The sequence below is a fragment of the Mauremys mutica genome, chromosome 17 (genome assembly GCF_020497125.1).
Source record: "Mauremys mutica isolate MM-2020 ecotype Southern chromosome 17, ASM2049712v1, whole genome shotgun sequence".
Lineage (NCBI taxonomy): Eukaryota > Metazoa > Chordata > Testudines > Geoemydidae > Mauremys > Mauremys mutica.
Genome location: NC_059088.1, coordinates 20227460 through 20368696, shown reverse-complemented (window position 1 = coordinate 20368696; position 141237 = coordinate 20227460). Strand labels below are relative to the sequence as shown.

Here is a 141237-nt window from a genome sequence, read left to right as displayed (position 1 = left end):
CGGCAGTGCCAAGGGCCGGGTTCAATATCTAGGGATTCCTTATTAACAATACAACACAAAACTGGCTCAAGCCACCATCCAGTAAACCTCCCACCCTGGGGGGAAACGGCACCTCGGCCGCTCACTGAGCCATCAGCCACTCGCTCTGCCCCTGCCTTCTCTGCTGTAACCTCTGGGATGTCCTCAGGTCCCATCGCTTAACACAGCTCTCAGTGATTTCAGGCGGTAGCAGGGCACCCTCACTGCAGGCTGGGCAGTTTCTTTCACAAGAGACAATGTCCCATAGATGGTCTAATGCTTAGACCTAATTATCAGTGATTTCAGCTGTAGTGATCCACAGCAAAAGACTCTTAATTGAGTCTTAATCAGCACAGTGGAGAGGAAGAGAATCACAGGATGTCTAGAGCCCTCAGACAAAACCCAACCCAACGGCCAAGTAGAAACACCTTACCCCCCTGGGCGTATGCACCCCTACTCCCTGCTTAGCGAGTGCAGTTCAGTTGAGAGTGAACACCTCAATCAGAGCATAACATGCACAGTTCTGCTCTCCTTGAGTCACACAACCAGGATAATACTTTAAGACAACAAAGGGGGGATATGATGGAGATCTATAAAATCATGACTGGTGTGGAGAAAGTAAATAAGGAAGTGTTATTTACTCCTCATGACACAAGAACTAGGGGTCACTCAATGAAATTAATAGGCAGCAGGTTTAAAACAAACAAAAGGAAGTATTTTTTCACACAACGCACAGTCAACTTGGGAACTCCTTGCCAGAGCATGTTGTGAAGGCCAAGACTATAACAGGGTTCTAAAAAGAACTAGATAAGTTCATGGAGGATCAAAAAAGAACTAGATAAGTTCATGAAGGATGGGTCCATCAATGGCTATTAGCCAGGTTGGGCAGGGATGGTGTCCCTAGCCTCGGTTTGCCAGAATCTGGGGATGGATCACTTGATCATCACCTGTTCTGTTCGTTCCCTCTGGCGAACCTGGGATTGGCCACTGTCGGGAGACAGGATACTGGGCTAGATGAACCTTTGGTCTGACCCAGTATGGCCGTTCTTATGGTCTTATGTTCTTATTACCCCTGCACACAATACCAAAGTGACCTGAAATCCAACCCCAGCCAAAAGTGATAATTTGGGCAAAGCAGCTCCATCATGCTGCGCACCTAGCAGAGTGGGTGTGTCTATGCAAACAAGGTCAGTTCCTGATGTCTTCTCCCCCAGCTCATCACTAGTTGTTAGGGGAGAGCTCGTTTAGCCCCTGCTTACAATTAGTAGTAGTTATTATGGTCAGGCCTTAGGGTCCTTGTCATGGATGAAGAGCCCATGGTGCTAGGCCCTGTACAAACACCGAATCAAACGATGGTCCCTGTCCCCGTGACTGTACAATATAAATGCAAGAGACAACAGATGGCTACAGGCAGACAGATGGGGGCACAAGGAAACAGTGAGACAATACTGCTCAGCATAAGAGACAGTGCTCTGAGATCCCAATCAACCACAGGTGCTGACTTTCCAAAGTACCAGGGGGTGCTCGACCCTCAGCTCTGCCCCAGGCCCCACCTCCCCACTCCACCCCTTCCCCCCAAGGCCCTACCCCACCTCTTCCAGCCCAGTTCTGCCCCTTCCCCCAAGCGCACCATGTCCTCACTTCTCTCCCCTCCCCCTGGAGCCTCCTGAGCACCACAAAACAGCTGATCATGGCAGGCACAGGGAGAGAGGTGGAGGCACTGATCCAGGAGGTGCTGGAGGGATGGAGAGGGAGCTGATAGGGGGGCTGCTGGTGGGTGCTCAGCACCCACCATTTTTTCCCCATGGGTGCTCCAGCCCCGCAGCACCCACAGAGTTGGTGCCTATGCAATCAATGGTCTAGGAATGGGTTCTAGGCTGGAGGTCAGGGCAAGGTTCTAGGTTTGGGTTTGAGGTGATGGTTCTCGGTGCAAAATCTAGATGAAGGTTCAGTGGGTTCAAGTTCCAGGTGAAGTTTTGGGGCGTCTGGAGTCTGAATTCTAGATGATGGTTCTGGAATTTCTGGTGGTGCTGGGTTTGGGTTCTTGGTGACCGTGTTGCAGTCCTGGCTTTGGGTTGGTGGTGACTCTGGTCTGGGTTTGGGTTGTTGGTGCTGGTTCTGGTGATGCTGGGTTTGGGTTCTTGGCCACAGTTCTGGTGGTCCTGGCTTTGGGTTGGCGGTGGTGCTGGTCTGGGTTTGGGTTGTTGGTGCTGGTTCTGGTGATGCTGGGTTTTAGTTGTTGGTATTGGTTCTGGCGGTTCTGGCAGTTCTGGGTTCAGGTTGTCAGCATTGGGTCAGGGTTTGGTTTGCTGGTGCTGGTTGGGGGGTGGGTGGCTCCTGTCACTTGTCCCTGTCTCACCCGCAGCTGGGTAATGACCCCACAGCCAGACTCGGTTTGCAGCCTCAGAAATGCCCCCCACAAGCTCGCTGGGGCTGGTGCCTTTAGAGCCAGGGCTCCCTGGTCCTCATTCCTGACCCTAAGCACTGGGAGCCTTCACTGGGTGGGGGAATGGAAAACCCAGGGCACGGCCTGGCCCCCCAAGCCCTGGCATAGAGTGGGCATAGAAATATCCACTAGCTGATCGCTGGCAAAGGGCCCAGCTGCGGGCACCTCGAGGGGAGCTGGGGGCTCCTACAGCCCCCTCCAGGCTCTTCTTGCAAAGGCATCAACTGCCTATTATGCCTTTGTCACTCCCCCCTCCCAGATCTGACCCCATCCTTACCCAGCCTGGGGGGGAAGGGGGTGAGAAAGTCCAGCCCTGATCCCCAGACCCAGAGTCTGGCTGCCCCACCCCCACCCTTACCCCTCTCTGAAAGTCTCTCCCTCTCTCTCCTCTCTGTCTCTGCTCCTCTTCCTAGTTAGCAGCCCAAGTCCTGGAGGAGAAGGGAGTGGGGTTTGGCCTGGTGGATTCGGAGAAGGATGCGGCGGTGGCCAAGAAGCTAGGTAAGGACTGAGCCGGGACCCCTGGGGACGGGAGGGGCTCCCTGTGCTGCAGCCACCTGCACCAGCCCCAGTCCCTGTGGGCGTCAGTGGGGAGAGAACCCAGGGCCCAGGTCTCAGCCCCTCCTGACGGCCTCCCAGCCCATCCCAGGGCCCCTGGCTCATGTCAGGAGAGATCTGGTAGCTTCCTTCCTGCTTCTGATGCCACATGGGGGACTCGGGTGGAGCTGATGCCACATGGGGCGCTCGGTCCTTGTGCCTGCCCCACCCCGGCCCCAGGCACGAAATTGCTAGATACACACCCAGGGAAGCAGAGTAGGGGTCTCTCCCTCCCCCACTCCTTGGCCCTGTCCCCGCCTATGGCCTAGCATGGAGGCTTCAGGGTCCCTGAGCTCCAGGTTTTGAGGAGACGAAGCCCCCTTGAAGTTTTGCCCCTTGCTGGGACCCAGAGTCTAGCTCAGCGGTGGAACATCTGACTGCAGATCACCCGGTCGCTGGTTCAGCTCAACGCGTCCCCTGAGCTGTTGCTTTTTCAGCCACAAGCCACTGAGCAGCTGCAGCAATCCCCAGGGGAGGGTCTGCCGCTCGGAGCGGATGGGACCAGTCCCTTGTGCCCTTAACACCGTGGGAAGGTCCTGGGGAACGTGCAGGGCCAGGAGCCTTCATTCAGTCCCACCGAAGGGCTCAAAACTCCCCTCTGTTCAGTTCTGGGAACAGGCTGGCTTCCTCCCTGCTAGATTCGGGGGGAGAGGGGAGGTTTCCAGGCTAAGCCTGGCCTCTGCCGGCGCCTCTGCGTAGGCTTCAGTGGAGTTCGGCGGGTTCCCCAACGCCGGGGTGCACGTCTGAACCGGCCCCAAGTCCCCACGGCTGGGAAAACGCAGGAATGTTCCCCTGCCCCATCAGCTGCTCCCTGGGGTGCAGCGGGCAGCCTCACCGAAGGGTGCTCAGGCCAGGGGAAAGTGGGGGCGTCTGGGCTGTGACAGCGCAAGGCCTGACTGTGGGTCCAGGCTCAGCCCGCCAGCGCCCCATGGAGGGAGGGTGTCCGGACAGGCCAAGGTTTCTGCAGGGAAGTTTGCCTCCCTCGAGCTCAGCTGCTCACCCAAGGAGGCGCGTGCAGTGCGGGGAGAGGGAGCCCAGAGTCCAGCCTGCGCTGAGGGGGCTCCACAGCCTCGTTGTTCTTACCCCCCATGCCCCTGGGGTGGGAGCCCCCTCAGGGCACAGGGGGGGCAGAACCAGCCAGGAAGCAAAGGGGCTGAGCCTGCTTGCAGCTCTGCTCAGCAACCACCAGAGGGCGCAGAGAGCTCACTGATGGGCGCAGGGCAGGTGATGCCAGAGCCCCTTAAGGGCAGCTGGGAGCATCACTGGGGGCTCGTCGGGCCTCTGGCTCCCCCTGCCCCCGTTCTCCACAGGCACAAACCCCACAGACACCCCCTGTCCCTCCTGCCTTCACCCCACAGATCCCCTTCCCCTGACCCGACACCACAGACACCCCCTGTTCCTCCTGCCCTCACCCCACAGATCCCCTTCCCCTGACCCGACACCACAGACACCCCCTGTTCCTCCTGCCCTCACCCACAGATCCCCTTCCCCTGACCCGACACCACAGACACCCCCTGTTCCTCCTGCCCTCACCCCACAGATCCCCTTCCCCTGACCCGACACCACAGACACCCCCTGTTCCTCCTGCCCTCACCCCACAGATCCCCTTCTCCTCTGAGCCCAACACCACAGACACCCCCTGTTCCTCCTGCCCTCACCCACAGATCCCCTTCTCTCCTGAGCCCAACACCACAGACACCCCCTGTCCCTCCTGCCTTCACCCCACAGATCCCCTTCCCCTGACCCGACACCACAGACACCCCCTGTTCCTCCTGCCCTCACCCCACAGATCCCCTTCTCCTCTGAGCCCAACACCACAGACACCCCCTGTTCCTCCTGCCCTCACCCCACAGATCCCCTGACCCTGACACCACAGACACCCCCTGTTCCTCATGCCCTCACCCACAGATCCCCTTCCCCTGACCCCGACACCACAGACACCCCCCCACTCCTCCAACCCCACAGACACCCCCTGTTCCTACTGCCCTCACCCACAGATCCCCTTCTCCCCTGACCCTGACACCACAGAACCCCCATTCCCCCAACCTCACCGACACCTCCCATTCCCCTGCCCTGACCCCCCTGCTCCCCCAACACTGACACCACCAAGATGCTCTCCTCCTGCCCCAGTGTGAGGCGCGCACACACACACACACAATTCCCCCCAGCAGGGGGAGCTGAGCACACATACACACACAATTTCTGCAGCAGGGGGAGCTGAGCATGCACACACACACACACACACACACACACACACAATTCCCCCCAGCAGGGGGAGCTGAGCACGTGCACACACACACACGTTGCAGTGCCCCAGCGCTGGGGCAATTCCCCCACGGCTCAGGAGGGTCGGGAGCTGTAATGCCCCCGCGTCCATGGCCCCTCTCACCGCGCTGTTTCCCCGGCAGGGCTGACGGAGGAGGACAGCGTGTACGTGTTCAAGGAGGATGAGATGATCGAGTATGACGGGGAGTTTGCGGCCGACACCCTGGTGGAGTTTCTCCTGGATGTGAGTGGCCCCCAGTCCCTCGCCCTGCCCCCCTTCACTGACCGACCCAGAGACACTGACTGGGGGGGTTGGGGGAGATACGGCTCCCTGCCTCTGGAGGTGCTGCCCAGGCGCTTTTCCCTTACGCTGCATATCACAGCCAGCATGCTCGGGGCCCCTCACCAGCCTGACAAACCCCTCCCGCCCCCCGGCTTGGCCCGTATCACCGTCTCCATTTACAGGGGAGAAACTGAGGCAGGGTCACATGGCGAGTGAATGGTGGAACTGAGAATAGAACCCAGGAGTCCTGGCTCCATGTCCTCTGCTCCAACCACTAGCCACCACTACCTCTCAGTGCTGTAGCTAGAACCTAGGAGCCCTGACTCCCAGGCCTGGGCCTTCCCCACTAGCCCATGCTGTGTCCCCTCCTTTGGCCTGGACGGCAGAAGAAAGCAGGCAGTGCACGACCCACAGGCCTTGTCCATTGTCCCAGAGGTGGGACTTGCCAAGCACCTTGGGGTGCCTCGGTGCACTGAGGCTGACAGGCCAGGTGGACAGCCCAGAGGTGCTGCCACGCCTCACCCTCCCCTCCTGCAGAGCCGGCTCCCTGGGTGTGGGGAGCGGGTTTCCCCAGGTCAGGTGCTGAGCTCCCTCTGCCCCCTTGCAGGTGCTGGAAGACCCGGTGGAGCTCATCGAGGGAGACCGTGAGCTCCAGGCCTTCGATAACATTGAAGATGAGCCCAAGCTCATCGGCTACTTCAAGAACGAGGAATCAGAACGTACGTAGGCGGCGACTGGGGTCCCTCCGCTGGTGGGACCCCACCCTCCCCGGGTCCAGCCCCGCAGCCCAAGCTGCACTGTTGCTATCAGCTGCAGAGGGGTGTGAGCTTCCTCCAAGCAGTGCCGGGGGAGTCATTAGCAGGCTGTCTAAGGGCTGCTGGGGAAGTGTGAGTGGTTGGATACAGGCGGCCCAATGGCAAACCGCCACGGCAGGGTAGCGGGAGCCACAGCGGGTCTAGGAGTTTCTGCTGGGGAGGGGATCTGGTCCCTGTGCTCCCGGTGTCAGCTACAGGAAAATCTCTCATCGCTGCCAGGGTCAGGGCTTGTACCCTCTGCAGCCACTAGGAGGCGACGTAACCAGACACAGCCGCCAAGGAGGTGGAGCTGATAATACAGTAGGGGGCGCTCTCCTCTCTGACTCAGTGCTGTCCTCAGTGCCCCAGTGAGTTGCTAGGGGGCGCTGTGCAGCTGGGAGTGGTGTGGGTGACTCAGTAGGGGGTGCTGTCTCCTCTGAGGCTGACCCCAATGCCCCAGCATGGGGCTGGGGTCGCTGTGCTGTGCTGATGGAGGTGCTGCCTGATGCCACATACAAACTGGGGGCCTGACCACGTCCGTTTAAGTCATTTAAGATCCCCTGGCCCTTTTTGTAAGAGCTGAGCTGTCATTCCTTGTGTGCAGGCCAAACCCCAGCCAGGTGATTCCACGGTCCCGCCTCCATCACCCCAGTCTCCTGCAGCTTCACTTCCTGCACTGAACTGTTGTGTAGCGTTTTGAGTGGCTGTTAAACAGCTGCCACATCCCACCCCAGAGGTGACTGCATTGCAGTGCTGGGTGAGCGATCCGTGTGCAGCATTGCGCTGTTAAACAGATGCCATGCTCCACCCCTGAAGCAGGAACTCACCCTTCTTTGTAAGCTCCTTGTGAACTTTCTGGAGGCAAAATGCTGTGGAAAAGTCTCCCCTGTTGGGGCCAGTCCCTGAGCCCCTCCTGGTGCAGCCTCAGTGCAGTGACAGCAGGGCCAATTTCGTCCCATCCAACACCCAGCCAGGAGGTGACCGAGAGCAGATTCTCACTGCTGCCGTTTTGAATTCAGACACGTGAGCTAACAGCAGCAGCCTCTTGCCAAGCTCCGGTCAGGGCCTGCCGTCTCGCCAGCATTAAGTGAGCTTAACCCGTCAGCCCTGCGGCTGTCACAGCTCCGCTCACCCGGCGCAGAGCGAGGTGCCTGTGACCATTCCAGGCACAGCAGCATCCCCGAGGATGGGGGGATCTGCCTGCCTGCTCTAGATTAACCCTCGCTTCAGATCCCGCACCCCCCACCCTGCCAGCCTCAGCAGGTCCACTGCTTTCCAGGCCACATGCTCCTCTCTCTCCCTACGGGCTCCCAGCCTGATTCCCCCCATCCCCTCCAGAGGCCCAAGCCCAATCTCCTTCATGGCTAGTTTCACCGCTGCTCAGCTAAGAACTGAGCCGATGTGCACCCCAAATCTAACGAGTCTGAAAGAGTCGACGCATTTAAAACAGAGGAAACCCAGGTCATACCTGGACACAGCACATGGTTCACCTGTGGAACTCATTGCCACATGGCTTCATTGAGGCCAGCGGTTATCAAGATGGAAATAATGGGCATTGATATGGGAGGAAAATAAAGAGGGGATCAACAATGAACTCACCAGCTTCACTGACGGTGCTGTGGTAAGGGTAAGTTACTCCATAAATTATCCCCTGGGTGGGGTCTCTTTCTCCTCTCTGCAAGGCAGCTGGGACGAACCATTGCTGCAGATGCTCTGCTGCGGTTGGGGTGCTCCGAGCTGTGGCATGGGGGCTGTAAAGACGCCGAGCGCTTGGGGCCTCGTTAGAATGTCCCATCCCTTCTGGCCGGGGTCCCACCCTGACTGAGGAGGGGAGAACGACTCCTCCTGCCATTGCCACCACTTCACATCCAGCCCTGGCTGCTTCTCTGGGCATCTCCCAGCCACGAGGGGCCCAGCACCAGGCCGTGAGCAGAGTCCCGTCCCCCCCGTGCTGGAGCTGCTTCAGAGGGGCTCTGGCAGGGTGAGACTCAATCAACACATGCAAAGCACGCCAGTCCTGAGAGGAGAGGAGAGGAGAGGAGAGGAGGCATAGAGAGGGGAAGGGATGTTATGACTGGAGTGCCCCCCGCGTTAGGAGCGAGCAGGCCTTTGTCCCCTCTCGTGGCTGACCTCTGGCAGGAGATAAGAGTCTACTACAGCTGCTGGTTAAGAGTTGCTGGTGGATCACACTGTTAGTACAGAAGGGCCTGCGTTCAGTCCCGGTTGATGACCCTAGTTTGGGGCAGATGCTGGTCCAGCCCTGGCTGTGGGCGTTCACAGCCCTATAACCATGACCCCATGGCTCTGGCTCTTTCAGATTTCAAGGCCTTTGTGGATGCCGCTGAGGAGTTCCATCCATACATCCCCTTCTTTGCAACCTTTGACAGCAAGGTAGGCGCGGGCGCGAGGGGGAGCATCCGGCTAGTGATGGGGCAGGGCCAAGGGATGGCGAATGGGGAAGGGGAAGCCTGTGTAACCCTCAGGAAGCAAAAGACCCTCATTTGGGGGGAGGGGATCCTTCCCTCTCCCTCTGCCCATCTCCAAGCTCTATGGACAGCTGCTGCTAAAGCGAATAGGCCTGGAATAACCCTACTGGGGTGAGGCAGGGCAGAGTAGGGCATGATTCCCCTGCTGCCAAGCACAAACTGCTCTGGCTGCAAGCGGGGGGAGCTCCCTGGGGTGGGGGAATCAGGGCCAACAGACCCATCCCACGCCAGCTCCTTGGCAGCACGGCATACAGATCCGCCTCAGAATCAGGCCCCATCGCTCCCGCCCCTCCCACAGCAGCAAGGGAAGGAGCCCGCGAGGCTAAGGCGACTGCTGGGGGAGGGGGTCCTGTGGGTCGTGGTAACCGGGCCACGGACAACCCTTGCTCACTGGCCACCTGCCCATGCCCCATCGCAGGTGGCCAAGAAGCTGACCCTGAAGCTGAACGAGATCGATTACTACGAGCCATTCATGGACAAGCCCGTCACCATCCCTGACAAGCCCAACAGCGAGGAGGAGATCGTGCAGTTTATTGAGGAGCACAAGAGGTAGGGGGCCGCCCGCCGCGGGGTGGGCCGGAGCCCCAGTAAGACAGGAGGGTGGCCTAGTGCTTCAGACGCTGGCTGGGACTCCAGACGCCTGGCTTCCAGTCCGACTCCCTGTCTGATCTTGGGAGAGCCACTCAGGCCTACGTTTTCCGGTGTGACTGGTGATTTGGGGGATCTCCACTGCCGCAAGACACCCACCCCCTGGAAACCAGACCCCATTACAGTGTCCAAATGCCCGAAGTCACCAGGCTTTAGAAAATTGCCATCTTAAGCACTACGTGCCTCAGTTTCCCCACCTGTCACTTGGGGAAACTTTGCCTGAAGGGCAAAGAGGCCAGAAGCTCCCCTACACCAGGGCTCCTGTAGGCAGCCAGGGCTGGGGAAAGTGGGCAGAGTTGGCTGAAGGGGCGCACAGCTAGGGAGACATAATCATTAAACTTCCCAGCTGAGCAGCTAAGGAAACCACGTCTGCGCTCGTGTTGGGGGCAGCCCGTCTCCAGGGGCGAGTGCCACCTTGGCAGGGGTGGGTCTGGCTGTGAGGAGTTTGCTGCTGGGCGTGGCAGGGACGAGCCGGTTCCATAGACAGAGAACACGGGGTGTATCCCTCAGCCCCTTGGGCGCAGTGCTGGTCTGAAACAGGCTGGCTGCTGGGATCCCTCCGAGAAGGGTCTCGGGGGGGACTGGCCTGGAACCAGGAAGCAAAGCAATCAGCAAAAAAATAACTCAAAGCACGAGCCCACTTCTGCCAACTGGGCTGGAATGGGTGTGACGGGTTGGATCACAGGAACCCACTTGGGAGCTGCCACCCGATGTGCCAAGACCACTTCTACCCCTGCTTTCCCGGCCAGCTCAGGACTCCAGCACCCTGTCCTGCTGAGCCAGACACTCCCGTCTGCTCCAACACAGACCCAGGGGCTGAATCACTTGCCCCAAAGCTGCAGGTTTACCTGAAAGCAGCTCACAGAAGTGTGCTTGTCTTTAACACTCAGATGCCCAACTCCCAATGGGGTCTAAACCCAAAGAAATCCGTTTTACCCTGTATAAAGCTTATACAGGGTAAACTCATAAATTGTTCGCCCTCTATAACACTGATAGAGCGATATGCACAGCTGTTTGCTCCCCCAGGTATTAATACATACTCTGAGTTAATTAATAAGTAAAAAGTGATTTTATTAACTACAGAAAGTAGGATTTAAGCGGTTCCAAGTATTAACAGACAGAACAAAGTAAGTCACCGAGCAAAATAAAATAAAATTCACAAATCTCTGTCTAATCAAACTGAATACAGATAATCTCACCCTCAGAGATGCTTCAGTACGTTTTTTCCCCAGACTGGACACTTTCCAGGCCTGGGCACAATTCTCTCCCCTGGTACAGCTCTTGTTCCAGCTCAGGTGGTCGCTAGGGGCTTCTTCATGATGGCTCCTCTCCTCTTTCTTCTATTCCACCCCTTTATACATCTTTTGCATAAGGCGGGAATCCTTTGTCCCTCTCTGGGTTCCCATCCCCCCCTTCTCAATGGAAAGACACCAGGTTAAAGATGGATTCCAGTTCAGGTGACATGATCACAAGACTTCATTGCCCACTTGCCAGCACATACACATACAGGAAGACTTACAGGTAAAACACACCCATCTGCAGACAATTGTCCTGGTTAATGGGAGTCATCAAGATTCCAAACCACCATTAATGGCCCACATTTGCATAATTACAATAGGTCCTCAGAGTGATATTTCATATTTCTGGTTTCAGATACATCAGATACAAGAGTGACACATCTATACAAATAGGATGGTCGCACTCAGTAGATTATAAGCTTTGTAATGATACCTTACAAGAGACCTTTTGCATGAAGCATATTCCAGTTACATTATATTCACTGGTCTGGAACAGGCTGGATGCTGGGATCCCTCCGAGAAGGGTCTCAGGGGGATGTGGGGGAACTGGCCTGGAACCAAGAAGCAAAGCAATCAGCAAAAAAATAACTCAAAGCGCAGGCCCACTTCTGCCAACTGGGATGGCATGGGTGGGTGGGGCTTACTGGCGACAGGGTGGGGGGAAGGGTATAGGCAGCACCTGGCGATGGGGGTAGGTGGGCCAGGTGGGAGCTTGTGGTGGGGGACAGCTCTCAGGGGAGCGAGGTTCCTCGCGGCAGAGAGAGAAGTGATTGGGTGTGGAAGGGCACAGTCGGTCGTGCCATGGAGCCAGTCAGTCACTAGGGGGAGTTACAGTCAGGCACAGTAAGGAGCTGCAGTGGCTCATGACAGGGAGCTACAGTTCATTTTGACCTACAGCTACAGTCGGTCACCTTGGGGAGCTGCAGTCAGTTGTAACAGGGAGCTACAGTCGGTCATGAGGGTCACCATGAGGAGCTACAGCCCGTTGGGATTTCGAGCTGCAGTTGAACTTGATGAGGAGGGAGCTACCACTGGCTGCCATGGGGCATTAGGCAGCTGCCCCGAGGAGTTAGTTGCCGTGGGGAGTTAGTTGCCATGGAGAGTTAGTTGCCGTGGGGAGTTAGGGTTGATGGTGAGAGGGAGTGATCCCAATGGGGAGATACCACGGCTGGCTCACCATGAGGAGCAGGGCTGCCCTGCACAGCTGCCCGGCACAGCCTGGCACAGACGCTGGTTTCCCCATTGGATGCCTGTGGCTAGAGATGAGATAAAACGTTTGCCCAGCCTGACAACAGCTCCGTTTCTATGGCTGCGGCAGAGCAAGGAAATTCTCCTGCTGCCATAGTAACATGGCACTGGGTTGGCGCAGAGTCTGTCTCCCAGGAGGGGGGCTCAGCTCCTGGTTACGTCTGGGGGCTCCATGGAGCGAGAGCCCCCTCCTCTCCCTAAGGGACCCTCCTCCCGCAAAGGCAGTGATGTGATCCACACCCAGCCACTAGCCCGTCATGACCAGATCCACTCCTGCTGGGGGATTTGCCCCTCCTGCCCCTGCCCTCCACTAGGGGGAGCTGCTGTGATTTCCAGGGGGCGGGGCCATTGGCGCATAATTATTGTCTTCCCCAGGTGCCCAAGCCACGCCCCCTCCTCAGACAGCTCCGCCCATTTTTTTCCCAGCCCAGGCTGCCCCTGGGGTCCCGGTGGGACAGGGGGTTTCAGCTGGTTTGTCCTTCTGTGGCCTCCCCCATGACAGACTTTCCTGGAGCCTGTCCTATTGTCCTCCTCCACGTCCCCTCTAAAGCCCTCTCTGCTGAGACTCAACTCCAAGGCTCCAACCACTTGTCACTAAATATCCTGTGGCACTTACGCAAGGAGTGGGGATGTTACTGTAGGGTCCTGGCCTAATTCCATTACATCCCCGCTGCACGCGGTCAGTTAGAGGCAGGATTCCCCTTCGTTTCCTGCCCTAAACTGCTGTGCTGTGTGGCTGTGACACAGCAGCTGTGTCCCACCCCAGGCTGCATTTTCAGCAGTGGGTAAGTGATGCCTCTGCAGCATAGCTGTGTGGTTGTTAAGTGACTACACTGCATCACCCCAGAGGAGGCTGCATTTCAGCAGCAGCCAAAGCATAACCTCGGCACGCAGGGCACAGAAAGCACAGTGGATGGGGGCAGCTTGCCTGGCTTCTGCCCATGCTGTCTGAGGATAAAGGGACTCCAGCACCCTACAGAAGGGAGAGGAGTTGTTGTGGGGATTCATCCAGCTTGTTTCTCACTTATGCTGGCAAGCCCCCCTCCCCCCCGCCACACACACAATGGGCCTCTCCAGAGAGCATGGAGCAGGCACAAGGGTCCTGTTCCCAGGGTAGCAGGTGGAGCAGGGCGTGCTGCACTGTGTCTATTCCCTGCTTCTTGGGGAGCAGAGTGTAGATTAGAGCAGCCCCGAGGCTTCTGTAACTGACACTGGAGCTGAAAGCCAAATTAACACACACACACCCCGGCCCAGGCGCAGGACCTGAGGAGCTGAGAATCAGGGCCCTACATTTTCAGGCCAGAAGTAGCCCGCCCAGGCTCGTCTAGCCTGACCTGCGTCACCCAGGCACCTCACCCCGTGACTCCAAAGGTTTGTCGTGTTTGCTGTTCCCCCCGCCCCGGACACTGGGAGCTAAGGGGTTAACAGCCCAGCGCCGCACCCCCGAGCAGATTGCATTTCTGGACAAGGATATTCCTGACACATTGTCCTGGCTGCCTGTTCACTCTAATCCTCTCGGATCAAACTGACGCTCCCCTCCCTCCCTCCGCCACCCAGCGACCTCAATACGGAGCAGCCGGGAGACGGGACAGGAGTGATTCAGGGGTGACGTTCCCCCGGCACAGAGGCCCAGGAGCACAGGGCATGGCTCTGCAAAGGGCGGTAGATCCCCAGGGCCAGATCTCTGCTTTTGTTCCATTTTACTGCCATGGTGCGTGAGGCCCTGCCCCTCCCTGACTCATGCTAAATGCTGGCAGATCAGGGACTTTGGTTGCCATGGCAGCTGCTCTTTATTCCATCAAATAGCTCGGCAGTTACTTCCCGACTGGATTGTGTTTGATTTTGTGCTGCTTTGTTCCCTTCTGTAGCTCTCCCTCCGCCTTTGTCTCTCTCACTGTCTCTCCCCTACTTGTTGCAAAATTTTGGCTCAGGGTTTCAAACACCCAACGCTTAGCGCCACACGGACTGTGTTCGCCCAGCGCAGGGTACAAGGACTGAACCTTAGGAGTCCTGTTCTCTAACCACTAGACCACACTCCCACCTGGAGCTGGCAATACAACCTAGGAGTCCTGCCTCTGGCTCCCTTTCGCTAACCACTACCCCACATTTCTACCTGCGGTGGGGTATAGAGCCCAGTAGTCTTGACTGGCACCCCCCCTGCTCTAACCATTATACAACTCTCCCTTTCAATGCTAGTGGCAGAATCCAGGCACCATGGCGTCCAGTCCCCTGCTCTGCCCAAGAGTAATTAAACTCTGAGGACCACTCTTGCACCATGGAGGAGCATGGACTTAGCAGATGCTACCTGAATGCCCGGGCCATGCCTGATGGGGGCTGGGTTTCTGCAGGGCTCCGTCCCTCACACACTCCCTCAAAGCAGCCTCTGTTGTTATCTTGCAGGTCAACGCTGAGGAAGCTGAAGCCAGACAGCATGTATGAGACCTGGGTGAGTCCAGAGAAGGCCTGGTGGCTTGTGAGCTTAGTGCTATGGCATGGCCAGTCAGGGGCCCAGCTCCTTGCCAACCAACCATCTAACCCACCCATGCATGGCGCTGAACCGTCACCCACCCAGCCTGCCCCCCAGAATGACATACTGGGGTGCCTGAAGCCATATATTATAGTGGGAGGGATAGCTCAGTGGTTTGAGCGTTGGCCTGCTAAACCCAGGGTTGTGAGTTCAATCCTTGAGGGGGCCACTTAGGGATCTGAGGCAAAATTGGTACTTGGTCCTGCTAGTGAAGACAGGGGGCTGGAATCAATGACTTTTCAGGGTCCCTTCTAGTTCTATGAGGCTAGGTAGATCTCCTGCACCGAACCCCTGGAAAACATCCCTGGGGCACAATCCTGGATTGGCCCCCCAGGATGGACTAGGCAGGATTGAATCACTCTTTCCCTATCTCTGATGTCTTCCAACTCCTGAGGTTCATGCTAGTTTCTCCCATGTTCCTTAACTCAGGCAAATCTCCCATGGAAGTCACTGGGCCCAATACTTGCTGAATGCGTAACTCTTCGGGCCTGATTCTCCCATGCCCTATATCTAGGGTGACCAGACAGCAAATGTGAAAAATTGGGACTGGGGTAGGGAGTAATAGCAACCTATGTAAGAAAAAGACCCCAAAATCAGGACTGTCCCTATAAAATTGGGACATCTGGTCACCCTACCTATATCTTGTAGCATCCTTTACATCTGTGCCAAGTGGGTATGGAATGTTACCAGATCAGAATGGCAGCACTTTGCACCCATTGTGCGCTGATGTATATATCTGCACAAAAGTCAGGGCAACGGAGAATCAGACCCGATGAGTGAAGGACTCAGCTGGGATTGGGTCTGTTCTTTATTCAGTTCCTTAAAAATGCACCACACACCAGATTCTTAGCTGCTGTAGAGCTGGTTTACACCAGCTGAGGATCTGGCTCTTAAAAAAAACCTTTATGAAAATATATATGAAAAAAATCCAACAAAACTGGACACATTTATGCCCTTTAATTAAAGCATTCAGATGACTTGTTAAATAGTCAGTGGATGTTAGGTGCCTAAATACCTTAGGGTCTGTGCCTCAGTGTCCAGCTGTTTGGGTCCACAGTTATATGTTGGTTTGGGGGAAGGGCGTGGGGGGGACGTTAAGGATTTTAGAAAACAAATGTTAATGGAAATGATTTCGTGGATTTTTTCCTCATTTCCATCAAAACACTTTTCTGTTTTGATTTAGACACTTTTCTGTTTCTTCAGCAGCTAAAAGGCATCCGCTTTGGGCTGGTGCAGGAAAAGCAGAGAGTGAAATTGACTAGACAATGAGTAGAAAGTGAAATTGACGAGCAAGTGAAAATGAGCAGAAACTGACAGCACAAATGAGATGTTTCACATGCTTTCTGTTTTAACACCCTGCCGTGGTGTCATTAGCACCGGGAAGGGAATTTGTTTTCTAAACCATACAGGGGCCAAATTTTCAAACTAAAATCAGGCATCTGAATCTAGACATAGGCAACTGAAACATTGGCTTGATTTTTCAGAAGTTCTGATCCTAACTTCAATGACAGTTCTGCAGTTCAGAATAATCAAAGCACCCAAGACTGAAAATGTGGGCTCTCATTTTTAGCCTAGCCTTGTCCCATTATGTATTTGACATTTTTTTAAATCACAAAGATGGGGGTGATTTTGTAAGATATTTTCCCCCTTTAAAAGTCTATTGTCACGTCTGCGTTTCATATGTGTGCCTATTGCCAATATATTTTATAGTACATATAACAAATAACATTTCCTGCATGTGACAACATCCGGTAATAAACACTAACCCTAAAATATCACTGGTCCTGTTACTTTCTAAGCTGCATTATTCTTTGGTTTGTAGGTGTTCTCTCTGTGTGTCTATTGGAGGGAGAGGTTAATGCTATGGGGTATATGTATGTGTGTGTGGTATATCCAATATGTGTGTCTGCGCACATGTAATTGTGCTTCTGCATGTGTGTATATGTGTGTGCACATATGCTCTGTGTGTGTCTGGTTTGTGCAGAATGTGTATACCTGTGATTTGCATATGTGTGATGTGTTTGCATGTCTGAGACAATGTCGATACATGCCTCTTTCTTTGGGTGGGACGTGTATTCCTGCAGTTATCTGCATGTATTGCACATGTATGCATGCACAGAGATCTGTGTGTGCCTGTGTACACTTGCCAAGGTGTGTGCATGCGTGTGTACATATATCCTTTTATGCATGTGTGCACAACAAAGTAGGGCCACTTCCACAACGACCTGTGTGTATATTTGTGTGTGTGTTTTGACACGTGTATTTCGAGTTCCGTGCATGTAAATCTTTCGGTGCACCTGGGTGCGTAGGTGTATTTTCACAGGAGGCTGTGAGCATACGGTGCGCATATGGTACTAGTGAATGTACATGAGTATGGTGGTGTGGGGGTAGGCGTGTGGATGTGGGCAGGGAGTGTCCTTGGGAGCTTTGATATGACTATGTATGGATCTGTTTGTACCGGAGTGTGAATGGGCTGAGAATGTCTGTGTTGGGGTGAATGAGGTGTGTGAGCTTGCACTAGGGTTTGCATTGGGGCACTGACGAGTGTGCATGGGGATGTGAATGGGGGGAGCTTGCACTAGGGTTTGCACTGGGGCACTGATGGGTGTGAATGGGGGTTTGAATGGGGTGTGTGCACCTGCCTTCACGTGCGAGTGGGGCTGTGGGTGAGTGTGCAGACCAGTCCATCTCCCAGCTGATCCTCTGACCCGAACATACTCTGCACCCCACTCCTTCCTATTTGAACGTGTGGGGGGAGAGAGAGGTCTGACCCCCACACACAACAGGAAGGTGGATGCACCTGGTGACCGGTGACTCTCTCTGCTCTGCTCCCCAGGAAGATGACATGGACGGAATCCACATTGTGGCCTTTGCAGAGGAGGACGACCCTGGTAAGAGCTGCTGCTGATCACTGGGCAGAGAGGCAGAGAGGCTGAGCAGAGCGCGAAGGGCACTGACCCACCCCTGGGGGGCACTCTATGGGCCCGGGGTGCAGCATCCTCCAATGAGGGGCGCTTGACGGTCCCAGGAGGGGCCCTCTATGCTCGGAGGGGCACTGCTCCATTATGGGGCCGGGGGGATGCAGAAGTCTGGCTGCTGGGAAGGGTGCACGGCAGGGGGAGGGGACAGCGGGAGCAGGTGGGGCTGGTACCACCTGAAGGTCGGGCAGGTGAAATAGACACATGAAGGTGGCACCAGGGCAAAGAAGCAGCAGCAGATCAGGCTGTGTCTGATTCATTGCAGGGCGGGCACGGCCCCCTCCCGCTCCTCCCCAACCTGCTCAGCTCTTGGGGGAGGAGGAGGCAGGAGCTGGAGCAGGGTGCATGGGAGGGGGTGTTGGGGTGTTCATAAGCTGGGAGGGATCTGGAGTGGGGGTGTTACTGTGTAGGGAGAGGGGGTTCAGGCTGGGGAGCTTGGCATGCAGCAGGAGAGAGGGAGGTTGGGCCGGGAGGTGGCCTTTCTCCCCTGGAGCTCACAGTGCTCAGCCCGGCCCCCTGGGCCAGTGGCCGCTTGCCCTTGGCCTGGTCTCTCACCCACCCGCTCTCTCCGGGCGCAGACGGTTACGAGTTCCTGGAGATCCTGAAGGACGTTGCACAGGACAATACGGACAATCCCGACCTGAGCATCATCTGGATCGACCCGGAGGACTTTCCCCTGGTACGTGGCGCCCACGCGTTCCAGAGCTGCTGTCCAGAGTCAGGGGCTCGCTGGTGGCCAGCGTGAGGGATAGGCGTAGCTGCAGGCTGAGGGTGGAATCGGCGAGAGACCCTCCCCAACCCTTTCCGAGGGCCTGTCTGCCCAGGAACGGACCACCCCTCCAGGGGACCCTGTTATAAGGCATCTGGATCTTGCCTGCTCCGGCCTCCCCAGACCAGGTCGCAGCCACGGGCGGGGCCACAGGGCAGGAGGGTAAAGAGGAAGGGCCAGATCCAGCCCTGGTGTAATGGGTGCAGACTCCAGCGCCCTTACCCCAGGGATGAACTCGGCCTCAGAGCTGTAACAGAATCACTGGTGCTGTGAGGAGAAGGGCTGTGTAAATTCTGCCTGCAACGGAGCGCCAGCCTCAGGGCAGTTATCGAGTGGGAGCTCCTCACGCACTGTAACAGTCTTCACACGGAGTCACACACCCAGATCTACCTCAGCAGCCGGCTGAGCTTACCTCCCTGGCACCAAGAATCACAGCGCTAGTCAGGTTACGCCCAGTCCCAAAGGGCCAGTCACTTGCCCCAGATCACTTGCACCTTAGATCTCACACCAAAGACAACGCTTGTAGCATTGTTGCCAATCCAAACAATATGAAGATATCTATTAAACAGGAAAAGGAAACGAGAGATATTTACAGGGTGAATCCAGGTGAACAAAGATACACAAATGAGTTACAATCTTAATTGTCAAAGGTAATAGGTTTACCTTTCATTAGCAGGCTCTATACGTCCTTCAGGGCTAACCTAGGCTAAGCAGCTGGGGATCTCTTGCTTATGCCTAGAACACCTTGTCCGTCCCCCCCCTCTGCCCCCCGCCCCGAGTCCGAGCAGCACAGACATCCAGTTCCTTCTTGTTAGGGGCTTTTATCCCTTAGCTGAAAACTCTGGGAGGAATCCACTTGCAAGACTCATCTTCCCGGGGGGAGAACAGAACAACCAACGTCTTTTGTCCTCTTTAACATCCCACAATCTGGTGTCGATGGACCTTTCCTGTTGGGCAGAATGTGACACCTTCTGCTGCAGATCAGCACGTCACCCTGGTTCATGTCTCTCTCCTCTCTGGTGATTTACACAGTCACAGAAGCCCACAATACCACCGCTCAGATATTACCTTATAATGTAGGATATTATAAGGGAAATTAATGCTGGCAGCATCTCACCAGCATTCAAGAACGTCTAAACACTAAACCCATTCTTCTGATCCCATTTTAACAATACTAACACGCAGGCGAGCCAGACTGATTCAAGCTGGGTATTTGGCAGTGGGGACGGTGTCATGAGCTGGCACCTGGTTTGCCAGTGTCACAATAGATAGATAAACAGACAGACTTCCTGCCTCTAAGCATCATTAATGCACAGTTCTGGCTGGCTGGCAGGGCCTCGTGTCTTTCCAGAATACTGACTGCACGGCACCTCTTCTGTGACAGCCAGGAAATACTGCGTTAAGGTACATGCCAGCCCCGCCAGCCAGAGCTGAGTGATGCCCCTCCCTACCCCTGGCAGACGCGGTCGGGCTCTCTCAGCTCGGGTGTTTTGGGGCTTGGTGGGGACGCAGAGTAGGAGAAATGGTCAGACCTTGTCCTCACTAAGGTAAAAATCCCATTCAGGGCAGACTTGGTGAACTGCAGCTGGCTGCGCCTGGGTGCTGCCCAGCCAACACCCCAAAGCTGCCCAGGGTGACCAGATGAGAGGGAGAAAATATCGGGACACGTGCGGGGGGGCTGCTGGCGGAGCAAAAAAGCTGCCAGACGTTACCGCCCCCTGATCCTTGTCCCTCGGGGAAAATCCCCTGCACTTCCCTGTGCCCGGTAGGGACCTGTCACCTCCGCCCCAGAGCTCCCCAGCAGGAACACCCCATTGTGCTGCTGTACTCCCACAGAGCTCAGCCCAGAAACGAGGGGTCCCACTGGGTGCAGATGCCCCTTTCCACATATCACAGCCTGAGCTGGGGTGACCTTCCCCAGCCAAACCAGCTGTCCCTGGCCCAGCCAATCCCCCCAGTCAGTCCTGCTGTCCCTGGCCCAGCCGCTCCAGGTGTCCCTCCCCCAGCCAGTCCAGGCCACTATCTGGGGCACCGGGCACTGGCCACTATCATACTGCGCTAGATGGACCTTTGGTCTGACCCAGTCTGGCCGTTCGGATGTTCAGCCATTCCAGCCACCCCTAACTAGGGTGACCAGATAGCAAGTATGAAAAATTGGGACTGGGGTGGGGGGTAATAGGAGCCCATATAAAAAAAAGCCCCAAATATCGGGACTGTCCCATAAAATCGGGACATCTGGTCACCCTACCCCTAACGCAGTGAGGGTCAGTCGTGGTGCACGCAGACCAATGAGAGAGTCCAGGGCTGTGGGAGTCACCAGGCCACATAAAAACAGCACATGGACTTAGTCGTTCCTCCCATCTGCTTATCACAGGGCAGCCCTATCTGAGACACGCTGACAGTGCATCCCAGGGGCTCTTGCCCGGTCCAGGGGGCACAGTTAAGGTTGTGGGGCAGGGCTGGTGCTAACTCTGCATTTCCTGGTTTTTCAGTGGATTAAATGGAGCAGAATTCAATGTTCTGAAAGGGCAGGAAGCAGCAATGGGAAACCTTAACTCTGGATTAACAACATTTGGGGCAGTGAATGGATCGATGGAGAGTGACAGAGAGATAGGTGTATGGGGATAGATAGATAGATAGATAGATAGATAGATAGATAGATAGATAGATGGGGTGTGTGGAGATAGATAGATAGATTAGATAGATGGGGTGTGTGGGGATAGATAGATAAATAGATGGATGGATGGGGTGTGTGGGAATGGATAGATAGAGTCAGGGGCGGCTCTACAAATTTGGCCGCCCCAAGCAGTCATGCCCGGGAGGCGCCCCCGAGCCGCGGGAGCAGCGGACCTCCCGCGGGCATGACTGCGGAGGGTCCGCTGGTCGTGCGGCTCGGCTGGACCTCCCGCAGCTGCGGGCGGTTCGCTGGTCCAGCGGCTCCGGTTGAGCTGCCGCAGGCATGCCTGCGGGAGGTCGAGCCGAGCCACGGGACCAGCGAACCGTCCGCAGTCATGCCTGCGGCAGGTCCACTGGAGCCGCGGGACGAGCGCCCCCTCCGCAGTCATGCCTGCGGCGGGTCCGCTGCTCCCGGGGCTCCGGTGGACCTCCCGCAGGCATGACTGCGGCAGGTCCGCCGGCCAAGCCTGCCGCCCCCCCCGGGAAAGGGCCGCCCCAGGCGGGTGCTTGCCCCGCTGGGCTCTGGAGCCGGCCCTGGATAGAGTGTATGGGGATAGATAGATATAGATGAGATGTATAGGGATGGATGGATAGATAGATAGATGGGGTGTATGGGGATAGATAGATATAGATGAGGTGTATAGGGATGTATAGGGATGGATGGATAGATAGATAGATGAGGTGTATGGGGATAGATAGATATAGATGAGATGTATAGGGATGGATGGATGGATAGATGGGGTGTATGGGGATAGATAGACAGATAGGGGTTGTGGGGATGGATGGATAGATAGATAGATGGGGTGTATGGGGATAGATAGATATAGATGAGGTGTATAGGGATGGATGGATGGATAGATAGATAGATGGGGTGTATGGGGATAGATAGATATAGATGAGGTGTATGGGGATAGATAGATGGATGGATGGATAGATCCTATTTCACAGGTGGTAGTGGACTGTGTTGTGCTCCACAGAGCTGTTCTTTGCCAGCAGACCCTCCCGAGAGAGCGGGTGTTCCCAGCTCCACCTCCTGCCCCCCCCCCCCGGGGTGACTCTGCCTTGGGGGCAGGGAGGCTGGCTGGGGGGCATTCCCGTGTGCTCAGCCCACTCTGGAAATGGCACTGGGCGGCACAGGCTGGGAGCTGGAGCCAGAGGGAACCACGGGGTCTGTCTGTGCCTGGCAGCCTCCATCACAAATCTCCTTTCTTATTTCATCTACTTCCCTTTGCCCGTCCCAAGGGAGGCTCCGTCCTGGTGCCCAGCGTTCGCACATCAGGCCTTGAGGCCATGCCAAGCCGGTTAGTGTCTGGGTGCAGATGGTGCTTTTAGAATGTGGAATAAAATGAATAGGGGGGTGTCACCGCTGCCCTCTGCTGGATGAAACCGGAACCGTTTGATGGTGCGTCGTAAGCCCTATTGTGCTAACAGCTAATGGGGAGTCTCCGTTAGCTCAGGTGGCGGGTGCCATGGTGCAGAGCAGACGTGGCTTTGTTGCCGCACTCATGCATCTTTGCTCTTCTTCTCCCGCTCCAGCTGATCCCATACTGGGAGAAGACGTTCGATATCGACCTGTCCCAGCCCCAGATTGGTGTGGTCAACGTCACAGATGTGAGTATTCAGACACGCCGGGGGCGCCCGTGCGTCGGGGCCAGTCTGGCTGGGAGTCGGCCTCTCTGCAATCCCTGGGGATGTGACCCCTGCTGGGTCGAGGGAGCCCAGTGCCCCGGCTTCCCGCAGTCCGTGTTTCAGACGTGTGCCGGAGCTATGCCACGGCTCTGGGGAAATCAGCACGGCTGGAGCCCAGCTCGGGGACACGCTTCCAACATGCGTTGGTCCTGTGTGTTCTGCATGGACTGGTCTGTATCAGAAATGCCCCGGCACTGGCTCCACTCAGCATCCCGGCCTCCTCTGTGCAGCCGCTGATCTCTGTGCCCTGCGGAGCGCACTGGGCCACAGAGGAGCCAGCCTGGAGCCTGAATGAATTATGGGCCAGGTCTGGACGCCCCTGTTTATTCCCAGAGCTGGGTACATCCCAGGCTGCCCCAGGCCAGCTTCCCCCTGGCGCCCGGTCAGCTTGCTCCAGCCTTGGGGCTCGCAGGGACCGGGAGAGCTCAGGCCAGGGCCTGATCCTTGGCTAGCAATGGGGGCGGGGCAGCTGTACAGTACGGACACTGGGATCCGAGACCTGCGCCGCTCGTCACACACAGAGACTGGCCACGCTGGATCCAGCACCGCGGGTGACCCCATCTCTGGCCTCCTGCCCCTCCCAGCCCCCGCTCCTTCCCTCCCCCGGAACTCACCGCTCCCCCCCCCCCCCCAGGCTGACAGCATCTGGATGCAGATGGACAATGAGGAGGACCTGCCGTCCACGGAGGAGCTGGAGGACTGGCTCGAGGACGTGCTGGAGGGGGAGATCAACACGGAGGACGACGACGATGATGATGATGACGATGACGATGATGATGAAGATTAGCTGCCTCTCTGTGGGCGTCCCCAGCCTGCCTGACACACAAGGCCAGGCCCCGCCTAGGTCGCACCCGTGCCACCCCACCGGGGGCTCAGGGGTGGGAGTGACGGGCCCACGGCCGCGCCGGAGCAAAGAACACCACCAGACTCTAATGATAACGCCTTTTTATATTGATCCGACCGCAGCCAACGTCCCCCGGCCCCACGCTACCCCCTGCAGGACGCTGACACCAGGGGGGAGACTGGGCCCACTGGGGACGACTCCCCCACAATAGAGTCCGTCTGCCCCCTCCTCCTCCATCTCTCTGTCTGCAGCAGCCCAACTGGATTTTGATCTCAGCACGTGTGAGTCGGGAGCTGCCAGGTCCCCCGCCCTGTGCATCCCACTCTGCCCTTGCGTGTCATGAGCGCCTCCTGGCCACTCCCTTCCTCACGGTAGAGCCGGGAGAGTTTGCCCTTTCCCTGCCGAGGGGCAGGTGTTCACCCAGCCTGAGCCAAACATCAAAGGGGGAGAGTTTCAAACGCACCGGAAGAGCCCAAGTCTCATCGGCTTTCATTATGCTTTTAAATCCCTCCCCTGAATTTGTGGAGGGGAAGTTGCAGCCCAGCTGGAACATCGTGGGTTATAACTGAGTCCCTCTCCTCATAAAAACCAAATGCCTGGAGCTAGAGGAGAATCCCCATTCTCTCTCAGCATTATAGGGCTCATGACACACAGTGGAGCAGCTCCCGTCCCAACCACTAGAGGGCAACTGTGTCCTGTACAGACATAATCAGTCCATTACAAAGCATAAATAAGCCTGCAGGCAAACTGAAGGCCAAATCAGAGGAAATCTGTCCCTTAAAATTGCTGTTTGCCAACCTGAGATAAAAATCCATTCTGCGTCTTTCCCCTCCTCCACCGGCAGCTCGTCCCTTTCCCAGTGTCCTTGTGTGGACTTTTAATCAGTGATCTCCACTGGTTCCGTTGCAGCACAACGCACCGTTACCTCCTCCCATGGAACAACCCGGCGCCACCCCCCAACACACACGCCCTCCCTCGCAGGGGGGCAGCCAATGTACAATTTGTATATTTTTAAACAACTTTGTACAGATCAATATTGTAACAACCAACGTGATTAAAAACGAACAGTGAAAACCACAAGGGGCTTCCAGATTGTTTTGTTTCTTTGGTTCAAAAAAGGAGGTGGGTTTTTCCGGGACCTGGCTGAAGATGTCAGGACGGGACTCTCACGCCACGAGAGACTAGTTCATCGGGCTCTGGATGGGAAGGAAGAACTGAGCCCATGTCTGGAGGACGTAGGACCCAGCTGCTTCCGAGAAGGACTGAACTGGGATCTGTCCTACCTCCTCTGCCTGGTGAGTCTTGCCCACATGCTCAGGGTTTATCACCATATTTGGGGTTGGGAAGGAATTTTCCTCCAGTGCAGATTGGCAGAAGCCCTGGGGGGGTTCGCCTTCCTCTGCAGCGTGGGGCACGGGTCACTTGCTGGAAGGTTCTCTGCACCTGGAAGTCTTTAAACCACGATTTGAGGACTTCAGTGGCTCAGACACAGGTTTGATACAGGAGTGGGTGGGTGAGATTCTGTGGCCTCCATTGTGCAGGAGGTCAGACTAGATGATCATAATGGTCCCTTCTGACCTTAAAGTCTATGAGTCTATGAGTCCTGTGCATGAGACGGCGGAGGGGTCCCCTCCAGACAATCAGTAACTGAGCTCATCCATGGGTTCGCTTGTCATTGTCAGGGGTTCGGTTAACCAAGTCGGGAGCAGAGCTGTGGTGACTGGGTTTTCCTGCAGTGGCCTTTGAAAAGCACCGCACCCGGTATCAGCCAGCTCCCTGCTCCTGTGGCAGGGTCCTTGGAGCCAAATGAGGGGGTGACGTGGTATAAAAAGGTCCAAGTGTGAAACACAGTGGTGGCAGGAGCCACCCAAGCCCAGGGCGTAGGAAACCCAGGGGCGCGGCCATTTGAATTTGGCAATTAAGAATGTGCTGGGGGAAATTTCGATTGGCGTTCACCGGTTTCCTGGGGTTACAGATAATTTTTTTGTGGAAACGTTTGGGTTATTTTGACAGAGTCAAAATGGAAAATTTTCAGTTTCCCGTTTCCCTCCCTCCCACCCCCTTTGCACCTCCGGGGAAACAAGAAGGAAAACCAAAAAAACCCCAAAAAGCGAATGGAGTTTTTGTTTGGAATCTATATGATGCAATTTTTCACTTTGCTTCGTTTCAGCACCAAAATGTCGCAGGTTGCGCTTCAGATTTTCACGTCATTCAAAAAGTCATTTTTCCACCCAAACAACTGGTCAGTGAAAGAATTTCGAGCGGCTCTAACCCACCGCTCCACGTTCCACTCGATTTTGGGTGGGGAATAAAATGCAGGAATTGTGCCGGCAGCACCCACTGGTGCCGGCACGTTGCATTTCTGAGCCAGCTGTGCCCAGGATCCAGCCCTTGTCCTGCTCGGCGCTGACACCTCCCAGTCCCCCGTGTTTGGGCCTGGAGCCTTCGGCCTCGTTGGGCCCCCTGGCAGCCCCTGCGTCGAGGATGGGGAGGGGCACGCTGCACCCTGCCGCCCGTGCCAAGCCTCCAGCTAAGTGGCGGGTGGGAGAACCTGAGCCGGAGCGACTCCGCGCTGTTCGCTGGCGTTGCCAAGGATACCAGGTCTACGCTACATTAACTGCAGGCTGGGAGCTCAGACAGACCAGCATGATGGGCCTGAGAAGCTGGGGGGGGGGGATTGTCTGCGTCGGGGGTGGGTTGCACATACACATCCATGCATGTACTTGTTCAGGTGTGTGTGTGTGTGCGTGGGTATTGGTGTGCACCTCTATGGGGCCACGGGGACAAGAGAGGCAAATGAAGGGGACTCGTAGGAGCCTTGAATAACTGAATCCAGGTCCTACCTGGATCCTCAGCTCAAGGTTTCACCTGGATTGGCAGCATCCAGATCCCCTTGTCCCGCGCTGGCTTAGTGTCTGTGCGCTGCCGCTCGCTTCCGGGTGGAGTCAGGACGACTCCAGTGGGCGCCCTAGTCCCTGCGCTGGGCACCGCAATTCTCCTGCAGCGCACGGGAGCTTTTCGAGCACGAGGATCCGGGTTCTATCTTCGTGCCGCTGCCACGAAGTTCTGAGCAGCTTCTCATCTGCTCCTGGGGGTGAGTCAAGGACATGGCTGGGAGCTGCTGCAGGTGGCTCAGGTTGGGGAGTTTGGTACCGGAGAGCCCCAGCCGTGCCCCATGCCCACAGCATCTCACCTCTGGACCGAGGGCTGCAGGCTGGGCTGTGCCCAATGATGCTCCTCCCGCTGGCAAACCTTGTGCGCCCCCTGGTTGCAGGGCGATGGCTCTCTCGCCAGCCCAGCATTGGCTTCACCTTGGGCTGGGGCGACGGAGGGTTGCGTTGTCCCATCTTGTGGGTCGAGGCGACCTGCATTGCTGCTAACCGCCAGCTGGGCCCGCTCTTCATGTGCTTAATGTCGCCAGAAGCCACAGCAAGGCTGGTGCACGACAAATGGCAGCATCGTCCCTGGGTGACTCCTCCCTCCCCTGCATCCAGGGCGGTCAGTGCCAGAGATACACTGGGGAGGGGCTAGCACCAACGGGGTCAGGAGGGGATTTCCCCCACGGGCAGGTCCTCCCACCACCCCAGGGACCCCTGCACCTTCCTCTGAAGCATCTGGCTCTGGCCACGCTCAGACACAGGATACCTGGTCTGAGTCTGAGCCTGTCCTAGGCCTAGTCAATGTCACCTGCTGCGCCTCGTCAGGTTCACCTTCCATTGCTCATGCTCCACCGCAAAGCGCTCGCTGCGGTCGGCTTCCCAGCACCCAGGCAGGGTTACATTTCAATCAATAAATACATGCAGAAAAAGCCGCTCGTGTAGAAAAGGATTTTAAAATTAAAAATTCATGAACCCATCTCTGCTGTATTAACGTCAGGCTCTGTAAAGCAGTTTAGGTGTTGGGCCAGTTGGTTACAGCAGGGGATGGCAGATGACATTTGTGGGTTGGGGCAGGGGCGGGGCCAGAGGGGGCGGGGGCGGGGCCGAGCACCCACAGGGCAGAGGGGAAGTTGGCGCCTATGCACGGTCTTCCAGGTGAGATCTCACCAGCGCCTTGTCTAATGGTACTAACACTTCCCTGTCTCTCCTGGAAATACCTCGCCTGCTCGCATTAGCCTTTTTCACACTGGCGGCTCATGGTCATCCTGTGATCAAGCGATACACCCAGGCACTTCTCCTCCTTTGCTGAACCCAACAGGTACGTCCCCAGCTTATAGCAAAAATTCTTCTTGTTAGTCCCTAAGTGCATAACCTCGCACTTGGTATTATTACATTTCATCCCATTTCTATTATTCCAGTTTTCAAGGTCACCCTCCAGATCTTCTTGTAGGATCATAGAATCGTAGGACTGGAAGGGACCTCGAGAGGTCGTCTAGTCCAGGCCCCCGCACTCATGGCAGGACTGAATATTGTCTAGACCATTATCTACATGTTATCTAGTATTACCCACCCCTGACAGGTGTTTGTTGAACCTGCTCTTAAAAAGCCCCAGTGATGGAGATTCCACCACCTCCCTAGGCAATTTATTCCAGTGCTTAACCACCCTGACAGGATTTTTTTCCTAATGTCCAACCTAAACCTCCCTGGCTGCAGTTTAATCCCATTGCATCCTTGTCCTGTCCTCAGAGGTTAAGGAGAACAATTCTTCTCCCTCCTCCTTGTACCTTTTACGTACTTGAAACCTGTGATCATGTCCCCTCTCGGTCTGCTCTTCTCCAGACTAACGGATGTTCCGATCCTCCCCTGTACTGGCAATTCTGCCCAACGGTGTGTTATTAGCACACTCCCACGCAGCGTGCCCAGGTCATGGATGAAAATGTTCAATGGGATTGGCCCCAAGAGGGGAGGGGAGTGGTGTCCACAGGTTGGAATGGGGGGGGAGTGGGAGTCAGGACGCCTGGGTTTTACTGAAGCCTGAGGCCAAACTCCGAGGCTCAGGCCCAGTTGGTATAGAACTGGGACCAAGGGGAGCATAACTGGGCCAAACTGGAATCATGGGGCTCAACACCTGGATTGGCGGGGTGGGGGGTGGGGGCGGCTTTAGAAAACTCCTATTGGTCACATTTGCTACAGATTCCCCTCCCCCGCCCCTGTTTGCTGCCCCCTGTTGGCCACTGTGCTAATTCACCCGGAGAACCCCACAGCCTCGGCTGATATGCAATAGTGATGCTTCCTTGCGTCTCCTGCCGCTGATCCTCAGCCCCAGGCAACTGGCTCCCCCTTGGAGTTTGCATCCACAGCTTCCACAGGCCGCTTCTTGCAAACCATTTGTCCAGGGAGCGCAGGGTAGAGAGGACAGCGTGTGCAGCGGCGGCTGGGAAATGCCCGAGATCTCGCTCTGCCCTGGGGCAGGATGTGGGCGAGGCGGCTGGCAGCACACAGGAGAGACTGGTCTCGTGATCCTCCAGCAGTCACAACAGTGGAAAGCGGGTGACACTGACGTTCACTTGGAAGGAAAGATCTTAATGAAGCGGCATGTGAAATTTTGGTGCCATCAGATCCAAAACCTGGGCTGGTGAGGGTTGGAGTTGAGATGGCAGAGCTGTGTATGAGGGGGGAGCTCAGAGCTGGGCTAGCAGGGGGTTGCAGGTCAGGACTGAGGGGCACTGGCAGAGCTGTGGGGGGAGCCCAGGGCAGGGCTAGCAGGGGGCTGTGGGTTGGGATTGAGGGGTATCGGCAGAGCTGTGGGGGGACCCAGGACTGGGCTAGCAGGGGGCTGCGGGTCGGGATTGAGGGACATCGGCAGAGCTGTGGGGGGACCCAGAGCTGGGCTAGCAGAGGGTTGCAGGTCAGGACTGAGGGGCACTGGCAGAGCTGTGGGGGGAGCCCAGGGCAGGGCTAGCAGGGGGCTGTGGGTCGGGATTGAGGGGCACCGGCAGAGCTGTGGGGGTAGCGCAGGGCTGGGCTAGCAGGGGGCTGCGGGTCGGGATTGAGGGACATCGGCAGAGCTGTGGGGTGAGCCCAGGGCAGGGCTAGCAGGGGGCTGTGGGTCGGGATTGAGGGACATCGGCAGAGCTGCGTGAGGAGCCCAGGGCTGGGCTAGCAGGGGGCTGCGGGTCGGGATTGAGGGGCACCGGCAGAGCTGTGGGGGGAGCCCAGGGCAGGGCTAGCAGGGGGCTGTGGGTCGGGATTGAGGGACATCGGCAGAGCTGCGTGAGGAGCCCAGGGCTGGGCTAGCAGGGGGCTGTGGGTCGGGATTGAGGGGTATCGGCTGGGCTAGCAGGGGGCTGTGGGTCGGGATTGAGGGACATCGGCAGAGCTGCGTGAGGAGCCCAGGGCTGGGCTAGCAGGGGGCTGCGGGTCGGGATTGAGGGGTATCGGCAGAGCTGTGGGGGGACCCAGGGCTGGGCTAGCAGGGGGCTGTGGGTCGGGATTGAGGGGCACCGACAGAGCTGCGTGAGGAGCCCAGGGCTGGGCTAGCAGGGGGCTGTGGGTCGGGATTGAGGGGTATCGGCAGAGCTGTGGGGGGACCCAGGGCTGGGCTAGCAGGGGGCTGTGGGTCGGGATTGAGGGGTATCGGCAGAGCTGTGGGGGGACCCAGGGCTGGGCTAGCAGGGGGCTGGATGTCGGGACTGAGGGGCACCGGCAGAGCTGCATGGGGAGCCCAGGGCTGGGCTAGCAGGGGGCTGTGGGTCGGGATTGAGGGGCATCGGCAGAGCTGTGGCAAAGTGCTGCCCTGCAGTCCCTGGGGCGCGTAGGCGGGTGAGTTCCCATCACTGCGTTGCTGTTTAACCCAGCATGGCCGCGTCTGGCTGGAGCACTCGCTGTCAGAGGCATTTCCTGCAACGCAGCAGGTCCATTCACACCCACGGAGCATGGAGCCGGCTCCCAGGGGACACGCCAGCCCCGTTGCTTTCCTTCCCCTGCACATGGGAGCAGCGAATTCTCCGCAGGGGATCACGATCCCCCCGGGGCTCTCACCAGGCAGCAGGGCCTGAGCCTGGCAGGTGAGCTCAGCTGAGCCTGCAGCCAGACACCGCCTGCTCTCCAGGCAGCAGCATCGCCGGGTACAAGGGCAGAGGCCCGCCTGGGTCAGTCCCGTCAGTCCCCTGGGTCAGCCACGGGGAGCCCTGAGCTTGGAGCGATGGAGCTGGGAAAACCCCGCAGCTAGCGGTGAGGGGCGTGAGAGGAGAGAGTGGGCGGCAGCCAGCGCACAGGGACTGTGCCCCCCACAAGGACCATCAGAGCCGCACCCCGATCTGCTCACAGGCTTTGCCCAGCCTCTTCCGTGGCTCTGAAGGCCTGAGACCCGGGGTCCAGACACCCCGAGGCAGGATCTCTGTGCTGCCCTGGGAGGGGCCATGCATGAGGAGGGGGCCCCCGGGACGAGGCGAAGGGGCCCTGCCGAATGGCTGTAGCAGGTGCTCTGGCCTGGCCTAGCTCCCACCACCAGCCCCCAGCACCGTGGGGCCAGGCCGGCCTGGGAGGGATCTGAGAGTCCCTCAATCCAGCCGGTAGCGAGGCTGCTTCTCTCCCATCCCCCATTCAGGGACCCTCCCACAGAGTGACGGGCTGATCTCTGACCTTTCCCTGGTGGGAGCAGCTTCCTGCGGGATCCCCCGACCTGTGGGAGCTTTTCCCGGAGCCTGCGTATGAATGTCCCGCTCAGCCACAAGCCATTGGCGCCGGCTGCAGGAATCCCCAGGGAGGGTCCCCGGCCTGGTTTACACAGGCCAGACTAGACCAGACGGGTCCTGTGACGGCCGGGGCAGCGCCAGCCGGCCAGACGGCCCAGGCCAAGGGCCTTTCCAGGGCTGTGGGAGGACAAGCTCCCAAGCCCTGAGCTGAAGGGGCCAGGCCAGGAGGACGTGCGGGGAGATAGCGGCAGAGAGGCTGGGCGTGACAGGGAAGAGGGTTCAGGCAGGTCCGAGGGCCTGTGGGGCCGCTCACAGCCCCCTGCCCATTCCCAACAGGGCACGATGCCCCTCCTGTGGTGCCAGCCCAGCGCGGCAGCGCGGCATCTCGCCCCTGCCCAGGAGACACCGCGGTGGCAGCTCGGGGGTCTGAGAACAGCCACAGAGACAAGGGGGCCCGAGGGGTCTGGGTCCTTCGAGCTGCCGGGGGGCAGGCCAAGGAGAAATCCCGCGCCCAGGAGCTGGCACTGGCAGGAAATTTCTAACCTGGGGGACAGATGCGTTTCCAAGGGGGGTGCTGTGCTGCAGGGACCAGAGCTGGGGGCTCATAGGAGATTCGCTCCTTCAGTGAGTGCTGATTCCAATGCCCCAGTGCTACACTAGGGGGTGCTGTGCTGCAGGGCATGGGGAAGGGGGCTCAATAGGGGGCGCGCTCCCCTGAGTCAGTGCTGACCCCACGGTGGTGCTGGACCTGCTGGGTCAGACGCGTAACTCCACGATCCTGCCTTCCCACCTTCATTTTCACAAGCACCGAGGTTTTAGGCTGCACTCCAGCCAGGGCCACTGGGTAATTACATTCTGCCAGAGTAAATTCGCTCAGACGTTTACACTGGACACAAGATTCTTCTTCGCTTCTTCTCCTAAACTGCTATACTGTTCTGTGCTGTTAGGCAGCTGCCATGCCCCGCCCCAGAGGTGGCTGCGTATTAGTGCTGGGGGAGTGAGCCTGGTGCAGAGTTCTTGTGAGGCTGTTAAGCAGCTGCCATGCCCCGCCCCAGAGGTGGCTGCGTATTAGTGCTGGGTGAGTGAGCCCGGTGCAGAGTTCTTGTGAGGCTGTTAAGCAGCTGCCATGCCCCGCCCCAGAGGTGGCTGCGTATTAGTGCTGGGTGAGTGAGCCCGGTGCAGAGTTCTTGTGAGGCTGTTAAGCAGCCGCCATGCCCCGCCCCAGAGGTGGCTGCATTTTTTCAGCGTTGGGAGGCAGAACCAATTTCCCCCACTTCCCAGTGCGGCTCTAGCAGTGTTTGTGAAGCTCTGTGCGGCCCTAGGGTGGAAGCAGCGTCCCCAGGGCAGGGGTGGGTGACGCTGGCTGAGCTGATGGCTATAGCGGGGCAGTAGGCGATGCCAGGGGGTGTCCCATTATGCTCTCATATGAAAATGCTTGGCGATGGGATTAAGCAGTGGGATTAAGCAGGGGATTCTCAAACTTCATTGCCCCATGACCCCCTTCTGACAACAAAAATTACTACATGGCCGCAGGAGGGGGGGCCGAAGCCTGAGCCCTGCTGCCTTGGGGGGAGGGGAGGGGAGCAAAGCCAAGGCCCGAGCCCCACCGCCGTGGGTTGGGGGGGGGGGCAAAGCTGAAGTCCAAGAGCTTCAGCCCCAGGCGGGGGTCCTGTAACCTGAGCCCTGCTGCCCCGGGACTGAATCCCTCGGGCTTCGGCCCTGGGCTGCAGCAAGTCTAAGCCAGCCCTGGCGACCCCATTAAAACAGGGCCATGACCCACTTTGGGGTCGTGACCCACAGTTTGAGAACCGCTGGATTAGCCCTGAGCGCAGACGGCAGGCGGCCAGGGGCAGCAGACAACACCCAGCTGCAGGCCTGCCCGGAGCTCCCAGAGAGACCCAGCTCCCCCGGGGTGTCCACCGAGGGATGATGGCCCACACAAGCACTGCCGCCCACCCTCCCCCAGGGATAGACCCCCGGGGACCCAGCTGTGACACAGAGAGAGAGAGAGGCCAGAACCCCAGATAACTACGGCACATGGTCCTCTGGTTTGGGTCGAATCTCGTTAATGTCCCCGGTCGAGTTTAACCCCTCGATGGCTTTGCTCCAGCTGCTCTGTCCTTACCCCTTAGCTTAGCGGATCTCCCTGCATGCGCCCCCTGGATGCATTCCTGTCCCACTGCCCACAACACCCCCTGCTGGAAGAAGTTTAGGGGGCTGGAGCACATGACTTATGAGGAGAGGCTGAGGGAACTGGGATTGTTTAGCCTGCAGAAGAGAAGAATGAGGGGGGATTTGATAGCTGCTTTCCACTACCTGAAAGGGGGTTCCAAAGAGGATGGATCTAGACTGTTCTCAGTGGTAGAAGATGACAGAACAAGGAGTAATGGTCTCAAGTTGCAGAGCAGGAGGTTTAGGTTGGATATTAGGAAAAACTATTTCACTAGGAGGGTGGTGAAGCACTGGAATGGGTTCCCTAGGGAGGTGGTGGAATCTCCTTCCTTAGAGGTTTTTAAGGTCAGGCTTGACAAAGCTTTGAGCAGGGGGTTGGACTAGATACCTCCTGAGGTCCCTTCCAACCCTGAGATTCTATGATTCTAAGTTGGGACTGGAGCAGCTGGGAGCTCCCTTCCTGGCCAGCCCTCCTGCCCTGCTCCCTCCAGTTCGCCCCCTGCTGGGACAGGCCGGGACTGGAGCTGCTGGGAGCTCCCTTCCTGGCCAGCCCTCCTGCCCTGCTCCCTCCAGTTCGCCCCCTGCTGGGACAGGCCGGGACTGGAGCTGCTGGGAGTGCTGCATAGCGAGCACCTCCTACACCATTCCCAAGGGCGGCAGTGGCAGCCTTCCAAACAGCTGCAGCTCTGGGTTCACATCGTCTAGGAACTGCAGCTGGCAGCCGCACAGGAACTGATTCTGGCCTCCCTTGGCTGGAGGAGGCAGCAGATCCCTGCGCTGCAGAGCAGAAGCAAGTGCAGCCAGGCCGCTCCCTTTCCCCTGGTGCCCCAAAACTCAGACAGAAACCTGGGCCCCACAGTCATGCCCTTGCCAGGGGCACTGCCCAGGCCTGGGCCCAAGGGCCCCACCAGCAACCAGATGGGCAAACCAACAGGGTCTGAGCTGCTTGCTAAAATAACCCCTGACGTCATGTTTCCAGTCCCCCACCCCCTCCTTGGGGGGGAAGCGAAAGGCCCCAGTTCCTCCTCTTGATTTCATTCTTACACTGCTCAGATTGTGATGCGGTTTGCTGGCCCCTCCTATGGGGCGGCGTGGCGGGGGAGGAGGGTGAGATGGGCTGTCCCTGTGGGGAACACAGGAGTGGCTCCTGCAATCATGAAGGGGCTGTGAGGTTTGGGGGGAAGCAGGCTCGGGGGGAGCCAGGCTCAGGGATGCAGAAGAGGGGGGAAGGTGCCAGGTCCAAGAGGGTGGCAGCTGGTTGCAGAGTCTGTGTCATTCTTTAGATGCTTCTTTTTCACTTCCCAGCTGCCTGGGTCAGGCCCAGCAGTGCAGAAACTCATAAGTGACCCTACAATAACAAACCGGTGAGTGCAGCCCCTCATTGCCGGGTGACCCTACAATAACAAACCCAGGAGTGCAGCCCCTCATTGCCGGGTGACCCTACAATAACAAACCCACAAGTGCAGCCCCTCATTGCCGGGTGCCCCTACAATAACAAACCCACGAGTGCGGCCCCTCATTGCCGGGTGACCCTACAATAACAAACCCACGAGTGCGGCCCCTCATTGCCGGGTGCCCCTACAATAACAAACCCACGAGTGCGGCCCCTCATTGCCGGGTGACCCTACAATAACAAACCCACGAGTGCGGCCCCTCATTGCCGGGTGACCCTACAATAACAAACCCACGAGTGCGGCCCCTCATTGCCGGGTGACCCTACAATAACAAACCCACGAGTGCGGCCCCTCATTGCCGGGTGACCCTACAATAACAAACCCATGAGTGCAGCCCCTCATTGCCAGGTGACCCTACAATAACAAACCAACGAGTGCAGCCCCTCATTGCCGGGTGCCCCTACAATAACAAACCCACGAGTGCAGCCCCTCATTGCCGGGTGCCCCTACAATAACAAACCCACGAGTGCGGCCCCTCATTGCCGGGTGCCCCTACAATAACAAACCCACGAGTGCGGCCCCTCATTGCCGGGTGCCCCTACAATAACAAACCCACGAGTGCGGCCCCTCATTGCCGGGTGCCCCTACAATAACAAACCCACGAGTGCAGCCAGGGGTAACTAACTGCCCTGTGTGAAGGGATGATGGCAAGTGGCCAGCGGGTGGGAAATGCCCTCCTGGGACACTGGCAGGTTCTCTCCTCCGGGGATCGGAGCTGGGTCACGGTTTGGGCTTCGGTTCGGCCCCACTGGGCCTGGGCCCTGCCGAAACGAGATGCTGCTGCAGGCAGCTGCAGTTTGCACCTCAGCCCCTTCCCCCGAGAACGGGTCCGTGTCGCTCTCTGTCGGGCGCCGCTAGCCCCGGCCCTTGGCCACCCCGCGGGGTTTGGGTCGCTCGAGCCCCGGGCGGGCACGTGCTGGAGGTTGGGCTGATCCCAGCCAGCACCGCGTGCTCCCCTTGCAACTCCCCCGCCGGGCCAACCAGCCGCGCGCGCCCCCCCGGGCCCGGGGCTGCCAGCCCCGAGCGCCGCCGTCTCCGCGGAGGGGGGCGGGCGCAGGGAGGCGGCGCGTGGCAGGGGCGTGGCAGGCGAGGGGTTAAAGCCGCTGGCGGAGGCTGCTGCGCTCCGCGCTCCCAGCCCGGCGAGGCAGGAGGATGCAGACAAAGGCTCCGTCTCCCTCGCTCGCCCTCCGGCGCTGAGAGCCCAGAGCGCGGCGGGACCGCCCCGGCCCCGAGCCCCGGCCCCGGCCCCGGCCCCGGCCACCACCCCAGCGCCTGCTGCCAGAGCCAGCCCCGGAGCCGGTAAGTCGCTGCCGCCGGGCCGGGCTGCACCCGGGAGGTTTCCCCGGAGCGGGGCGGGGCGGGGCGGGGGGAATCGGGGGCTGGTTCCCGGCTCGGTCCCCGGATCGCGCCCCGGCCTCTCCCAGCTCCTGCTCCGCGCCAGCCGCTGGCTCTCCCCGGAGCGCCCGGCCGGGAGGGACCCACCCTGCGCCGGGCAGATGAACTCCGACGCGCCCGGCCGCCGCTCCCCTCCGCCCCCACCCCGGGCGGGACCCTCACGCGCGCCGTGGGGCGAGATTTCGGGCCCCGCCGCCCCCAGGGAGCCCTGCCCGGCGCTCACGCCCTAGCGGCTCTGGGTGTCTCCGAGCAGCGCCGAGCTGGCTCCAGGGACAGCTGGGAGCACACGCTGGAGGCGGCGCTGTAAGGGTTAAAGATTGGTGTGTCTAACCCCGCGAAAGCATCAGGCTCCTGGTTCCCCTTCCTTGTGCCTAGCTGGTGCGGGCCCCCCCGCTCCGGGAGTTGGGTATTAGCGTAATGCCCCCGGAGCTCCACCTGCCTTGTGCTCGGCGCTGTACGAATGCCGCTCCTATCCCGGGGAACTGGTGAGCCTGGGAAATCTCTTCTGCTACCTCTCCCGTGGGGACCAGGCCAGTCCCTCCCCACCCCACTGGAGCTGCAAATCCCCCCCCCCCCCCACCCAAACACCAGAGCTTCTATTCTGGCAGCTCCCTGGGCTTGGTTCCCATTCCTCCCCCTCCCCCCCCCCGCCCAGTCAGTTTCCGTTTCTGTGGCTGCCTTTGCTAGGGCCCCAGCCCAGCTGCAGGGGGCTTCCCCCCAAAGATCTGGAGGGGGAGGAGGGGATTGCAGGGCTGGGGCTGCCCGGAGGGGAAGTGGTGAAATCCAGCGGCAGGCAATGCCCACGCCAAGGACCGGCCATGTCACGGCCCGCCAGCGTGATTCAGTGGCTGACCATGGAAGCTGTTGGATCGGGCTCTTTTCTGCTGGGGAAGGGAGGCTGTTTCAGGGCAGAGGTCTGGGCTGCCCTGGGACCTGTTTTCAAAGGAAATCTCTGGGCAACATGACAGACGGGAGCCCGGGAGGCAGCGTGGGAACCCCTGGAAGCGTGGAAAGGGCTGCTGGCTTTGTGGGAGATTTGGGTTCCGTCCCAGCCTCTGCCACCTGGTCCGACTCCTTTAATCTCCCCACCTGTAACGTGGGGGCAGCGTCTCTCCTGTGTCATTTCACCTGTGAGCTGCTTGGGGCAGGGACTCTGTCCCGGGGCGGTGCCTGGCGCAGTGGGGCCCTGCTCTCGGCTGCCGTAACCCAGGTAGGAAAGGGTGTTGTTAATAAGATCTCCCCACAGCGAGCTTGACCGTGGCGGCGGCATCTTCCCGGCAGAAAACCCGCCTGACTGAGCTCCCCAGGCCAACTGGGGGAAAGGATGCACTGGGCACTGCGCCATTCACAGCATAGGGGTGTGGGCTCCCAGACCAACTTTCCAGCTGTTCTGTCTGCCCCTTAATGCTGTTTACTCCCAGTGCAGTAGGTACCCCGGGGTGATGCTCCTAACTGTGCCTAATCTCTGGCCACTAGACGACAACCGTGGGTTGCTGGAGGCATGGTCAGTATGAGGCAGTGGGCTGCAGGGATTAGATCTGGGGGAGCTGTCAGGACTCCTGGGTTCTATCTCCAGCCCTGGAGGGGGGAGTAGGGTCTGGATGCGAGGGCACAGCCAGGACACCTGGGTTCTAGCCCGGCCTCTGCTGCTGACTCTCTGCGTGGCCTTGGGCATGTCATGTCCTCTGTGCCTCGGTTTACCCGCCTGTCACATCGGGCTGATGATTCTGAGCTCTCCTCGGGGGGCAGGGGGCTATTTCTAGAGGCCCTCGGATGAAAGGTGCGGGAGACATTGTTATTGTTGATCCTCTAGGACTCCCCTGGTTGCTGCGAATCCGCCATTCCTGCCTCCTGCATGGGAGCGGCCAAGCAGGAGCCCCTGAGATGGAAACGTCTCTGGTGCTGGGTGGCTGAGTTGTGGCTGTGGGGAAAGATGTGGGGCCTGGTTCTCATTTGCTCCAAGGCCCCTGTAGACCCTTCTAGCAGGAACTGTAATTGACAAACCCCCTCTGTCCTGTGATGCAGAATCTGGGGCCCAGTGTACCTAGATCTAGCAATGCCCCCCCCCCACACCCACTCCTGGCACACGCACCCACAGCAGACACTCAGCTGTTCAGCCAGCGGTGGACGTGCCTGGGTCTAGAATGAGACTCCAACTCTTGGTCTAGACGCCCTGGTGCGCACAGGATGCCAGGTAACCCAGCCCCTCGGTTATCCACAGCCTGGCCATGCCCCTGGTGCCTGATTTCTGCACCGGAGCCCCGCAGGAGTGCGCAGGCTGCACTCCCAGGAGCTCAGGGCTGGGCTTTCTAAAGACCTCGCTCCTATCCAGGCACATGAACCGACTTTTCTGCGCCCAGTGTGCTGAAAATCCTGGGTCCCTCCACAACCCAGTGCCTTTCCCCCAGGGCTGTCCCCTCTCTCCTGGCAGCTGACACAGACTCTACTCTGGTGGCTCTTTGGCTGTCTGTGGCAGCCTGGGGAGGGGGAGTCACTTGTCCCGCTGCCCACCAGTGAAAGTTGCTGTGGCTGCAATTGTCAGCAGAGATGCGGGTTTTTGGGGAGCAGTTCCTGAAAATCTGAGCTTTTTAAGGCACCCCAAACTGGGGCTACTAAACCCCACACCACTTGGGAAACCCACTGGCCTGAGCATGCTCACCCTGAGCAAAAGAGTTCACAGGGCCCTCGTCGTCTTGTTCCCCCACCCCATGCTCACGGTCCATCGGCCCCTCCCCAGCCTCCCAGCCCTGCACTGGTGGATACTGGCTGTATCCTTCCTAGGGCCGCTGTGACCCCTGGGGTGACAGCCCGAGCCCTCTCGCATGGTTCCGCCATCGTGGGAGAAAGGGGAGCGTTGCTGAGGATAAGGGGTGAAAGGAAGCGGGGCCTGGGTCTCATCAGTCACGCTCCATCCAGCAGCGCAGAAAGCCGTTCTCGAGCCGGCTCCGTATGCTTGAATGGGGCAGGAGCTGGCAGATGGACTCCAGCGCCGGGATCCGGGCTGCTTGTCTCTGAGCCGAACCATGTGGCGGTGCTGCGGAGACCCCTCCAGAGCAGCCATCCGGGCCTCTGTGCAGAGACTGGTCGCGATGCCCCGTCCTGGTGTGGAGCCGAATGAAGGGGCAGGGGGTGGGCTTGTGGAGGGAGGTTAAAGAGAGATTTCCCAGCTGTCAGGCCAAGGGGGAGCGGGGAAGAGGTGGGGAGAAGGAGTGCAGGGGAAAGGGGCCAGATTGGGCGTTGGCCGGGCTGCGTCATGTGACGGGCAGCAGAAAGTTGCTGTTCTATAATCTCCTCCCCTCACAGGCATCCCTCCCTTCTCTCCCCCCCCCCCGCCCACACCCCCTCGTGCCTTTGGCGATTAAACAATCGCATCGGAAATTGCTAGCGGCTCTCATCACATCCCCTCCGTACGTCTCATCGGCACCCGGGCTGTGGTGCATGGCAGAGAACCCCTTCCCCGGCCCCATGCGGCTGCTGCCCCGTCCCTATCCCAGTGTGATGGCCGGCTCCTCTCCCACCCCGCAGGGCTAGGGCTGCGCCCCGGTGCGCTCACAATCACGTGCACGCTGCTGTCGTGACGCTTGCCAGGAGGGCGGGTACTTGTGCAGACGGGGGCTGGGGGGGGGTGCAGTCTTACCCAGCCCCGCAGTTTTTGGACTCTTGGACCTGCAGATCAGCCAGCTATAAACCCTGAGCCCCATCCTCTCGCGTGGGCTACGAGTCCCCCTTCTGTCATTGCCAACTGTCCGTGTTCGCCGTCAGAAACTGCTGCAGGCCAGCTGGAGTTCTGACTGTGTGTCTGACAGTCCATCGAAGCCCTAAGGGCACTGCACAGACGCAGTCCCCGCTCCCAAGAATCTGAATAAACCAGACAGACAAGCATGGGAGGGGAAACTGAGTCCCAGAGAGGGGAAGTGACCTGCCCAAGGGCAAACCAGGCACAGAATCCAGATCTGAGTCCCAGCTCTGTGCCCTCCCCACCGTACCTCTGTATGTGCCAAACTTGTCATAAAAGTCCCCTCTGTGGGCCATGACAGGACCTTTGGCATTAAAGACACGGTCTTCAGCAACTTGAGCTAAAGGAGCAGCCCTGTTAGCAGGCGGCAGTAGTAGGGCCTTATCCTCATCCGCTGACCAGCCACTAGAAGGAGACATGTCACCCATCCCGTCCACATGCCTACCGTCCGAAGCTGCAAACACACCCACACCCAGACCGTCCGAAGCTGCAAACACACCCACACCCAGACCGTCCGAAGCTGCAAACACAGGGGGAACTGTTGAGAATCTCACCAGGAGTTTAATGGTGGAGGAATCCGGGAGCCAAAATGTCCGTGTTTCCCATCATCCATGTCATCGCTCTGCCCTTTCCGAAAGCTCCACGCCCAAGTGCCCTGCCCCTTATCTCTGTGAGCCCCGGGCTCTGCTCCCCACTCCTGGGACCCCTCTGCTGTCCATGGAGCCCCCGGGCAGCCAGCCCCACAAGCCGCACGGCTTTGTCATTTCCTCTCTCTTGGGAGTTGGTCCCTTCGGCCGCCTCCCTGTCAGTGCCTCTGTCGGCTCCTGATCGGTCGCTCTGGCTGTTTGCTCACCTCCCGGCCCTGCGTCTCCCCCTGTCCCAGACTGGTAGCAGGGCTGTTCCTCGTTCCCAGGCACCTCCATCACTCCCTTTAGTGGGGTGAATCCTTGGCTGGCTGAGACTCTAGCCACGAATTGCCAGTGTCTAGCCATCTCCATATACGTATATCCCCTTGTATCCCATCCCCACATGCACCCCTTTAATGTTCCTCTAGTTATCTAGCTAACCCAGTGGTTTTCAACCTGTGGCCTGCGGACCCCTGGGCGTTTGCAGATTTCCAAAGGGGCCTGTGCCTCCATTCACAATTTTGTAAGGGTCTGACAGTGAGAAAAGGCTGAAAACCACTGATCTAACCAATCACGTTAGGGACACTGTCCGTGCAACCCCAATGCTGGAGTCCCCGCCCCTGTTTGGAGCTCGGCTGCTGGGTTCCCTTCTCCCCCATGTTTGAAATGGCGGCTGCCACCCCCCGAGCTGGTTTTGGGTGTAATTGTCAGCTGGAGACCTTCACGTTGGTGCTGTCAGGGTGATGAGGAGTCGTCCTGGGGGGAGGCTCACGGGTGTGTGCGGGGGAGGAACCTGGGGCACCCATGGGGGCTGGGTCTGAGAGGACATGGCTGCCAAGGGTGCCCAGGGCCCGGAGCGTTGCTCAGCCCTGCTTTGCCAGCCCATCTCAGTCTCTAACTCTGCTGTGCAGCCCGCCCGTATTGGCAGCACCAGGGCAGATGCATCAGCACTGCGTGAAAGGGCCAGAGGGCCCTGCCCTCGCTGAGCAGGGAGGGGAGATGCCAGGAAAGGAGGAAGGAGCATTGCCATCATCCCCAGTGCCCCACTGCGCTGCCTGAAACCCAGCCAACCCCCCCCCGCAGACCCTAGTGCCTGATGCCCACTGGCCCGTCCCCTCTGCCCCACGCTCTGGGCAGGACCCGAGTGGGTCACTGAGGAAAGGCAGAGGGGGCCCCTCCATGCAGCCTCGCTCTGTTTAGGGTGATAAGGAGGCCAAGGCCAGGGAGGGGAGGGGGCACTGAACCCATAACACCCGCCTCCCCAAACTGGGCCTGATTCCTGCTGCCAGATATGCCCACACACTCAAGTGCCTCCACACACAACATGCTCGTCACACTCTCAGGCTCCCGGAGACACACCCTCCCTGACCTCCACGGAGACACACACACACACACACACACGACACACTGACTGCACATGCACTGCGTCTGCACCCACAAGTGCAGCACCCTCATCCGGACAGCCACCCGCGTGGTGCATTCACCCCCATTCACCATGCGCACGCATGCACCCTCCCGCATAATACCCCCAACTGCGCACACAACCATGCACACTCGCGCTTGTGACACCCATGTGCAAGACACACCCCGCCCAACAGATCCCTCTATTCCCCGCCCACCACCATCACCCCTACAGTCACACTCAGCGCACGCTTGCCGTGTACCCACTCCCCACCCACGCTCACACTGATTACACAGACAAGCTCCTCGCACGCACACACGCGCACACACCCTCGCCTAGCAGAAAATGAACCTTGCTCTCTTTGTGAGTCGCTGGGACCTTGGTGTCCTCCCCATGTCCTGACTGGGCTGAAATGGTGCAGCGCTCTCCCCCAACAGCGAATGGGGCTCCTCTGCTCTGCCAGTCCCCAGGCCACGGATTTTGCCCCAAAATGGCCACTGAGGATTGGGAGGGTGGGACAAACCCTAGTGAAATTGCACCCCCAGCCCCGTGCAATGACACATGACCAGAAGTGCTAGCTAGGCAGGCTGAAGCCTGGCTCCCTAGGGCAGGCAGAGAGGAGCCTCTGGGGGCCCTGCACTGGGGAGCCAGGCTTTAAAAGGGGGTGGGGTAGCTTAGTGGTTTGAGCACTGGCCTGCTAATCCCAGGGTTGTGAGTTCAATCCTTGAGGGGGCCATTTAGGGAACAGGGTAAAAATCTGTCTGGGGTTGATCCTACCCTGAGCAGGGGGTCGGACTAGATACCTCCTGAGGTCCCTTCCAACCCTGAGATTCTAGGACAGGACAGGCCTTGCCGCCACTTTACAGGCGTCTGGGTAGGGACCAAGAAGAGGGCCAAAGACTCCGCGAAATGGCCGAGACGTCCCCCTCAATCCAGCCCCCTTCGCCCTGCTGGCAAGGCTGCTAAACCCGGCCAGGGATCGGCCAGGCAGGCCGGGAGCCAGCGAGAGCCCCGGGGTCTGTCTGTGTCCATCAGCCTCAGTAACGAATCCCCCCACCCCCTTTGTAACCATTACAGTGGTGTGGCGGGTACTGTCCTTCCAGAGCGAGGTCTCGGGGGCTGGCGGAGATGAAGGGTTAGCAGCAGATTCTCTCCCGCCTCAGCGGCAACGGTGCCAGCTTTGTCCATCGGGGATGGTGTTTTCTAATCCCATCGAAGAGCAGAGCTGACTGTTGTGTGGGGGAAGAGGCAATGGATCTGTCTATCCCCACACACCCCTTTGACGTGATCTATTGATCGACCTGTGTATTTCGTACCTGCCGCTAAGGGCTGTCATCTGACCCTGCCCGGTGTATCACTCGTCTGGGATGGGTGTCTGGAGTCCCGTCCCCAGGGGACAGGGTGTGTCGGGATCTGGGGACCCGTCCCCGGGGGACAGGGTGTGCCGGGATCTGGGGACCCGTCCCCGGGGGACAGGGTGTGTCGGGATCTGGAGACCCGTCCCCGGGGGACAGGGTGTGTCGGGATCTAGTCCCCTGGAGTCTCTAACTAATGTCTCCCAGGTGCAAGCGTCGGACGCCAGCCAGGCAGGGCTGAGTCTGTGATTAGAACGCAGCATGTGTTCCCGCAGCATGTGTCATCCGAGCACTTCCCGGTGCTTTAGAAACAGTCATGAAGGTCTCTCTGGTAGATGCCAATATCATTATTTCCATATTACAGAGAGAGAAACTGAGGCACGGGGAGACAGTGAGTTTGCCCAAGGTGACAGAACAAGTCAGAGCTGGGAATGGAACCCAGGAGTCCTGACTCCCAGCTCCAGCACTGGCCCCCACTTCCCTCTGTGTATAGACCTAATGACACTCCCCGTGGGTCTGTTCCCAGCCTGCAGCTCATCTGGAGTACGAGCTGTGCGCATTGCAGGTCTGCCTGGGGCACGGCTCGGTCTGTGCCTGACAAGCAACAATCTCTCAGCATCACAGCCTCACCACATGGGCTAAAGGAGGCTCCCCCAACAGCTGTCACTAGTAGTAGGGCTTTTATCTTCATTGCCAGCCCTTCAGCTGGGAGAAACCATTACATGTGTGGTGGGGAGGATGTGGAGACCCAATGTCTGACAGCTCCCACCCCCACTTGGCTCCTCTAGCAGCATGAAGTCATGTGTGGCAGCCAGCCCACGGGAGGTTAACCCAGCAGCAACCCCACTCCTGGCTTAGCACCTCCCTCCAGAGCAGCGGGGGGAGGGGGTATAGGCAAGGATTTGCCACAGCACCAGTCTGACACCTCCACCCAGGGGCACCAAGGCCTGGTCAACTTCCCTGCAGGCCAGGCACACGTGGTGAGGCCTGGCAGTGCAGCCTCCTCAGGAGCGAGGCCAGTACTGGGGGCTGGCACAGGCAGCCCCCGGATGTAGCCTCAGGGCCACCGTCCCCACAAAGCATCCCCTACTGCTGCACCCCTGCACTGCTATGCTGTGGCCATGGGCCCATCTAGCCGGGTATCCTGTCTCCAGCACCAGCCGGCACCAACCGCTTCAGAGGAAGGAGCGTGCAGTGATGGGAGAACCTGCTGCGCCCTGGTCAGTTCCCTCCTGACCCCTTGGCTTCTGCCCTGAAGCATGATACTGCTGGTGATTTGGTAGCAAAATCTTGCCATTTCCCCACTAAAGAGAGTTGGGCGATCACATCAGGTGTTTTCTTTGCCCTTCCCCAGTGTCGCTCGCTGGGAAATCTGCCCAAATGGCTCTTTTGGCATCAAAACTATGAGAGACTCTGAACCACCTGTCCCAATTTTTCCTTGGTGGGAGGCAAGAAGGGGAGGTTGGGGAGCCGTTACCTGGCTGCAGGTGCAAACTGCAGGCTGCAGGTCGTGACCACTAGAGCTGGGTGAATCATTTTCTCTTTTTTTTTTGGTCCCCCTTCCGTTCCCCTCCTTACACCCTGGTCGTTTTGAAAATCGGGGGGGGGGGGGGGCGAGTTGTTCTGGGTCGGATGGAAAATGAACATTTTCAAAATTACCAGTGAAACACGAAGTCAGAAACCCCCCCAGCTGACATTTTAGGTCAAACAAAACATTTTTGCTTTGACAAAAATCAGCCTGATTCATTTCGATGTTGAGCATTGCTCGATGGGTTTGCATTTTTGCTAAATGAAACTGAAGGAGATTTTGAAAGTCCCTTCCCCCCCTCCCCCCCTAGTTTAAAAAATCTCTCTCCTTCCCCTCCCCACCCCCAAATTTGTTTTGTTGTGAAGGGAACAATTTCAGTGCAAGTGACACGAAATGAGCGAAACATTTGTGTAATTCCCCCTTTGGTTTTAAATATTTTCCTCTGACCAGGACTTGCAGTGGAAGTGGGACCCAGGGTTTAAAGCAAGGAGGTGGGGGCAGGAACATCTAGGCTCTATTCTCATCTCTGGGAGGGAGGGTGGTCTCATCGTTATATCAGAGGAGCAGGAGTCAGGACGCCTGCGTCCCAGTGGCTCTAGGAGGGGACGCGGGGCTAGTGGCTTGAGCAGGGGGCTGGCGGTAAGAACTGGTTTCTATTCCTGATTCTGCTGTAGGCTTTCAGCAAACCCTTGGGTGAGTCACCCTCTGACTCCGTTTCCTCACCCGTTCAACATGTGGATGATGATACTTGTCCCCTTGCTCAGCAGCTTTGGCAGGCTTAGTTCAGGAATGTTTGGAAAGTGCTTGGAGAGAAGTGGCTGCATCATTGCAAAGTCCTTTGCTGAGCTGGGCTAGTGCATGAGTGCACCCCCACTGCCCTCTACTGGATGAATTAGAGCTGCTCCTCTGTGTGTCATAGGCCCTGCAGTGCTGACAGCGGATGGTGATTCTCCGGCAGGGGACCATGCTTTTGGAGCAGGAGGATCTGAGTTCTGTCCCTCTGAATTTCCCCAGCATGCAGTGTGGCGACTAGCCGCCTCTGGGGACGAACTGCTGTCCCAGAAACAGTTAACCATCAGGCCTGTCTCTGAAAGGCCTCTCTCTCTCCGGGTGTCAATGCTGTGCTTGCAGTACAGGGCTGCCAGTCACTTGGCATTGTCCTGGGGATTTGGGTGCTTGGGATCGCCGAATAAAAGGCCCATTGTTTGGGGCACACACCAAACTCCCCCCCCCCCCCACACACACACACTCTGCTCGTCTTTTGTTTGTGTCCCTGAGCTTTTCTGCATGGCTCCAGCAGCCGACCGGACATTCCATTCCATTTCCGGGGGGGCCCCGCTTGCTGGAGGATTTGCATGAATTGGCCAAGTTAGATCCAAAGTGTTTGTGTGTGGGGAGAGGTGTTGGGGCGGGGGGAACAACGCAGTGTGGGTGTGAAAAGGGCACGAGGGGTGCTGCTTCTTGGAGCTGAGGACGATGGAGGGAGATCAGAGGAAGGAAAGAAAGAAAGATGGGGAAAGAGCGAAGGAATGGGAAAGTGGGAGGAGAGAGGGAGAGGGAATCAGCTCCGTCGCCTTGTTCAACTTGATATTATTTCCAGCTGTCAGGAGGAAACTCGAACCTGCCAATGCTCTCAGCAGACACGGGGGATCTCAGTCCAGGGTCAGGTTAAACATTCCACATCTGCTACAATGGGAATTCCACTGAGCCAGATCCCCCGCCCGGCTGCAAGGGGCTGAAACCCCCCGGCGGTGGTGGCTGAGCCCCGGGTCCAAAATCTCTGCCCTTCTGGGCCCTGTGACACTGGCAAGGAAGCAGCTGCCCTGGGAGGCCTCTGGTCCTGTGGGGGTTGGGGATATGCCAAGAGCCTGTGATGGGGGTGGGGGGGCCGCAGGAAGCAGCGTGGAAGGAACCGGGGTGCATGGAGTGACTGGCACTCCGCAGGCGCCCATGAGGCTGGGGAAATCGGGGAGCCATCGGGTCCCTCAGGTCCCTGCATCCTGCCCCTTGCCAGCCCCCTCGTGCAGAGAGCGGAGGGGAAGCACATTGTGCTGGCGAGACAGAGGGGCTAGTGGGAGCCATTGCCGGGCAAGTGATGGGGCTCCTCAGTCACACTCAGGCCACTCTGCAAGTGGTGACTGGAAATGGCCCCCCGAGAATCCCCCTGGGGTGGCATGAAGTGTCTGAACCCACCCAACCCTCAGCACAGGGGGTGTGGCTGGAATGCCTTGGGCCCTGCCCGTTCTCTGCTTGCTGGGGCCATAGAGGCACTATGGGGAGCAGAGCGTAGATTAGAGCTGCCCCGAGGCTGCTCTAACTAACACTGGGGGCTGGGCTGGCCCCTGCATAGCCCTAGAATATGGAGAGTGCAAAGGTGGCTTAACGCCTCCTGCTCTGGTGCAAGTAGGGAGCTGACTGAGAATCAGGCCGTAGAATCCCGGCCTTCGCTCCATGGAGCTCTCAGGGCATTGTGGTTGGTGCCATTGTGGTTGGTGCCTTCCCAGAGGATGCGTTGAGCTTCTTGCTCTCTTGTCCCTTGCTACGACCTAGCCTTGGGGGAGACACGTGGGAATGATGCGGCAGGCAGCGTGCACAAGTGGTCAGTGGCTGCAGAGGCCACCAAAGGTCTGGCTGGCATGCAGGAGGCAGCGTGGGGCAGTGGTTAGGGGCTGCTGGGGCCTCAGAACTCCTGGGTTCTCTTGCCAGCTCTACCCAGGGCTGGCTGTGCGACCTCACGGGAGTTGCTTCGCCTCCCTCGTTATTTGCAAAGCTGGATGGAGAACAAACAAACATTCTTGCAACAATTTTTGCTGTTATTTATCGGAATTTCAAATGGAAAAAGTTCCGCGGGTCGGGATTGAGGGGCACCAGCAGAACTGGGGCGGGAGGGAGCCTGCACAGAGACACCCCTCGCTGTCCTATGGGCGAGCCAGCCACATGATGCATTTTCGGCTCCTGCGCTGCTGTTGGCTTGTTTTCCATATAGTACGTTTTGTTGTTTTTAAAAATTGCTTCTGGGGCGATTGGTTGTGTAACAAATGATGCTTTGCCATTGGGATGGCACCTCACCAGGGCCTGGGCGCTCTTCCAGCGCTTCCTGCCGAGGAATTGGCTCAACACACTCTCTGCTGTTCCTGGAGGCGTTTTCCTCCATGGAGATTTGCTCTTTGCAGGTGTTTGTGGGGGGGCGGGGGACGCAGCATGGAGCAAGGCACAGAACCCTGAGCTGGGAGTCTGATGTCAAGGGAGCACTGGGATCATCTAGTTTGACCTCCTGGATACCCAGGGCAGAGAACGGCTCTGAGTTAATTCCTGTTGGAACCAGAGCAGATCTTCTAGGCAAACATCCAGTCTTGATTTAAAGCTGGCCAGGGATGGAGAATCCACTGTGACCCTTGATCTCCGTCGTACCTGGTCACAGTGGATTCTCCCTTTTCTCCGTCATACCACACCACTGTGACCCTTGATCTCCGTCGTACCACACCACTGTGACCCTTGATCTCCGTCATACCTGGTCACAGTGGATTCTCCCTTGATCTCCGTCGTACCACACCATCTCCGTCGTACCACACCACAGCCGAGACCAGGTGGTGTCCCTCATCTCGACCGGTTCTTCAGGAGTATGGGGTGCTGGCAGGGGTCACCGCGTCAGGGAGAGTCCGTGTTTGCGCAGGCTCCGCACGTTCCCATCTGGGGTCGTTCCCCGGCTTCCACTTGGTTGGGTTGTCTCCGGTCTTTGCTGCCACCGGTCTCATGTGCACCAAGGTTTACGTCCGAGGCCAGTGCCGGGAGGGAGTCGTTCTGAAGACACCGGCTTCTCCACGGTCCTGGGCGCTCTCCTGACAGTTGAAAACGTGACCCTCGTTTCCAGTCGGGATTGTCTCGCTTCATTGAGACCAGTGCACCCCCCGGGTGCCCAGCCGGAGCTGTTCGAGTAAATGCTTCCTGATGGCCTTTTACGTGCCAAAGGGCCGGTTCTCCCGCCTCGCTCGAACACACATCTCTGAGCGCCTCGTCGGCTCTCCTGAAATCCCTGTGAAGAGGGGAGAATTATTGCTTAGACTGTCAACTTCTTGGGGCAGAGACTGTGTCTGTACAGCCCCTAGCACCCTGGGGTCCTGCTCCTCGACTGAGGCAGCTACAGATCAATAGCGCTGCTCTCCCATGTCACAGATGGGGGAGCCAGTGTAGAGGGGAACTGAGGCCAAACCTTGGGCACCAGTGTCGCAAGGGCTTTGAGGATCTCCGTGGCACCGAAATTTTGGACTTAGGCGGCAGAGGCAGCTGCATTAGTCCAGTGCCTGAGCCACTCGTCCGTGCGCTGCGCCCAGTCTGAGATGTCTTCAGCTCACGCAGCTAGAAAAGCCTCTGTGTTAGCTGCTGCTGCATAGCATCCCCCAGAAATAATCCTAGCCAACCAACAGTCGCTGAATCCGCTGAGGCTAAATCGGTTCTTCCCTTGGCCGCAATCGGCTGGCCGTGGGTTTGCCCCACAGATGCTCATCTGCAAATCTGTAAACAAGCAGCTGGAGGAAGAGCTCTTCCTGCTTCAGAGATTAAAAAAAACCCTTTTGACTCAATCTCGGAACTCGCTGCAAAACTGAAAGGGTGGCAGGGCATGTGCCGTGGTTAAATCCACATACAGACCCACCCGGCGCGGGAGCGATATGAACGAGGGGGCTCAGCTCCCCCGTGGGACAGCACCGACTTTCCCGACGTGATCTCCCAATCCGGGACTTGTGCCGAACAGCTCCGAGATCAACAGCCTGCTGGGGGCTGACAATCGATCTGTCTCCGGTGCTGGATGCTCTCCAGAGAAACGGACACATCGCAGAAAGCTCCTGCATCACCTGGGCCTGCCCGGAGAAAGCCAGCCGCAGGATATTTAAGGAACAGCCCCCAAGCAGCTGCATAATTACATCTCCAGACACCTAAAACAACGTTTGCAAAGCACCTGAAGCACCTCGAATGGCAGGTGCCGTTGCTGCATACAGAGCGTTAGTGGCTGGAGGAGGAGTAACTAGGAGGATGTTTATCATGGACTGGGCATGTGATTGTACCGGGGCAGAATCAGTAACGGAACCCAGGAGTCCTGACTCCCAGCCCCCTGCTCTAACCACCAGCGCCCACTCCAATCCCAGGGCTGGCCTAGAACCCAGGATTACTCGCCCCCCATCCCTCCTCACACACCTGTGTGTGCCGCCACGGACGGCGAGGGACAAAGACAGGAAGATGCAGAGGGAGAGAGGAAGGAAACGAGCAGGAGCCCTGTTTGGGTTCTTTCCACTGGTTACAAACCAGCTTCCTGCGTCCCCGTTCCTGTGCTACATCCTGTCAGAGCCACAGGCCCCACCCCAGCTGCCATCTCTCTCCCAGCCCCCCCAGCCGTTGTATTTAGGGCAGCACCAGCATTCAGGAGGGCAACGAGGTGGGAGATTACTTCTGCCCAAATGGGGTCAGCTGGTGGCAGCGCAATTCCCATCACGGCAGGTCCGGGCCGCGTGATCCACACTAAGCAGATTGTCCAGGGGAGATAAAGAGGGGCGGGGGGGGGTATGGAATGCAGCTGGGATTCCCACTGTCTCCAGGATGGGGGTCCCGAGGGTGGGGGAGGCAGTGTCCCCATCCACCCCTGGGGGGGCTCTTCTTCCTGCTCAGGGTGGGCCAAAATGAGTGCGAGGACTGGCCCATCCTGCTCCCAGCGAAGCCAATAGATAGAACATCCTGAGCCTCCTGCCCAGCGTCGGGCTTGGCGCAGCCTGACATTTTGATTAAAAAAACCCGCGAAGGATATAAAATGAACACGGCCCAGATTAAAGGGATTAAAAGCTGGTCTCAAAATGTAATTGTAACTGGGGAATCGTCATCGGGCGGGTGTGTTTCCAGCGGGGTCCTGCGGGGATCGGTTCTTGGGGCCCACCCTGTTGAACATTTATATCAATGACCCGGAAGAAAACCTAAAATCATCCCTGTTAAAGTTTGCAGGTGACACAAAGATTGGGGAGCGGTGAATGAGGAGGGCAGGTCACCGACAGAGCGATCTGCATCGCTTGGTCCGTGGGCGCCAGCAAACGATACGTTTAAATACAGCTGCTTGTAAATGTACACAGCTAGGAACATAGAGTGTAGCCGGATGGGGGACTCGATCCTGGGAAGCAAGGACTGTGGGAGAGATCTTGGGGATCGTGGTGGATAATCAGCTGAAGATGAGTTCCCAGTGGCTAAAAGAGCTCATGTGCTCTTGGGCGGGGGAGGCATAAACAGGGGAACGGTGAGTAGGAGCAGAGAGGTTATTTTATCTCTGTATCTGGCACTGGTGCGACCGCTGCTGGGGTCCTGTGTCCCGTTCTAGAGTCCCCTCTTCGAGAAGGACGTCGATAAATTGCAGAGGGGTCAGAGAAGAGCCACAGAAATTATTAAAGGATGAGAAAACTCACCTGAGAGCGAGAGCCCCACAGACCTCAGTCTGTTTAGCTTAACAAAGAGAAGGTGAAGGGGAGACTTGATCTCACACTATAAATATCCACCTGGGGAACAAATACCTAATAACGGGCTCTTCGGTCTAGCCGAGAAAGGTTGAACACAGATCCAATGGCTGGAAGTTGAAGCTAGACCCATTCAGACTGGAAATAAGGTGTAAATTTTTAACAGAGAGAAATTAACCACTGGATCAGTTTCCCAAGGGTTGTGGGGGATTCTGCATCACCCACAATCTTTAAATCAAGAGGGGATATTTGTCTAAAAGCTCGGCACTGGTTATTGTCTGAGTTATGCCGGTGAGAGGGATGATCGCAGTGGTTCCTGTTGGCCTGGGAATCTGTGAATCAGTGGGAGTGTTCGCCCATGGTCTCAGTGGGGCCAGAATTTCAGGGGTGATTGGAGTGGGGAGCCCCGTCTCACCTTGGTGGAAAGGTCCCTGCTGTGAAATGACTTGTGCTGGGTCACGCAGCCAGTCGTGGCAAAATCAGGAAAGAACCCCAAAGTCCTGGCCTCCAGCCCCTTTGCTCCCTCCTGGTCCAAGCCAGGCCTAGAGCTGCGAATGCCAGGCCTGTGCTTTAGCCACGGGCCCGTCTTTCGTTTGTGTTTATAGACGGCTGCAGCAGCCACCGGGTCAAATCTCCTGCCCCTGGCCACCAGCCAGCTGGCAGACTCGGTGTCTGGCTAGGAGTGGCCAGCAGGGTCTGGCCGAGGTCGAAGGTTGGCTTGTCTTGCAGATGCTAGGTCACCCATTAATGCGGTGGGTCGTTAGCTCAGCCAGCTGGAGGAGGCAAAGGGGAGCACGAAGTCCCCTCTCCTCTGTGCTTGTGGAGCCGACAGGCTGTGCTAACGTTAAGGGAGCGCCCAGATCATTCTAATGGCAGCAGCTGAGACAGGCAGGGCGAGACGGTCCCTGCCCCAGCTGAGATCAGGGCCCTCTTGGGCTGGGCATTGTCTCTCCCTGGGTGGCCGGACAGTCTCTGCCGCAGCTGAGACACATCATGCTGGAGGCAGGACTCGGAGGGTGGAGGGGAATCTCTGGGGCCTGCACCGTGATCCACCTGTGAACGCGCAGCGGGTGAATCTCGAACTGTGACAGCTGGTGCCCCCTGCTGGGCTGTTCAGGATAGCGGGTCGCTCCAGGGGACCAAATTCGCTGGGAATCTCAGCTGGGTCGGGCCTGCCGGGTTCTGAGGTACCTCCCCCGAGCCCCCTGCTGCCAGGCAGTGCAGAAACAGGGACCATCGATATAGAGATGGGGATGGGGGCAGGGTGGGGGGGCTGCTTCAGTTATACCCACCAGCCTTTCCATGCAATGGTGTTTCTCCCCACGTGGCTGGGGGCTGGCTGGCTGAAGCTCCCCTGCTCCCAGCTGCTGCTGAGCACCCAGCACATCCCTGCCCACTCACTCCAAGCACCTCTCTCCACTGCATCCTTTCCCCCTCCCCCACCTCCTGCATCCTTGGGTGGGAGGTAGCGCACCCCTTTTTCAACCCTTCCACCCTAGTCTACTCATGTATGAGGCAAATATTGCAGCAGATCTGCTGCTGCTCACAGCTTCCCAGGAGTAGCAGGGAGTGACCCCAGGGCCTTCTATGCTGGAAAGCTGACACCTGAGCTAAAGGAGAACCCCCCCTGGCTGGCAGTGCTAGGGGGGGAGGATGGCGCCTGGAGCCCCAGGATCTCTCCAGGCAAAGGGAAGGGAATCGATCCTACCTCGCTAGTGAGGAGGGGATGTCAGGGTTAAAATAATGCTGGACTCGGCAGTTGCCATGGTGATTTCTTTGCGCCTAGAAACCCAACCACTGTTGCTTCCAGTCCGCTGGGGGGTCTCTCCGATGCCTCCCCCACCCACCCCCCGTCAGGCCGCTCAGCCCATTTCACATTTCATCCAGGGCCACAAACTTTAATTTGCTCTGTCAAACCAGCCCCCACGTTTCCCAGCGGCTTGGGAGGGACAGGGAGGAGGCCGGGGGTGTGGGGGGGGGAGACCACATGCTGGGGTGAGACTGACCTGCAGAGGGTCTGTGTGGGGCAGCGTCTCTGACAGGGAATCAACTGCCCCCGACCCCAGAGGAACCGCAATGGTCTGCCTGCCTGGCATCCTCCATGCATTTCTGGTGCGCTCTGGATCCATGCGCCCAGCAGTGGGATCCATCCCCCTCCCCTGGCAGCTGCAGACATGATCTCCCCCCTGTTCTAGGGCCTTTCCTCCCCCAGTCGCAGGCTCAGGGCAGCTGTGCAGTTTCCAGTACCCCCATCGCCTGCGCTGCACCCTCGCCTGCCCAAGAAAGTGAAGATGTTCTGAGTGGGGAGAATCGGACATTTCAGCCGCAGATTCCCCCCCCCCCCGCCAGATTCACCAGTGTAGCTGCTGCCGAACACTAGCCCGCAAATCCAAAGTCTTGTGTGCTTCTACAGTGCCCTTCAGCTGAGGAGCTCACAGCTCTGTTATCTGCAAGTTAGGAAGCAGGAAATCGAGGCACAGGAAGGGGAATGACAGGCCCAAGAGCTGGGAAAGGAACCCCGGGTCCTAGCTCCCAGTCTCCCTTCTCTCACCTCTAGACAACCCAGGAGGCTTTAAGCATTAGACTCCACCCCCTCGCCAGAGGTGTGTGTCGTGGAACCCAGGAGTCCTGGCTCCCAGGCAATGCTCTGCTCTCCGGAGGGAGGGGCAGTTCAGGAATGCGGGCAGGGCAGGGCCGAAGCCAGGGAGAACAAATTTAAATGTTTGATGTTAGTGGGGACGGGCCCAAGCCGACTGGATAACAGGAAGCAGAAACCAACCTCCTGCTTGCTTTTTCCTTGTCACTCCACTGAGAAAATAGCCTGGCTGGGGAGAGAGAATAATTACTCTCATCACAGCCTCCAGCTGGTGTGTGCGAGCTGCTTTTTGTGAATGGGCCTCCCTGAGCCATGCCCCTTCATGCATATTCAGGAAGCACTTTGCATGTAAGGTATGAATGGAAGCAGAAGGGGGTGGTCACTTGGCGCAGCCCTTTCATGGTCTTCCTCTGCCTATTGCAGGGTCTGGTTGGCCTCCCGCTCCTCGTCTTATTACTGAACCAGTAATCCCTGCCCACCATAGCGCCAGCTGAATGCCTCCCCCAGGCGTCCCATCCCGGGTCCTTTCCACCAGAGCTGAGCACACAGGCTGCCCCCGTGTGGTGACACTGGGCAGTGTGGGCTGGGAACTGGAGAACCAAGAAGAACCACAGGGTCTCTCTGTGCCCAGCAGCCCGGATAAAGAATCTCCCTTTAGATCCAGTGTAGCCCTGTGCTGTGAGGGACGCTGCAGGTCCCAGTGTCCCCATGGGGAAGGCCACCGCATCCCCTAGTCCGTGTGATCTACTCCAGCTCCCCCACCACTCACTCCCCATTCCCCCATTACGTGATTGAGTCCACATCTGCCTCTCCAAGGTCATCCTTGCCCTCCAAAGGGATTTTGGCCCCTCTTGGCTCTGCCCATGAATGGCCAGGAGGAAGCGCTGTCTAGCACCACTGAGATCGGGCTCAACACCCAGCAGCGTCCAGCCGCTGGTTGGGAGGCTACCTGTGCCGTGACTGGCAGTCCCCAGGGGGAAGCCAGCAGTCTGAGTAGCAGGGCCAGGGAAGATTCGAAGCGGAGGCAGATCATCTGGAAGGATGACCCTGTTTTCCTCATTCTAATAAAGTTCCTTGTTGAGGGTTGGAAGAAGGCAACTCACGACTATTGTCACCTGACTTGAGTGCTGTGTGATGCGGTACAATGCCCTGGGCAAGAGAGGGCTCCATTGTGCGCAGCTCTGGGGAAGGGAGGGGTGTGTGTGTGTGTGAATTTTCCCTCCCCCATTTTTCTGCCAGCTACAGAAAATGTAAAATTAAATAAAAGGGGGGGGGCAGGGTGTAAAGTGGGATTTTTGGGGAAAAAAACCCACCACAGAATTTCTCTCCCCTTTCCCAGCTAGTTTTAGAAATAACGTTACCGTGGGAGCTTTGTGCTTGGAGTTTATCTCAGTTCAGTCTGAGAATTGGAATATAGATTACAAACACCCCCCCAAAGGAACAAATCACATTGCATTAGTCACTGGAATTATGACTAGCTGGGATGGAATGGATCCATCCAGCCCGCGACTGTAACACATTTAGCTACTGGTAGCAATTACATCTCCAATGTGTTCATTGACGGAGCAATGTATTTATTGATGCTGTTTATTTGCTGACCTCTTTACTGACCTGTCTTCCCTGGGGGAGAATGAGTCTTCATTCATTAATGCTTCAGGATCCTTAGAAGGTGTGAGAGCTCTGTAACATGGCAATTTGCAATATGATTTATGTATAAATATGTATTAATTATCCCAGCCCCTGTACTAGGGGTGGGGATGTGTCCATTATAGATGGAGAAACTGAGCAACACAGCAGAGAAGTGAGATCCCTGGTGGCATAGGTGGCTTCTGCTTGTGGTACTAGGGGTTCAAACCCCCCACATGTACCTTTTGGGGGAACAAATCTGTGACAAGATGCCTAGATTCCAAGGCCAGAAGAGACCACTGTGATCATCTAGCCTGACCTCCTGGATAACATGGGCCAGAGAATTTCCCAAAACTAATTCCTAGAGCAGATCTGTTAGGGAAAAAAAATCCCATCTTTATTTTAAAAGGGTCAGTGATGGAGAATCCACCACAGCCCTTGGTAAATTGTTCCAACGGTTAATTGCTCTTACCAGGACAAATTTACCCCTTTATTTCCGGTCTGAATGTGTCTAGCTTCAACTTCCAGCCATTGGATTGTGTTCGACCTTGGACCGAATAGCCCATTATACATACTTGTTCCCAGTGTAGATAATTAAGGATGTAATCAAGTCACCTTTTAATCTTTGCTTTGTTAAACTAAAGAGATTGAGCTCTTTCAGTCTGTCACTATAGGGCTTTTTTTTAATCCTTTAATCATTCTTGTTGCTCTTCTCTGACCTCTCTCCAATTTATCAATATTCTTCTTGAACTGTGGACACCAGAACCGGACACAGGATTCCAGCAGCAATTGCACCAGTGCAAAATATAGAGGTAAAATAATCTCTCTGCTCCTCCTCGAGATTCCCCTGTTTATGCCTCCCAGGATGACATTAGCTCTTTTGCCTAATGAGCTCTTTAAATTAGTAGACAAAGGGCTGGATGATGAAAATTCCCAGATCAGACTGGCCAACGAGTTCTAGAGCAATGTGATACTGAAGTTGGATTGGCCCACCGGTGTTCTAGAGCAGTGTGACAATAAGGTTGGATTGGCCCGTGGGTGTTCTAGAGCAGTGTGACAGTAAGGTTGGATTGGCCCATTGGGGTTCTATGGCAGCGTGATGCTGAGGTTGGATTGTCTGTCAGTGGTGTCATATATGTCCCCACTGTGTGTTCCTATGCCCCACACGTGTCACCGTCACCACTGTGTGCTGATCTCACCCTGGGAGTGACAGTTTAATCATCTAGAACCCAGCTGTTGACTGAATTTGGTCAGTCCCTGGGAATCCCCTGGAATTGCAGTGACTATCGGGGGGACGGTTGGGGTGTGGGAAACAATCCCTGCGATGCTGTTCCGGAGCTTCCTGCAGACTGCTCCCCAGGATCCCCCAGCTAGCCCCCTTCCTTCCAGCTCCACCACACTCTCCCCTTCCCGAGTGTCAGGCTGATGCCTCATGGCTTCAATTACCAGCAGCTTGAAAGGCTCGATTGTCTGGAGCAAAGTGAAACCATCAGCTTTCCTCACCCCATGCCCCTCCCTGCTGCTGCCTGGGCCTGGGGGCCTCTCTTTTCATAACCCTCCCCTCAGTTAAACTCCTCTTCCCGCCTCCATTGCTATGTGTTATTGCCCTGACGTCTCACTTCCCCCTCCTCGCTGAAATGCAGCCGCCTCTGGAGTGGGATGGGGCAGCAGTGTAACAGCAGCTTGGCACTTTGGGACAGGAAGTGAAGGAAAATCCTGTCTCCATGTGAAACAGCAGCGGGTTGCATGGGGTGAGATGGGCTCCTGCCACTGGAGGTTTCACCCACCTCTGTAGTGGAGTGAGTGTGTCCTCCCCCCAGCTCACCTCCTCTGGGGCTGGCTCTGGGGGCCTTCTGTTCCTGAGCCCCCAAAGGAGAGCTGGAGCTTCCCCAGGCAGAGGCAGAGAGGAGAGGGGGACTTGGGCCCTGGCCTCCCTGCACTTTGGGAGATGGGGAGACCCTGATCTCTACGTTCCCTGAGTGGGACAGGGCAGCGCTGCATCTCGTCTGCCTGCTCCAGGCCCTTCTGGTGGCTGGAGAAGCCAACACTGTCCTGAGTGCCCTGAGTCGTGGGGTGTGCAGGGGCCGCTGCTCGGACAGGCCTTGGGGAGCCCGTGAGTAGGCTGAGGCCAGGAGCGTGGGCTTGTTTTCTCTCCATGGCCCCCCTGGGAGCTGTCGTCTCTGAGCCAGACGGTTGTTGGGATCCAGTTAAATAGCAATAGATGAGGATCGCTTTGGAGATGCATTAAGCGGCAGTTAGAAGGGCCTGATTTATAGCTAGCCTCAGGGAATGTGCCGGCATTTAACTAACACCCAGTTACTGAGCTCGTGTTCCATGAGGGCCTCATGATAACCCGCCTGACACATGGTAACTGACACGGGATAATGGACAGCACATGCCGCAACTACATGCAATGATGCCACATGCTGTAACTCCACATGTGATGACAGCACATCCCAGAGCATGCAATCATATACAGCTGGCATGTCCTACGTGATCCCACATGACATAGCAGACCCACACTAGCTGTCCTGATTGACGTGTGTGATACATGACATAGCTGATCTCACATGTCACCGCACACAACTGGCGTGCCAGAAATTACACCACATGCCACAACAATGGTAACCAACATGACACGTGGTAACTGCCCTGGGATAAACAAAAGCACATGCCCTAATGACGTGGGACTTCTGACAGCACATGCCATAGCTGATCTCACTTGTGATACCATGGAACGATCATTCTATAAATGACCACATTGTCATGCCATAACAGACAGGTGATAGTTTACCATGGGTAATATCATTTGGACTGCAGTAACTGAAAGCGCATGTTATAACTTATGTATAATAATTGACTTGACACGTGTAACCCCAGAACATGCTGTAACAGCTCTCACGTGATAACATACAACGGACATGCAATAAATGACCCAAAGTGCCCCCCCGATCACTGACAAAATGTGTCACCTGTTAACCCCGGCACCACAGTTCCTGCAGCCAGAGGCTATTGGGCCTGATGCTTATTTAGGGGAAGGCCCTTGTACCCTACCAGAGTGCTGCAAAGGGGCCTTCCTATAATGGCCAGTCAGACATTATTGGTCGCCTTCGGTTAAGCTGCCACAGTATAATTTCTGGGATCCGTTTCTCATCCACCATCTTAGGCAGGGATAATAGTTCAATAGCATTGAAGGAGCTTTACAAGGAAGATCAGGTTTATCATCCCTGTTTTACCATGGGGAAACTGAGGCACGGAGACTCACCCAAGGTCACCGAGCGAGTCCATGGCCGAGCCGAGAACAGAACCCAGGTGCCCTGGCTTAGCCAAAGCTTATCCACTGGTCCAGTGCACCTGTCTGGAGGGTTTGCTGTCACAGAGAAGGTGCAGGGCATATGACTCTAATGGGCAGTAGGGGGTGCTGTGGAGCATCTTGCTTTGAGATTGGCTGGGGACCCCTTTCTTATTGGTTCAAGGCTATTGTCTGTTTTCTGTAACGTTTGTATAAGTCCACAGTAACCCGTAATGGCTTGGGTGGGGGGAGAGGAAAACTTTATCCCTCTATTTGAGAGCTTGTAGAGATTAGCCCTAGAGGATTTTCTGTAGAACTTGCAAAGTGAAAGAGACGCACCATGAACTGGGATGCAGGTGGGACACGTGCAGCCATATTGCCCCGGAGCAGTTGTTTTGGGTCCAAATGCCCATGGAAGTCAATGGCGTTTGGCTCGGAGGGTGCTGGCCATTGAGGGTTTGGGGCATGAGACTGGAAGGGTCAAGGCCTGGCCAGACTGACTTGGGAAAGGCAGATGGGAGCTGGAACAACATGGACCGCGCTGGGCTGACTTGGGCTCAGAGAACCGAGCCGAGCCTTTCCGGGCGTTCTTTGCACTAGTGAATACGTACTGCACTAGCATGAGGAGAGTCTGGCATTGGGGCAGCTTACCCCCGGGAAAGATAGGAACCTCTCCTCTCCCAGATCCAGGCAGAGAACCTAGAGGACCCGACTCCCCGTGTCCCCACTCTAACGACTAGTCCCCCCTCCCCTCCCAAAGCTGGGAATAGAACCCATGAGTTCTAACCCACAGTCCCCCTCCTCTAACAGCACTTCCAGCCAGCTCTGTACCCTGCTCTTTTCTTCGTGCCACCCAGCTTGCCTGGGAAACGGGCAGGAAGCCAGGCTGGGCAGTTTATTATCCCTGTGTTACGCCGGCGGGACAAAAGGAATAAACAAAACAAAAAGCGGGGCCGAGGGGAGAAGAGAAGGGAGAAGAGCGAAATGAAAGTGGCGGGGGGAGGGAATGAGAAGTGAAAGGCGCACGGGTGAATGGGGAGGAAACCTTCCCTGGGATGGAGCGAATGGGAGAGACCGGCAGAGAAAGGATCCCCCTGGGCACCACGCTCACACGTTGCAGGGGCAGCCCGGAATACTGAGTGCAAAAAAATCCGCCTGGAACAACAGCGGAAAAAAGAACCCAGGAGACCGGGCCAAGAGCCGAGCCAGTGATTCATTGTTTCAGGAAGACGGGCCAGCTGGGAAACGTTTCCCTTTAAAGAAACACAACAGGAATTTCCCTTTCCCAGTGAAACGCGGAGAATAGAAAAGCAGCCCTGAGAAAGGGGGTGGCCCGTGAGGTTTCTATGGCGAGAAAACGGGGCCAGGAAAGGCACTTGCATGCGCATGCTACACATGCCCTCCTTCCCCCACCCGGCCTGTGCATAGCTGGGGCATGGCCGGCCTGCGACAGGAGAGGGGGTCGTGGCCACTTGAAATGAACGGATGGTGTCGTAGTGAGATGGGGCGGTGGGAACAGTCCCAGACTCTAGAAAGGGGTTAGATTGGATCCCTGAGCCCAACACTTGGGTAGATAACGTGATGTCTGGTGAGACGGATACAGCTCTGTCAGTGGAGAGATGCAGGGGAGGTGGGGGCTGCAGAGGAGGAGACTCTCATGCCTGCAGTGGGGAGAGGGTGTGGCTGGAGAGGAAGGAGGAGGCTGTTGCTAGAAGGACAGAAGATGCCTGGATATCCAGTGAGGGGTAAGGGCCCGGGGCCTGGCTGGATCACAGCCTGGAAGGAGTAAATGGGGGGAGATCCTGAACCGAGCAGGCAGGCAGTGGGGTTATCTGGGGATGGGAGTGTCTCTGGTTAGCTAACTGCCCTCAATTGTGTATAAGATTCCGGTCCTTCTCCTGGATCCAACATTTCCGGTCTACATCCGGCTGCCCTGTCCCAGTCTCGAGCGCTCGTGAGCTCCCCGCAGCAAAAGGGGAGGTGGGTGCGGCAGGGCAAAGGGCTTTGTAGGGATTGGCTGTGGGTGCAGGCCTGGGTTTCGGGCACCACCACTGCAGGTGTGTTCGGCTCCAGGTTTGTGGCTTGGGTCTCTTGTTCACTGAGGGGCCCGTTGTGAAAGTCGTGCTGGGATCCCAGTCTGGCTCCAGTGTTTGTTCTCGGTAAATCTGGTTACTCCAGAGGGGACGATGCTCTGTTGGGCAGTGTAGGGATAGGGGCATCCAGCTTTCAGCACCCTCTAGTGGTCATGCCAAGGACACACATTCTTAGCTCAGGAAATGCCTCTTGAGAAGGACAAAATAAACCCAGCTGGGCTGTTAGCAGCAAAGTCCGGGGTCTCTGTCCCAAATCTTTACCAAAATCAGGGGGTGCGGGGCCGGGGTGAGAGTGCTATAGAAGCCCCAGAGACGTGGGGATGGAGGGAGACGTTAGAGAGATGAAGGAGTTGGATGGATCCCGGAGAACGATGTGGGGATGGAGGAAGGAAGGGGTAGTTTCTGGAGATGGAGGAATTGGGGCATTGGATATGAGAGGTGATCGGTGGCTGGTTACAATGGAAGGATCGATACTGTGGACAGATGTATGGATTGACACACACATTCTGTGGCAGATGGATGCTGGGGATGGATGGATGGATGCTGGGGATGGATGGATGGATGCTGGGGATGGATGGATGGATGCTAGGGATGGAGGGATGGATGGATGGACGGATGCTGGGGATGGAGGGATGGATGGACAGATGGATGCTGGGGATGGAGGGATGGATGGACGGACGGACGGATGCTGGGGATGGATGACTGGATGGGTGGACCGATATTAAGGATGGATCGATGGAGCCCCACTTTGCCCCCATGCCAGCACCACCTGGCTGGCTGCTGGCCTCCCTGCCCCCTTTCCATCAGGAAAGGTCAGAGACAATCTGGGCCCTGTGAGAACCAACCCCCGCTGACCTCCCCTCACATCCCCACCCCATGTCTCTCCAGGCGCCAGGTGTGCGGGATGGGGGGAGGGGGTGCTGCCCCAGGGGAGAAGGAGAGAGAGAAGAAAACATTAAGTGAAAGAAATAGTGGTTGCCATGGTGACCGTCTTTACCGTCATGGTGGATGGCAGTGGTTTCCAGGGCAACCAAGAGGAAACGAGGCGGCTCAGCGCGAGGGATGGGGGGGCTGGGCTCTGGGGCGATATTGTGCCCTGTTGTCAGAGTTTGGATGCCAGATCTCAGGCCCGGGGAAGCCCCCACAGGTCCCATCTCCTCCTGCACCTAGGGCCCGGCACGAGGTCACCCCTACAGACTTCCCCCGCAGCCCAGGACTTCATGGAGGTTAAGTCCATTAATGGCTATTAGCCAGGATGGGTAAGGAATGGTGTCCCTAGCCTCTGTTTGGCAGAGGGTGGAGATGGATGGCAGGAGAGAGATCACTTGATCATTGCCTGTTAGGTTCACTCCCTCTGGGGCACCTGGCATTGGCCACTGTCGGTAGACAGGATACTGGACTAGATGGACCTTTGGTCTGACCCGGTACGGCCGTTCTTATGTTCTTACGACTCCCAATGGCACCCCCTGGGGGGGTCTGTACCCTGCAGCCGGATCTGTTCCCCTATCATGGAGCAACACCCTTCCCCCAGGGGACTCGCCATCAGGGCTCTGAAGATGCTTCTCCCCCTCTGCCATTGCCCAGCCCGGTGGATTTAACCCTTTTCCTCTCTCCCTATAACTCATGCTCCTCTCCTCCCACCCCCACCCCCGCCTGCCCCTTTCTGAACTCCCCTCGCTCGGCCAATGTCTTTATGGCCCCACTGAGGCTGGAACAGGAGAGGGATGAGGCTGGGGGGCAGCACGTCTGGGTGCAGGGGAAGGAGCAGGATATGGTTCCATAAATATCTGTATGCAGTGCAGTTGTCACGAGGCGGGGGGTGTTGGTGTCATTCTATTGCGGGGGCATCAGATGCGATGTGTGTGTACTGGGGAGTGTCAGTACGTCTGTGTGTGCTGGAGGTGTCGGGATCTGTCTTTGGGGGTGTTAGTAGATGGAGCGCATGTATATCTGTGTGTATGGGGGCTGTCAGTAGATGATTGTGTGTGTGTTGGGCGTACTAGAATCTGTTGCCTTTGGGGGGTGTCAGTAGATGGCGGGGTGTTGGGGGTATCAGGATAGGTGTGAGTGCTTGGGCAGAATTGGTTCAGCCCTGTGTCTCTCTCCATAGGCAGATGGGGTGCTCAGTGCTTGGGGGAAGGGAGGCACGTGTGGATAGGGGTGAGTGTGCAGTGAAGTGTGACCTGATTGTGTGTGTCGCGGTGTCTCCAGCGCTCTGCTATGTGCAGCTCCCATCTCTGTCAGAACCAATGAGCATCAAATGAGTCACAGCCCAGCCGGCCCGATCTCACTGATGCCACAGCCCTAGTGTTCTCGCTGCACTGTGTGTGTGTGCGTGGATGTGTGTGCGCACACGTGCTGAGTGATTGTGGAGAGGTATGAGTGACTGTGGAGGGTGTTTGTCACTGTGGAGGGTGTGTGTGCAGGGGAGTGATGGGCTAGGGAGAGCAGAGTGATGCTGTTTGCTCTGTGTGTGCATCCACTTGGGCTTTGTGTCATTGTGTAGGGCGTGTGTTTGAGGGGTCAGTGTCTGAGCTCGGAAGAGGAGTGCATCAGAGTGATGGTGTCTATGGTGTGTATGTCATTGTGTAGGGGTGTGTGAGTGTGTGGCATTGTGCAGAGTTGTGTGTGTGAGAATAATTGTGTAGGACTGTGTGTTGTGTACTGCTGGGGGTGTGTGTGATTTGACAGGGCTGTGGGACTGGGTGTGATTGTGCTAGGGTGCGATTGTGACTTGACAGGGCTGTGGAACTGGGTGTGATTGTGCTGGGGTGCGAGTGTGACTTGACAGGGCTGTGGGAATGGGTGTGATTGTGGGGGGGAGTTAGTAAGTGTGCAGGGCTCGTAGTATCCCTCAAAATAGCAGTGTAGGTGTGCATGAGTGTGTGCAGTGGGGTGTGCGAGCAAGCCGGGAGGACTGGGAGAGGTCTGGTGCCTGCCAAGGGCTCCGTGTGTTGCTACTTGGGAGGGTGAATGTCTGGGTCTGGTCACCAGCCCCGGCATCTCCTCCCTGCTGAGCAGCCTCCCAGCTAGGAACAAGTGTCACCAAATGGCGTGTTTATCAATGGGGGAGGGGGCGTCTTTCTTATCCAGGTCACTGGTTCGGTGCCTCGCCTTAATCTGCCAAAAACTGTCTGAAAATCCAGCCAGTCCCCCAAATCCCTGGGTCATTAACGGCTGGATGGGAGCAGAAATGACAGGGTAGCAGTATAATGAGAGAGAGCGAGAATGCGGGGGAGCGGCAGTTCATTCCAACCCTTCCCTCCGTTCTTGAAAATGAACAAACCCCTCCTCGGTGTGTGTACACACGCGCACACACGCATGCGCACGCATTCACATACACACACGCACACACACACACACTCATGCTCACCCCCCTCTGCCTCTCCCCCAGCTCCTGCTGCGCAGTCTCATCTGGATGACAAAACCAGAGACATTTTCCCCAGGAAGTTGGCAGATTTCTGCCTCCTGGGACAAAACCCAGCAGCAGTAAAACCCTGGGCTCTGGCCGCGTTTGTCAGGAAAGCCAGGCTGGCCAGTGCCACTGGTGAAAACTGTGCCTGCAGAGTCCTTATGGGTAGGGATTGTTTGGGCTCCAGGTCCCACAGCTCTGTGCGGATCCCAGAGCAAGCCCCGGGATTCGAACTCTGATCTCTAACCTGTGCCTTGGGCTGGGGCTAACAGACCCCTCAGGGGGCTGTGCCAACCTGGAAGCAATGCAGAGTGCGGGTGCGGGTTATTAGGGGAGTTCACTGGGGCCAAGGTAAGATCAAGAGAATAGGTTCAGAACCATGGGGAATCCAGTAGCCCCGAACTTCCTGCTTTAGGATAGAAAGCTCCCAGAGTGGCTGTTATCAGATTTGGAGCAAACTGCACAGCCCTGGACATCTCTGCTCGGACACATGCTTATCACATAGGCCTGCTATACGCTGCTTACGGGCTGCTGCCTGACAGCCCATTGCTCTCAAAGCTTTGCCGGAGCCTGCACCCCAAGGGCCGTGGCGCTCAGAGTGAGCCGCGTGGGCAGGTGGCAGACCTGTCAAACCTGCCCTTTAATCTTGTGCATAAGAAAGACTGGTCGGCGTCTGCTGGAATTGCTGAAGTGGAGGTGACAGAACTAAGGAGGGTCCAGCTGCTGGCTTGGAAATCTCTAGGGATCTTGTTTTCCTTTTCGTTACACACCTAGTGTCTCTGCCCAAAATTGTGCCTGCTACCAAGGGCAATATCTGGAAAATACTGCCCACCAACACCCTGTGCCCAAGGGGACGTCACCCCCACCTGAGAGACCATTCCTTGCCTTTAGAGCTCTGGCTGTGGGGCATTTATATCAGTGCATCACAGAGACACAGGTTAGCCAAAAGGTCTCTGGTTTCTGAATGGCTCCCACTACTGACACCATAGAGTTTAAGGTCAGAAGAGACCACCAGATCATCTAGTCCGACCTCCTCCATAGTACAGGCCCATGAGCACCCGCACATTAAACCCAACAGCCAAAGTTAAACCCCTCCACAAGGTCACTGCTGATCTGAGCAGAGGGAAAGTTCCTCACCGACTCAAATGCCTTGCAGACGTCTCCGTATATTACAACACCGTTTATCTTTATCAACAAAACGTAATCTCATCAAAAACCGGCATCACGTTAGTCTGACAGGATCTATATTTCATAAACCCATGCTGATTGGCATTAATTATATTACCCTCCTTTCATTCTCCAAATTCTAAACTTAATTTTCTCTTCTCCTCTGTCGCTTCCAACTGATAAGCCGCCAGCTCGTAACAGAAATTATTATCATGAGCTCCTAAGTGCATGACTTTGCACTTGGTACAATTGAATTTCATCCCATTTCTGTCACTCCTGTCTCCAAGGTCATCTCGCAATTCTTGTATAATATTCCAGCTCTTCTCTTTATGGGCTTCCCTCTTTGAACCATGTGGGACCTGGGCTTAGACCGCCCCAAATTCATTGCCCTGGGTACTGGGCTGAAACCCCTCCCAGCTGGCTGCACCCGGGTGCCATTGGCAAGGGGAGGCGGCTCCCAGCTCGGGTCGGTAACTGGCCTGCCGGGGCTGGGTCTAACCGGGCCGCTGTCCGTGTGCTCCCCCTGCAGCGATGGCGGAGTACTGCAGCCTGCTGGAGGAGCTGGCGGAGAACATCACCAACGAGGACCTGGACCAGCTGAAGTCGGCCTGCAAGGAGGACATCCCTAGTGAGAAGCACGAGGCGATCACCACGAGCAAAGACTGGTTCAGCTTCCTGGAGGAGCACAACAAGCTGGACAAAGGTGAGCGTGTGCATGGCTGGTGCCGCTCGGTTCTGCTAGCCCAGCCCTGCACTGCCCCCGCGCACAGTTCTGCTCACGCCCCTCAGGCCCGAGCTCTGTTCCTGAATCGCGGGCGGCACTGCAGGCTGCTAAGTGAGCTTTGACTCCCCGACCCAGTGTCCATGCTGCCCGACACGGTGATTGTTCAGTCCACTCCTCTCTAGGGCTTTGTCCAATGGCTGAGTCCTTGTTGATAGATGTTGGGGATGGAAGGACAGAGAGATCCGATGGATGGATGCATCAGTGATCTCTCTCTCTCTCTCTCTAAGAGATGGCTCTGGTGTATTTTATGCCCTGGGGCTGGAGCCCGCCCTCAGTGAATGGCTGATGAAGATGGATATTTCCGTAGCCCATTCATTCGTCCAAGGGTTGATCTCCTGGCCCAGCACTGAGATGCAGCCACTTCTGGGGTGGGACCTGGCAGTTCATTTCACCGCCGCAGCACAAGAGTTCAGGTCGGGGAGCGAAAAATAGTCCCCTGAACAACTGAAACCACCATCTGATTCTCCCCTCCCAGAGTGGGGCCAGGACACCTGGGTTCTTCCCTCTCAATGCCATGGGACCCTTAATGACATCTTTTATAGGACGACACCCACCTGCCAAAGGAGGCTGGATCACCAACACTGCAGTTGGCAGACCAAAGGGGGCTCCCATCCATGTGCAAGGGGGTGCCCCATTGGGGGGTAGGTGAGGGCGGTGGCCCGACTAAGGCTTCCAAGCAAAGTGACATGACCCACCCCACGCCCTGAGAATCCATGCGGAGCCCAGTGCATGCTGGGACAGCCCTTTGTAGGGGCCGGCACCTCAGCTCCGCATGGAAATGGCCGATTCACACTAGCCACGGGCTGATCTCAGGAGCTCTGTGTCTGCGACGTGGCCCCTGCATCCACACGGCGCTTTGCAGCAGCTGCAGGGAGAACACAGGCTGCGCCACCCCAGGAAGCAGATTGCCCCAGGGTCTCTACCAGCCCTCCTTCCCCAACCAGGGAGACCTGGAGGTGAAAGCAGCCCAGCCCTGTGAGTCAGCCCAGCAGCCTTGGGAACAGCCCGTCCCAGTTCCCAGGAGAGACAGTGACTCAGCAGGCCCAGCCAGGAGACCTGAGCTGTGTTACTGGGAGGTGAAAGTGGTACATGGATGGCGCATGTGTGTGCGTCTGAAGGGGTAGGGGGGCTCTGCTCCCCAGAGGGCAGGGGAGAGCATGTACACCAGGCATCGACAGACTGAGCCCTTCCCTGTCCGTCTTATGGGGGTCGGTCCCCTTGATGCAGGCTTTGCACTGTAAGGAGCTGGTTAGTTATCACTGCTGCCTGGCTGCAGAACTGAGCATAGGCTCTGCATGACAAGGTGCCAGTGGGGATTCTCCTGTAGCTTGGGTGAGAGGAGCCTGGGCGTTTGGAGCAGGAGCTGTCCCCCAGTGGCCATGGAGTTCCAAGTGAGCTCGGCCCAGAAAGAGACGTGTAGTGCTAGGCAGGGCTGGGATTGTTTGCAGTGGGGCAAAACGCAGCCCAGACCTGAAGGACTTCAGTTTCCCAAGCTAAGGGTGATGGTGTCCCCATTATACAGATGGGGAAACTGAGGCACGGCGGCTTGGTGGGTGCTGTGCTGCAGGAGGTGCTGCCGTCTTTCAGACGAGAGAGAGAGAACAGCTCACAAGGCCCTTCTTGCTGGGCTCAGAATATTCGCCCCTCCGGGTCGTTTCCTTTCCGGCTCCCTGCAGTCCCAGTTAGAGATGGGATTTGCCAGTGCCCCTCAATCCCGACCCGGAGCCCCCTGCTAGCCCAGCCAAGGGTCCCTCATCCCCCCCCACAGCTCTGCCGGTGCCTCTCAATCCCGACCCGCAGCCCCCTGCTAGCCCAGCCATGGGTCCCCCATCCCCCCCCCACAGCTCTGCTGATGCCCCTCAATCCAGACCCACATCCCCAGCTATCCCAGCCCTGAGCTCCCCCACACAGCTGTGCTGATGCCCCTCAATCCTGACCTGCAGCTCCCTGCTAGCCCAGCCCTGGGCTCCTCCCCTGCCCTCCAGCTCTGCCAATGCCCCTCAATCCCAACCTGCAGCCCCCCAGCTTTGTCAGTCTTTGCCCTAAGCACAGATCCCTACTGGAGGGGCTGCTGGTTCCCGGCAGACGGGGGCCCGTACTGAGCCCTTGTGGCTTTTCTCTCCCACTCCTGGCAAGACCACAGCATCTCCTGTCTCGTTGTTAAAGGAAACTCAGGTCAGTGCAACCTGCCTCCCGAGTGGGAGGAGACAGGCTGCGTTCCAGGCCCGGCCTGCGCCCACACGCACAGCTCGCGTGGGTCAGTTCAGTGCGGCGAGCTGAGGCGCTGGGTGTGGGGGGGACGGCTGCTCTCTGGCTCAGGCTGGGGGTTGGGCTCCCTCTCCCACCTCTGGGTCTCAGTCCCTGATTCTGGGTTTGGGGGGAGCCAGCTGCACCCAGCTCTCATCCCTCCCCCGGCCCTGCTGGGCTCTCACCCCCCCCCTCCTCTCCCACCCAGCTCTCACCCTCCCTCCCCCATCCCTCCCCCGCCCCTGCTTCTCACCCCCGCCCCATCCCTACTGGGCTCTCACCCTCCCTCCCTCATCTCTGCCGGGCTCTCACCCTCCCCATCCCTGCCAGGCTCTCACCCCTACCCCTGCCTCTCACCCCCCCATCCCTGCCGGGCTCTCACCCCCACCCTCTCTCACCCCGCTCTCACCCTCCCTCCCCCATCTCTGACCAGCTCTCACCCCCACCCCTCCTCCCACACCCAGTTCTTACCCTCCCTCCCCCATCCTTCCCCTGCCTCTCACCACCCCCCCATCCCTGCCGGGCTCTCACCCCCACCTCTCCTCCCCCACCTGGTTCTTGCCCTCTCACCCCCATGCTGTGCCCACAGACAACCTCTCGTACATCGAGCACATCTTTGAGATCTCGCGGCGCCCGGACCTGCTGACGGTGGTGGTGGAGTACCGCACCCAGGTGCTGAAGATCTCCGAGGAGGACGAGGTGGACACCAAGCTCACCCGCATTCCCAGCGCCAAGAAGTACAAAGGTCAGAGCCCCCCCTACACACGCAAGGGCAAGACCATCCCCCACCCATGGGACACGAGACCCCGGGTCCCCTCCCCGCAGGGCTTGGCTGGGGCGTGAGGTCCCTCCTGGGTGCTGCTGCAGGGGTGGCAGGAGATGTGGGGCGCTGGTCCCTGCCTGGGGTTATTGGGAAAGGCCAGATGCTGGGGAGAAGGGCGTTTCCCTGCCGCCGGGGCACGGGGGAGCAGTGTGAGACGTGGGGCGGGGTGTTTGTGGGGGAGTGCAGGGTGACCGTAGGGTTGGCAACTTTCTATTGGCACAAAACTGAATACTCTAGCCCCGCCCCTTCCCTGAGGCCCCGCCCCCACTCACTACATTCCTCCTCCCTCGGTGGCTCATTCTCCTCCACCCTCACTCACTCTCACTGGGCTGGGGCAGGGGGTTGGGGTGTGGGAGGGGGTGAGGGCTCTAAATGGGGGTGCGGGCTCTGGGGTGGGGCCATAAATGAGGGGTTTAGAGTGTGGGAGGGGGCTCCGGGCTGGGACAGGGAGTTGGGGTGCGGGCAGGAGGGAGGGCTCCGGCTGGGGGTGCGAGTTCAGGAGTGGGACTGGGGATGAAGGGTGTGGGGTGCAGGAGGGGGCTCCAGGCTGGGGGTCGGGGCTGAGGGATTCAGAGTGTGAGAGGGGGCTGCGGGTTGAGGCAGGGGGTTGATATGCAGGAGGGGGTGAGGGCTCTGGGGTGGGTCGGGGCTGAGGGGTTCAGGATGTGGGAGGAGGATCTAGGCTGGGGCAGGGGGTTGATGTGTAGGTGGGGTGAGGACTCTGGGGTCCAGGAAGGGGACAGGAGGCTCCATGGCATGCGCTGCTCTCACCCGCAGGCACCACCACCCCAGCTCCCATTGGCTGGAAACCGGCCAATGGAAGTGCAGAGCCAGTGCTTGCGGCAGGGGCAGCGCACAGAGCCCCATGGCCCCCCTGCCTAGGAGCCGGACCTGCTGGCCACTTCCGGGGTGCAGCGCAGTGCCCCAGGCCGGGTAGGGACTAGCCTGCCTTAGCTCCGCAGCACTGCCAACAGGACTTTCAACGGCCTGGTCGGCGGTGCTGGCCGGAGCCGCCAGGGTCCCTTTTCGACTGTGTGTTTTGGTCAAAAACCGGACACCTGGTCACCCTAGGCAACAGGCACTAGGGAGACAGGGCTGGTCTTTGCCCCAGTCTCGCCGCCCACCCCACCCCTCATCACTGCGATAGTCCCGCCTTCCCCTCTGGGCCCCAGCAGGATGGCACCCACAGTAGCCAGGCCAGCACCTCATCCTCCCGCGACACTCCCGGCACCTGCAGTTGCCAGTGGGGCTGAGGGACGAGATGGGGGTGGGGGGCAGCGCTGCCTGGTGCTGGCTCCCTGGGTTTCAAGTAGCAGCAACATCTCTCTGGGCTTGGATCCCCCCTGGGGGCTGAGTGAGGGGGAGCTGAGGGACCTTGCTGAAGGGGAACCAGACTTTCCAATGAGGATCCAGATGGCAAGGCCACCCCCTCCCAGGGGCGCTCAGCCTGGACCTGGGAGCCTGAGTGCTGGGCTAGGGGATGGGGCCTCCCTCCGCTGCCAAATTTAACTCTGCTCCTGCCGTTCTGGGAGCCCAAACACGGCAGGCAGTGCTGGGGCCGGGCGACCCAGCGGGCGGGGGGCTGTGACAGACGCGAACAGTCCCCCAGGGCAGCGCGGGACCCGCCTGGCACCAGCCCCGTGGCCACAGCGGGGTCACAAGGATGCATCTTTCCTCCATGTGCGATTTCCGCAGGGAGCCGCGCGTGGGTCTACGGGCAGCAGGGGAAGGGGCCATTCCTGGGGTTCCCCAGTCTGAGCCCCCTCCTTGTTTCAGAGGCACAGAGCCACCTGCCGGCGCTCAACCCCAGGACGTGTCCAGAACCGACCAGGGCCCCGGGCCTGGGACTGCCGGCAGCCGCAGTAGGCCCTTAGCTGCTGCATGGGAGCCACCAGGGGGTGACATCCCTCACAGTCCTACAGAGCCCGTGGCAGGCCAGCCTATGGGTTAAATGGGTGGGGGCTGAGGAAATCCCCCCCCCCCCCAGCACCCCCATTCACTCTCCTCCCCTATTTCTCTGCAGACATCATCCGGCAGCCCTCGGAAGAAGAGATCATCAAACTGGCCCCCCCACCCAAGAAAGCCTGAGTGGGGGGGAGGAGGAAGAAGGGGTTGGCTGCCAGGCCCACCACTTTACCCCCCATACCCCCGCTCCACCACCGTCATCCCCTCCTCCACCCCACCAGCCCCGCTCGCCCCTCCTCCCCCGCCACTCCTCACCTCCTGCCACCCGAGGGTCAGGGTGGGGGGAGAGCTTTGGTCACTAACACATCCTAATGCCCCCCTCCCCCGCATGTGTCTGGCCTTGGGGATGGGAGGGCTGATACCGATGAGCCCCGGGGGAGGGGCTGGGCTGGGGGGGGGACATTCCTATGCAAGCAGAGATCCATGCCTCCCCCTCTCCCAGGCCGGGTCTGCACTCATGCGTGCCCCCTTGTCAGGGGAGATGGGGCTGGATCTGAAGGGAACATCCCCCAGAGGAGAGCCCGGAGCGGGGAGGGAGCCGAGGAAGGAAAAGGGAGAGCGAGGGGGGGAACGCAGGGAAAGTAGGAATGGAGGGAGAGTGGGAGAGGGGCCAGTGGGGTCCCCAAGCGGGTAACTCACTGTGAAGAAAGGGTGGGGCCAACCCGGTTAAAGGGCTCTGGTGTGATGAGAGCTGTGGGTTTGGGGGGTGGGGGACTTGGGGGGAGCAGACTCACCCAGCTGGTGCGACTAGGGGCAGCTGTCCCCTGTCCCAGCAGCTCCTCCCCCCGCATTTCCAGTTCCTCTCAGGATCAGGCCCTTCAGCTGTTCCAGGACCCCAGCCCCAAAAGCACCCGGGGAGACTGTGCCGCAGCAGGGGGGCAGAGAGTAGAACGTTGTGCCCACTCCCCGGGGTCTGGGCCCAGCGTGTGAGCACCCAGCCCACTCCTCGCACCAAGGAGCCCGGCACAGGCCGGCTCCCACCCCTTGGAAACCATGCGAAGGAGCTGCCAGGCCCCTCCCAGTCACAGCTGAGGAAGGATCCCCACCGTGGGTGAGGGACGGGTCTGGGGGCAGGGTACGGAATCCAGACCTGGGTAAAGCCCAGGGGCTGGGTTGGGACAGGGGTATTGGGTAGAGATACCAGCCCCCGCCCCGTCAGTGTCAGCTCCCCATCCTCTCTCCAGTCCGTCCTCCCCCCGAGCACACCCACAGACTCTCACGCGTGCACGCCCTCCTGGGGCCTTGTGCGCACGTGCTGGCACAAAAGCCCCCTTCGTGCACACAGCCACTCACAACGCCTTTGCACACAGGCACATGCACACTTGTGCACAGGCACTCGTGTGCTCGCACACGCCCTCTTGCATTTGCGCCGTCGTGCACACAGTCACATGTGCACACACTTGTGCCTTTGCGCGCACACAGACCTACCCACAATACATGTGCTCGTGAATTTGCACACGCAGCCCCTCTCCTCCCCTGTTATTCCTCCCCACCCCTCATCATGGGGCTGGGAGGTGGGCCCTGCGAATGAGGCTGCAAAGGGAGCTGGCCAGTCCCATGTTGGTACTGACAGATCAGGGCCCCGGATGGAGAGAGGATGGGGGTCCCCGAAGAGTTGGGAAGGGCGGGGAGGGCAGGGGATGCCCCAGCTCAGCTGGTACCAGTTGAGTTTGTTTCTGGGGGTGTCAGCAAAAGGCAGCGGGAGCTGAGCACACGGGCCCTCGGAGGGGGGTGTTCCATCGGGGATCTCCCCCAGCTCTGTTTGCTCAAGGTCGCCCTGCGTCAGTGCTTGTATCTGTGTTTTGTTCACAGCAGCTACGCATGCTGGGGGTGGGGTGGGGTGGGGTGGGGGGTTGGGGTTGGGGTTGTGGCAGGGGGAGGGGGCCTTTGCCGACACCCTGTTTATCTGCTCTTGACTCTGTGCCATTCCTCCATATCATGGGTGGAAACTGGCCACCCCCTCCCCTCTCACCCCCCCCCCCGGCCTTCCTATCCAACCTGCTCTTCATCACCCCCTGCTGCCCTGCCCCCGCTCCCCTTTACTGGACGGAACATTGGTGGCCTGAAGGTTCTGGAATGTTCAGCCAAAGTTCCTTCCACTTTGGAAATGGCCGGGGGCAGCGGCGGCTCGAGGTGTGGGGGGATTCCAGAAGGCAGGGGCCATGGAGGGGGGCCGCTGGGGGGCGGATCAGCCAGGGCGAGGGCCAGGCTCTGGGTTCCTTCTCCATTTGGCCGCCCAATGCTAAACCTGCCCCCAAACATCCCCTTCCCCCTTAGCCAGCTGACCCTGCCACGTGCTGAGCTGCTCTGGGTACCCTCTGGCCGGGATGCTGAGCTCTGAGCTGCCCTTATCTCCTAAGGACATGAAGGGGTTGAGGGTTCTCAGCGCTTCAGGGGACGAAGCCATGGGCATAGGGGGCCTGGCCTGTAGGGCTAGCAGAGGAGACCGTGTGTCGTAACGGGGAGTCCACGCCCATGCAGCTGTCATGATATGGGGCCAGGGGCAGCCACCAAGATCCGGTGCCCTCTGGGGCAGCCGTCATGATGTTCCACCCTCTCCTGGGAGTGCCGAACGCTCCCCTGGTGCCAGAGAGAAGGGGTGCAGCCCGGTGACATCCCTGGGGGCTCCCCCTTGGTAGGAGTGGAGCCATCACTTGGGAACCTACAGGCTGAGGCAGGGAGCGGGGACCAGCTTCTGTTCCTGCCAGCTTCCGAGCTGGAGATTGTTTCCTACCCCCGTGCTGGAGGGAGGCCGGGATCCTTGTGCACTGGCAGCGGGTTGTGCCTAGAAGCCTGAGCTGCTGGTAAGGCCCCCGTGGGTTTAATTACAAATGGCAATTGAGACTGACTAGTTGAACCTGACAGTTTGCAGTCAAGGTTCTTCAGTTTTCCTGCCTGAGTCTAGAAACTCAGTTTCAGCAGGAAACATGGCCAAGGTCTGAGAATGGGAAGGGGGGGGGGGCAGGGTGGGAGCGGGGTCCCTGCCCGCACCCCGTTGTGCCAGCAAATCCAGCTTGTGCCTCAGCCACAAGACACGATTCCTATGCGGGCGCAAAACTCTCCCACAGCCCAACTCGGTCGGTTTACATTGCAAATGGAGCAAAAATTTGTCCCCCCCCAAATGGTGACAGTTCCCAGGGGAAACCTCCCCTCCCCGCCATTCAGAGAAATGGTGGGTCTTGCACAGCACTCCCAATCTGGCCTGCACTGGGGGGCTGAGTGGTGGGGGGAGGAGCTGCTCGGGGAGAGAGAACAAAACCCTTTATTTAAAGCACAAAATATCCAGATGCTTTTCAAACCAGGGCAAGGAAAAGGCTGAGTGTCTAGTGGGGCGGGGGAGGGCGGTTGTGGAATGGATCCCAGAGCCAAAAGGTTCCTCTGTGTGGACTCCCTCCTCCCTTCAGCTGGGGGTGCGTGGAGCCCCCGGTGGATGTTTCTGTTCTCTGCAACTGAGCAACATCCTCATCTAGGCCAAATCAGCATCACTCCATTGAAATCACTGCTGGTTTACACCAGCTGCACTTAATTGGGCATGGTGTGGGGGGGTGATCTTAGCACAGAGCCTTCGGATCCCATTGCCATCTGAACTGCCTGCACACCCTTGGCTCAGCACACGCTAATGGCACCCAGCACCTTAGCCACGCAGTGCCACGCAGGGCCAGCCCCGTGGCTTATAAAACCAGCGTGGTGAGCGTGCAGGGGAAGCTCAGATTCGAGTGGCCAGGTGAGGGGTGAGCGAGATTTGGGCTAACAGCTGGCTATTAACTAACAGCCCCCGGGGGAGGAGGGAGCCAGACGCGTGCAAAATCAATAGGGTCTTCTGGGTGACCGAGTGAAAAGAATTTATGTTAATATATTTTATTTAATAAAAGCTAAAATCTGCAGTGTGCATCTTGCCTGTTAGCCAGATCTGTGTCTGCCTCAGTGCGCCCCTTGCCCCGTGTTGGTGTGTGTGTCATACGCCTGCATTGCTATTCCTTACTGCTCAGGGGGAAGGCCAGGTCCCCACAGGGCCTCCCCACGCCGCTTCTTTCTCACCTTCATCTGCGTCCCCTGAGCCGGAGCAGCCGGCTTGGCTAAGGCATCACCCTGGCGAGGCAAACCAGCTGGTATTTATTTTCTGTTTAACGGCACTGGGCAGAGCGCTGGCCCATCCGAGGCAAAGCTTTGCTGCTCCCCAGGAAGTGGGGCTGGCTGGTGGAGGCAGGGGCGGCTCCAGGCCCCAGCACGCCAAGCGCGTGCTTGGGGGCGGCATGCCGCAGGGGGTGCTCTGCCGGTCGCCGGGAGGGCGGCAGGCAGGGTGCCTTCGGTGGCATGCCTGCGGAGGGTCTGCTGGTCCCGCGGCTTCGGTGGAGCCGTGGGACCATCAGACCCTCCGCAGGCACGCCTGCGGGAGGTCCACCGGAGCTGCGGGACTGGTGACCGGCAGAGCACACCCCCCCCCTGCAGCATGCCGCCGTGCTTGGGGCGGTGAAATGTCTAGAGCCGCCCCTGGGTGGAGGCTTTGCCACGGTGACACAGAGACAGGGGGACACGGCCGTATTGCAAACACCGTGTTGTGTTCCCCCTCATTCCTGGGGGGTCAGGTTCCCCAGGGGGGTCAGACCTGGCAGAAAGGCTCAGCTTAGCAGTGGACTCTTTGCATGGCAACACAACAGACTGGGAGCCAAAAGGTTGAGATTCAAATCCCACCACGGATGCGAAGCTCAAGCAAGTACTGTTCTGTGCCTCGGTTTACCCATCTGTGACATGGGAATGATTGGGCCAACCCCCCCCCCCCAGAGGAGGGTGCATGAGGGTTAATAAATAGTGTTAATGCACCACCCTGTTGGGGCTCTAAATTCGCAGCTATGCTGTAAAGGGCCCTCAGTATAAGGAGCCCCCAGGCTGGAACACCTGCCCGCTGCTAACCAGTATTAATTGAAATGCTGCAAACAGGTGACAAAAGGCTGGAGTGGCTGCTCCCAAACTTACCAGCTGAGGAGTGCCACACGTTTGGGGCTGTTAGTGTCCTGCTTTTCCTAGTGGCGTTTGGGAAGAAGCCTTGAAAGGTTCATATCACACAAGACACGGTCAGCTGCTGTGTCTAATCCCCCCCCCCCCCCGGCCCATCCAGGGGGCAGGTGCTGAACACCAGCCTTGCTTTTCCCCTTTAAGGCTCTCCTAAGGGAGCCTCACTCCTCTGGGGGGGGGGGGGCTGATTACTGGTTTAACCTTCACTAATTCATATTCTTTATCAAGGCTGCTGAATACAGACAAACCCCGGCGTTCTCACGGGCTCTTACTCCCAGAAGGTGTTGCCCCAGTGTCACCCCATGGTGGGGGGGGGGGGGCTGCTCTGAGCAGTTGGGGCAGGGCCAGATGTCCTGCACTGGGACTCAGCTGCTGCCTGGCATTTGAATCCTCTCTGACGGGGCATAGGCGACTCAGAGGAACCTAGCTGGGCTAAGGGGACCACAGGAAAGGGGGCAGGGGTGGGGGGTCGCTATCGATTGCCTTTCTGCCAGCTCTCCCCCTCCGCCAGCGCCCGCTCAGCCTCTAACGCTCGGACCGCGCTAACTGTGTGTACATATATATTATACAGATCTGTATAGTAATTCTAATGTTGAGTGTTTCCTTGTTGGTGTTTAGTGTTAACTTATTTTGCCATTAAAAAAACAAAACAAAAAACCAGGCCTAGTGATGGGGGTGGAGGAAGGTTTGGAGGTTTTTTTGCTAAAATAAACAGTATTATTACTAGACCCGGGTCTTCGCTTTAACGCAACATAACTCTTTTGTAAAATGTTTTTTAACATGTCTTGAAATCTGTGGCTGGGGGACTTGGGGGGGGGGGGGGTTGTTCCTGGATGCCCCAGGAGCCTGACGCCAGCCTAGTCTCACTCGGGCTTGCACGTTATGCTGGCTTTGCCCATCCCTCTCTCTGTCGCAGCGACAAACCTGCCTTAAAGACACCTGCGCCTCTAAAAGGAGTCCCCCAATCCTGACTGTTCAGCCCTGGAACCTGCCTTAACTCCAGCCACCTGACAGCCAGGAACACCCCCCCCCCCCCAACGACCCAGCCACAAAACCCAGCCAACTGCTTTGGGGCTTAGCAGGCCAGCTGCTCGTGGAGGCGGTGGCTGGCCCTGCTGTCCCCCAGGAGGGAGACGGACAGGCCCAGCATTTCTAAGGGAGTAGCTATTTTTGCGGAAGCTCCTCTCTGGCCAGAATCCTGTCCCATGACGGGCTCGCGGGGAGCACCAGATGTGGCCCTGGCATGGGGTTGGGGCCAGATTCTGCCATGCTCAGTGGCACTTTACTCCACAGCCTGGTCCCATCCATTGCAATGGGAACACAGCTGGTGGGAGTGGACCTGCCATGCTGGTGTGTCCCAGTGATCTGACCCCAAGGAGCTGCTCCCCTCCCCCCAAACCTTACAGCTAGATCAACTCCATGGGCCTATGCAGACACGGAGGTCACCTGGCCCTGGGACCAGCAGGGGGGCAGCACGGGCGTCCTAAAATGTGAATAATGCCACGTCTGGGAGGCTGTGGCTTTGATTTCTCTTCCTTATTTGCACTGATTGTTTTTACATGCCCCCAACTTCCAGCACAGCTCTTCACCCCCCCGACTGCAGCCACAGCTCAAAAATACAGCCAGGAACTAGAGCCAACGGTTTAAAAGCTGAATGAAACAGAGTCTGCTTTGCGTTGTCCAGCCAAATCTGATGTACAAACAACAGTCCTTGTGCTAATGAGCAAATAAAAAATTATTGTCTTGACCATGACGTGTGTGTGTGTGACCATCGCTGCCATTTCCGTGGGCCCAGCCCGGGGATTCACTAGGGGAGTGGGGGCTTGGTTGTGCTAGTTAATTCGGTAGCTTACAGACTGGCTCTGCCCATGCGTCCAGCTACTCCATGCTTGGACAGTGAGCCGTCTCAATTAATAGAACATACCACCGGCCCTGCAGCCCAAGGGTTCATTTAGCCCCATCTGTGACAGTGCTGCTGCCAGATGAACAGATCAGGGCAATTATGGAGTGATCCATCCCCTGGCCTTCTGTCCCAGCTTCCGGCTGTCAGAGGTTTAGGGATACTCAGAGCAGGGGTTGCATCTCTACCGTCTTGGCTAACAGCCATTGATGGACCAATCCACCAGGAACTTGCCCTATTTGTTTTGAACCCAGTTATACTTTTGGCCTTCACAACATCCCTTGGCAATGAGTTCCACAGGTTGACAGTGTGTGAATCATAGATCACGGTTGGAAGGGACCTCAGGAGATCATCTAGTCCAACCCCCTGCCCAAAGCAGGACCAACACCAACAATCATCCCAGCCAGGGCTTTGTCAAGCCAGGCCTTAAAAACCTCTAAGGCTGGAGATTCCACCTCCCCAAAAGGAAGTACTTCCCTTTGTTTGTTTTAAACCCGCTGCCTATTAATTTCATGGGGTGACCCCTGATTTGTGTGTTATGAGAAGGGATAAACAACACACCCTTGTTCACTTTCTCCACACCATTTATGATTTTATAGCCCTCTATCCTACCCCCCTTAGTCGTGTCTCTTCCAATTTCAGTCCCAGTCTTTTCAATCTCTCCTTGTACAGAAGCTGTTCCAGACCCCTAATCAGCTGGCATTAGCCCCTGGGGCAGTGGGGGCAAACACAAGCCTGAGGGGGTGGTGACACACTGCTGAGATGCGGGGTGACCTTGGGGTCCTCGAGTCTGCTTTGGGGCAAGGAATCATTCACACTGTGTGTCCATGCAGTGCCCGGCCTGGAGGGGCCCTGAGCTCAGCTGGGGCAGGGACCATCTCTCTCCCTGGGTAGCTGTGCAGGCCTGATGGGGCCTTGATCTCACAGGGTGCCTCCAGGGCAGGATGCAGTAATGAAAGGGGAGAGGCAATTGGCAGTGAGGTTACACCCCCTCCACAGTTTGACTCCAAGCTGCCTAATGCACACCTCAGCCCAGAACCACGTCTGATGTGCATGCAGGCATTCTCATGACCCCGACAACCTGGGGCCCCACGGTGGGGACACTAGACCCCCGTGGCATCCAGAGGTTCCTATGAAACAGGCCTTTCCCCATCTCTAGCATCTGTGACTCTTCCCAGCTGACGTGGTTGTGCGCTTGGGTGTTCCAAGTCCCTGCAGCGCGTGCCAAGCAGATCAGCCCTGTCCCTCCCTTGAGGCCGGGCCGCCTTCCAGAGCTCTCCTTGGGAAGGAGGAGCCTGTACGTCACCGGCCCCAAGTGCTGGTGCAGGATGACCAAGCAGAGCCGTGTTCCCAGGAGACGCTCCCGCCGTTTAGCAAATCAAAGGAACTAGGATAAAACAGCCACCAAAGCAAAACCGGGGCAAGGAGGAGGAGGGACGGCTGCAGCAGGAGGCAAAGGGACAAAGCTGGAAGGCACCAGGGAACGTGCCAAGGGAAAAGCGGCGGAGGCTGCGGCTGGAACAAGGCACGGCAGCCGCACGGCTCCCACAGCCCTCGGATTCAGTCTGATTCGGATGCCCCTGAAAGCGCTCAGAGCTGGGCACTGCCCACCCACGGGGCGCTCTCTGGGGGCAGGGCCTGTCTCTTACAGGCTAAGGGTGGGGCTCAAGCCCCACTGAGGCAATAAGCAGCTCCCTCAGCCCAGCAGAGCCCCCGGCAGGGGTTACAGATGTAACCACACCCCCAACTGGGACCCCAGGCCCACAGCTCCGGCAGTAGCAGCAGCCAATCAACTCTCAGGCAGGAGCAGACCTGGGTACCTGGCTCAAGGAGCCCCCTTTCCCCCCAGCACTGAGTTATTTAGGGAGGCAGAGCTGAGGTGGGAGGCTTAACACCCCAGTAACGTGTTTCAGGGCTGCAGGTTCCAGCTGCGGGTGGGGTGGCTGGGAGCACGAATTCGTTTCTGGTTCTAGGAGTGGAGTACTACTGGACATGGCCACAGCACAGATCAACCCCTGCTTGTGCCTCAGTTTCCCCATCTTTCCAATCAGAGATGATTAGGATTGGAAGAGACCTCAGGAGGTATCTAGTCCAACCCCCTGCTCAAAGCAGGACCAATCCCCAACTAAATCATCCCAGCCAGGGCTTTGTCAAGCCGGGCTGTAAAAACCTCTAAGGACGGAGATTCCACCACCTCCCTAGGGAACCCATTCCAGTGCTTCACCACCCTCCTAGGGAAAAAGTTTTCCTAATATCCAACCTAGACCTCCCCCTCTGCAACTTGAGACCATTGCTTCTTGTTCTGTCACCTGCCACCCCTGAGAACAGCCGAGCTCCATCCTCTTTGGAAGGTAGTTCAAGGCTGCTATCAAATCCCCCTCACTTCTCTTCTGCAGCCTAAACAAGCCCAGTTCCCTCAGCCTCTCCTCGTAAATCATGTGCCCCAGCTCCCAGACTACATTCACTGACGGGGTAAAGCCACCGCAGAGAGCAGGGGGGAACAAGCCAGGAGGGTCGCAATGGCAGAAGCTGAGCGCCAGCTGCCTCACCCTTAACCCAACCCCCCAGGCTGCAGCCCCCTGGGTAAGGGGAGGAACATGTCTGAGAAGCACAAGCAGCAACGGGCTGAGCCCCAAACACTTGCCCAACCTGCATCCAGCCTGCCCGAGTGTAGAGGGGGGACTTAGCCCAGAGAGCGCGGAGGGGGCTGGGGTGAGACAGGAGCGAGCGGGGCAGCCAGGGTGGGGAATACAGGTTCTACCCCTGCCCCTCAACACCTCTGAAGAGCAGAGGTAGAACCTGTATTACCCACACTACATGCAGCCCCCTCCCGCCCAGGAGCCAGCAGCTCCAGGGGCCCTCCTCTCTGTTATGCAGCCCTGGCAGTGCAAAGGGGCAGGGCCCTGCAGGCTGCCAGGGAAAGGGGGTTTCAGGCTGTGAGAACAGAGGGGGAAGGGACCTGCTGCCAAGCGCAGGAGCCTCTTGGCTGAGAGCAGGGCAGGGGCATTGTGAGCATGGGGGGGTGGCACACAGGAGGATACTGGGTAGGGCCCCCATCAGACAGCGGAGCCTTGGTGGCTATTTCTGCCTCCCGACGGCAGAGGTCCCCTGCCCCCCTCACCCATTTTCTGCTTTGATGTGTGAGAGCAGGGGAGCCCTGGGCCCTGTGGGAAGGATGCTGCACACAGTGGAGAGATGTGGTGCTTTAGGAGGGACTGGCAAACGCAGGGCAGCAGGAGAAAGGTGCCCCCTTGCCCTGCCCCCATACCAGGGCTGTGTGCCAGCAGGTAAACACACTCAGCCCCGGCAGGAGTGGACCAGCCCTTAACCTGGCAGCAGGTGCAGAGCCTGGCAAAGCCGGAAGGAGGGGCAGGGAAGTGGCAGGAAGTCCAAGGCAGAGTCTGCCTGTGCACCTGTTGCAACAGGAGTCTCCCAAAATACCGGTAGGTTTTTACTAAGAGAAATACCAATGGCCAGAGCTCTCCCCATCAGGGGGGTGGCCAGGGCCAGGGCAGAACCAAGTCACACGCAGCCATGGCAACCGGGCTGGAAGGATCCAGTGTGCCGATGGAGGAGAGTGGAAGGTGCATCTACCAGCCAGGAGAGCACCACGCTCCCAGCGGCCGGTCTGTCTGTGTACGGCCATGCAGAGAAAAGGGGGCTGGCTGCACAGTGGTGCAGGGTAGCCGGGTGCCTAGAAGCACCTGCCCGATGCTCAGTGGGCTGAAGCCGTGTGGCCGCTCTGCCCCCATGCTGCCACAAGACAAGTGGAGGCACAGGGCACTGCACGAGGGCCCAATCCTGCTCCAGCCAGGACCACAACATCGACCTCAACAGGAGCGCACAGCCCACTCTGAAGCCAAGGGTGACAGCCAAGGAAAAGCTCCAAGCTGCTGAGTCTAGCGTGTTGTGGAAGAGACGCTCACAGACAGCCCCCCCCTTCCCCCACTGCAGCTCAGGCCCCTCCAGCTCTCACTCAATTTTTTATTGCATTTATATATAATATATATTTAAACTTTTACAATAATTTTAACTTGATAACATCCAAGTTCAGTTTGGTTCGTTTGGTGTTTAATATATATAAAATTAGGCCTCTAAACAGTGACGGGGAACCTCCTGGCCACAGCTCCCAAAACAATAGATTTTTTTTTTTTTTTTAAAAGTAACAGAAAATTAAAGGACCTTCCTTTACTCCCCTCTCCACTAAGAGGCTGATCCTACCACCCTTCCTCTGGCAAATAACTTCCCTCCACTGGAATCCTACCAGGGCAAGGACAGCAAGATCAGGGCCCTAGCTCGCTATTTGTCAAGGGGGCGGCTGGAGAAAGGGTCCAAACCAAGTGCAAATCACTGATATGTACAAACTAGGCAAGCGTCTCTTTGCAAACACCCCCGGGGGGGGGCAGGAAGTAGGCATGACGACAGGTTCTGCATGGGTGAGCCAAAACACAAGCTCGGTGGAGACGTTCTAGAGCAGGGGTTCCTTTCCTAGGAACCCCTGGGAGGGGAAAATAATAAAACCAACACAGAAAGGGAGGGAAGGCCCCAGTTTGAGAGAAGCAGAGTCAGATCTCTCGGGTGGGGGGGGGGGGGAAAACCAAGCCAAGAGAAACACGAGACCGTGCCCCTCAAAGCACAAGCTTGCAGAACGCCTCTCGGGCCCACGCCAACAAATCCAGGAGAGGAAGGGGAAAAAAAAAAAACAACTCAACTCAACGCAGGCTGGAGAGAAGCTCTGGGAAGAGGCATGCATGGCAGCCAAGCGCGCCCTCCTCCGGAAACATCTTCTAGTACCAAAAGAACACAGGCCTCTCCACAGGCCCCCTTCCTTCCTCCAGGCAGATCCACACGGGGAGACCAGGGCTAATGCTCCGTCTCTCTCTCTCTCTGACACTCCGCCCTCTCCCCTTCCTGGCAAGGGCTCCTGAGGCCCCTAAAGCAAAGGCGAGTCCAAAAGTGCATCTTGCTGAGCTGGTCGCCCCAGGGCCCACGGGGGGAGGAGGAGTCGGGGGTTCCTTAACATTCCAATAAAAAGCTGAAAGTGTTTGTTAGTAGAGATTTTTTTTTTTTTGTCTCCTCCCTTCACCCCACCCTTCCAAGGGCTTCTCCGGCCGCGGTGGCCTCACGAAGGCATGCACTGCACCCGATCTGGCCCCTCCTCTTCGTCGTCCGAGGTGTCAGAGGAGCTGGGGGACTCGTCCGAGTCACCATCGGTTGCTCCGGGTTCTCTTCGGCGCTGTCAAGAAAGACCAGGATGTCAGCCCTGCCCCCTTCAACCAGGCCCCGCCCCCTTCAACCAGGCCCCGCCCCCTTCAACCCAGAGCCCTACAGAGGGCAGCCGTAAACAAGCCAAGGAGGAGATGAGTCACAGGAGCTGGCTGGACCTTCTCACCCTCCTTAGACAGTTAATGGCAGAGCCAGGAACAGAACCTAGGAGTCCCAGCCCTGTGCTCTAGGCACTAGCCTACACTGCCTTCCAAAAGAAAGCGCATCCAGCTGTTACGTGCCAGGAAGCTCAGACCCAATCTCCTGGGAACAGAGTCCTGGCCAGACTCATGCCAGAGTCTGGGAAAAGCACATTAGTCTGGGAACGCTAAGCAGAAAGGGGAGAGGGAGAGGATCAGCCAGGTCAGAAACCACCTTGGTTCTTCTAGACTCTGCTCCCCACTAGCTGGAGTGAGACACGGACTGTACTGGTGACTCAGGAGGGAGCAACAGGAGGGCCAGGTGAGCTGGCGAATGCTCAGGTCCCTCCTTGTTAGTGTTGGTCAAGGACACCCCAGAAAGCCAAGGGGTGCACGAGGGGCACATGCAAGCAGGACGGACACCTACCCTGTGATGACGTCTCTGTCGGAGATGGTGCATGAGGAACCACAGCATGTGGCTGTCAAACAGGTCAGTGTGGTGCAAGCTGTCCTCGTCTCGCTCCCGCTTGTTCTTCTTGATCACCTAGAAATGAGAGCACCAGAGAGTGACCAGACAGCAGCGGCAGTGCAGAGATGTCACTGCCTGCCATCGCCCTGGCACCAGATCCAGCCTCTGTTTATTCTGCGACAGAGTTCGACCCACCAAGAGGACATCAGGAGTCAGCTTGTGCAACGTGATCCAGACAGACGATGCCAGGGAAGGCGAGCAGTCAGCAGGCCTGGCCTGCTCCAGTCAGCTAGTGCCAGTGCCCTTTGGGTGCCACCTAAGCCGTGGCTGGGATCGAAGTAGGTAGTGCCATAGGGCTGGGACTCTCCCTCCCAGGCGGAGGATGCTAGCCATTAGACCAGCGACACACACGGAGCTCCACCTCGGAGGTATCAACAGCACAGGGCAGGTCAGACTGGCCATGAAAACACAGCGCTGGAGATGCAGGGAACAGAACGTCTCTTGGAGCTGGAGCTTGTCAGACGTGCACAGTCCAGGAGCTCAGCTCAAAAAGGGATCCGTGACCGAACGCGGTCAGGCCCTTCGGTTTTACCTGTCCCCTGAGCGACTGCACTTCCCGCAATGAAGCGCCCCCAGAACATGGATGCTGATGAGCGCCAGTTCCTCAACCTCCCAGGCCATCTCAGCGGTTTTGGGAGATCTCCCAGCCAAACACTGCCCAGGTGCTGCCGCTTTCTGTTACCTGACTTGGTAGCTACTTCGCCGTCGCCCTCGATACTGACTAAAGGGACTGAGACATCCTAATGTGACAGACACCAGGGGCAGATGGTGATTTGGAAGGCAAAGGGGTCACTTAAGAGATGACAGAAGTGACAGGGGATGGATCACTTGATTCCCTGTTCTGTTCACTCCCTCTGGGGCACCTGGCACTGGCCACTGTCGGGAGACAGGACACTGGGCTGGATGGACCTTTGGTTTGACCCAGTAGGGAGTTCTTATGACAATTCATCCCAAGAGCCAGACAAGCAGCACACTGGCACCCAGAGGCCTAGACAGCACTAGTTAGCGCCATCTCTCACCTCCTTCAGTCCGGCGAGCTCAGTGGGCGCCTCCGCGGTCGGTGCCCAGATCTTGACATCGTGATCCAGCCCGCTGGTGGCCAGGACAGGAAGGTGAGGGTGAGGCTCCAGGCAGTTTACCTGCAATGGAAACAATCTTGCAGTGAGCGTGAGCTCACTGGAAAGCCAGCCCGGCGGGCAGGTGAGGCACAGGACTAGGCACGGATCAACCCAGCACACTGTATACTGGAGATGGCCTCAAGGCACAGAACCCACAGGTCTACTCTTGGCTCTGCCGCTGGCTCACTGATCATGGGCAAATCACTTCCACTCTGTGACTCGGCTTCCTGCCCTGTAAGCTGGGGACAGCACCACTCCGGAAAGCGCTTTGAGATCTACAGAGAATCGCTAAGTATTTTGCGCTGTGCTGAATAGGCAGAATGAGCCCCACAATTACAGTCGAAGATCTAGATTCTACTGCCACCTATGCTACAACCTTGCCCCATGACCCTGGCCTCCGTGCCTCAGTTTCTCCATCTGTCCTACCTTAGAGCAGCATGAAGTTGGAGTCATTAATGGTTTGTCGAGTGCTGAAGACAAGGGAAGTGCCTGAGTTCTCAGCCCTACACAGGCATAACAAAGTTATTCGCTCGCTGCAGCACAGAGCTGTAGCTGGCTGACTCACACGCCTGGTGCGCTGTACCAAGGCTGTGTCACCGCACTTGATTAGCAAAAAGAGATGCTGAACCAGCTGCTCCTGATGTGGGAAGCAGCAAAAGGCTGCTCTGACTTTCTATTGGGATTAGTCAACTGCCATTGTGAAAATTATTTCTAACACACCACCATAAAAGAGGCCACCCCTCCATCGGGGAAGCCGCCACCACTTGTGGAGCTCTGCTTTAGACCCATTCCACGGGGAAGTCTGTAGTGAAGGAGGTGGTCTACTTTCTCCTAGAGCTGCTCTAGCTGAAAGTAATGAACTCACAGTTCCAGACAGTGCACCCAAAAACAAAGGGGAGGCGGCAGACAGAGGCGAGCGAGAAAGCGAGTGCTCAAGGGGAGTTAATGCTCGCCAATTAAGCTGTACCCGAACTGTTTGGTACATCTTAAATAATTCATAAGATGACTGAATTCAGCCGAGCAGGCATCCGAGATCGCACGTTCCGCGAGTCTGATGTGGTGACAAAGGAGGGGAAAGCTAAAACCCAGAGGAGAATATTCAACACGCCAGTGAATTAGCTCAAGAACAGGGGAGGCGAAGTACACACTGAATAGCAAATTGAAGTGTAAAAGGCAAAGCTTAATAGTTTCATGCAAGTTGCTTGGAAACGAGTCTTCAGCCCAGATCAGTGGATTCAAAATTAGGCTACATGGAGACAGCAAAAAAAAAAAAACTGCTTATTAGATGGTTAGCTTAACCCCAAGTGTTAAATACAGAGTACGTCCAATACTAGCTAAAAAGCGGACCCAGCATTTTAGTCTAGACGCAGCGGTGTAGCGAGAACCCCTCATTCAGTGCAAGTGACAGACGGGTCTAACTAAACAGCGGTGCTGACCAGACGAGTGTTGCTCGCTGGTATATTGGAAAAAGCTGAGGTGCGCAAGGCAAGGGCTAGACGGAAGAAAGGCAAAGCTCAGCTACAATAGGATTTACCCAAGAGCTTCATTCGGATTCAGAATCCACTACACACCCACTGAACCCACGCCTGCGTGACTACAGGATCCACCCTGGCTGTAACACTATACAATCCACAGCCAGCCGGCTGATCGGGAGCCTGCCACTATGCACGGGCAAGTCGTGAAAGCGACAACCAAGGCTCTACTTTCCAAACAAGTAAAAGCTCGTTCTAATAACACGCACCTCCCGAGATCTCAGAGTGCAGTAATGAGCTGGTATTGACCAGGAAGAACGAGAAATGGATACCTGCACATTCACTACAAGGGCTGATCTCTGAAAGGCATGCAGTCAGCCCATTGAAAACACAGGTTTTGTGTTTCAGTGAAATCAGACACCTGAAGTAGGCCTTTACACACAGGAAAAAGCACCTCTTATTTTGCATCACTCCTATGATTTACTAGCGCTGTAATTACAGCGCTAGTATTACCGGTAATAAAACACCTGACATGAATAACAAGCCAGTTTTATCAGTGAGACTTTTTTGATTAAGCTTCCGTGATAAGTCAGAGAGCGTTTCAAACGCACGGTCAGGATTCAACGTTTCTAGGAGTATTTCAATACACAGTATTTTCCTGACAGCAAAATGTATTCTGCCAAAGAACAGTGTTCACAGGCAGACAGTCTATCACTTGGGACACTTAAAACAAGCCTTGAGAAGGCACGAGAAAGTGCCTTGTAGGGAATAATCCTGTGCAGACTGAGGAGAAATGAGCCTGCCCTCCATCCCATCCACCTGATTCAACTGCATGGCCTTGACCTACATGGGTTCTGTACCTTCTCCAGCATCTCACAGGTCAACTCTTAGGACATGTGACCTCAATGAATCTGAAGTGACTGGCTCAGCTAGTGCACATGAAAATCGTTGCTTATGGCACATACAGAGGGCTCTGACAAGTCACCCCCCCCCCCTTGTGCATTTCGAGAGCCATCGAGGAGCAAAGAATGTATTGTTTGGGATACACGGTGCTGGAGGCCCAGTCAGACACAGAAAACAGAGGCCTGAACCATAAACCCTGAAATGCGTTCCAGCTCCGTAGCTGGCTAAGCCAGCCAGAGCATAAGGCAGGAGAGATCAGTTTTCAAAACCCTTGTATCTGCACTTACTCCCCAGAATGCCCATGAGCAGGAATGATTGGGGGAGGGAAGAACAATGGACAAGGGAGTTACGGGGAAAGCGAGACGCACTCCTGTCTCCCACAGCTAGCTGCCGCTCCAGTGTCTCAGCACCATTAGCTAGCGGGCTGGATTCCCAGCCAATAAACCCCACCTGGAGAAGAGCAAGTGTCTGAGGCCAATACAAAGCAATATGGCAGGTGTGCCGCACTGAGAAAGGGGAGTTTAGCTACAGCCCGCTGGACTAGTCACCCCTCTGTAGTGCTCAGTTATCCCTGGAGGTCTGGCTTTAGCTCAATATACGACACTGCCAAACACTCTGAGTGAGCTGTTCTGATCAGCTCCTGGTAATAAAACTCCTACAACACCCAGCCTCTCTCACTGCACCTCACAATATAACGACACAAGGTCACCTCCCTCCCCTGGAAAGCCAAATTTAAAATATCTTTGCCAAGGACCACAGCAGAACTCTGACGGGGGACCCAAGGAAACAACTGGAAGCCAGGATACCACTTCCCTTCACCATCCTGAGGCCTTCTCCCTCAGCACAAGGTCTCACCGTCCAAAGGGCCAGACTGAAAAGATCCCCAGGACAAGGCAGGCAGCCTAGTGCAGGGACAAAATCATGGAGCTGGGAACCTGGATTCCTGGGTTCTAGTCTTGGTTCTAGCACTGTGACTGTGGGACCCTGGACAAGTCACTTCTCTCCTTGCTGTAGCTTACCCCTTTGTAAAATGGATATAACATATACCTCAAGAGAGATCTTGGGAGACAATGTTAAAGCACAGTTCTGAGGAGAGGTGCTACCTACTGTAAAGCATCCATAATCTACGCAGGTTGGGTTTGTATTTTCGGGCTTTTAGCCGCTAGTTCGGAAGTGTTGCTGGGTGCCATCACAGCCCGATGGCTGTTATCCTCTTGTGCTGTTACTTTGTAATCTACTTACAAATCTGCCTTTCAGAGTCTTAGCTGGAGAGGGGCTGCCCAACAGTATCTGCTCAGCACCAGTTCTCACTGCCATTATAATCCAGCCCTACAAGAGCAGCAAATTAGCATCGCTCTTGGCTCTAGATGGGAGTCCTAGGCCAGGCTCCAGCAGGAGCCATGATCAGATCCCCAAGGAATTTTAGGGAGAATAAAGAACGCAGGAAGCAGAAGACTCCCAGAACTAGATCTCTGGGCCATTGATCCTGCGTGGTGCTGTCACATCTTAGGCTCACCGCGAGGATGCAGTAGGCAAAAAAACCCACCATTCTCCTCAGCTTCCATACTGCTACCACCAGATGCAGCTCCCAGCACAGTGCAAGGTCAGTGGTGCTGGAGACCACAGGGGCCTGAGCAGCACTGGACAGCCATGAAATCTGTCTCCTGGTGCTAACAGGGTCAGTGCACCAGAACACACTGCTGAATGGATGGGGGGTGGGGAGTGGGTTCCACAAAGGCAAAGGGAGGTGGTGAACAGCAGCCCAGGAAGCTACAGCTGGTAAGGGCAGCGAAGTAGCCAGGAGGATAAGCTGTGACACCGAAGCTCATGGGAAGGGCAGCAATTGCCTTGTTAAAGGAGATGCTTTCGGAGGCTCTAGTTACATGGGGTCTTTGGTGCGGAAAGTCACCAAGACGCTGATCAAGCCTCAGCGGCCTGCGAGGCAGCGAAGTGTCTGGGACTCATCCAAGCTGACACAGCAAAATCTGTGACAGAGCTGAAAACAGGACCCGGCCTGCTCCCCAGCCCCCACTACCCACCGGGAATATCCAGGATCTCAACACTACGCAGCAGCTCCCGTTGAGATGGCCACACTGGATTCTGCTCTTCAGTGCCAGGTTCGGCTGCTTGGGCTCAGAGCTGAAGGGAGAAGCAGCATGTAGGAGGCCGGTTACCACATCACGGGGTGAACACGCTCTCCAGTGTTAAGCCCAAGGGGCCAGTTGTAGCAGCGTGCCTAAGACTGTGTCCACAAGCTACACAGGCCAGAGCGAAGAGAAGACTGGTCCTGCCTCCACCCCCTTCTCACTAAGGATTAGGATGGCAGCTGCACAGCGCTTCAAGGTCAGTATATTCACATCATCATGAGGGTGTTTATACTGAAGCCACCACCTGTGACAATCTGGTCAACTGTCCTTGTAGCCAAAACAGCAAAGAGTTTCTCTGATAGGGGTAAAATGACCACTGAAACCTTGTGAAAGGGTCACTCTCGAATCCAGGTATAAGGGCAGATGTAAAATTGGTGCCTGGAACGTTCGAATATTCAAACAGCTAAAGCCGTCCTCCCCCTGCAGCTGCACAGCCTGATTGGAGATATCCGCACGCTGGATGGGACACTGAAAAGTTTTGTTGGCAGGCCGATGGGCAGCTCCAGCCAGGGGTGGCTGTTGTACTTTCACCCAATGGGCACTGCAGGACTGGCAAGTGATTAATGAGCGACTTAGCAGCATCCGATCGCGCACCAACAGTGGGCATCCTACCATCACTGCAGCGTATGGTCCCATGAACACCAAGACCAACAATGAGTGAGATCGAAGTTTTACAGTCTGAGAAGAGCTGTCACCATGACTTCAGAGCACAGCTAGGAAAGAACAATGACACACGGGCAAGTATGCTCAGGAAGTCTGGTATTGGGCAGAAGAACAGGAACAGGCAGCGACGCTGGAATCTGCAGCTGCCAATGACAATGTGATCTCTCCACCCAGCGATTCACAGGCTGAGCTACTACAGCCCGGATGGTTTCATCAGCACTGCTCCTGATCGTGTCCACCAACAGTTAACAAGCTCAATGGTCATGGATGTGTGAGTTTGCAAAGATGCTGCAACTCTGACACTGACCATTGACTTTTGCTGGCAAAAGTGTGCCTCTGACTTCGAAGACCACAATGGATAGGCCACAATTAGTCTGATTCAACCGGAAGCTCTCACTGCAACCAAGCTATCAGATGGCTTTCTGTTCTTAACTGCCTAAGGCCATCAAAGCGTTAGAGACCAAGGTCTCACTCCTTCTGTCATCTGATGAGGAATGGCGTTGTTTCAAGTCATTATCGCTGACTGCTGCTGCTCAGTGCTAGGGCCTCAGCCCTTCAATCATCATCCCTGGATCAGTGAGGAAATGCCCAAGACAGTCGTAGCTAAGAACAAAACAGAGGCTACAAAAGCAAAGCCGAGTGCGTTTGACTTCCGAATGTCATGTCATTCTGTCAGAAAGATCAGGAATGCTGGTGGTCGACTCAGGCAGCCAGTTTGGAACAAGCTGCCACCAGGCATGATCGCCACGCCCTCTGTTCAATTTGTGGTATTTTTGGGAGGTGGCAGCACTGGCTTGTCCAGAAGGATTGGGATGAAAGCATCAGACCGAGCCTTCCGAATCAGCTGCTTTGACAGGAAGATCATTTCAAGATGCTCCTTGATTGTCTGCTGCCCGCAGTCCCTCTTCAATTTGAAGAGGGGTAGAAAGCTCTGGGAGGGTCTCCTTCCTTCAGCCAAGAAGAGATCCGGATCACAATCCACAGGCTGAAGCATGAGAAGGGACCAGGTGTTTGCAATATCATCCCTGAGTTGCAAGAGCATTGTACTGTGGCTGCATAGGCTGTTCCAGATCACCTGCTGCACTAGTATTCCCAATGACTGAAAGAAAAGAGCAATGAGGTATTAAGCTGTTGTCGGACCCAGGGAAAGTCTTCGCTTCCACATTAAGGTCTGGAATCAACGATGCACTTCGTGGCAAAGGCCGGGATGCTCAGTGTAGCTTTAGACCTGGTGGTTCTGCTCTCGACCAGAACTTCGCCTTGAGGCAGCTTTTGGAGAGGATGGCTCAGTTTAATAAGCCGGGTGCCGCACTTTTTATAGACTTCCATCTGGCCTCTGATTCCGTGCATCGAGCAAGCGTGTGGGATCTGATGAGGTGTCTAGGCATCCCTGGGAAGACAAAGCCATTATCAGAAGAGCTCTATAATGGAACAGAAAGCGGTGTTTGAGTCAATGCTGTGCATCTCCACGGGAGTTCGCAAGGCTGGGTTCTGTAACCATTCTTGTTCAGTATCAGCATTGATTGGCTAATGGATAAGCTGAGGAGGCAGCTATTGGTAGCACCGAGTGCTGAATGCCATTGTACATCAAAGTCTTGACTACACTGCTGACATAGTCCAGTTGGTGCAGTTGGGTGGATCGCTGTAGCAGATGGCTGATCCGGTTGGGCAAGAAGCAGTGTGCATTACTTGGGTTATCAATCCAGGTAAGATGAAGTCCCTAGCTATTACCATCAAGCAGCATCCAGCTCCAGATTCCAACCAGCTCTGTAGTAATCAGTCTATGGCAACTCTCAGATACATCGGTAGCGTTGGAGGATGGTGGAAAGATGTGGACACTTGTACAGCAGCAGCTGCCGCTGCCATGTTTTGGGCCTTTCAGAGGCCTCTGCAGGGATGATGTGCACCTAACTTGCCATGAAGCTGTGAATCTACAGAACCATGGTTATATCAACTTAACTGTAAGGAAATGAAACGTGTGCCGAGGAAGGCTGAAGAACACCAGGCTGGTATTTTCAATTCTTGTCGTGTTTGCAAGCTGCTCCATATTAAATGGCAGGACAAGATCAGAAGTGAGGATATTTAAAGCTGAACACACAAGCCATCTTCATCAGCACTGGTTCTGTTTCCATGGCTTTCATGGTATGGACGTATTAGAATGGAAGGTCAACAAATTCCAAAGCATGTTTACCAAGGAATGCCACTAAAAAGGCCTGCAATCACATGGCACCAACCGTTTTGATGGCACAGTAAGAATGCCAGAGACGGCCTTAAATTGAATGTCCAGCCAGACCACTGTAATGACCTAGAGAGAAATCAATATCCATGAGGCAGCACCATCTATAGCAGCGAAGGGTTGAGAGAGAGTCTGCATATTTGTAAGACAGAAGGCAACAGAGGGCTGCCCAGCTCTGTTAGAGATCCTCGGGGAGAAGATGCTATACAACTGCAGAGTATTACTATGTGGGTCTCACACCAGCAGCCTAGCAGCGAAGACAATTCCCAACGACCTAGGATAAATTAGACCAGTGCTCTGTCTGCAGTAAAGTTAGGGGCAGTCAAAGCAACAGGGAGAGAAGGTGAAAGATCCCTTGTAATTTACAGCCTCAAAGCCGGATTAGAGGTTCTCAGGACTTGCTGCCCTGCTGGTGAACAAACACTGACAAGCCCCCAGCTGGGAAGGAGCTCAGAGCAATTCGCTGGCCAAGACAGTGCTAACTGGTAGCAGAGGAAAGACCATTTATAAACAGAGTTGGTTCAGCATTGGAGCAAATAGTTCAGAGCTCCTGGCAGGAGCAGATTAAGGCTCAACATGGACAGACCAACAAAAATCACAGGAGCTTCCAACCATGGTCATGTAGGTTTTGGGGTTTGTTTTTGCAGGGTGGGCGGTGGAGTGGGGGGGGGGTGAGGTGCAGTGCACTGGGCACCCTTGCTGCTAGAAACAACATGGTGTAGCTAGAGGAGCTCTGGGAAAGAATTCTGGAGCACTGTTCAAAATACAGAACCCAGAGAATCCACTGAGCTCTGCATGCTCAGACCTCTATAATTAAGTGCTGATGAACGGTGCTAGATTGAAAGCTCCCAGGAAGTGACCTGGAGGGACATTCTAGGCTGTCACTGCTAAGACTGGCACTAACTGGCCCTTGTTGCCATTCCTGTTCAAATACCACTACCAACCCGCTCCCTGCACATACAACGCAGCAAGATAGGTCTGAAGTCCCCAGTAGGAACCTTAACCATCAGTAGAAGCCGCACCACGCTCGGGAGAATCACAAATGGAAGGAATGCAGTAGTGGTGACCCAGCCAGGAACGAGCCTGTGTGTTGACTACAGACTCCTCCATAGCTAGGGCATCTGGCACTGTGCGGCAATGCACAGTTTGAGCTCCAAAGCCTGGTATCAGCCCCAAGTCCCCGGTTGCTCAGGCTCAGTCCTCTACCGGAACAGTTATGGACCCTTCCTACCTCGGCTCGGAGTCACAGCAAAGACATGCTAATAAACTTGTATCGTGAACTGGGACTGAATGACTGAGCCCAACGGGGCACAACGTTTATCTGCAATCACAGCAATTTGCTACACCCAGGGAACAGGAACTTCCTCCTAGCTGCTGCCTTACTCATTGACGCTACCGCTGGCAATTGCATGGCCAGATGGAGAATGTCTGTTGCCGGTGGTGAGGTACAGCCAGGATTCCAACGCTCTCTGGAACAATTTTGCTCTGAAAATTGCATGTTTTCTTGAGTGGTTTCCAGTGACCCATGGTTAAACCACAGGATAAATAATAATGTAGCTGTAAATGCAGCTCTACTAACCTGCCTCTGAAACAGAACCCACAGACAGAGATGAGTTTCATGGCTTTTAGGCAGAGCTGCGCAGGGTGGCTATTGGGCAATAGGGTGGAGATATTTCTCATACTCCTGGTTGGTGACAGTGCCCAGGTAAGTCTCTCTAAGTGTAGTTACCTTGATTACTATCGGTTACGCAACTTCTAAATATTTCTGACTTTCCTCCACCGATGCAGTTGCATGTCACTCCGCTTGACTGCAGTAACCTTCTCTCTCACCGAGCCCATGCACAAGCCCAGCACAGCTCTCTGTGTTGCCAACACCACCGAGATGGCTGAAATATATCCCCCCAAGACAGGAAGCTTGTGCAGGAAATAATATTGATGGCATTTGACTTCACAGGCTGTGGCAAGGGGGTCTAGTCAAGAGGACAATGGACTGGGAGTCAAAAGACCCAGGTTCTATTCCCAGCTCTCCGACTTCCTGTGTGAACTTAGGTAAGTTACTTCCTCTCTGGACACTAGTTTCCCTGTCTGTAAAATGGGGACAATGATAAAGTGCTTCAGAAAGTAGCAGAAGAGCCACAGAGGCAAAGTGTCAAGTGATGAAAACCCAGCTGTGGGGGCATGTACAACAGGAGGTGGGGCCTTGCTCTTGCACGTGGGGATAAGATTTTGTTTGGAGTATGGGAGGAAAGGTAGGTTAATGAAGCACTATTCTAACAGTCAACATTCTGGGCTGTCAAGCACGTGGGGTACCAGGATCTATCCGACACAGCCGGAATTACTCCACGTCCCTAGAACAGCTTGAGTGCCTGGTTTGAATGGGATACGATTCTTTCACATCCCAGTCCCTAGAGAAAGGAGCAGCAGGAATCAGGGCCAAAGACTTGAAATCAGGGGTGGGCAAACTTTCTGGCCCAAGGGCCACATCTGCGTATGGAAATTGTATGGTGGGCCATGAATGCTCACGAAATTGGTGGTTGGGGTGCAAGAGGGGGTGAGGGCTCAGGCTGAGGGTGCGGGGGGGCTGTGGATGAGGGGTTTGGGGTGCAGGAGGGTGCTCCAGGCTGGGACCGAGGGGTTTGGAGGGCAGGAGGGGGAAATCAGGACTGGAGCGCAGGAGGGAGTCAGGGGTCAGGCAGCACTTATCTGAAGCAGCTCCCAGAAGCAGGCTTCGGCTCCTACGCAGACAAGCAGCTCCCACTGGCCGCGGTTCCTGGCCAATGGGAGCTGCGGGGGAGGAGCTTGGAGTGGGGGCAGTGTGCAGAGCCCCCTGGCTGCCCTATACGTAGGAGCTGGAGGGGGGACATGTCGCTGCTTCCAGAAGCCGTGCAGAGCGGGGCAAACCCCCACTCCCCAGCTGGAGCACCAGACCCCGCTCCCTGACGGAAGCTCGAGGGCCAGATTAAAGCTTCTGGAGGGTCGGATGCAGCCCCCGGGCCATAGTCTGCCCACCCCTGCTTTAAATCATCCTATACCAGTGATTGACAAGCTTCAGGTAATTTCTGGACACTGCCACCACGATCAACTCAAGAGTACTTGGTTTGGCGTTTATCAGGAGCATAGGGAGAGAATGAGTCTTTTCCCTACCTAGCTGCTCTAGTGCATCGTGCCACAAGGTAATGTCAGTTCAGAAGCAGAGCTGATGGACTCTTGGGAGAGCTTCTGTCAGATGCTATGCACGACATGGCCTGGGGGAAGGGAATGCTACTCAGTGACTCACAGGTCTCTAGCAAGGGAAAGGGCGATTAGAAGGGCAACAAAAGCGATTAACAGTATGAAACAGCTTCCATATGAGGGGAGATTAAGAAGAATGGGACTGTTCAGCCTGGGAAAAAAAAGAGATGACTAAGGGGGGAGAGGACTGAGGGCTAGAAAATCGTGAACGGTGTGAAGAAAGTAAGTGTTATTTACTTCTTCACATAACAACAAGAACCAAGGGTCACCAAATGAAATTAACAGGCAACAGGTTTAAAACAAACATGAGGATTGTACTTCACACCACGTACAATCAAGCTGTGGAACTGGTTGCCAGGGGATGTTGTGAAGGCCAAGACTATAACTGGGTTCAAAAAATTAGGCAAGTTCATGGAGTCCATCAATAGCGATTAGCCAAGATGGTCAGGGACGCAACCCCATGCTCCGAGGGTCCCTAGCCTCAGGCTGCCAGTGCTGGGAATGGGCGACAGGGGATGGATCACTTGACGATTACCTGCTCTGTTCACTCCTTCTGAAGCACATGGCATTGGCCTCTGTCGGATATGGGGCTAAATGGAACATTAGTCTCCCCAGTATGGCCATTCTTATGCAGAGGGTCAAGGAGCTGCATTTACTGTTAAAATTGGCATTTCTACAAAGATCTCAGAGTGCTTCACAAAAGTGGACAAATTCCCCATTGCAGACCCATGGGAGTGCCTTGTACATCAGTAGCAGAATTAGCTATAAAACCCAGACCTCCCAATTCCCATTCTGCCCTCACCACTAAGAAGAGAATCCATGAGTCAACTCCCAGCTCGCTATCTAAAGCGGTGGGAGCCCAAAGGATTGCGGACAAGAGATGGCTTTGCAGCACGGCTGTGGAGTCTGGCACATACAACAGAAGAGGGCACTCACCACTCCTCCTTTATCGCCCTCCATGAACTGCACAATCTGGCAGGATGACTTCTCCCACAGGAAGATGTGTCCACAGTCGCTGCCACTCACCACGAACTCGCTCTTCGGGCCGTAGAAATTAACACCTTTCACTGAAAGGAGAGAGATTTCAAGCAGAGAGCTCAAGGACAGCTCCGAAGTCCACGCAGCTCTCCTTGTGACATTTGTTTACTTTATGCCTTGCTGACAAGAAGTTTCCAAGGTTACCAGCATGGATCTGTTCATTCCCCCCCCCACACACACACAATGGCTCACGCTGTACAAGCCCAAGAGTTGATTTTAACATGTGAGTTTGGTGCTTGTGAAATAAGGGACTAAGAATGAGGCAGCAACAGGCACTGATTGTATTTCCCCCACAGCTCTACCGATGCCCCCCAGTTCAAAACCGCACTATCCACCGAACCTCTTCAGAGTGGAGACTGCAGAGTTAGCGATCATGAAAGACCTCAGTTTAAAAGCCTCAGAGGTTAAGCGTCCCCTGCCACTTAAGAAGCCAAGGGGTTTGTGCATGCTCATTAGTGAACACTATCAGGGAGGAAGGAGACAGAGGTGCCTATTCTCACCTGTGGCATTATTGCGATGTCCCTTGTATCTCTTGACGTACTCTGCCCCGTCGCTGTGAGAAGAGTTGAAGAGATAGATGTCTTCGTCATTGTAGCTGGCCAAGAGGTCTGCCACAGAACAAGAGACGCGCACACAGGATCATTAGCATCTGCCTGCGGATTCTAACATGCTAGACAGTCTCTGCCCTGAGACAAAGGCTAGGATGGACAAGCGATACAGCAGCTTATGCCAGCACACCTCCCAGGAGCCCCCCAAAGCAGACTCCACTACAGCCCAAGAGCCAGGGCTGATCTCAGAGCCTTGTAAAGAAGGTAGGCCGGTGTCCTTCCCATTTTACATTCAGGGATGAGGCAGAGTTAAGTGACTCATCCTGGAGCACAGAGAATCTGACTCAGCTGCACACAGAACCTAGATCCCGTAAATCCCAGGCCCTTGCTGCAGTCACTAGCATACAGTGCGCCCCCCGCCCCCCATAGCAGATGTCTGTGGCTGTGCAGTCCTAGCTTTGGGGTATGTTTCTCCTCTCCCAACACTTCTTCCTTTAGGACAACAGCTCAAGCTGCTACACACCCCCGAGAAGTCCAAACAGGAAGGCTTCAACTCAAGGACATGATATCCTCACTGCTCAGCACCTTAATGAGCAGGAGCAGGACCCCACAGGAGCAGAGGGAGGTGGCGGCAGGACTGGCCCTAAAGACATACTGCTTTACATACCTGATCCATCATGGCTGTACACGAGACAGGTGATGTTAGCTTTGGACTCGCTGTTTACCTAAAAGCAAGAGGAAAGGACCAGACAGCTCTAGTCAGACGACTTTTGCTCAGAGGCTCCCAAATGCTAATTCGGCGATGCAGTTACACTGACTATACTCCATTACGGTGGTGCCTGACAGCGACTGGCTGTGTTCTACAACAGACTTCACAACGGGGCCTGTTTCTCTCCAGACCCAGGCAGCCCATCTCTGTAACCTTTCACACAGTGTTAGAACATTCGAAGGGTGAAACACGCCATGCAGTTGGGTTTTGCTCCATAATTTTTAGATGGGAGGTCTCTGAAATGGGGCTCTGGGTGTAATTTTTTCTTGGCAACCCTACTTTTTCCCCCATCAGACTCTACAGTACAGTGGCTCTTGAGTAGATCTGGAACAACACTTCATAGATTTAAGTGTCAGCCTTAGGGACCCTTTTCTGCTGCTCTTCACATAACTGAATGGTTATGTGCTGTGCACGCAAACCTGACTGGTTGGGGCTAGGAACATGCAAGCGTGATTGATAAGGGCTGGGCACACAATACCTTCTCCATCGGAGCTATGTTTTTCTGTCAATTTTCTCTTGCGGAGATGGGCTCATGCACAGCTAGTAGAGAACATTTTAGCCACCAGCAGCTGCACTTCTACCCATTACAGATGTGCAGCCCCCTCCAAACCCAACCCCCAATCATTAAAAACCTAGGAAACCAGTATGAACAAGCTGCTTTGCTGTAAAACAATTAGGGCTGCTACACACCCACTCACCCCAAACCTGGCAAACCCACAAGGACAAGGAAATGAAGAGTTCACCACCTAACAGTATATACCGTCTACTGACCCACCCATAAGCACGCACCTTCCCAGGCCACGCCTGCAGCGTATAGGGTGTACAGGATACTGCAGGCCATGGTTGAGGAATAACCCTCTAACCCTCACCCCCGTAAGCTGGGGGGAAGGAATTCCAATACACCATGAAAGCAGCTTCCTACCAGGTGGTGAGGGCAGAACTTCTTAAGCACGCCATTGTTTTCATTTTCATCTATTTTCCGCTGATCATAAATCCTAGATGAAGACAGAAAGCCGGTAAGATTAATGCCAAATTCAAACACACGAAAAGCTCTTGCACGAATTAAGTGCTTTTCTGCAAATGAGTTTTCAAGTGCCCTACAGCTTCTAACTATGCAGATTAGATGTATCTAAGTCACTTCACTCTCGATTAAATGCACCATCTCCGAGATGGAATGTGGCAGCTGTTTAAGACTGCAGTCAACTGAAACTCTAGAGGGAACGTAGATAAAATGCAAGTATCAGAACTGGGATTTGGCCATGACACAGGCTGACACAATAGCTCTTGTGAGTAGAGCCATGTGATCTTTAACAACAATGAGAGGCTGGAGCCTTAGATCTGAGTCTCATCTGACAGAAAGCAACACCTGCAGCTTACTGTCTCCTTATATCACGCTGGAGCAGTTACATTTGTACCTACTACACCCCAGAGAGTTTTAGCTAAACAGCGGATAGGGGAGAGAACGTAGGGAGAAGATAGGCAAGGGAGAAAACAGGTTTTCAGCTGAGATTTGATGCGACTCAGAGACACCATGTGGCAAGAAACAAGATTGTATCTCCTGCCAGCTGGAACAAAGGGAAAAGGCTCTTACTCCACAACCCAGGGGTTTTTCCTGGTGAATTCCCTTCCCCTGCTCAGCTAGCACTAGCCACCTCTGTCTCCCTTTTTGGGGTAAGTCTGGGGGCAAGCAGGAGCGGGGAGCCTGTGGAGGACAGGACGAGGCTGCGCATAATTGTGGAACAAGATTTACAAAACAAAACCACTAATAAATTAAACACCACAAAATCACCAGGGCCAGCTGGTATCACAAGAGTTCTGAAGGAACTCCTATGAAAATATAGAACTACTAACTGTGGTTTGTAACCTGTCATTTACATCAGCCACTGTACCAGATGACTGGAGGATAGCTAATGTGATGCTGATTTTTTTAAAAAGCCCAGATTGGCAAGTCTAACTTCAGTACCAGGCAAACTGATTGAAACTATATGAACAGAATCAGCCGCCACACACGAACACGATTTGTTGGGGGAAGAGTCAACACAGCTTTTGTAAAAGGAAATCATGCCTTGCCAATCTGTTAGAATTCTTTGAGGGGTCAAAAAACTTGAGTAAGGGTGATCCAGTAGATACAGTGTCCTTGGACTATCAGAAAGCCTTTGACAAGGTCCCTCACCAAAGGCTCTTAAGCAAAGTAAGTGGTCACAGGATAAGAGGGAAGGTCCTCTCACGAATCAGTAACTAGGTAAAAAGATACGAAACAAAAGGGTAGGAAGAAATGGTCAGTTTTCACAGCGGAGAGAGGTAAATAGTAGGGTTCCCCAAGGATCTGTACTGGACCAGTGCAGTTCAAGACATCCATAAATGATCTAGAAAAAGGGGCAGAGGTGGCGAAGTTTGCAGTCGATATAAAATTACTCAAGATAAGTCCAAAGCAGACTGAGGCGTTACAAAGGGATCTCCCAAAACTGGAAGACTGGACAACAAAATGGCAAATTAAAATCAACTTTGTAGATGAAAGCAATGCACATTAGAAAACAATCCCAGCTCGGCATACAGAAAGATGGGCTCTAAATTAGCTGTTACCATGCAAGATCTTGGAGTCATTGCAGATCGTTCTCTGAAAACATCTGCTCAATGTGCAGCAGCAGACAAAAACCCATCTAGCTGCCCCATCTCAAAAAAGATACATTAGAATAGGAAAAAGTACAGAGAAGGGCAACAAAAACTATGATTATGGAACAGCTTCCATACAAGGAGAGATCGAAAAGACTGGGACTATACAGCTAAGAAAAGAGACAGCTGAGGGGGGAATACGATGAGGTCTATACAATCATGAATGGTGTGGAGAAATAAGGAAATGTTATTTACCGGTACTCCTTCACATAACACATGAACCAGAGATCACCCAATGAAACTGACAGAAGATTTAAAACAAAAGGAAGTAGTTCTTCACACAATGCACAGTCAACCTGTGGAACTTGTTGCCATAGGAGGAGGTGAAGGCCAAAAGTATAACTTAGTTCAAAAAAGAATCAGGTAAGTTCCTGGGGACAGGTCCATCAAGGGCTATTAGCCAAGATGGTCAGGGATGCAGTCCCATGCTCCGAGTGTCCCTAAACCTCGGACAGCTAGAAGCTGGGACTGAACACTGGCGTATGGATCACTCGATAAAATGTCCTGTTCTGCTGACTTCCTTTGAAACATCTGGCACCGGCCGCTGTCATAAGATGGGATTCTGGGCCAGACGGACCATTGGTCTGACCCAGTGTAGCTGTTCTGATGCTCTTAGGGTGAGGCTGCATGTAAACAGGCAGCTTCAAATGTGACACCGAAGTTGCACACTAAAGTGAATGCGAGTTCTGAGCTGAGACGGGTTGATTTCTGCTCTTGTGCAGTGAAAGCTCTTGGAGAGATTTAGATGAAGGGAGTAACAGTCACAGAGGCAGGAACTCGTGTTTTAAATACAGCAGATTCAAAGTACTTGAGTGTAAGAACATTGGAACTGCCAGACCTAATCACAGTGATCCTCCTAGTCCAACATCTTGTCGGCCAGCGACTAGAAAAAGATGCTTCCGAGGAAGGCACCAGCAGACTAATAATAGAAGAACCAGCCCGTAATGGCAGCCTGCTTTCAACCCATCAGGAGAGGTTGGTTTATGCTCCAAAGCAGGTGGGTTTATAACCCTAAACAATGTAACTGTAGATGTCATCATCCATAGAGTCTAATCCCTTTCTGACTCCTACTTAGCCTCACTGGTCCCAGTGATGCCCTGTGGAAGAAGCAATGTCCATGAAGCACCACAGAGTGTGTTAGAAGACTATGGAAGGGATGTAGTTACTGGAGTCTTCAGAGCTGCTCTGCTTTCTCCAGGGCACTGATCACACCCATAAGACAAATGCTCTAGCCCAATATGGAGCAGTGACTCTGCCTCTCTCATATCTTCTGGAGACAGACTTACCTGACAAACTGATCCCTGCCACCCACAGCAAACTGGTGCGTATTAGAGGGATTCACATAAATGGTGTAGAGACCCACTTTCTTTTCTTTCTCCTTTGTCACAACCAGTTTCCTTTAAAGAGGAGGAAAATAAGATCCATGTGTTAATCCAAAACAATGTCCAGATGGGAACTGCAGGCGTGTCTCTAAGCTCACACAGCAGTCAGATTCTTACTCACTTTAAGAGTAAAAAAAACCAACCACCTCATTTCTGGTTCCAAATTGAAGAAAGCACATGACTATGATTTTATGCTGCAGTTCCTAGTCAATACACAGTGGAGTGAAGTCATTTTCTGGCTTTTTCCTTCGAAACAGAATTTAGTAGAGGTGATCTGAAGTGTTTTTTCTACTTGTACCAGAGGCTGATGTATCTGTACAATTGGTCATAACCTACTGCATGCTAAAGGGCACCAGACTTTATTTAACAGCAGAAACACTTGTGCTAAGGTTATTCTAGCCCAGTGGCTCTCAAACGTTTGTACTGGTGACCCCTTTCACATAGCAAGCCTAAAGCGGGGTTTGGGGTGGAGGCTGACAGCTCACGACCCCCCACGTCATAACTTTGCGACCCCCTGAGGGGTCCCAACCCCCAGTTTGAGAACCCCCTTTCTAGCCAGAAGGATAAGACTCAAACTTTATTACAAAGCTACACAAGTACAGGCCCGATATTCAGGTTTGGTAGAAGCTAGTATTAATGGAAATGTTTTCATGATATTTAAGAGATGACAATTCAAAATCTTCCCCTGGAGTGTTAAACCCAAACAGCAGAATAGATGCTATTTCAGGAAAACTAAAAACAAAAAGTGAAACTGACCATGCAGCTCCATTTTAGTATTATTTCAGTTGCAACAGGCAGAAGGTTTAAGATCTAAGATTTTTGTTTGAAATAATGTCCCTTTAATCTTTACCTTGGTTATGAAGAAGATTGCCTACAATTTTAAAACCATCTAGAGGTGTGATGTTAAAAAAAACTAAGACCGGTCTATGTAAGACAAGCTCAGATGCTGTTGCACTGGAAGCTCTTTGAAGATGATCCGATTTAAAATGAAGAGTTTCGAAGTCATCAGAAAAGGACTATGTTACTAAACTAGAAGCCTGTTTTAAAAGCAACCTGTGTACTTTGGAAATTTGTCAAAATTGACAGTTCAACATGTGATACAAGGTTAAAACCTTAAACAACAACCTGCTAGTTCAATTATGATTTTTCAATTAACTACAACACAGAGTGTGGCAAAGGAGGCTCACACTAAAAGCTTTAAGTGCAACACTGATTAATTACTGCACTTCAGACCCTTCGCTAAACAGACTAGATAACAGAGTATCTCGCACCTGTAGAAGCCTCTTTCACACTCAATCACATTGGTATGTCTTGAGGAAAACATCCATCCACTTGTTTGCATGCACATGCAATTCAGCCCTGGACTGAGCCTTGACAGCAGCCACAGTACAGGTGCAAAGACACTGCAGTGTGAGCATGAACTTCTGCAGCTATTAGGACAGAGGGAGGGATCCCCTTCAGGGGGGAAGGGAGGTCAGTCCCAGTGGCCTAGTGCATGAGGGTGACAAAATGCAGACAGAGTGCCGAATTCATGTCACGTGGGCCACCAAACATCTGCCAGATAGATCAGAAAGCAACAGGGAGGACTCAGACCAGTCATGTAAAAGCTGTGTATCCCAGCCATTAAACACACACCTTGAGCCCTCCAGTCCAAAGGGGGCCCACTGATTTAGTCATTAAAAGATTCTCTACAGCAGAGTAAACAGTTTGCTTAGCCAACTTTATTGCTGTCAAGTAAGCCTGTCTCTAGGTCAGACTGATAAAATCCTTGCACAGCAGACAGCTAGCAAAGCACACAGGCCAATTTAAAATGATCAACTACACATTTCACCGAGACAACGTTCTGGCATACAGCAGAACGTCTGAGGCCTCGGGAACCATTAGGAGCTTCGAAACCTCATTGATTCATTCACCAGGATCTCATCACAATCAAACAGCAAGCGTCAAGGAAAGATACTTACGAAGCAGGGCGGTCTTGTCTCAGGTCAATGGTGAAGACCACAGCATCTTCGCCAGCTGATAAGAAAGTGCATGGAGAATCCGGCTCTAGGGCCAGCTGGAAGATAAATGCTTTGGGATTGGATCCCTTTTAACCAACAAGTGGGACAAGACTCCTTCCCCTGTATACCACCCTCCCTTCCACCTCAGATCGGAAAGCACTTCAATGACTAAGCCTCACAAAACCTGGGACAGGCTGATGTATGATTTTTAATCTGTCAGTGGGACTGGGACAGTTGCATCTGCCTTGAGACTGAAGAGGGAAAATGGGCTCTGAGGCTGCATCCTCTGCTTCAAGAAAAGCAGAATTAGCCACTTAGACCCACTTTGCAGTGTGTTCTGGGACAGAGCCGGCTGAGGGGGCATTTGGTCAGGTTGTTAGGGCAGTTAAATCAAATTTTTCTATCTGTATGGAAAGACAGGCGGAACGAGGTCAGTTTGCATTTCCTGCTGCAGTTAGACATGCTGGGTAGGTTTACTCTTAGCACAGCACTTCAATGTGACTGATCAGACAATGCATACCCTTCACTGCCTACCCCTCCTGTATTAAGAGGCGGCCAGGGGTTATTTATCTATTTCAGAAGTGCCCAGACTGCTGTTGTGCTTGGTTCTGCAAAGACACAGGCACGGTCGCTGTCCTCAGCAGTTCACAACCCGAGATTAGGTCTCAGGCACTCGCTTGCTCCTCTGTGACCAGTTGTGCAAATGTAATCAGCACTTTACATCTGATGAAAATGCTTCTTAAAGAGCCACGGAGGTCCGTCCTATGTCAACAGGGGGCTGGAGCACATGACTTATGAGAAGCTGAGGAACTGGGATTGTTTAGTCTGCAGAAGAGAAGAATGGGGGGCGGGGGGGAGATTTGATAGCTGCTTTCAACTACCTGAAAGGGGGTTCCAGAGAGGATGGAGCTCGGCTGTTCTCTGTGGTACCAGATGACAGAACAAGGAGCAATGGTCTCAAGTTGCAGTGGAGGTGGTTTAGGTTGGATATTAGGAAACACTATTTCACTAGGAGGGAGGTGAAGCACTGGAATGGGTTACCTAGGGAGGTGGTGGAATCTCCTTCCTTAGAGTTTTTTTTAAGGTCAGGCTTGACAAAGCCCTGGCTGGGATGATTTAGTTGGGGATTGGTCCTGCTTTGAGCAGGGGGTTGGACTAGATACCTCCTGGGGTCCCTTCCAATCCTGATATTCTAGGACTCTAACATCTCCACACCTTGCCCAATGGAAGGACACAGTGGTAGATGTACAGGTGCCTGGTGGCTGTGCTATAGACCAAGCAGATTTCAGCCCATCCTGCCTTCAGTGCAGATGACATGGTCCATTAGTCAATATCCTGCATGTGACTGAGCTGCCCCAACTTGGACTGAGACAGAGCATGCTGGGATATGCAGTTTTCATGGGCCACGGGCCATGCATTAGAACTCCAAATGCTGCCTTTGGCCTGCACTTTGACAGTCCCCTCCCCCACCCCGATAAACACACTCCTGCTACAGTGACCATAAAAACAAGTGGTGTAGCGACAAGCCTCATGAAATCCAGGAGAGAATTGTTACTGGGCGGCATCTGGCAGGGGAGGAGACCAATGAAAAGGCACAACTCTTTAATTAGGATTGCTAAGTACTTCAGAAGGACTCCACAGGGGATTGGATGCTCGGCAGTGAAATCACAGATTAAATTCAATGTAGGTAAACGCATGGCAACGCAAACTGAAAGGTTCCAGGACAACGTGTACTTCCTGCATTTGTTCTGACCTCAAAGCTAGGAGTCCTAGCCAGCTCCAGGGACTCATCTGCTTCGCACGCAGGAGCCATCAAGAGAGAAAGATGCTAGAGTTGCCTTGAGGAGGGGCCAGAGTAGGTGAAAAGGGATGAACTGTGACCCTCTGCCATAGCGTGCTCCACAGAGAGCCCAGGAGGAAATCCTCAGCGCCAGGCATTTTCAGAGGAAAGCCCTGGACAATGAGGTAGTCCAAATCTTACCATCTTCGAAGTGCAACGTGAGACCCATCTCCTTGGGCAGGCGTTCCCTTAGCAGTGACTGGAGAAGGGACAGGCCAGTTTTTTCAGAGACATGCAACTGAGTTAAAGGAACACATCAGCTTCAGAGGAAATCTACATACCGAGGGAGGAGAAGGCACAGGCCTTTCAAATCATGCTTTAAATTAGACGGAGGTTTATATACACTGAAAATAAGGGACGGAGCAGGGTACTGGCCGGTTCCATAGTCACACAGGTATAAGCGATTCCTTTTGACACCTAATGTACGGGAAGCCTGGCTGCTATGGGCCCTATCCGTCCCTACGCCCTGGCACCAGACAGAAACAGCAGCCAGTGTGCTCACCTTATGTGAGGCTCCCTTGTGCTGTGCCACGCGCTTGGTGTTTCTGCAGCACTGGGTGGCAGAGAGTTCGGCTACCCGGACCTGGCCATCCCGAGCGCACATGGCTAGAGTCGAGTCGCCGCTGTTGGGGAGGAACTTAGCCTGGAGGAGAGCAAAAGGAGATGGTGCATTCCACTGGGGCTGGGAACAGCTGCCCTCCCACAGTCCTTGGGGCTGGAATCCCACCCACCCTCCACCCCAAACACAGCAGCAGGATCTGTGGACTGATCATACAGGCAAAAAACAACCCAGCGAGTCCCAAGCTATAGTGCCACCTCCGACAGCAGGTCACTAGTGCTCTATGCCTCGGTTTCTCCATGTGTGAGATAAGGTGACTGCAGAGGCTGGCTTGGAGTCTGTACAGTACTTTGAACAGGGTTTGAATAGTTCTATCCTAGCCAGAGCGACGCCCTTGCTGAGAAGCCCAGCATCACCTCCATCTCAAGCAGGGACAGAGAGGTGGAGATCCCCACAGGTTTGCCCCTGGACTGGGCCTTTCCTGTTAGCCTCTGGTGAGCAGGCGAGATAAAACACAAAGTCCGTTCCCCACAGCAACCTCTGGCTGCTAGAAAGCCGGAGTTCTCTGCTCTGCCTGCCACTCCAGAGCCTCCTGCGAGCATGGCGGCTGCTCTCCCAAGGCCCTTCTCCACATACAGCTCCTGCCTCCGTCGCTTCCCCTAAGGAGCAGCGGACCTGACTGCCAGAGTATCTGCTGCTGCTCAGAACACCCTGGGCACCAACTCGGAGCAGACCCCGTCAAGGTGCTATTGGCAGACTTGGTTTGCCTTTGGGAGGCTCTTCGCAGCCGTGCCGGCTGGAGACGCTAGGAAAGCTCAGTTGGGCCAGCACTGGCTCTCCCACTCGCCAGGGCAAGTGAGGTTCAATAGGACCCTGGAGTCCTGGCACTGAGACACCTGCTCTCCCAGCACACAAACACATTCAGTTACATTCACCCCTTTACAAACATAGCGGAATAGCTCTTGGCATCCTTCTGAGCGGAGTGGGTGATGCCCCTACCAGCCCCTTCAGCCACCCCTTCTCCGGACACACTCAGCCCCACCCCCTCTCACCTGGAAGACGTTGCTCTTGTGGCCACTCTCAAACTCCAGCACCGGCTGTCTCCTGACCCAGTCCCAAACCACCACCTTAAGGTCGTCGCTGCCACTGGCCAGCCACGTGCCACGCTGGTTAAAGTGCAAGGTATTGACACAGCCGCCGTGCCCCTCGAGGCCGTGCTGGAGGTGGAAACGTTGCACAAAGACCCTGGCCCCGCAGGCCTCGTAGACAAAGCGTGAGCTGGAGCCCAGCTCCCTCTCCCGGAGGGCACGCACAGCCTGCCAGCGGGGCCGAGGGAGAGCAGTCGTCTCCGAGGACACCCAGTCCTCCAGCGCCCGCTCATCATCCGAGGAGTCTTGATCGTGGTTGGCACGCTTGCGCTGGGCACGTCGCCGGGACCGCTGCTCCTCCTCCTCCTCCTCTTCTTCCTCCTCCTCGTCTGAGTGGGACCGGTCGTGGGCCCGGTTCTCCTCATTGATCGAGTAGTGGCCCGTGTCATCCATGCTGTCCGAGTCCTTTTCCTCTCCCGAGCTCTCCGTGTCTGTGTCCCGGCTCTCTGTGCTGGTGCGGTTGGGCCCTACGTCGTCCCCAGTGAGGCTCAGGCTGAGGTCAGAGGCCTCTACTTCGATGCCTGAGGAGGTCTCTCGTCCCTCCTCTGCTCCAGACATTTCTTCAGGGCTGCTGGATAAGCTCCCTGTACAGGACAGACCACAGGATTGATTCTGGGGTAAATAACTTCACATTTCTACAGCACCAAAGGATTCTCATGTACCCAAAAGCACCATTGAAATGCAGCCACTTCCAGGGTGGAGGCCAGCACAACAGAAGGGGGAGAAAATTCCAGCCAAATCCCTACTCTTACAAAGGGCCATGGGATCGCCAGCGCATACACAGAGTGACCAAGACGTGGGGTTACGGTCTGGTCCGCAGTCCCAGAACCATTTACGCTGCATGGAACTCCAGCTAGCTCCCTGAAAGATGGAGCTTTCGAAGCGATGGTTCTAGTCTGGGAAATCTCTGTATTTCACACCTGATGTTTAGATCACTGGGACATCCCCTCTGGGCAACAGGAGCTCAGGAACAAGCCTCTGGCCAATTGTTTCACTCCCACGTGTTACATTTTTAATTGCAGCTTCATTCAGGGATTACAATGTGCCTCCCATTATTTTCTTCCCTTCCCCAATCAAGTCTCGTACCCCCACCCCCCCGTTCCTTTCTTTGTCTCTTCCCATCTGCCCCTTGGAGGATACAATTAACCCCCTTCCTTCCCCTGACTCTCACATTTATTAACAGGATTGCAGACTGTTATAAACAAGCTCAGGATTCTGTAACCTGCACTCATTTAGCAACAAACAAAATCTGCCCCACGTTGCAATACCTTGCACAAGGGCTTTAACAAATCTACTCCCCTATACAAAGGAGCAGGGTCTAGGCAGATGTAGGACGTTACCTGGCATTTGAATCAACAGCTAGCTTTGCCATGCTTCGGGGGGGTTCTCTACAGTATTAGGCAACAATCCTGCTTACACAGACACACTCCTCTTCTTCATGACAAAGGCTATCTGAAGGCCAGTTCTGCTTTTTAAGGGTTTCTCTGCCGATTCTCCTCCACCAGAAGATGATCCAGCCATCATCTGATTCAAGGGATTTTGAAGGAGATAACAGGGGAGCAGATATTAGGAACAGACGGCCTAATGCTGGGTCTCCAGAAGTCAATGGAAGTTGCGTCACTGACTTCAGCGGAACCAGGAATTGGTTCAGAGATCCTATTCTAATGCAACTTTGTTAGTGAAGTGATGGGAGAGGAAACACCGCTATAAGGACAGAATGAGGGTTTCCCATGTTGCAGGATGCTTAGACAGGACATTTGATTCCCCCATATCACTTTAAATGGCTTATGTAGAGCTAGGTGAACAATTCACAGGGTAAGTGATTTGGCAAATGTAGCCTCTTTGGCGGCTCCTAAGCAGCCTACCATTTTTGCGGTTGTTCACTAACCAAAGCTATTCAATAAATAGTTTGTGCAAACAAACCCCTGCTGATGGAGGGCTGGCGAGCACTCAAATCACATTATGGAACACTTCAGTGAGGAATTTGTGGGGTCACCATGTTCATTTCACTTAATAAAATGCATTTTGGTGCCACATCCAATATTTACGCTGTACAAAAATTGACACTAAAAGCTCTTCATTTGAATAAAGGTTCACAACCGACAAATTTAGAGGGTTGTGAACACGCTTAGAGAAATCACTAAAATGATCCCGAATTTCTTGTCTTGAGCACACTCGTCTTAAGCGCAGACAATTCAAACGGGTCTTCACCCCTACCCTTACCGTTGGCTATATCTGTTTTTCCATCGGTGCTACTCCCCTTTTCCGACATCTTGTTTTTGTTCAGGGTGAACCTGCAATTGAGAGATTAAAAAAATATGAGAGCTGGCGAACAGCAAGATGAGAGATCCCCTCCGAGACCATTTCATAAAAGCCATGGCTTTCTCATACAGACTCGGTCTAGTAAGAGTGCACCCCTTCCCAGCAAACTGCAATGGCTTGACCCAGTGTACTGAGAAACAGTACCCACTTCTCAAACAGGGAAGAACTATTTAAATGAAACTGGACTGTTTACCCCAGTACATGTCCTATCAAATGCAATATAAAAATACTAAAAGCCTAACATTTTCTCTAAGGCTGCAGGAGTTAGCTTAGCAGAGGTAAAGATACTCGATGTGTTTATTTCCAATACACTGGGATGTGGGTATTGCAGATAGCCACGTTTCCCCAGTAAATGCTTCCAAATTCCATAGCTCCTTTTACCTCAAAGGATCCCAAGCTCATCTCCAAGGTGTACAGGGGAACTACTTTGCTGGCCACTTCTGGGATGGAAGGTGGCTGTGCATTATTAAAAACTGCAAGATTGGATAGCAGTTTACTGTCTGCAGAGGACACTTCAGAAACATAATGCCATCACTCAAGGTGGCATTTGGCCAGGACAGTGGGGCCTTCATACTCACTCTCTGGTAGTCCTACCACAAACTATTAATATCCACAAGTGGTCAGGAGCTCAGCTTTTTCTCTCGTCTGATACGTGACAACTGGAGCATCAGAGCGCCCCCTTTACACCACGTTGGGGTATGGGTTCAGAATACCAACACTTACTAATAGATGACCTAAATCAGGGGTCAGCAACCTTTCAGAAGTGATGTGCCGAATCTTCATTTATTCACTCTAATTTAAGTTTTTGCATGCCAGTAATACACCTTCTAAAAATGTTAAAATGTATTTCTATAAGTCTATAATATATAACTAAACTATTGTTGTATGTAAAGTAAATAAGGTTTTTAAAATGTTTAAGAAGCTTCATTTAAAATTAAATTAAAACGCAGAGCCCCTTGGACCAGTGGCCAGGACCTGGGCAGCGTGAAAATCAGCTTGCGTGCCGCCTTCGGCACACGTGCCATAGGTAGCCTACCCTGACCTAAATATTCCTTGAATGTCTCCCACCCAAATATTGACCCTGTTTAGTGCACAAGATCAGTGGAAAATACATCACAGTACAGTTATGGCTACTACCATTGCAGTCCAAAATTAACCTAAGCATAACTTCCGCAAGGCTCTGGTTCTCAGGGGTAATTCTTCCCCTCTGCCCCCATCCAACCATTTCCACATCTGTATAGTCCTCCAGCCGCATTCTTTCATGAATACTGCCTTGACCCAACAGGGAAGCGAAGGTCTCATGACTCAATACATCTGCTTAATTTCTTAAAGCCTTCCACCATATTTCACTATGTGAACCTTCCCCAGTCTCTCCAATTTGGTCCTCGGACTCCCCTTTCATTTGTATCCTGTCACAAGTCAAGATCTTTCCATCCAACTCCTAATCCCCAGCTACACTCAAAGGAATGATGAGTTATTGATGTTAGCTCTGCGATAACTGCTGCACAAAATCCATCCATAACTGAAGAGGCCAGTTTCACATGCCCATACCAAAAAATTAAGCATGTTAGATCTGAAACACAGCTGAGGAAGGGTAGTTTTGAGGTGCAGTTAAGTGCTGACAACAAAACTGCTTGGCATCCACAGATTGTAGGGTCAAAATATATTCGAGCTTTTTTACCTCAAATCACAGATTTCTAAACTCATTCCTACGCACAAGGTCCTTCCAAACCTCAAACACTCTGTTAAGTGTGCAGTAATGTAGTGGGAGTTCAGGGCATTCCCACCGGAAGCCCCACTGCTCTGGAATTTACCCCCCATCACTAGTCCGGAGTCCAAGTTTTGACCCTCAGGGCTCATTTATCCTCCCATGCTTTTCTCAGAGCACAGGGGAACTTAGCTGTGAGGTTGGAAGCTCGCTCACACTTGCTGCCATTGCTCAATTAATTGAGCAACATTTTAATTTTACATGCGCACATGGTAAATCCAACCCAAAAGAGAAATAGTGCTCCAGTGTTTCCAGCTCCCTCCATTCCAAGGGCATTGTGGAATAGATCTTTAATTACTCCACAGTGACATCACGTGGGATCTCATGCTAGCAACGGCGACTTTTAGTTTCCTTAATGCAAGTCTTAAGCCCACTCACCCGGGCATCTCCAGAATCCCTTCAAAAACCCAACAGGAAAGTTACCAGGGTAGCGACTACACTATCCTGTCAGGTCCTCTACAAAGTTCTTCCCGCCATTCCTGAATTAAATATTCCGGCCCCCTCACTCCAGCCAAGGGTTTTAGCGTTAATTCCAAGGGGGAAATTATTTTTAATCATTAGTTAATAAAACATAGTCTAGCACCCAGAGCTCTTCCCATGGCAGAGAAATTTCAGTTTGCAGACTGCTAGAGGCAGAGCAGCTATTCAATATTGATCTTACGAATCTTGCAATTAGTAAAAGCTGCTTTCAGGCATTCACTCCAAAGCTGACTGTATCACACTGGTCTATGCCACAGGGATATCCCCCACATACTGGATTTTAGTGATTTTTTTAAAATAGCATGGATTCTCTTACTTTCTGAAGTATTTAGAAAAGGCAATATTCTCTTTGCTATCGGCCATTTCCAGTGCTGTTAATGGAGTCTGTAATTTACGCAGCTCTGGGCACTTCCTTACTTTGTCCATCAGCATCAATGATGCCTGAATATGGCACCACAAAAAAATATGGCACATTTCCCACTTCGGCAATGGTTTCACAATGCCGTGGGAATCGCTGCTTCCTCTGCAGCAGCAGCTCAGATAGAGTTCAATGGGACACCCTGCAAAAAACAGTGGCACTATTTGCTCAGTTTATAAGATCCCCCACAACCCCCAACAAAAAAAAAAAAAATCTAGGTCACAACTCCAGTCGAAGTCAGAAGCGGCAAATGTTATAAAATCAGGATATTTCTCATGTTGCTAGTCCTTTACTTCCTTCCCATTTATAAACCGGGATTGTGGAAGTTTTACACTTTTTTCTTTAATTTCTTATTCTTAGAATATCAGGGTTTACATAGATTCTACCATGAAGTTTTACACTTAAAAATGATTATATGAAGGGAAAAAAAATACAAGCCCAGGGCCTCAAATTCAAACACAAAATTAACCAATTTATAGCTACCACCATCTTCCGAAACATTGAACATCCACGTCAAGAACGCTGAAATGTTTTGGCCAGACAACGTTCCTCCATCAGGGCTCAAAGTGTGAAATCAGACGTGCGCTTTTGAGTCACTAGGTGATTAGGAAAATTCCATCCTTACAGGACGGATGCTCCTATTTTTGAAAATTCTGATCTGGGTGAATTTTATCTACAAATCATTTTGCTGAAGTCTGAATAGGTTTTTCCATGAACAGTGAGGCAATTTTGGTTTGAAACAGCAGATCTGCCACTTAAGACAAGATTAGTAAAAATACAGTTTTAGCCCCAATGCAGCAAACACTTATACATATATTTGATTTCCAGCACATGGATTAAAAAGTCAGTGGAATTATTCATGAAAATAAGTTTAGCAGCTATTCAAGTGATTGCAGGATCAGGGTCTTAGTTTTCAGTATTTTTTTTTGCCTATTTGAATTTTACAAATGTCTGTAATATAACCTAATAGGAATGGCATTTAAGGAATTTGCAACTTGGGTCATTATAAATTTTAATCTAAAGTTGCAATAAAACATTACAAAATCTCAACCTGATTTAAAAACAAACCATGATGTAAATCATTTATTTCAATGGCCTTGATTTAAATTGCTCCACCCTGGTTATTGCCACCTGCTGGCAGCTCTGTGGCCCACATGAAGTTAGTGGATCTCAATCCAGATCTTGGGGACACAAGCGGATCTTTGCACGCCACCAGTTTTCAGCTGGCCTGATTTGTAGACTCAACAGAAAAGGCAAAGATTAGATGGCTTAGAGAGAACAAACTCCCATCCCATCCAGCTTACATCCACGAGGTCAGACCTCTAGGGCAGTGCTTAGACACACTGATAGGGTAAGGTCAGGGCCGCCTGCACTGGAACAAACATAGAACAGCAGTTTCCATAAATTATCTTTCACCAGCATGAATTTCACTAGACACCCCGAGGGCCTTCAGATTATTTCTTATACCAGTGCAACACACATTGTACCAAATTCTGGGACTAATCTATGTGAAAGCATCTACTAGGTGTCATCAATACACATACAAATGGTCAGTTTTCAGAACAGAGAGAGGTAAACAGTGATGTCCCTCAGGGGTCTGTACTGGAACCAGTACTATTCAACGTATTTATAAATGATCTGGAAAAGGAGGTAAATAATGAGGTGGCAAAAAATTTGCAAATGATACAAAACTGCTCAAGATAGTTAAGTCCCAGGCAGACTGCGAAGAGCTACAAAGGGATCTCACAATTACAGGGCAACAAAATGGCAGATGAAATTCAATGTTGATAAATGCAAAGTAATGCACATAGGAAAACATAATCCTAACTAGACATATAAAATGATGAGGTCTAAATTAGCTGTTACCATTCAAAAAAGAGATTTTGGAGTCACTGTGGATAGTTCTCTGAAAACGTCCACTCAATGTGCAGCGGGAGTCAAAAAGCAAACAGAATGTTGGGAATCATTAGGAAGGGGATAGATAAGACAGAAAATATCATATTGCCTCTCTATAAATCCATGGTACGCCCACATCTTGAATACTGCGTGTGGTTGCCCCATCTCAAAAAATATATTGGAATTGGAAAAGGTTCAGAAAAGGGCAACAAAAACGATTATAAATATATCAGTATGTATAAATATCTTCTGTGTGTTCCATTCTGTGCATCCGAAGAAGTGGGCTGTAGTCCAGGAAAGCTTACACTCAAATACATTTGTTAGTCTCTAAGGTGCCACAAGTACTCCTGTTCTTTTTGCGGATACAGACTAACACGGCTGCTACTCTGAAAAATGATTAGGGGTATGGAACAGCTTCCCTATGAGAAGAGATTAATAAAACTGACTTTTCAACTTGGAAAAGAGACGAGTAAGGGGGGATATGATAGAGGTCTATAAAATCATGACTGTTGTGGAGAAAGTAAATAAGGAAGTGTTATTTACTCCTCATAACACAAGAACTAGGGGTCACCAAATGAAATTAATAGGCAGCAGGTTTAAAACAAACAAGAGGAAGTATTTCTTCACGCAATGCACAGTCAACCTGTGGAACTCCTTGCCAGAGGATGTTGTGAAGGCCAAGACTATAACAGGGTTCAAAAAAGAACTAGATAAGTTCATGGAAGAGAGGGTGCATCAAAGCTATTAGCCAGGATGGGCAGGGATGGTGTTCCTAGCCTCTGTTTGCCAGAAGCTTGGAATAGGCGACTTGAGGATTCATTCCCTCTGGGGCACCTAGCACTGGCCACTGTCAGAAGTCAGGATACTCAGCTAGATGGACCTTTGGTCTGACCCAGTATGGCTTTTCTTATATCACGGTAAATTTTGCCCCGATTTATAACCCTGCAGCTTAATGAAGTCAATGAGATTTCAGAGAGTGCCAGTAAGGGACAGCATTTGGCTCAGTCGGTTTTTACAGCAGAGTGAAGTGTTACTCAGATTACTCTCAGTGAGATTGAATCACAAGGGCAATATTTCAAATTGCTGTCCAGGAAAGAAACAGATTGTGGTCATTTTAAGTAGAGACAATGCTCTGCTTCTCACCCATGCACTCTTTAAAGAGTAGTCAATTTAGAGGTCACGTCTGTCTATGCATTTGCCATCACTTTGGCATAAACTCTGAATGGTGATTTTCGATTTTGGGTAGCGCAATTTGAGACTCCAGATTTTCAGAAGTGGGTACTCAGCACTTTCTGAAAATTGGGCCCTTTAAAAAAAATCTCAACTTGGGCATGCAAAAACATTCGTCACTTTCAAAAAGTGTTGGCTGTTCTTTTTAGTCCATTTTCCTTGTTTGCCTGGGGCGGTTCCACACAAGACACACAGGAGGAAAGCATACTTTAAAAAAAAACAAACAACCCCCACACACGAGGACAGCGACTGGCAGGGCAGGTGTATGACAACTACTTTTAATCTGACCAGATTTCAAACTGATGTTGTTGCTTTTATTGTAACATGCTGAATATATGATATGTACAAGGATTACCTTAAACCACCGGAACAACCTTCGCTGGAAGGTTTTTTGGAGTTGGACTATACATCGATAGTGTTAATTATATTTCTCAAGCAATGAGCAGACTGGAAAGCCAGTTAATAGCTTATCTTCAATTCCACTTGGTGAATGCTGCTACGGAACCTGGCAGTTAAAGTGGATATATTAATCTGGAGGATTTGACACATAACACTGAAATATGTAGGTATAGTTCTACAGCTATGGAGATGGGCAGAACCTCTTGAAAGCTCTCTCCCCAAACTACCTACTGAAATCAGTCATTAATACCATTTCATGGTAACCCTTTGATCAAGGCATATAACAAGAAACCCACTTCAAGAGGAAAGGCGGTCATAGAATATCAGAGTTGGAAGGGACCTCAGGAGATATCTAGTCCAACCCTCTGTTCAAAGCAGGACCAATCCCCAGATTTTTGCCCCAGATCCCTAAATGGGCCCCTCAATCCTGGGGTTAGCAGGCAAATGCTCAAACCACTGAGCTATCCCTCCCTGACTCCCTCTCACCCCCCCACCCACCCCAGGGGATTATAACCAAAGTTCTGTGAAATTCTATTTCTTTTTAATAATTTTCATTTTTCAGGAATTTCCTGTTATTTTGTTTTATCCACACTGGGAAGGGGACAGACAGGGGGGGAGGGGTCATTGCAACCTGGCCATATCACAGCTCAATTTTGGCAGGACAATGGAGGGGCAGCTGGGCCAAATTTGGCAGTGCTGTGACCCAGTGCCTGTGGTGAGACAGGCCTAGTCCCACAGGAGCTGCTGCAGAGGGGTACTTTATACTTGGTTTTTTGTTTTTATTTCGTATCTGCTCTAATTATAAACCTAGCTAAGAAATAAACACTCAGCTGCCTAGCAAGGAACTTCTGATGAGGAGAGATTGCTCCCTCTCGCCTCTCCATCTCCCTCTTCCTCTGGCAGTATTAACTCAGCCGCTGTGAAGATGAAAACAGATTGTATCCGTTAGCCCCTCTTCTCCATTTAGGTAGCTGAAGGAGTTCAAAGCGAGGGCTCTCTAAACTGATTTGTATTTAAGGCAGGCTGGATTCTCTCCAGCTACAGAGACTGTGTGTCAGCCTGTCTAAAATGGGCTATTAGCTATCTGATTCATACACAGTTAAACGCAGTTTAACTTGACAATGAGATTACAATGTACTTAGGCTAGGAACTCCTTGAGGCAGGGTCTGGGTGTACAGGGCTGAATACACCACTCAATAATAATAATAAAGGAGATTAAACAGTAGCACTCAGCAAAGATCAAGTAGGAAAGCAGACTAGGAGTTTTGCAGAAGAGGGCCTAGTCTGCAATCCTCAAGAGGGGAAACTAAAGATCTTTTTCCAGTTCTACCAAATCCCTTCACTAGGGTGTTCCTTGGCTGTCCTCCTTGGAAGCAATCCCTAGCCTCTTCCGGGTCGACTGATCCCTGGGCACCTGGCATGAACCCTAACTGCCCACGCTATGAGTCTCCTTCTCTGTGCTGCTGTACTAGATGTGAGCTGCTTAAAGCATGGGGCACTCTCTGGGGGCTTGTGGCAAGGCAGTGCCAGTGGAGGGCTGACAAAGCCAGGTCTTGCTGCATCTTTTGGCACGGCAAAAGGGTGAGGAGAGGTCTTTTGCTTATGGCAGGGGTCCTCAGCGCGGTGCCTGCAGGCACCATGGCGCCCGCAGGGGCATCTAAATGCGCCCGCATCCTGGCCAGCGGTCGAGCATCTGCTGAAATGCCGCCGAATTTCGGCGGATGCTCAACCGCCGCCATGGTCCTTCATCTAGCGCCCACCAGACGAAAAGGTTGGGGACCACTGGCTTATGGAGTGAAGGTAGGTTTGGGCTGTGATTTTTCCTCCCATGTTGTGAACAAGATGTCCATCCTTCCTATCTACATATTAAGCACATCTTATAAACAGAGCGCTGATTAAAGTCTTCTCAGGTCTACAAGGGCCTTTACTCCAAGTTATTCCAGAAAGTAGCTCATTGGCAGGGACACACTTCTGGTGGAGCCTGACAAAAGGGACGGCTTTAAGGGATGCTTTAAAGATTTTGCGATGGCAGCTACTTTATTCCACACAAAGGTGCACTACAAGAGAAGTGAGTAAAAGTTTGCTCTACAGACATTGAGATGGACCCAGAGTTACATAGGTCACCCCAAACGAGTGTCAGACCTTTAGACCCATGCCATCATGTATTCTATTTAAGCCACACATTCCATAGGAAGTTTTTACTAGTGCTCATTTTCACATCCCTCTGTAAAGCCAGAGAGATTCCTTTGGACCACGAGTCCAGCTCCAGAGGCATTAGCGGGAGAAGAGAGCCACTCTGGTTTTAGTAGCCTCTAAAAAAAGCTTCGTAGTACGCAGTGCAACGATGTTCAGTCCAGCCTGAAAAGGGCATAAACCAATGCCTTACACCATTGGAAGGAAGGGGAAGTGGCCATTCGTAGACATAACTCTTCATGAAATACAGGGTCAGAGACAGAGTCAAGGTTTAGGACTGAATGATGCCCACCAGTGGCTTGGGTCAGTGGGGATGGGCAAACAGGCAGGTGAAATGGTTGAAGGTGCATGCTCGATACAGTTCACCACATGGTTCCTGCCACCACATGTGGCATCAGCGCTTTTAAGCCCCACTACATGGTATGATCTCTGTCACTTCCAGGTAGGGTGACCAGATGTCTCGATTTTATAGGGACAGTCCCGATTTTGGGTTTTTTTTCTTATATAGGCTCCTATTACCCCCCACCTCCTGTCCTGATTTTTCACACTTGCTGTCTGGTCACCCTACTTCCAGGTGACCAATCAAGTTTTACTCAAAGCTCTGTTAGTTGCAGCTGGGCCACGTAGAGCCCCTTCCACTCAAGGCCCTTCAAGTGATTTACAAAAAGCGGTCGTCACTCACTCCTGAGCTGCCGCACGCCCACCCATAAAGAAAGGGCGTCACTCGCAAGGCCACAACGCCCAGACAGAGCTGAGACTAAACCCCAGGAGTCCTCCTGATGCCTGACTATGTTCCAACTACTAGAGAACAATCCCACCCCTCACATATGCAAGCTGGTGGCTCGGACAAATCTGTGCTGAGGCAATGGGCAGGGGATCTGCCATGGGGCTGCCTCTCCCTAGTTTCATGGGGCTGACGCAAGACCCCTTTTTGGAACCATACTTCTTAAAGTCGGCCATTAGAGCTGCAAGCTCACCGCACTAGCCCGGCCTGGACTCCTCAACCCTGCTCTTCCTCAGTTCACAGGACTCATGGTTTCTCCTGGGGTCTCCTACCCCAGCTGCCCCTGGCTGGAGGCACAACCCCCTCTATTACCCTAAGGAGCTCTTACTCCCACCTTCTCCGATCAACTATCACATCCCAACCACCGCAGAACCTTTGCACTGTGACTCTCCATCTGGTTCCCAAAGGCCCCAAATCTACACGCTCCCACTGTTCTAGCCAATCCGCCCTCAAACGAGTCCCCTGGAGCAGTGGGAAGGTGCAGCATTCCAGCTCCTTTTCCCAGGAAAGGGAAACAGTCAGATTGCTCTGAAGTGTAGTTCTGCAGACACACAGCCAAGGTAGCGACAAGTCCTGGCCCTGCTCCAGTGACCATATGGAGAGAAGGGTGATAGAGGAGGAAAGCTGCTCAGGTCAAAGGTGACAACCAGGATCCCTGGCCTAACAAAGCAGTTAGAGCCAGAGTTAGGGAGAGCACTGGTGGAATCAGAGGAGCAGACAGCCAAGGACTAAGGCCAGGTCTACACTACAGACCTATATCAGTATAACTATCTTGCTCACAGGTGTGGATTTCACACCCCTGAGCAATATAAGTTATACCGACCTAACGCCCTCCCATGTAGACAGTGCTGTGTCAACAGGAGAACTTCTCCCATCAACATAGCTACTGCCTTTCGGGGAGGTGGATTCGCTACGCCAATGGGAGAAGCTCTCCTGCCAGCCTAGAAGCACCTTCACTTAAGTGCTACAGCTGCATTTGAAGTGTAGACCTGCCCTAATCCTCATGGGGCTCTCCCGAAGAGGGCAAGACGCCGCTGTAAACTCTCCATACACAAAAGAGGAGCAGCACAGAGTCAGAACAAGCTGGGAGGGAGGTGGGTATTTTAACCCAGTTTTCCCCATTAGTCCTAGTTAATAGCCTCTTGCATCCCGAGTGTATCTATATGAGACTTATTACTAACACAGGGTAGCTAACATTTGTAGAGGCTAGCCTGGACATTCCCCAGCCAGCAGCGTTTGTGGTTTTCCTGCAGGGATCAGCTTAGGGCAGTGGCTCTTACCCTTTTTTCCCCATCTGCAGACCCCTAAAAATTTTCCAGTGGAGGTGCAGACCCCATTGGAAATATTAGTCCGCAGACCACAGGTTGAAAACCACTGTTCTGTGGTAACGACAAGCTTTTGCAGATCCCTCAGACAGAGTCTCTGTGGACTCCCAAAGGATCTGCGGCCCACAGGTTGAGAACCACTGGCTTAGGGTAGACAACCATGTATTCTGGAACAAACATTTGGGAGTGTCCAGACTAGCCTTTACAAAAGGCGTTAACTCCCTGAGTTAATTGGCATCCAGAAAAAACAAGCCTCCAGGGTAGAAAGAAATTAGAGGCATCACTTCCCTACCTAATGGAACGCAACCACCTCTGGGGCAAAACACGGCAGCTGTTTACCAATCTACAGCAACCCTGCATAACAGCTTGAGGGAAGGAGGCAGCCATATTCACTTGAAACTGCAGGAAGAACACAATTACCGGCACTGGTGTTTAAATGCCACATTGGGATTAGAAAGATTTAAGCGATGAAACTGGCCACGAGTCTGGGATAATATCCTGACTGTGGACAACAGCATCATGGGATCTTGGTTACACACAAACTCAGGTCTCACTGGAACAATGGCAACAGCTCTTTACACTCAGAGTCCTCACTTGGCCAATGGCAAAGGCCAGGAGTAAAGTATAGGTCTAAGGAACTCTTTAGAGAGGGAGGGGAACCGAAACGTTAGGCTACTCAAAACTAAACATCTGGAGGTGATAATTACACTAGCTTTCAAACGCCCGAGGACTGGCGTCCCCAGTGCCCTCGTCAAAGACTTGAAGATATCCCTCCACAACAGCGCGCAAAGCCTTCTAGATCCCTGCAACACAGCACGATCTTTCCAGCCGAGCACCGGCTGGACACTAGGAAACCCACCAATGCAACACTCTAAAATCGGCTTGACAGGAAGGAGCAAGCAGGCACTTGGGGCCCAGCATCCCGAACAAGCCTCGTTCTCTATTCGTGGAACCAGAAGGGGAAGCAACTCCTGGTCTGCTCCCACTCCAACACATACACTTCTAACAGCTCGGGATCCTGCAGAGCACATGGCTAGACCAGAAATTGTCATTAAGGCAAAACACTCACTTGCTCCCTGACCTGCCAGCGGCTAAGCACTCCGTCTCTGTAGCTCTGCTATACATTTGCATTCCAGTAGTGCCCCGAGCATCAAATCAGAGTTGGTGTCCTACAAACACATAGAAAGATGCAACTCCTGCCCGAAAGAGCTGACACTCTGGGCCCCCAGGTACAGACACCAGGATCCCCAATTAAACCTGAACCACCTACATTTTAGTTACAGACAAGATCCTCTTCATGTTAAGCTGAAGAGATGCCATCTCCCCAACAGGCGCCAATACCCCATATATCGCCACACACGAGATTCCACTACCAGGCAGCAATGCCAGGGCACTGCCCAGCACAATACCTAGATCACTCTATTCAAAGCCAGCAAGCCTCCCAGCGCAAGGAGGGCAAGGGTCAAACCACAACGTGCAGGAAGACGTTACTGTACCACACCTTGCAGATCTCTGATGCTGAAGGAACAGTAATTACAGAGGCAGGTGGTAACACACATGATGCTGCAACACATGGGAAAGTTTTAGACGTCCCTCCCACACCTGCCCCTCAGTGAAAGAACAGTCACCCTCCAATACCTGCCACCCAAAGAGGTGTACGCACTCTACAAGGGTCACTGAATTTAGCCCCCCCAACTGCCCTGTGTGGGGCGTATTAGCCCCATTGTACGCAGGTGGAGAAAGAGGCAAAGAGCTGAAGGGAATGGCCCAAAGTCAGTAACAGACCCAGAGCATGGAACATCTAGCGCTTGTGCTTCAACCATGAGATCGTCCTTCCTCCCTTAACCTATTGCTTGTTAGTGATGGGCAGGAGTCTCTCACTCCCAAGATGCCCTCAATTCCAGCCCAGGTCCCAGCGAGTGAGCCGTTACCATCGGACAGCTTCTAGGAGATCTAGGTCAAGTGTTTATGGATTCACCCTAAACTTACAACACTTGAGGATTCCCCACATCCTGCACTTACCCCCTGCAGATGGAATACTGCTATGCCCACCGAAAGAGGGGTTTCCATGTTACCCAATGCTAATACATGGACAGTGGAGAGGAAAGTTAGTCTTGTGGTTGAGGCACAAGAATGGGAGTTGGGAGCCGGATTCTACTCCCAGCTCTGCTGCAGTCACCTCCCAGCCCTGTGCCTTGAGCACGCCAGGTGTCAAACAGGGATGATGCCTAGTTCACTGAGTGGCGCTTAAGCACCTTGAGATCACCTCATTGAAAGGTGACGGTTGAGATTTTTGAAGTAGTGCGGGGGCATTAGCCACAAGCGCCATTAACTAGAATGGAAGTTGTGGAGCCAAGGCTATGAACAACATCTACCCAATATTTTTTAAACTGAGAAGCCAACAGGATGCAAGGCACTTTGCAAGCTCTTTCCAGAAGCCAGATTCCTAGCACCAATCAAACGACATTGTGTGCAAGTTCGTGCGCGTTTTGTTTTATATCAGACGTACTTGCACTCTTCAGAAGTCTACAATCTAGTAGCGTCCAGCAGTAGAAAGCCAGTTAGCCCCTGCCCCCACCTTGCAAATGACAATTGTCAAACACTCAATTACACTTCAGTGGTACACAATACAAAGTCCAATAACATGATTAAAATACTGCACACCAGCCCATATTAAGAGCGTTGAATTAGTATTTATAGCTCCTTAGTTACTGAACAATCCATTATTATAATGGATATGTAGCTATAAACACACTAATGGACTAGCTTTGCCAGAACATACAGTATCGCAGCCACATTTGGACTAAGCCGCACAGGCACAATGGCTGTGGAGATAGGGCAGCAGTATGAAAAATGTCAGGCATTTCTCCGGTCTACTGAAGACTCCCTACCTTCAGGGTCATCCTGATTTCAGTCTGCTTTACCAGACAGCAAAAACCCCATGGGTCTTTGCAGACAGATCCTGCTGTGAACACAACCCTTTGTATCTGCATACACTGGATCTCTCGTACACTCTCACTGCCTTGTATTTGTTCACTTGAGGCTCCTATATTTAAGCAGGATTTTCTCCTAAGTACTGGAGTATGGCAACCTGGCTCCTTTAAGAACCAGGGAGGCTGTCCGGTGGTTTAGGCCCAAAATGTAATTTGATGAAGATCTTACACAGCCCAATAACTCTTTCATCGCAACATGCCACTCTAGGAATATGTCAAAAAAGGCAGCACTCTGGACTCTCAGTAGATAGCTGCAGCTAGCCCCAGGCCCCCACCTTCCGAAAGGCACATTCTACTGTTGAGCACTCAGTTACATTTCAGATGTGTGCAATATGTGAAGCCCAATTACACAGTATGAAAACCACAGGGCTGGAACCCCTACCCCTAGCCAGCTCTCTGCTTTTCTGCCATAGCTGCCCCCTCCACCATCACTCCTTTCTAGGGTATAGCTCTGGCTAATGGCATTCCAGCCAGACAGCTACTGTTCATTCTCTTTCCAAAGTCCTCCCATCTACAACTCATACAACACCACCACCCCTCAGTATTACAAAAGTAATTCAAGAATAAGAGAGGGATGGGGATGTCAACTGATATTTACATGATTTTAATTTAAATGAAAATATTTTGATTGCTCTTAAGCCTTGCCTTAGAGTGATGGGGATTTACGCTGTCCTAGTGCATGAGAACCTGACAGTGAAATTGACCAGACTTAATACTTCCATGGATGCTGTTTACTTTAGTTTCACTGCCTACCCAGAGGAGACAGCACATTAGATGCTTAGGAAATCCTTTTAGTTTTAAAAACAGAGCACTCCGTGGCACCTTCCAGCCAGAGATGTCAGTGTGTTGCAGAGACGGGTGAGTATCATTATGCCCATCTGTAAGACGGGGAACAAGAGACACAGAAAGGGGAAGTGACTTGTCCAGAGTCACAGCAAGTCAGTGGCAGAACTGGGATTAGAAACGAAGTCCTCTGACTACTAGTTTGGGGCCTCTTCCACTAAACAAATGCTGCCTCTGACACACAAGCAGCAGCAATCCAATAAACTCAAGCGGACTTTGTTTCTCAACTACAGAAGACCTCTCTTAGTGGAGCCTTCCCAGTGGAGTCTGATCTCAGTTAAGTGACAAGACTTTCTCAAAAGCCTGGAGATGAGTTATTGTGCTGATACACATCAGTAATATGCATTACTTAAGCTGGTCAGCGCTTCAAGGCAGAAAAAGCCTTTTTGATGTGTTTGTCCAGCACCTAGCACAATAGGACCCTGATCTATGACTGGGGACCCTGCGTGCTACCATGCTGCAAATCTCCTCCTTTCCCTAACCCCTCCCAAACACACAAGTCTTTATTTGGCATAGTCCATAATAACTAACCAGAGGTTCAATAGAAAGTCATACCCATGGAAAACCTGGGTAAAGACCACTTACCCTAGTGCACTAGCTAAATGAGCTCACTGGTAAGCAAAGGTTATGCCAATCCTGTACTGATTAGTCATCAGTCTTTGCCATTCACTGTAATATCCTATTTACAATAGGAACATTTTCTAAAGATCTCCAAATGTTAGCAACACTGGAAGCCTTAAGACACAACCCTGCAGAGAGAACTGCATGAGCCCAGATGTCCTCTTGCATGGTGCTCTGTGCAGGACCAGGTTCTCCTATAGACAGACTGCCAGCATTTTCAACAGTATATCATACAAGCATCCTACGAGCAGATCTAATCAAGATGGTGTTAGAAACACCAGCAGTCTGCGTCTCTTAGGGCCTCGAATGCAGTTAATATCAAGAGAGCAGAACCAGTGGTATCAACAGTGGGCATGTTTTTAGGAAGGCCCTCTCTATACTAGGGAAGCTATGAGGCTAACACAGGTCCTGAAGATCACACCAAATATGCAGATTTCCCAATGAAGTGCATCCCAATTAATGGAGAAAACTGTATGATTTTTTTTTTAACCTGGCAGTGTCCTGAGTAATACACACACACACTTTAATTTCCAGATTCACCCTCTCTTGGGGGCACACAAATCAGCTCTTAGCTACTCTTTTTCTTTAAAATCGTATTGGGGGGGAAGATAACTCATTAAATTAAGGGTTTCCTTTTAGAGATAAAGCACCTCAAAGCTACCACAAACAGGACACCTTTAAATTCCTGCACAATAGGCTAGTTCTGAAGCACAACGGAACGGCCTTGTCAATGAATAATATTATTTTACATGCCATATCCAAGGCACTCAATTCAACTCAATGAGGCTTTGACACAACTAGCTTCACAAATGTTGCCAAACAGTAAGAGAGAGATCCCCCTCCGCCATTTGTCAGAGACACTCAGAACCCTTCACATTCAGGTTCACCCCCACCCTGTTTGAGGAGACAATTGACTCCATTTGGCAGAAGAAGAGAAGATGTGATTTGCCTGACATCACACAACCAGGCAGCAAAATGGCCAATGAAATTCAGTGTCAGACACAAGGTAGCGTACACTGGAAAGAACAATCCTTGAGTTATTCACACACATTATGGGTTGTCTACACACAAGACCTGTACCTCTTTAGCTATACCAGTACAGTCAAAGCAGTTCAACCCCCTAGCGAGAGCACAGTTATCACAATATAAAGGTGCTTTATCCCACACCTGGTCTACACTTAAAACTTATACCGGCATAGCTAGGTCAGGCAGCGGGGGTGGGCGGGAGGAGGAGAAAAGAGAGGGACGACAATGACACGACACACCATAGCGACAGAGCAACGCTGACAAAACCCCCAGTGCAGGGAAAGCTATGCCAACAGAGTGTTCCTGTCAGCCCAGCTAATGGGAAGTGGTGTTCCTACACCGGCAGGATGCCTCCTTCAGTCACTGTATACTGCATCTACAGTAGGGGGCTATGGGTACGTTTATACTACCTGTCGGATCGGCGGGTAGCAATTGATCTATTGGGGATCGATTTATTGCGTCTAGACGAGATGTGATAAATCGATCCGCAAATTGACGCCTGTACTCCACCTCGGCAGGAGGAGTAAGCAGCTTTGATGGGGGAGCAGCGGCAGTTGACTCGCCGCCGTGAAGACGGCCAGGTAAGTCGAACTAAGATACTTAACTTTAGCTATGCTATTCACGTAGCTGAAGTTGTGTATCTTAGCTCGATCCTCCCCCACCACCACCACAGACCAGCCCTAAGTAGCTATAGCCTCAGTATGGCTATTCGCCTTCTCCTACAGGTACAAATATACCTGTATACATTGCTTTTATACCTGCAAAAGAGCTCACATGGACAGTTCTTTCAGTTAAAAACAAACAAAACAAAAAAATCACCCCACTAACCAAAATAAAGAGTGGTCAAACTATCAAGTGCAGACCAGGCCTTAGTTAATTAGCCACTCAGGAAAGAGACTTGGGCACCATTTTTGGACACTTCAGTGTGCGATACTGTCAAAGAAAAAAAACCCACCACAACAACCCTAGAGTGTTCTGATGTACAAACAACAAGAAAGCAAATATTATAAAGCTATTCAGAAGTCAATAGGACCCCTTCACCTCGATTACCGTGCTCATTTCTGTCCACCTTATCTCAGGAGGTTCTAAGATAGGTACACCTACGTCACTTAGGGGTGTGATTTTTTTTTTTATTAATTAGTTATTCCGGTAAAGACCTAGTATAAATGCAGTTATACGGTACCGGTATGCGCCACTCCCCTCTCTCATACAAGAACAGTTATACTGGTATGAGTACCTTTATTGCTATAACTGTGCTCATGGGGGGGGGGGGGGGAGCGGTTGCACCTATTTAACTGTACTGGTATGGTTATAGCAATACAACTTTCTAATACTGACAACTCCTTAGTTTAGGGAAGATAAATAAGGAGAGACACGACAGGCACAAACTAAGAAACAGTACAGAAGGCAATCAGGTAATCCTATTTCCCATTTCTAGAGTCATTACAAGACAGGGATATCTGATTCTGATAAAAGGCAACATGTTTAAAACCAAAAAACAAACAGCACAATTAACATGTGAAACTCATTGCCTCAAGAAATCACTGAGGACAAAAGTTTAGTAAGATTATTAATAGGATTAAACACTTACATGGATAATAAGAACATCCAGTTACATTACATGGGATAAGGAATATATATATATATATATACACACACACACACACACATACATATATATATATATACACACACACACACACACCATAAGCCAAGGTCCTGGGGTTATGGTATAACCCAGGGGTGGGCAAACTTTTTGGGGCGAGGGCCACATCTGGGTGAGGAAATTGTATGCAGGGCCGGGGCAGGGCGGGTGGAGTGCGGGATGTGGAGGAAGGGGCTCAGGACAAGGGATTGGGGCAGAGAAGGGGTGCAGAGTGTAAGAGGGGGCTCAGGGAAGGGGGTTGGGGTACAGGAGGGGTATGGAGTGCAGGATGGGGCTCAGGGCAGGGAGTTGGAGTGCACGGGGTGCAGCAGGGAGCTCAGGGCAGGTGGTTGGAATGCACAGGAGTGCAGAAAGGGGCTCAGGGCAGGGAGTTGGGTGCAGGAGGGGTGCGAGGTACAGGCAGAGGGCTTAGGGCAGGAAGTTGGGGGGCGGGGGGCAGGAGGGGTTTGAGCTCCAGCCCGGTGCCGCTTACCTAAAGTGGCTCCGGGGTGGCAGTGGCGCACACCAGGGCCAGGGCAGGCTCCCTGCATGCCTGCCCTGTCCCCATGCCACTCCAGGAAGTGCTGCGGCCCCTGGGTGGGGGGGGGGGGGGGCAGAGGGCTCTGCGTGCGCACATGGAGCCCTTTAGCTGCTTCTGAGAGCAGCACCAGGCCCGCAGCACCACCAGGGGTAATCCCGTGGGCCATAGTTTGCCCATTCCTGGTATAACCTGTCCATTGGCGATTTCTTCCAGATTGCCCTTTAAAGGGTTTCTTGCACCTTTCTCTAAAGTATCTATTACAGGTGATGCTGGAAACAGGATATTGAACTAACCTGCCCATTGGCAAAGCCTGTATGGCAATTCCTATGTTCTTACAAAGAGTCAGTGGCAGAAAAGGAAACGAAACCCAGGAGTCCTGATTCCCAATCTGCTGCTTTAACTACTAGAGAACATGGTCACAAGCATATGAGCAGCAGCTCACTAGCCCAGGTATATCTAGTCATTCACCTTAGAAAAAAAACAAGTCCCTAATATTTAAATCACCTGTCAACCCCCCCCCCCCCAAAAACAAAACAAAACAAAAAAAAAACAAAGGAAAAGAAAAGTTGCTGGCCCCAGGCTGGGATACATTAGACTGAACACAAGACAGTTTTAGAGGCACTCACCTTTCCTACTTCTATCCACCACACAGACCCAGCAGCACCTGGGAAACTGGCTCTGTAGATTTGCTGAAAGACTGAAAAAAAAAAAGTTTAAATTCAAGAGGTGCCATGTATAATGGATCTTACCCTCTTGCACCTACTACTCTGAACTAAAGATAGCTCAAACCGACTTCAACCACCCCATCCCCCCCAAGTGCATGTATGTTTTTGTTTCAATTAAAGATTAAATGCAGCAAAAGTATTCCATGCCAGCCTAGCGTGTGTGTCGTGAAGGGCCCACATAAAGGGCCCGAGATGGCCACTCTGGGTGAACCCCAGAAGAGACACCTGCTCCCTGCCCCCCAAATACAGCTCACGAGTTTCCCACACACATGCCCGACACCGTTAAAGCTAAAGCTGGAGGAAGAGCCAGGTTCAGCCGCTCTCTGCAGGGCTGAATAACGGGGAGGGAGCAGGAGCATGGCCAGGTGCAGGCTGGGTCAGGAGGCACCTGAGCCAGAGCACGGAAGGTCCAGGAGCAACCCCCCAACCACAGAGGAGGGGCCCGAACAGGGGGAAAGGGAGGCCTTGGCTCCGATGGCCGGGAACCCTGGGACCGTCCCAGCGGGGCCGGGGCCTGTACGAGAGAGGGAGGCGGGGGGAGGAAGCGGGGCCAGGGCCTGGCCGGGGGTGGAGCGGGTTCGGGCTACGGGAGCGGGGCCTGTCCCGGGGGGAAGGGGAGCGGGGCCGGCCTGAGGGAGGGGAGCGGGGATCTGTCCCGGGAGGGGGAGGGGAGCGGGGATCTATCCCGGGAGAGGCCGGGCTCTGTCCCGGGAGGGGAGCGGAGCTGAGGGTTGGGGGAGGGGCCGGGGCCTGGTTGGGGGAGGGGAGCGGGGCCGGGGCCTGGCTGGGGGTTGGGGGAGGGGAGCGGGGCCTGTCCCGGGGAGGGGGAGGAGGCCGGGCCGGGGCCTGTCCCGGGGGACCCGGGAGCGGGGCCCGCTCAGGCCGCGGCTCCGGGGGACGCGGACGGACCCTACTCCCAGCGGCCCCGGGCCCGCTCAGGCCGAGATCCTCCTTCCCCGGGCTGCTGCCCAGCCGCCATCTTACTGCGCCGCCTCCCTCCGCCGGGGACGCTTTGCGGCTCCGCCCACGCTTTACGGCAGCGGCGGCTTCGCGACACCCGCTTCCCTCAGTGCCTGGGGATTGTTATTGTAGGGTCGCGGCCCAAGGGGTGGGGCCCAGGCCCCCGTGTTAGGGAAGGGTCTGCCCGCGCCAGATCCACTGGTATTGTAGGGTCCCCTCCCCCATTAGACCCCTGTGCTACTGTAGGGTCCCTTGACCCCCTCCCCCCCCCCATTAGCTGCACAGTCACATCAGCCTGGTGTGTCATTGCAAGGCCTCCCCCGCCCCCCACTCAGCCCCAGGTTGCCAGTGCAGCCTGCCTCTGGGAGCCCTGCTCTGTTATTGTAGGGTCACTGCGTTTCCCCCCGGGGGCCAGGGCGGGATTGCTCCTCCCAATCACTTCAGCCACTGGCCTTGGGAGACTCCCTCAGCTGTACCCAGCACCCTGTCATCATCCATCCATGGGTGGGCAGCCACCCCGCAGTGCCGCCTCTCCCCTGCCTTGGCCTGATGCTCTGGGCTAGGCCGGCTGCTTTGTTACTGGGCTGCCCATAAGCCATGGGGCTACCCAGGCTGCTTTCTCACCGGGGAGTGCCTCACGCGTGGGCAGGGCAGTAATTTCTCATGCCACCAGAGTTTTTATTTCTGTATGTTGGTGCTGCTAGCAGGGCCTGCGTTTTCACTGAATCCCTCCACCCATGGCCAATGCCTCCCTGCCGCATCCCGCACTTAGGCCCCAAACAGTCAGTCACAGGCCAGGCCTCCCACAAACAGACTCCTACGGGGAGGCCAGGTACAAGCCATAGGGCTGCACCCTCTGCACTGGGATCCCAGAAGGGATGGATCAGCTCCAACGACCTGATCCTCTCCCTTTAACAGAACATAAGAACGGCCGTACCGGGTCAGACCAAAGGTCTATCTAGCCCAGTATCTGTCTACTGACAGTGGCCAATGCCAGGTGCCCCAGAGGGAGTGAACCTAACAGGCAATGATCAAGTGATCTTTCTCCTGCCATCCATCTCCATTAGGGTGACCAGACAGCAAGTGTGAAAAATCGGGACAGAGGGTGGGGGGTAATAGGAGCCTATATAAGAAAAAGCACCAAATATCGGGACTGTCCCTATAAAATCGGGACATCTGGTCACCCTAATCTCCATCCTCTGACGAACAGAGGCTATGGACACCATTCTTACCCATCCTGGCTAATAGCCATTTATGGAAATAGCCACCATGAATTTATCCAGTTCCCTTTTAAACATTGTTATAGTCCTAGCCTTCACAACCTCCTCAGGTAAGGAGTTCCACAAGTTGACTGTGCGCTGCGTGAAGAAGAACTTCGTTTTATTTGTTTTAAACCTGCTGCCTATTAATTTCATTTGGTGACCCCTAGTTCTTGTATTATGGGAATAAGTAAATAACTTTTCCTTATCCACTTTCTCAACATCACTCATGATCTTATATACCTCTATCATATCCCCCGTTAGTCTTCTCTTTACCAAGCTGAAGAGTCCTAGCCTCTTTAATCTTTCCTCGTATGGGACCCTCTCCAAATCCCTAATCATTTTAGTTGCCCTTTTCTGAACCTTTTCTAGTGCTAGAATATCTTTTTTGAGGTGAGGAGACCACATCTGTACACAGTATTCAAGATGTGGGCGTACCATGGATTTATACTTTCTACTTTCTTTTCCCCTGACCCTCCAGCGTGGGACTTCCCCGCATGACAGCTCCATCTGGAAGGAGCTTGGGGTGGTCTTTGCTGGTGAGCTAGAGGGAAGGGCCTGTCACGGATCCACAGGTCCAGTGCTCTCATACGGCTCTGGAACCGTGGTCGGGGACTCTCTCCTCAGGGGGACTGAGTCATCTATCTGCCGCCCTGACCGGGAAAACCAAGAGGTGTGCTGCTTGCCAGGGGCTAGGATTCACGATGTGACAGAGAGACTGCCGAGACTTATCAAGCCTTCGGATCGCTACCCCTTCCTGCTTCTCCACGTGGGCACCAATGATACTGCCAAGAATGGCCTTGAGCGTATCACTGCAGACTACGTGGCTCTGGGAAGAAGGATAAAGGAGTTTGAGGCGCAAGTGGTGTTCTCGTCTATCCTCCCTGTGGCAGGAAAAGGCCAGGGTAGAGACCGTCGAATCGTGGAAATCAACGAATGGCTACGCAGATGGTGTCGGAGAGAAGGGTTTGGATTCTTTGACAATGGGATGGTCTTCCAAGAAGAAGGATTGCTAGGCAGAGATGGGCTCCACCTCACGAAGAGAGGGAAGAGCATCTTTGCAAGTAGGCTGGCTAACCTAGTGAGGAGGGCTTTAAACTAGGTTCACCGGGGGAAGGAGACCAAAGCCCTGAGGTAAGTGGGGAAGTGGGATACTGGGAGGAAACACAAGCAGGAGACTGCAAGAGGGGAGGACTCCTGTCTCAGACTGAGAAAGCGGGACAATCAGCGAGTTATCTTAAGTGCCTATACACAAATGCAAGAAGCCTGGGGAACAAGCAGGGAGAACTAGAAGTCCTGGCACAGTCAGGGAATTATGATGTAATTGAAATAACAGAGACTTGGTGGGATAACTCACATGATTGGAGTACTGTCATGGATGGATATAAGCTGTTCAGGAAGGACAGGCAGGGCAGAAAAGGTGGGGGAGTTGCATTGTATGTAAGAGAGCAGTATGACTGCTCAGAGCTCTGGTATGAAACTGCAGAAAAACCTGAGAGTCTCTGGATTAAATTTAGAAGTATGAACAACAAGGGTAATGTCGTGGTGGGAGTCTGCTACAGACCACCAGACCAGGGGGATGAGGTGGACGAGGCTTTCTTCCAGCAACTAACAGAAGTTGCTAGATCACAGGCCCTGGTTCTCATGGGTGACTTTAATCACCCTGATATCTGCTGGGAGAGCAATACCGCGGTGCACAGACAATCCAGGAAGTTTCTGGAAAGTATAGGGGACAATTTCCTGGTGCAAGTGCTGGAGGAACCAACTAGGGGAAAAGCTCTTCTTGACCTGCTGCTCACGAACAGGGAAGAAATAGTAGAGGAAGCAATAGTGGATGGGAACCTGGGAGGCAGTGACCATGAGATGGTCGAGTTCAGGATCCTGACACAAGGAAAAAAGGAAACCAGTAGAACAGAGACCCTGGACTTCAGAAAAGCAGACTTTGACTCCCTCAGGGAACTGATGGGCAAGGTCCCCTGGGAGAATAACATGACGGGGAAAGGAGTCGAGGAAAGCTGGCTGTATTTTAAAGAAACCTTATTGAGGTTGCAGGAACAAACCATCCCGATGTGTAGGAAGAAAAGTAAATATGGCAGGCAACCAGCTTGGCTTAACAGTGAAATCCTTGCTCATCTTAAACACAAAAAAACATCTTACAAGAAGTGGAAGATTGGACAAATAACCAGGGAGGAGTATAAAAGTATTGCTCAGGCATGCAGGTGTGAAATTAGGAAGGCCAAATCACACTTGGAGTTGCAGCTAGCCGGAGATGTTAGGAGTAACAAGAAGGGTTTCTTTAGGTATGTTAGCAACAGGAAGAAAGTCAAGGAAAGTGTGGGCCCCTTGCTGAATGAGGGAGGGAACCTAGTGACGGAGGATGTGGAGAAAGCTAGTGTACTCAATGCTTTTTTTGCCTCTGTCTTCACAGACAAGGTCAGCTCCCAGACAGCTGCACTCTGCAGCACGGTATGGGGAGGAGGTGACCAGCTCTCTGTGGAGAAAGAAGTAGTTTGGGACTATTTAGGAAAGCTGGATGAGCACAAGTCCATGGGGCTGGATGCGCTGCATCCGAGGGTGCTAAAGGAGTTGGCCGATGAGATTGCAGAGCCATTGGCCATTATCTTTGAAAAATCATGGCGATCGGGGGAGGTCCCGGACGACTGGAAAAAAGCTAATGTAGTGCCCATCTTTAAAAAAGGGAAGAAGGAAGATCCAGGGAACTACAGGCCAGTCAGTCTCACCTCAGTCCCTGGAAAAATCATGGAACAGGTCCTCAAGGAATCAATCCTGAACCACTTAAAGGAGGGGAAAGTGATCAGGAACAGTCAGCATGGATTCACCAAGGGCAAGTCATGCCTGACTAACCTAATTGCCTTCTATGATGAGATAACCGGCTCTGTGGATGAGGGGAAAGCAGTGGATGTGCTATTTCTGGACTTTAGCAAAGCTTTTGATACAGTCTCCCACAGTATTCTTGCCAGCAAGTTAAAGAAGTATGGGCTGGATGAATGGACGGTAAGGTGGATAGAAAACTGGCTAGATGGTCGGGCTCAACGGGTAGTGATCAATGGTTCCATGTCTAGTTGGCAGCCGGTATCAAGTGGAGTGCCCCAAGGGTCGGTGCTGGGGCCGGTTTTATTCAATATCTTCATTAACGATCTGGAGGATGGTGTGGACTGCACCCTTAGCAAGTTTGCAGATGACACTAAACTGGGAGGAGTGGTTGATACGCTGGAGGGTAGGGATAGCATACAGAGGGACCTAGACAAATTAGAGGATTGGGCCAAAAGAAATATGATGAGGTTCAACAAGGACAAGTGCAGAGTTCTGCACTTAGGACGGAAGAATCCCATGCACTGTTACAGACTAGGGACCGAATGGCTGGGCAGCAGTTCTGCAGAAAAGGACCTAGGGGTTACGGTGGACAAAAAGCTGAATATGAGTCAACAGTGTGACCTTGTTGCCAAGAAGGCTAACGGCATTTTGGGTTGTATAAGTAGGGCCATTTCCAGCAGATCGAGGGATGTGATCATTCCCCTCTACTCAGCACTGGTGAGGCCTCATTTGGAGTACTGTGTCCAGTTTTGGGCCCCACACTACAAGAAGGATGTGGATAAATTGGAGAGAGTCCAGCGAAGGGCAACAAAAATGATTAGGGGGCTGGAGCACATGACTTATGAGGAGAGGCTGAGGGAACTGGGATTGTTTAGTCTGCAGAAGAGAAGAATGAGGGGGGATTTGATAGCTGCTTTCAACTACCTGAAAGGGGGTTCCAAAGAGGATGGATCTAGACTGTTCTCAGTGGTAGAAGATGACAGAACAAGGAGTAATGGTCTCAAGTTGCAGAGGGGGAGGTTTAGGTTGGACATTAGGAAAAACTTTTTCACTAGTAGGGTGGTGAAGAACTGGAATGGGTTACCTAGGGAGGTAGTGGAATCTCCTTCCTTAGAGGTTTTTAAGGTCAGGCTTGACAAAGCCCTGGCTGGGATGATTTAGTTGGGTTTGGTCCTGCTTTGAGCAGGGGGTTGGACTAGATGACCTCCTGAGGTCCCTTCCAACCCTGAGATTCTATGATTCTATGATTCTATGAACAGTCCCTGGGAGAACTCTTCAGTGTGTCAGCCCCCTTAGGGTCACACTCTCTCACTGGGGTAAGCGCCTTGGTTTCACTACTTCCTGGGAGTGAACATCAGAGTCTTCAGCACCCCTGCTTCACGCTGTGAGCTCCCTACAGCAAGTCCACCTGCATTGGACCCCAGAGGGAGACTTACACACCCAAAGGGAGCAATTCACCCCCACACACCCCAAATTTCCTTAATATGGAGTGACTCTTAGCCAGCATTGTAAAAGCAGAAGGTGTCTGGAACACAGTGCAGAAAGCCCTTGATTATCACAGAGAACAGAAAGTTACAGCATAGTCCATCTGGGTTAGTTCAGAACCCAGAGCTCTCCTCTGAACCTTTCTTAATCCCTGTTCAGAAGCTTCCCTGCTTTCAGCAGCCCACACTTAACCACGCCATCTGACCCACCTCCTAGCCCTTTGTTCTCCAGCTAGTCACAATCGACTGGCTTCCCGCAGAGGGTGTGCCATCCACAGTCATCCATTGCTAGGGTACCAAATGTCCAGACAATTGTCTTCTGGGACTCTCCATGGGCCTGGGCCCCAGATAGCCAGGCGTCAGTCACACCTGTATCTCTGCAATGAGTAAACAATCCCACCCACACACACCTAGTTAACCATGCAGCTCATAGGGGAAACTGAGGCACACAATACTCATCCAAAATATTATGAAAAATTCCCACTCCGCCACAGGGCCACAATCCTGGAGCCAAGAACAAGAAATTCTTGGGGAGGCAGTGTGAGCTAGTGTCTAGAGCACTGGGCTGGAACTCGGGAAACCTGCGTTCTGTTCCCCACTCTGCCACTGACCTGCTGGGTAATGTTGGGCACGTCACCTCTCCTTTCTGTGACTCAGCTTTCTCCTCTGGAAAAAGAGGGTAGTGAGACTGACCTTCTCTCTACAGCACTATGAGATCTCCTGGTGAAAAGTGTTAGATCAGAGCTAGGTGTCATCACCAAATAATGTCTTTTATTTTGATTCAGTCACTTGTTGGGCTGTGGCCTCTGCTGCTTCCATGGCTGTGATCTTCGAGCAGCCATGCCCAATGGGGCCCAGCACCAGCCGCAGTCTACGGAGTGTTGTGATCGCTGAGATCTCCCCAAGGCTTTGACCACTGCAACACAATGCCTGCTGCTGCCTTTCCTCCTCCCTCTCCCCCACACGCTAGGACTTCAAGATCGGGATTCCAACATCTCTCCCCTTTCACCGAGGGGCAGAGAAAGCTCTTTTGCTGCTCTAAGGGAACTTCCTCCTACAAATACACAGGGAAGAACAGGCTTGATGTCCTTCAAGGAAAAGTCAAGCAGGGTAAAAGTCACGTAAATAAGTCATAACATCTTTCCAAGAACACACACTCACTATGTGGTTCTCACTTTCAACCCCTTAACCTGATTTGATAAATATTAACATGCACTGGGCCACAAACATTTGCAATCCAGATCTAAGCTTTGGATCTATTCAGCACCGGTCAGGCCACGCCTGGAGTATTTTGTCCAGTTTTGGTTCCCCCACTACAGAAGGGATGTGGACAAATTGAAGAGAGTCCAGCGGAGGGCAATGAAAATGATTAGGGGGCTGGGGCACATGACTTATGAGGAGAGGCTGAGGGAACTGGGCTTATTTAGTCTGCAGAAGAGAAGAGGGAGGGGGGATTTGATAGCAGCCTACAACTACCTGAAGGGGGGTTCCAAAGAGAATGGAGCTTGGCTGTTCTCAGTGGTGGCAGATGACAGAACAAGGAGCAATGGTTTCAAGTTGCAGTGGGGGAGGTCTAGGTTGGATATTAGGAAACACTATTTCACTAGGAGGTTGGTGAAGCACTGGAATGGGTTACCTAGGGAGGTGGTGGAATCTCCATCCTTAGAGGTTTTAAGGCCTGGCTTGACAAAGCCTTGGCTGGGATGATTTAGTTGGGGATTGGTCCTGCTTTGAGCAGGGGGTTGGACTAGATACCTCCTGGGGTCCCTTCCAACCCTGATATTCTATGATTCTATGATCTTCAACTTTGCTGCCGATCCACATGCGGCGACACTTGCGAGGTGCATGGGCATGCTTTTCCTGTTTGAAAAGGGCATGCTGACACCAATAACCCCGGGGAATGGCATAAGAGGGCTTGTTTTTTAAATCTCTGCAAGTCCTGCAACAACTTTGATTTTAGGGACAGAGATAAAACAGCAGTGAAGTCGTTAGGCTAGATCCTCAGCTGATCAAAAATTAGCCCTGCTCTGCTCAGTTCAATGGAGTTACAATTGCTGAGCATATGACCTTCTGTTGGGAGGCAGGGAAAATAGACTCTTTCAACCACTGAAAGACTTCACAGACACAACCCAGCAGTAGGGCAGGTTTTAGTCGAACACACGCAGAGTTTGCTTTTCAACCGGTGTCACTTCCCGTTGTGATTTTCAAATGTACTAGGAAATAAAGCTGTTTCCAAGGAGGATTTTTAAAAAATAACACATGATGAGCAACGAGACTAGCTGTGCCCTGTGGATATGGGCCATTTCACCCATTCAGCAGGGAAGTGCCATCAGTCCTGCCTGGTTTGCTTGTGCACACCACGTCCCAGTGCCATTTGCACCACTGGCGAGTGGTCAACTGCAAACAGCACAAGCGAAGGGTGTAGATTTCAAGGCAGATTGGCCTAGCATGCACATGGGTCAAGAGCAGCACGGATGGCTCACGTTTGGCTCTGCTGTGCCTTACCCTTGTAGTGCAGCATCATCCCTCACTGCCTGTTCTTTCACCTCTTCACTGTGAGCGCAGAGGAGGGGGTTGGACAATGCTTCTCCGCGGCGTGCTAGGAAACATTCCAGTTTTATGCTCTCAGGAACACTCCAGTGATGCAGATGTGACCTTCTAATTCCTGCCTCTCATCCCAAAGAGTAAAATCACTTTGTATATGGAGGACGTGTCGTGCATGAAAAGATCTCAGAGGGGGAATCCCAACAGTATAAAGCATTGCTCTTTTTGTTGGAGTCATTGTCTTCCTGGAGAGAGTCCAGTGGAGGGCAATGAAAATGATTAGGGGGCTGGGGCACATGACTTACGAGGAGAGGCTGAGGGAACTGGGCTTATTTAGTCTGCAGAAGAGAAGAATGAGGGGGGATTTGATAGGAGCCTTCAACTACCTGAAGGGGGGTTCCAAAGAGGCTGGAGCTTGGCTGTTCTCAGTGGTGGCAGATGACAGAACAAGGAGTAATGGTCTCAAGTAGCAGTGGGGGAGGTCTAGGTGGGATATTAGGAAACACAATTTCTCTAGGAGGGTGGTGAAGCACTGGAATGGGTTACCTAGGGAGGTGGTGGAATCGCCTTCCTTAGAGGTTTTAAGGTCAGGCTTGACAAAGCCCTGGCTGGGATGATTTAGTTGGGAATTGGTCCTGCTTTGAGCAGGTGATTGGACTAGATGACCTCCTGGGGTCCCTTCCAACCCTGATAGTCTATGATTCTGTCATTCTGTGATTCCTGGTCCAGTGTCAGTAGCATGGCCAGACACAGAGGGGGGAGACTTTCCTGAGTTGCAGGAAGGGAAGCTGGGGACGTGTGCTTCTCGCTCACGGTGGCTTTGAAAGCCCTGTGCCTTCGCATGCTGCTCGCTTTGGCTGAGCCTCCGCCCGGCGTGAAAGCTCCACTTCCAGGCCATGGTAGGGCCAGGGTAATATTCATAAAGGCAAGGAACAAAGAAGCCTTTAAAGGGAATTCACCATTATGGATTCCAAGACCAAAAGGGATCGTTGCGATCATCAGACTGACCACTGTATAACCCTTCAGCAGTTCTGAAAAACCCAGCCAGGATGTTGGCACTTACAGACATTTACGAGATTCCTTTAAGCATTTTGCCAATACTTGGCACCACTCAGGAGAAGGTCTTTTCCCAAAATGATTTCCAGTCATTTGTGAGTTAATTCTTTCCCTCACGGGCAGGGTGTGAGACTTATTAGCTCTACTGTTACAAAGGGAAGAGAAAGTAATGGGAGGCACCTGCTGCTCCCATCCACAGCAGCAGCAGCGGTGGGTGCTTGGCCTCTCAGGTGGTGGAACAAGTGGAACCCGGCTCTCTCATCTCCTGCTCCCTGCTGTAACCGTGCTGCCTGGCTCGTGCCACTCACCAAGAGAGATCAGCGCTGAGGTTCTTTACAGGCTGACTCAAAAAGGTGGCTGGGCCATTGGTGAAAATCACGGTCCCTCTTTCAGCAGAAGAGGCCAGGCAGAGTTGGCGATTCTATCAGATTTCACAAGCTTGGCATGGTCCGAACCTGGAGGGGAGATTATCGAACAGCCCTTTTTCCGGCCAATGAATACCCCAGAGCATCTCTAGGGGGTGCTGTGTTGCTAGAGGTAGAATCCTTTGTTTATAACCCAAGGTCCTGACTATTGGTGGTCATGTCATGGCAGCATGTGTAATTCTGTGAGCAAGTTAACGATAGGAAGGTAAGGGTGGTGTCAGTTAATTCATAAAAATCAGAGAACATGAAAAAATGGGTGTTGCCATACCAGCTATAATGCAAGTAATCAGTTAAGGTGGGCTATTGTCAGCAGGAGGAAAAAAAACTTTTGTAGTGACAATCAGGATGGCCCATTTCCAACAATTGACAAGAAGGTGTGAGTAACAGTAGGGGGAATAGTTCTACTTTGTGTAATGACCCATTCCCTCACAGTCTTTATTCAAGCCTAATTTAATGGTGTCTAGTTTGTAAATTCCAATTCCAATTCAGCAGTTTCTCGATGGAGTCTTTTTTTGAAGTTTTTTTGTTGTACTATTGCCACTTTTAGGTCTGTTATTGAGTGACCAGAGAGGTTGAAGTGTTCTCCAACTGGTTTTTCAATGTTATAATTCTTGATGTCTGATTTGTCTCCATTTATTCTTTTGCGTAGAGACTGTCCGGTTTGGCCAATGTACATGGTAGAGGGGCAATGCTGGCACATGATGGCATAGATCACGTTGGTGCAGGTGAACGAGCCTCTGGTGGCGTGGCTGATGTGATTAGGTCCTATGATGGTGTCCCTTGAATAGGTATGTGGACAGAGTTGGCAACGGGCTTTGTTGCAAGGATAGGTTCCTGGGTTAGTGTTTTTGTTCTGTGGTGTGTGGTTGCTGGTGAGTATTTGCTTCAGGTTGGGGGGCTTACAGACATATGTGTGTGTATATATATCTTCCTACTGTATTTTCCACTGCATGCATCCGATGAAGTGGGTTTTAGCCCACGAAAGCTTATGCTTAAATAAATTTGTTAGTCTCTAAGGTGCCACAAGTACTCCTCGTTCTTTTTTTTTTTAAATCAAGGGTTTTTAAAATTATACCTTAAAACAAGCATGTCTTTAAGTGGTTCAGAATTGATTCCTTGAGGACCTGTTCCTTGATTTTTCCAGGGACTGAGGTGAGACTGACTGGCCTGTAGTTCCCTGGATCTTCCTTCTTCCCTTTTTTAAAGATGGGCACTACATTAGCTTTTTTCCAGTCATCCGGGACCTCCCCCGATCGCCATGATTTTTCAAAGATAATGGCCAATGGCTCTGCAATCTCATCGGCCAACTCCTTTAGCACCCTCGGATGCAGTGCATCCGGCCCCATGGACTTGTGCTCGTCCAGCTTTTCTAAATAGTCCCGAACTACTTCTTTCTCCACAGAGAGCTGGTCACCTCCTCCCCATACCGTGCTGCAGAGTGCAGCTGTCTGGGAGCTGACCTTGTCTGTGAAGACAGAGGCAAAAAAAGCATTGAGTACACTAGCTTTCTCCACATCCTCTGTCACTAGGTTCCCTCCCTCATTTAGCAAGGGGCCCACACTTTCCTTGACTTTCTTCTTGTTGCTAACATACC

At 54.1% G+C, this 141237-nt stretch overlaps 3 protein-coding genes across 4 annotated transcripts in view; 2 read left to right on the top strand and 1 right to left on the bottom strand.

Moving 5' to 3' along the window:
• Nucleotides 1-24537, top strand: part of CASQ1 (calsequestrin 1) — a 34917-nt gene extending 10380 nt beyond the window's left edge. The window contains exons 2-11 of the mRNA XM_044991375.1: nucleotides 2878-2962; nucleotides 5467-5567; nucleotides 6214-6325; nucleotides 8718-8791; nucleotides 9305-9435; nucleotides 14481-14526; nucleotides 17444-17498; nucleotides 18164-18264; nucleotides 22567-22641; nucleotides 23354-24537. Of these exons, the coding sequence (XP_044847310.1) occupies nucleotides 2878-2962; nucleotides 5467-5567; nucleotides 6214-6325; nucleotides 8718-8791; nucleotides 9305-9435; nucleotides 14481-14526; nucleotides 17444-17498; nucleotides 18164-18264; nucleotides 22567-22641; nucleotides 23354-23506 (933 nt within the window). The 3' untranslated portion in view covers nucleotides 23507-24537. The remainder of the gene's footprint in view (nucleotides 1-2877; nucleotides 2963-5466; nucleotides 5568-6213; nucleotides 6326-8717; nucleotides 8792-9304; nucleotides 9436-14480; nucleotides 14527-17443; nucleotides 17499-18163; nucleotides 18265-22566; nucleotides 22642-23353) is intronic.
• A 41470-nt stretch (nucleotides 24538-66007) lies between these two features.
• Nucleotides 66008-71547, top strand: PEA15 (proliferation and apoptosis adaptor protein 15). Its single transcript, XM_044991221.1, has 3 exons — nucleotides 66008-66181; nucleotides 69099-69254; nucleotides 71356-71547. Exons 1-3 carry the CDS (start codon nucleotides 66010-66012, stop codon nucleotides 71418-71420), a joined length of 393 nt encoding a protein of 130 aa, XP_044847156.1. The 5' UTR covers nucleotides 66008-66009; the 3' UTR covers nucleotides 71421-71547.
• Nucleotides 71548-82180: 10633 nt separating this feature from the next.
• Nucleotides 82181-130150, bottom strand: DCAF8 (DDB1 and CUL4 associated factor 8). 2 transcript variants are annotated; one of them, XM_044991901.1, is made up of 14 exons: nucleotides 130065-130150; nucleotides 128982-129052; nucleotides 110095-110165; nucleotides 107776-108455; nucleotides 106667-106807; nucleotides 104286-104380; nucleotides 102229-102339; nucleotides 99192-99264; nucleotides 98168-98225; nucleotides 97453-97560; nucleotides 96851-96981; nucleotides 85164-85283; nucleotides 84043-84159; nucleotides 82181-83446 (listed from the first exon to the last, which is right to left on the bottom strand). In XM_044991901.1, the coding sequence occupies exons 3-14, from the start codon at nucleotides 110141-110143 to the stop codon at nucleotides 83333-83335; spliced, it is 1797 nt and encodes a 598-aa protein (XP_044847836.1). In that variant the 5' UTR covers nucleotides 110144-110165; nucleotides 128982-129052; nucleotides 130065-130150; the 3' UTR covers nucleotides 82181-83332. The 2 variants fall into 2 exon arrangements, with proteins under 2 accessions (XP_044847836.1, XP_044847835.1); XM_044991900.1 differs by having other exon boundaries at nucleotides 129990-130128.
• Between the last annotated feature and the right edge of the window lie 11087 nt (nucleotides 130151-141237).

What these genes read in the sequence shown, in the direction of transcription:
- PEA15 (XM_044991221.1), top strand. Translation starts at nt 66,010, where the DNA reads ATGGCGGAGTACTGCAGCCTGCTGGAGGAGCTGGCGGAGAACATCACC. An exon ending in GCACAACAAGCTGGACAAAG is followed by an intron (nt 66,182 to 69,098) that starts GTGAGCGTGTGC and finishes CTGTGCCCACAG; the next exon opens with ACAACCTCTCGTACATCGAG. An exon ending in CAGCGCCAAGAAGTACAAAG is followed by an intron (nt 69,255 to 71,355) that starts GTCAGAGCCCCC and finishes ATTTCTCTGCAG; the next exon opens with ACATCATCCGGCAGCCCTCG.
- DCAF8 (XM_044991901.1), bottom strand. Translation starts at nt 110,143, where the DNA reads ATGTCGGAAAAGGGGAGTAGCACCGATGGAAAAACAGATATAGCCAAC. An exon ending in AGTTCTGCCCTCACCACCTG is followed by an intron (nt 98,226 to 99,191) that starts GTAGGAAGCTGC and finishes TCTTGCTTTTAG; the next exon opens with GTAAACAGCGAGTCCAAAGC. An exon ending in AGGGCGATAAAGGAGGAGTG is followed by an intron (nt 85,284 to 96,850) that starts GTGAGTGCCCTC and finishes TTTCCATTGCAG; the next exon opens with GTAAACTGCCTGGAGCCTCA.